Consider the following 120,673-nt stretch of genomic DNA (forward strand, 5'->3'; position numbering starts at 1 on the left):
TAATAATAATTAATGAAAAGGTTTAACTATTACAAGATCCACTGCATTGAAACATGTATGTTTATAATTGTGGCTCTTTATGCAACTGATTTCACGAATATTTGTGATAGGTCACAAAGCTGGAGGTGGAGGCTCTTCCATTAAGCGTACAATCAGAAAAGAGCAACAAACAGTTATGATCTGTTAGCTTATTTGGTTCCTTTTTTGTATTATTCCTGTAACCCAGAATTTTGCATATAAGGATGTAATGAAAGAGTATTATTACAGGCCACTGTTTTGCAAATGAATGCAAAAATGACTCTCTTCTGGGGTGGGGTGGGGAAACAGTCAATATTTGTGTAGAGCTTCGAAAATGTAAATTATGTAAGCTGACCTCTGCTCTGACCTTCATTCTCTCTTCAAATTTTAATATATTATTAAAAAGGAACTAACAAAATGCATATGTAGCAATAAATATATCTCATGATAGGTCACTTGTATCCCTCCCGCTATACGCCCATCTGTTGTCTAGCCTCCCTGTGTTATGTCCGATTTAGATTGTAAGCTTCTTGTCACATGGACCTGTGACTTTTTTTATTGCACACCTACCATGCTAAATAAACAATGTTATATGTTGTTGTTGTTATAGTTGTTGTAAATAGTTGATATGCAGAACTTCTGTGATCTCTGTAGTCACAAGGTAAATAACTAAACTGCCTGTGCTTTTCAAGGCACGCTTTTGAAGGCATGCTTTATGTGTTTTAGCCCTGTGAGTTTATAAATGACATATAAAAGCCAAGTCTGCATTATTGTGACATGAAGTAAAATCGTCTGTTGTTTCAGCCAGGTTCTTATCTTTTCTCTGGCTGAAATGTTAGGAGAGATTTTAATCTTCTGTTTATGTTCTGTAAATTGAAAAATAAAAGTTTTTAAAATGACTATCCCTCATGAATGGGAATAACCTAACAGACCACGTGTTTCTCTTCCCTTTTTACACTCAAGGATACATACATCTCTCATCTCTTCGTTTTATCTTTCCCAGCACTTCTTTATCTTTTGTTCCTGCCTTTGTTGGGCTGGATTCTTCATTGCCTTATGGCCTGTTTGCATTGGCTGTGCTGATGCGAAGGGGCTGCAAAGTACCTGAATGCTGCTTCCTATTTCCTGAAAATACTCCAAATGCAGAGGGGGATAGCCCCAGTGAAGGGGTATGACCAATGCATTCCTAGGCCTTGACTATTAGGTGTCTTGGCCTCCAGGGCATTATTTAGGGTAACCCTTACCTGTGTTGTGCCTAAGCAAGCCCCAGCAACTCCAGAATCCAGGAGGCAAAAGCCACTTCCTCTCAGTACTGCTCTGTGTAGGGATGGACAAAGTGGGGTCATTATGCCTTCTAAACCAGTGGTCTCCAAAGTGGGGTGCGCAAGAGGATCCTTGGGGGTGCGCGGCAGGAGGAGCGCTTTTTTTTCCCATCCGGTGGGAGTCCGAGCAGCTTTTTCTTTTTCTTTTTTTCTTCCTTTTTTTTTTTTTTTTTTATTGCTTCGGCAGTTCGGGGGGGGGTCGGGGCGGTTTTTTTTTTTTGCTTCGGTGCGGCGGGGGTGCGTGCTCAAAAATTTTTTACTGATAGGGATGCGCGATCAAAAAAGTTTGGAGACCACTGTTCTAGACAGCTCACATTTCCTGTCTCTCAAAAGGGATATGTATCTTGCCTGAAATGGATTATTTAAATACAGCAACCATGTGTTGTAACCAAGCTAAAGCAAATCATAAACCTGTCTTTAGCCTGCTTAGCATAGGGTCTTGTGTGTGCTACAAAGTGGAACTGTTACAACTAGGTTAGAGGACTAGCAGGTGGTTACCAAGTCCCTTAATAGGGTTACCTTTAAATTAAATGGACCCTAGAAGTTATTGGCAGGAACACTAAGGACATAAAAGTTAGTATTTCAGGCTTATTATTATATTTACATTTCCTGAATGAGTGTTAGATGCTTAAAAATGTTTCTGACCATTGTACTTGCTTGAATCCCAGGTTCTGTGTAGGGGGTTAATGACCGGTCAGTCCCTTTTACTGAATTCAGACTTGGCTGGATTCACAAATTAGGTGAGATGTTTGTTTCAGCTCAGCCTCTTTTGGCGGTGTATTGGCCTCACAAACTACCACACAGTTTAGCCAACTGACAGTCTCTGGACCAGTGGAGCAGGGGTAATGCAGGTCACTTCTGAGGAACTTGGGGGCCTTTTTGTGGAACGCATACATTATGATAGCACTGGCTAGAGTCAAAGTGGCTCTTTCAGGAACAACAAAGATCAGAGAAATATAATATGAATATAAAATTAAAAATCCAGGATTTAGCATTTGTTTGTAGCTCAATATCCTGAGTTTAGCAGGGCCGAATGTCTGATGTCCTATAGCGCTAATGATGGCACTTGTGTATATTTTCACTTTACTGGTTTTACAGTGTTTTGAAAAGAGAACTAATTCTCACAGCCCCATGTGAAGGAGTAAGGTAGATATTATCATTTTACTGATTTAGGGGTGGGGGAAAAGAGACAGCAGTTAAGTTACTTGTTGAAATGGCACATCAAGTCAGTGGCCATGCAAGGATTAGCACTCTTGCGCTCCTAGCTTCTAGTTTCATGCTGAATCTACTACACTATACAAGCTTCTGTAGTTGTGCAGTCAGGGGCAGCCTATGGAAAATCATTGACACTGGAACAACGTTCTGAGTTCTTGATGTTAAATCCACCATATTTCCAGGTTTGACATGCAATTAATTATGCTTTACTAATAGATGTGTCCTAATATTGTGGACCAGTGTTTGGGCTACATGTGGTGATGCATAGGGAAGAAGTCACTGCTAAATCTTTGCAAAGGTAGCTGAGCCTGTATTCCCATAGCTAAGGACTCTGCTGCAAAACAAGAAGTGGATGGGGAATGACTGTACATCCCCTTTTCCTCTCTAGTCACCTCAGCTGCCTGCATAGATGACATGTCCTTGGACTGTCTGACCTAGGAAATTATATTGTATTAGAACGCATTAACTAACGTGATGTATAACTTTCAGTGTAGCCAAGTGCTATTGGGTTAAACGTGACAGCTCTTGCTCTACATTTGCAACGGGATTGTTTTGGATTCTGTTCAGTGCACTTTAATTTACTACTTGGTACGGTTAATTAAAGTACCTCAGACTTACTTGACAGTTAGTTAAACCCTGGATGATTTAATTGAGAATGTGATCATTAGTGTAATTGGCCAAAATGACACTAGGCCTGTTTGGAATGCTTCTTACTTGAAATTTTCCTCTTTCTAATGCTGCATCTACAAACCTAGTGAGAAAATGAGACTAATACAGTTCCTACCCTAGTAATTTCCATGGATATTTTTTACACTGAGTAACTGTCTGGAAATTAGACTAGCTTTAGGTGGCCTAGATGAAGGAATGGGTTACTTGAGAATCCAGATGGTAAAACCTTTCGGGTTTTAATTTTTCAATGTGGGACTTACATAGACCTTCTCAAAGTTTTCACCATGTGATTTCAGTAATAAAGGATGGTGCATGTGTAGTTCTTTTTTTGAAAGAACAAACTAATAGGGAAAGCATATTGAGAGACTGATTTTTTTTTTCTTTTTTTACCTCCAGTTGGATTTTCTTCACAGAATTCTCAGGTGGTGGTGTTTTTTCTTTATTTTTTCTTTCTTTCTTTCTTTCTTTCTTTCTTTATTTTTAATGGTACCCAGTTGCTTATGAGGTTTTTCTTATTTCTCTCCTGCTTGATCTAACATCACCTTTGTTGTGCTTGGTGATTGCTAGCATAGGGGACAACAATAGTCTCTTGTATCTTATTTTTATGTACAGTTTCACCTAAGAACTTAACAAACTGTGTCCCCAAGTGTGCGAAGAACTCCAGTGGCTGGACCCCTGTGCCCAAGTGGTGCCTGACTGAAGTCTGAGGAGCTCTGTGGGTATGCAATTAGACGCCCATGTGAGTTGACTTGGGCTAAGGGACTGTTTAATTGTTGTAAGCATTTGGGCTTGGGCTGCAGCTCAGGCTGTAGGACCATGCGAGGGCCCGAGAGCTTGGGCTCAATGTCTACATCACAATTGCCCCTTAGCTCAAGCCCTATGAGACCATGTTAACTGGAATGGGCCAGACGCAGGTGTCTAATTGCAGTGTAGACCTAACTTGTGCAAATTCAGGGGCTTACTTCATGTGAAATCCAGTGCAGAAGTGAGGCTTTGATTGTAAGCCCTTTGGGGTAGGAACTGTGACAATCCTCTGTTGAGACAGCACCTAGCACATTATGGGTGCTACTGCAGCATAAATAAGTCATATCCCATCTTTGTGCCTTCCACTAGTGCTATTTTATCTAGTCCTTCTGCAAAGATGGGCTCTGTCTAAACAGGAAATATAAATGAGTTGCTGCTGCGTTTCCTCTTTGCACCTTGTTCACTATTCTTGAGCACCTTCCTCTTCATCTCCTTTCAGGGCTTTGGAGCGGAGTCCGGAGCTGGAGCGCGGAGCAGCTCTGGAGTGCGGAGCAGCTCCGGAGCAGTGGAGCTGCAGGTTTTTGCCTGGAGCTGGAGCAGAGCCGGAGCACAGCTCCAATGCCCTGTCTCCTTTCCTAGTGCCTCTCTAAATAATCAACCAAATGTTAAGTTCAGATCTCAGTTGAAGCATTAAGAATTATTATTATTAATTTTTAACCTACCTCAGAAATTGTCGGAGCATCAGCCTTATGGCTCAGCAGGGGATGCTTTTCAGAGGCATTGGTGCTGTTCTCTTCTCAGTTGCAGTAATGCCAGGCGTCATGCCTGTGCTGCTGCTTCTGTAGCACTTTCAGACTATAGCTCTCAGAGCAAGAATATGAGGTTAGAAATTGAACCTTGATCTCGTGCATATCAGTGGGCCACAACAGCATAATACTCAACGAGCACAGAACCCAAGTGTGGTCAGCTTGCATATGTTGTGGGAATTTGCATGGTAAATTCAGCTTAGGAAAGTGTTCATAGAGTTTTATAGGAACACCACCATATCCTGCATTGTGAAGATCAAGCAATCCCTAGCCAATGTTATTAATACTTTCTCCCTGATTTTCAAGGATTTAGTCAAATAAGTGGTAGGATACTTGAACAATGCAACATATTTTTTTATTCTGTAACTGCTTCTTTCCTTTTTCTTGAGAGTATAATCTGAATGTTGTTTGGCATTGCAAAGTAAAGTTCACTATTGAACAGAAAAGGGGTTACCATCTGTTTTCTTGGCATTTTGGCACTGAAGTAACATCTTCTATGAAATAAGACATGCATTGCATACAAAACATGCTAATAAACAATATTGCTGTGTGTCCAAGGGACAGCTGGTGAGCCTCCGGTTTTTTTAAATGCCCTTTAAAACTCAATAGACTATTTTTAAATTGGCATTTATAACTGTTTCAGGTTTAGAGTTCCTACATCTGTGTAAATAGAAGTATATGATTTAATTGGGGATTGGTCCTGCTTTGAGCAGGGGGTTGGACTAGATGACCTCTTGAGGTCTCTTCCCAACCCTGAGATTCTATGATAACTGCCTCATCTATTCCTTGTCTCATTAGTGACTTCACTTGTCCACTTTTCAATATATATCACTGTTTTTTCTGCTTCAAGCTCCCCTCTTTTTTCCTTCTCTTTACCCTTAAAAATCTGTTCACTCTGTGCTGAACTCAGATTCTCCAAGGACACATTGAATTGCTGTAAATGAGCAGTTAAATATGAAAAGATGAACAACCTAGTGAGCCTAAAGGTTTAAACAAAAAAGTAGGCCACCTGTCAAGTTTGCCAGCGCAAGTTTGGTTTAATAGGCTCCAGAGTCATCCTGATTACTTCATTGTCCTCTTAAAAAGACAAACAAACAAACAAAAAAACCATTCCCTTACCGGTGTTTTTTCCTTTTCTACTTGGCAAACATAGTTTATGTTCTGTGTTTTGAATTGAATGGAAATTAATGTAGCTTTAAATAAACAAAGAAAAAAGAACCCCAAAACCACTCTGGAACTTTACCTTGAGTGGTAACATCATGGATGTTATAATAGACTTGGAACTAAATCTTCGACTGTCATTGCTCCATTGACTTCAATGGAACTGTGGGCAGGTCTACACTACAGCAGGGATTGAAGCTTTGAGATCAATCCACCGGCAGTCGATTTAGCAGGTCTAGTAAAGACCTGCCAAATTGACTGCAGATCGCTCTCCAGTCGATCCCTGTACTCTACCCCCCGATGAGAAGAGTAAGGTAAGTCGACAGGAGATTTTCTCCTGTCGACCCCCGCGGTGTAGACCCTGTGGTAACTTGACCTAAGGTATGTCGACTCCAGCTATGTTCACGTAGCTGGAGTTGCGTAGTGTAGGTCGACTTACTGCAGTTATGTAGACATAGCCTGTGATAATTTACACAGGTTGAGGGATTCAGAGTGGTAGCCGTGTTAGTTTTTATCAGCAAAAAGAACGAGGAGTACTTGTGGCACCTTAGAGACTAACAAATTTACTTGGGCATAAGCTTTCGTGGGCTAAAACCCACTTCATCAGATGCATGGAGTGGAAAATACAGTAGGAAGGTGTGTGTGTGTATATATATACAATATATATATATAATTACAATATATATATCTATAATATAGATATATATATAATATATAATATATAATATATAAAAATAATCAGCAGGAGGGAAAAATCACTTTTGTGGTGGTAATCAGGGTGGCCCATTTATAAATTTATAAACTAAGTTTTTAAATTGTGTAATTTACATGGATGGGTCATTACACAAACTAAAAACTATTTCCCTATGCTAATTTCCCCCCCCCTACTGTTACTCTCACCTTCTTGTCAACTGTTTGAAATGGGCCACCCTGATTACCACCACAAAAGTGATTTTTCCTCCTGCTGATAATAGCCCACTTTAATTGATTTGTCTTGTTAGAGTTGGTAAGGCAACCCCCATCTTTTCATGTTCTCTTTGTGTGTATATATATCTTCCTACTGTATTTTCTACCCCATGCATCTGATGAATTGGGTTTTAGCCCATGAAAGCTTATGCCCAAATAAATTTGTTAGTCTCTAAGGTGCCACAAGGACTCCTCGTTCTTTTTAGAGATTAAGGGAGTTGGCTCTGAAGTTGTAGTGTATGGAAACCTGAATAAAGGATGTAGGTGCTGCTACTGACGCCTAATGAAGATCGTCCTTTATCTGATTTTGAGGTGCTGCTTTTTGGACCAGGGATCCTCAGTCAAGTCTTAGTGCAGAGTGGTTTTCTTGTGATGGCAGCAGAGTTATGGGAAGTGTTCATTAACTGTTACTCTAGTACGGTAAAGCATAAAACACTATTTTTCTCGCTGGGTCCCTAAAACTAGTACAGTAACTCCTCACTTAGTCGTCCCAGTTAATGTTGTTTCGTTGTTACGTTGCTGATCAATTAGAGAACGTGCTCGTTTAAAGCTGCACAGTGCTCCCTTATAATGTTGTTTGGCAGCCCCCTGCTTTGTCCACTGCTTGCAGAAAGAGCAGCCCATTGGAGCTAGCTGGTGGGGGTTTGGAACCAGTGTGGACCAGCAGGCCCCCTATCAGCTCCCTGCTCCCCTAAGTTCCCTGTGCGGCAGCCACTCAGCAGGCTATCAATTGCCGGCAGTTCAGCTGTCCCTCCGCCCACTGCCATGTGCTGCTCCTGCCCTCTGCCTTGGAGCTGCTCCCAGGAGCCTCCTGCTTGTTGTGCGGGGGGAAAAAGGGGGAGCTAATGCCAGGGTGTCCCCCTGCTCCTGCACCCTGCTTACCCTATCTCCATAGAGCGGAGGGGTGGGGGAGGAGACACAACAGGGCTCAGGAGGGAAGGAGCTTGCTGGTAGCTGCTGCTGTCTCAACTTCCTGATCTACTTAAAAAGGCAATGTACTTAGAGTGCGGTCAGCATACTTAAAGGGGCAATGCACATCTCTCTCTCGCTCTCTCCCACACACAGAGTGTGTGTCTCTGTCTCCTATGCTGTTTTCCCTCCCTCCATTTGTGCTGCCTTGTAGAGTGTGAGGCCACATTAACAACGTGTTAACCCTTGAGGGCTCAGCTGAGTGCTAGTTCATCATTTAGCGCTAAGGCATTCCCCGGGAAATATCCCATCCTCTTCCAGTCATCATTGCTGTGTATTTCCCTGGAATCTAACCCCCCCATTTACATTAATTTTTATGTGGAAATTGAATTTGCTTAACATCGTTTCACTTAAAATCGCATTTTTCAGGAACATAACTACAATGTTAAGCGTGGAGTTACTGTAGTGTTAAAAAATCTTAGTGAAATAGAGAATGTATTTTATTTGACTAATTAAAAAAACCTTGTGTAGGAATAGAAGGATTTTTCTTACCATGTTTGGGCCCAATACTTTAAGTATGTGTCTCTTTAATCTTATAGCCAGAAATATAAGGTATTTCTGGAATCTAAAGATAGAAAAGGCCATTTAAGATGTCCCAGTCCATCTGTATGTTGTTCCCTTTTGTACGCTTACTAGGATTCTGATTATTTTTCCTAATGAGAGTTAAATTTGTCAGGCTAAAGAGGTGTGAATGAAGAGTTGGACTCTTTTTGGATATGTCCCTAATAGTAGTATCTAATGAAGTTTATGTAATTTTCTTTTTGTTTTTTAGCATCCCACCAAAGCAGAAGAAAAACTACTCAAGCACCTAAGATGTGAGAAATCCCTCCTTTTTCAAAAGGAACCATTTATTTTCCAAAATGGATCGAAGTAAACGGAATTCAATAGCAGGATTTCCACCACGCTTGGAGCGCATTGAAGACTTTGATGGGGGTGGCGGAGGTGACGGGACTGTGTCCCAGGTGGGGAGAGTTTGGACCTCTTCGTACAGAGCCCTGATAAGTGCCTTTTCCAGACTTACACGTCTTGATGACTTCACCTGTGAGAAAATAGGCTCTGGTTTCTTCTCTGAGGTGTTCAAGGTGGGTGGCTAACCTTAGTGATTCTCCTCTTTCAAGTCAATGATGCAGCATTTTGTACAGAGGCTGTGTTCGAGTTTCTGAATGAGGGCCTCTCCTGGTCTACTAGTCAACTGGAGTTCTTGTATGTGCTTTGCCTAGGGTGAGTGAGTGGTGGGGATCTTGGCAAGTAGCATAAACATTTCCCCCAACCACTTACAATATGGTGTGTCATTTATTTTAGGAAAGTTGCAGAGGAGGATGGGGGAAACGGTGGAAAATTTTTGGATTGGCTTTTTGTTTCTTATCTGTTTTATTAAGTGCATGCACACATTAAATATGTATCTTTTATATGCTGGGGAAACTGTGGTCTGGATGTTTTCCATTTGGCTTTGTAATTGGGCCAGCAGAACTGCACTTGTTTCTTTAGTACAGGTTGCTGATCTTCTTTGCTTCCTAACAGGAGAAGTAGATGTGTTGTGATGTTGGCACGTAATTGTGGAACCTGAAACAACATGCTGTAGTTTATTGCACAATGTCTCTGTACCCTCCTCCTCTTTTTTCTGTTTCCGTCTCTTCTCTTCATTCCCTCCTGCTTTCTTTTTCTGAGTCAGTTTTTCAATAAAAAGAATCTCTTATTCTTTGAGCAGATCTGGGGTTGTGGCAGTCACCTGCTTCTTCTCAGTGTTTGGAAAGTCAGTAAACACTGTAAAGCCAAGATGAGATTGTGCAATCTCAAGTTTATTGGTCAGCAGTGTTCTGCAGTTCTGGCTCTTCTAGTAAGGTTTATAGCCATTTTGATTTTTGCTAGGTATTAGGCCAGGCAAAATATTTTTAAAGCTCTTAACTTTGCTATAGAGGAATTGATAAATGCATTGACTTTTAAACTTTAAGGTGTTGCAGAGATTATTGGCTTCTTTCCCTGATTTTATGGCTTTGAATAAAGTCATACTCCAAATTGTATTTACATCTCTGTGACATGAGATAGCATTTCCAGATATTACACTAGTGACATAACATTTTTGATAGTCTTTTGTACTGTGTATTTTAAAATTGTAAAGGCTCCTAATTCTGTGGTTAAGTGCTTACATTACCAATCAAAATAAAGGTTACGTTACATAAATTATGATTTTAAATTTTGTTTACCCCTCTTTGCACAGAAATGTTCAACACTCCATACGTAGCTATCTGCCTTTGGTGCTAAGGAACAGCACTGCATGGAATAGCCTATCAGTAACGAGAGAGAGTGAATTTATGTTCTAATGGTACACAGGATGATGCTGTTTGTTGTTTTCATTTCTAGGAGCTACTGTAACCTCAGCAGGCCCTGTAGGTGCTGTGCAAACAGGCTTTTTAGATTAAATTGCTCATTCTTAATCTACCACCTAATACTGATGGATTTAATGAGAAAAGTTTCATGAGGAGGAGAAGGCAAATGTTCCAGGCAGAAGAGGCAGCATAGAAGAATGTCAGGGAACAAAAGTTGGTGAGGGATTCAGTGGGAGCAGTTAGGAGCAAGGTGTGGGCAGAGGAAAGATATATTACCAGCATATGTGCTAGTTGATCTACTGCTTTAGTTTTCTAGATGAGATGGTCTTATCATGACAGGCCACAGGAAAGATCTTTGCTTCTATATACGGTTTAGTGTAGGCAAATAATGGCTCCTACTGAGGTTGGTTTTGAAAAATCAATCTACTTGACATTCTCTAGTCCTTTGACAAAGGTATTTAACTTGTAACTCCACTGCAGAGCCCGTCTCTTGAATGAGCATGTTACACGAGGCATGCATTTGACCTATGGTGAGGTTGTGGATTTAAAATGTAATATCTCTGGGATCTGTTCCTCCAAAAGTGACGGCAGATCATCTGCAGGGAGAAAAGATGCCCAAATGGTGGAGTCTGGTTCAATTCCCTCCCTCCCCCGCCCCCCAACCTGTAGGACAAGACTTTGTTTCAATTACTGTGGAGCAAAAGGGATGAGAAATGTTTTAAGATGATATTCTGTGATGCAGTTTTAGTGCTCATTTGGATGGTAAGTTTGTGCTCTGCTATGATGTCAGTAGGGCCACCTATGTGATTAACCCAAGTTCACTGATGCTCTGATTCCATGTTCAGTTTCTTGATGTGTGTCCAGTATAGAGACAATTTCATGGTTCAAAGGATTACAAGTTCATCTTGGTCTGCAGTCTCTAAGATGGAAAATCAAAGTCAAGAAAAATCCAAGATCATTCTAGACTTTTTTTTTTTCTGAGGCTTTGTGAGTGGGTAGAAAATCCAACTTTTTAGCTTAATGAAATTATATGAAATAAGAGCTTTGGTGACACCATTCTGAACTATACATCAAACATTGGATTAAGAACATAAGAATGGCCATACTGGGTCAGACCAAAGGTCCATCTAGCCCAGTATCCTGTCTTCCGACAGTGGCCAATGCCAGGTGCCCCAGAGGGAATGAACAGAACAGGTAATATCAAGTGGTCCATTCCCTGTCGCCCATTCCCAGTTTCTGGCAAACAGAGGCTAGGGTCACCATCCCTGCTCATCCTGGCTAATAGACATCGATGGACCTATCCTCCATGAATTTATCTAGTTCTTTTTTGACCCTGTTATAGTCTTGGCCTTCAGAACATCCTCTGGCAAGGAGTTCCACAGGTTGACACTGCGTTGTGTGAAAAAATACTTCCTTTTGCTTCTTTTAAGTAGGCTTTGTACCTGTAACACAACCAAGGATACTTTGAAAGGCTAACTGGTTGCAACATGATCAATTCATTTTATTTGTCTAATTTCTGTGATTAGCTGAAAAAACTCTTTTCCAAGTACAATCCTTCACAATGGATACAATTGCTTGCTGTTAAATTGGGGGTTGTAATAAATACTAGTTTAAAATAAAGTACCTTTATGTATAACACCTATTAATGCAAAATCATGAGAAAAACATAGCTAACAGCAAGTACAACACGTTGTTTTGGTTTTCTATTGATGGTTGTGTGCCAAGGCAACTCTTAAAATGCACTATTGAATTCTTGTTTTACACATTTCCTATAATAATTGCAGATAAAATTTCTAGTGGAACTTAAGGGCTTTTAATGTAGCAACAGTGACAAGTGCATCTGAAAAAGTGGGTTTTTTACCCACGAAAGCTTATGCCCAAATAAATTTGTTAGTCTTTAAGGTGCCACTGGACTCCTCGTTGTTTTTGTGGATACAAACGAACATGGCTACCCCTCTGATACTCAACAGTGACAAGTTACTTAAATCCAAATGGATGTGTTTTGGGGTTTATGCAGCATGGAGTATTAATCTGGCATATTAGCCAGCAATGTAGCAATTCTAGCATCCTTAACATTATATAATATGGAATTGGAGCTTAATATTCTTCTGAGCTGTCACACTGCAATAGCTGGTATAGTTAGAAGTAGTTGGCTAATAATTGGCTTCTGGCTTAGACTCCACAGGCCCGTGCAGAACATGAAGGATTGTTCTCAAATTGGACTAGGCATGAAAAATCTTTTATTAATAAAACAAAAACTTTAAGTTTCCAGCTAGGAGGCAAGTGTACTGCAAGACCGTCAGGTACAGATAAAGCTATAATTTAATGTGGGGGAGATGTGCGTCAGACACTGAAACTAAATACCATACTATGAAACGCACACTGTTCATTATATAATACAGTGAGGCTGAAGTGAACGATTAATTTGTCTTTTGTTCAGAACTCCTTCTGCGAAAAGCATTTTGTGCTATTAGCTTTATACAAGGCCTCATGTACTCTGCAGCAAGCTGTACTTAAACTCTGTGGTAAGGCTCCTGAATTCTGTGACAGACTGGAAATTCTTCAGCCACCTTGGGTGGATTTTAAAATCAGTTTTTTTTCCTGACCAAAATATGAGTAATACAACCAGCCCAGAATTCCCTGTGGCATTTATTTTAATATTGATTCTATTTAATTCACTCTGCCCATGAATTTTCAGTTTCCAATGTGCTGAAGATTTTTGTATTGACAGCATAACGAACTGGCTTGTGGAACCTGTTACTAGGGATTCTGGAAGTTTGGGCAGCTATGAAGGGACAATAGAGGGTTTTGGAAGCCAGGAAGGAATGAGAAGTAGATTGGGATTGTGGGATAAGCACACTAGCTGGGTTTCCTTGCTAAAATGATCGTCAGTGAAATAATTAATGTTGACAGTTAAACACCTTACAAAAGTCTGCATTGCATCTATGCAGTTACTTTTATCAGTCAAACTTGTAATCTCTTCAAAGAATGTGATCAGGTTTGTTTGACAAAGACCTATTTTCCATAAAGCCAGATTGACTGGCATTAAAGACTTAAAGGATAGGAATGTAATTATCAGTTGAATCCCATATATTTAGCTTAAAATGTTGCTCTTGAGCAATCTGCTGAAGGTTTCAGTATATTCCATGTCATACTGGCATTTGATACCCTTCTAGATTAATTTAAAAGATATAATCTTCAGACTTATTACAGTATTTCCTGAGGCCTTGTGTAAGAGCAGTGAGAGGAAGGTAAGTAATGATGTAAAGCAGACTTGTATTGTACATTTAGAGTACAAAGTAAGGGCCTGGTCCTTCAGCTGTTTGTGTGTGTGTGTTAGACACCTTAAAATTACAAGGAATTTTTTAAAATAGAATTTCTTTATATAGAAATGTACAATTCATATACTTGGCAGTTAAATTTCTCCTTTTTGACAACTTCGTTTATGCCTCAAGAGATTGAACATTTATAATCACTTTCCTGGGAATGAATGAAAAGCTGGGGAAGGAAATAGAATGAAACTATTCAATAATGTCATGGCATTTTTAGCAAAACTTACATTTTTGGAGGTTTGCCTAAATCTGGCTGTGATGATCTCTCAAGACTGAGGAAGACACTAATCTCAAACCATTAAAGCACAAGTTTCAGTGCTGTTAATGGGGGAGGGGACCTAATTATTAAGAATTTATTTTGGGTGGAGTGTGGGAAGGAAAGATTATTTCCATTGCACTCAAATAATGACAGTACCAGCATTCCTACATTTCAACATTTTAGCACACACTAATTCAAGTGTGGTGGGCCACTTTCCTTTGATCCTATGCTGATTGAAGCTAAAATTCACTGTGCTGATTCAGTTCCTTTTAAAATCTAAGGCTACGTCTACACTAGAAACTTCAAAGCACTTCTGCAGCAGCGCTTTGAAGTGTGTGTGGTCACGCGCGAGTGCTGGGAGAGAGCTCTCTCAATGCTCCTGGTAATCCACCTCCACGAGGTGAATAGCTCTGAGCGCTGGGAGCGCGGCTTCCAGCACTCAGAGCGTGTCCACACTAGTGCTTTAAAGCGCTCAAACTTGCTGCACTCAGGGGGGTGATTTTTCATACCCCTGAGCCAGCAAGTTAGAGCGCTATAAAATGTAGGTGTAGACAAGCCCTAAATGTCACTTTAAAAAAAAAAAAAAAAAAAAAAAGCATTTACAAGGACTTCCTTTAGGTCTAAGTTAATACATACTAGATAGCCACACTGCACTATGTGTATGTGACTTCCTTATAATTCATACGGAAAGTTTGTCAATCTTTGATAGCTCTCTTATACATAGAACTAAAAGGAAAGTACATTTTGTAATAAATTATTTTGTTCATGCTTTATTTTTATATATATGTATAGGCACATTCTTGCACCTCTTGCTGAATCCATGAATAACAGTGTTGTATATTCTTTGAGTAAAAGCAAAGGACTAATCAGTTTCACTTTCTAATTCCATGATCTCATGAGTTTGTAATGTTCTTTTATTTTGAAAGTAAAGTGGCCATATGATCTGGTGGCTGAATACTCTCAGATGCCATGGTTATTGGTGCGGCCAAACGTGGGACTTTTAGCATCAAAAATGAGAGGCCTCTAGTGCCTGAGCTTAAAAGACTTTCCAATATTCAGTGTGTGACTCTCCCCAGCAGGCTGCCAGCTCAAGATAGAAACAAAAGAAATGTTAAAAGGTCATAGTGTGTTCAAGCTAATTCACTTGTTAGAATAGAACAAATGAGAATGTTATCACAGATTTCAGAGTAGCAGCCAGGTTAGTCTGTATCCGCAAAAAGAACAGGAGTACTTGTGGCACCTGACTAACAAATTTATTTGAGCATAAGCTTTCGTGGGCTACAGCCCACTTCTTCGGATGCATCACATTACATATATGAGGCATATGCCTGATAATTACATTTGCCCCAAATGCTTGAAAACTAGTGAAATGCTAATGTTATTATTTTCACTCATCTGAAACTTGTTGATTTACTTTGCACTTAGTTAGCTCTAAATCAAAAGGTGTGTTAGCATTAGGAAAAGAATTTATTTAATATGTAATACTGCATGAAAACTAATGAAGGATTGTTTCTGGCTATCTTTGTTCCTGTAAACTAAGGAAAGTTTGTCTGGGTGGGTGTATCTAAATGCAATTGGATTGAAGCCTTAGAACAGTAAATGAGAAGCATGCTAACTTCAAAGCATGGGTCCTTACATTCAACAATGGGAAATCTACAAACCCATGCTGTGGTGGGAACATGCACTACTGCTTTCCAGGGAAGACAGCTATAAGAATAAACCCTGGGCATGATCCTGTATCTCTGGACTGATGAATTCTGATGGGGGAATTCTGAGTGAATAGACAAAGGTCCCCAAAGCCATTTTCATAGAAATGTAGGACTGGAAGGGACCTTGAGAGGTCATCTACTCCAGTCCTCTGGACTCATGGCAGGACTAAGGATTATTGAGACCATTCCTGACAGGTGTTGTCTAACCTGCTCTTAAAAGTCTCCAATGACACAGATTCCACAACCTCTCCAGGCAATTTATTCCAGTGCTTAACCACCCTGACAGGAAGTTTTTCCTAATGTCCAACCTAAATTTCCCTTGCTGCAATTTAAGCCCATTGCCTCTTGAACTATCCCGAGAGGTTAATGAGAACAATTTACCTCCCTCCTCCTTATAACAACCTTTTATGTATTTGAAATCTGTTATCATGTCCCCTCTCAGTCATCTCTTTTCCAGATTAAACAAACCCAGTTTTTCCAATGTTCCCTCATAAGTCATGATTTCTAGACCTTTAATCATTTTTGTTGCTCTTCTCTGGACATTCTCCAATTTGTCCCCAGCTTTCCTGAAATGTGGCGCCCAGAACTGGACACAGTACTCCAATTGAGGCCTAATCAATGCAGAGTAGAGCGGAAGAATTACTTCGTGTCTTGGTTACAGCACTCCTGCTAATATATCTCAGAATGATGTTTGCTTTTTTTTGCAACAGTATTACACAGTTGACTCATATTTAGCTTGTGATCCAGTATGACCCCCAGATCCCTTTCTGCAGTACTCCTTCCTAGGCAGTCAGTTCCCATTTTGTATGTGTGCAACTGATTGTTCCTTCCTAAATGGAGTACTTTGCATTTGTCCTTATTGAAGTTCATCCTATTTACTTCAGACCATTTCTCCAGTTTATCCAGATCATTTTGAAATTTAATCCTCTCCTCCAAAGTACTTGCAATTCCTCCCAGCATGGCATCGTCCACAAACTGTATAAATGTCCTCTCTATGCCATTATCTAAATTATTGATGAAGATATTAAACAGGACGGGGTGCTGGAATGGCGGGGTCTGGGGTCCAGGGCGCCCCCCCCCATTTTTTAACAGCTATAAGGGCGAACAATGGGGAGAGGGGGCGGAGAGGAGCGAGTGGGGAATTTGGTCTTTGGAGGAAGAGGTGGCATGGGAGCGGTACCTTGGGGAGAAGGGGCAGTGCGGGGGTGGGGCCCAGTTAGGGAGCTTGTGGCTCCCCCACTTTTAGGGGGCTTCCACCACTCCTGAACAGAGCTGGACCCACAACTGATCCCTGCGGGACTGCACTGTCTATGCTCTTCCAGCTTGCCTGTGAACCACTAATACCTACTCTCTGCCAACGGTTTTCCAACCAGTTATGTACCCACCTTATAGTAGCTCCATCTAGGTGGTATTTTCCTAGTTTGTTTATGAGAAGGTCATGCGAGACAGTATCAAAAGCCTTACTAAAGTCAAGATACACCACATCTAAAGCTTCCCCCCATCCACAAGTGTTACCCACAAACCTAATAGCTTTCTTTGACCGGGTAACCCTCAGAGACTTATGGGTACTGGCAGACATTACGTCTCTGTTATCAATTGAACTTACAAACTCTAACCCAGCTGTTACATATTTTACCTGCTTTAACCTCTCAATACATCTCATTTCTTTTCTTAGCTAATAAATCTTTAGTTTATTTTACTAAAGAAATTGGATGTCAGCATTGTTTTTGGTGAGAGATCTGGAGCATCCATTGACCTGGAGTGAGTGACTGACCCTTTGGGGTTGGAAGAACCTAATGTGTGGTGAATTTTGGTTCTAGTAACATTTCATCATAAAGTTCATTTTGTCTGGATGGTAAAGAGGGCCTGGAGAGCTTAAGGGGACTGTCCGTGGCTCCATGGTAAGACTAACATAGTAGTCCAGGAGTGCACATTCGTTACGGGCTTGGTGAAATCTAATTATGGGCTATACCACCAGTTTGGGGTGCCTGCCTTGTTTTTTTGAGAGTCTGACCTGAGATTGGCACTCTTAACTGTAAGCCATACTAGACACCGTGACCTAGAATCTTAATGGAAGTGAGAATTCGCTTTAGATCAGGTGGTAGACTCCCGTATTTTTGGTGCTGGAGGTTCTGGGTTTAATAGATGTTCATGCTCCTGGTGTCTGTATTTACACCATCTTTCTTTGTTATAAATGCATAGCATAAGTACTAAATATTACTTATCTGTCAGGAGTCTCGCATCTTGCTATAAAGTACATCTGTTTTTAAAACATACTTTTTAATAAAAACCTTTCAACACTCACCTATTAAATGCCTCAAACCATTAAGTGAATTTAATGCTCATTTAAGGTGCTGGATTGACAGTCATGGAGTCCTCTTTTCATAGAACTCATTGCAAACTTCTGTCCTTACTAACCCCTCTTTCCCTCGCCTCTGATGCCCTGCTAACTTAGCCTAACCCCGATTTTGAAGGGCCATGCTGTGTATAAGACTGCAGTGGGACCCAGTTTGAGCTGCTTCCAGGGCTAGCTACATGTGTTTGGCTCAAACAGCAGGCTGCCTTCAGCCCAAGCTTCTCTTTTCCTGAGATGTTCAGATCAACTGTGCAAGAGGCCAGTGGATGTCCCCAACACATGTCCCCTTCCAAAAGCAGTAATGTGACCTTCATGTTTGCCTGGTGGAAATAAAGGAGGAGTCACCAAGTGAGCAGAACTGTGAACAAATATCGGGGGAAAATAGAAATGCAGAGAATAAAAAAATGTGTGGAGTGGGGAGGGAGGGAGAAACAACAACCCACCCACCAAAAAGGACAAGGGGGTGGGGAGAAAATGGATGGAAAGGAGAGGCAGCAAGAGCAACATGTGAACTAGGGGTACAGTACAAGAAGACATGGGTGAGAGGATGTCAAGCCTCGATATATTCAAAGAGGAGCCCAACCGGGAAAGAGTTTGGAAACCACAGACATGGGACATTTCAGGTAGCACGCTTCAAACCTGGAATCCTTACGGTTGTGTGTTTTAATAACCTCTACCACACTTCCCTCCCCTCCCGTTTTGTCTCCACATTTGAAGCCATGGTTGCATTCTTGAAGGGGGTGATAATATTCACAATCATTAAGTAGGAAGAGTACTTGTGTGTAATTTTCACTTTATAAATGAAGGTAGGAAAAATGCTGGGTTTGAGCATATTCGCTGTTGGGATATGAGGTTTACTGATGCTAACTACTTGTAACCACAGCTTGTTTCATGCTGCTTATGCAAGTTAATTTTGGCTTTCTGGACTTGCAGCATACTAAGCGGACAGTGGTTTTTCTTGTCTTTTTTAGTACGTTAGACACCACTGCATTTAGTTTCTCCTAAGAACTAGTCTTTGTATTGGCCACTAGATATAATCGCTCTTTTCAGTGTTGCCTTTGCTATGTTTTTGTTTGTACAGACTTAATGATAAAATATGCTTTCTTTTCCACCTACCATGGTCGTTGTAAATGCAGCAGATGATGCATCTTTCTTATACTTGCCTTACTTCATATCGCCCTTCCAAAGTAAAATAAAACCTTGTAAGGAGAGCCATTGGGCAGAGAGTGGCTTCCTAACCAATTTCCATCATTTATATCGTCTAAACTCTTATTTGTTTCTCTCTCCTTACAGTTGGTTCTTAGCTGCTGCTGTAACTGTCAAACACAGGTGAGGGAGCTCAGATATTGAGGGAAGATTTTCTTGTAGAAAAGAAGTATTGATTTCAGCCACTCACCTAGGGAGCGGACTCTAATAATTAATCATGAATGGAACTAGTGGCGCAAATGAGCAATCTTCTACATCAAAGGTAAAGTTTTGTTGAAGTTCCCTCCCCCAACAAAAACCTCAGAAATTATTTGATTACGCTTAGAAATAAGACGGCAAAATAAGAGGCAAACCGTGAAAAACCCTTGCCTACACTAATATCTCAGACATTTTTTCTTTCCCCATTTGCCATTACTGAGCAGAGTCACATTTGTACATTATATTCTACTGCTTCATATGCGTGCACCTAACTTTGCGGAAACTCTAAATCTGCAGGCAATTAATGTAGTCTCATACAAATGCTAAGGAGGCATTTCTGAGATGCTATATGAAGTACCCTGATGTGTTGCTTTCTGGTATATCTATATGTAAAGGGACCCTGCATATTTTCTCTGTTTGGTGACCTGTGCATGCTTTGTCCTATTTGTGGAAGACTTGGCGATTCTGTCAAAATGTTTGAAGGACTAGTCATGCAGATCTACAACAGAACAGATTCTGTTTTGCTTTCATCCAGAGATACAGGGGTAACTTCTCTAGGTTTCTTTTCAAGCAAACTAATAGCACTTCTAATTGTGGGTAAAAATAATATAAAGGCAGAACTGCAGTAGAAGTCAGCTGATAATATCAGCTAAGTCAGCCAAATTACACAGGAAACCTCAAACCCACATCTGCATTTTCTGCTTGTTACTACTTAATCTAAAGGTTCTCTCTATCATTTTCTGACGTGTCCTTCTGAGCAGCACTATCACTAGGCCTGTACTAGGAAGATGAATTTGTCTGTTGCATTGAGGAATGTCCTTTGAGTTAGCCTGAATTAGTGTAACTGATCATAGAATATCAGGGCTGGAAGGGACCTCAGGAGGTCATCTAGTCCAACCCCCTGCTCAAAGCAGGACCAATTCCCAACTAAATCATCATGATGGAGTAGGCAGTCTTCAAACACAGCTTAAAATGTAGAGGTGAGGATGCACAATACCCTTGATATTTGTGGGTCCTGCATAAATCCGTTTGACTGGTGTGTAAAGGACTTTTTTATTTATTTTATATAGATTTATATAAATGTTAAGAGGGCACCTGTTCACATGCTCTTAATACCCTTGACATAGCATATTATTTGTGATGTATGTAAGTATTGGAATACTGTGTACATTTATAGTGTCCACATTTTAAAAATGATGTTGAAAAATTGGAGAGGGAGCAGAAAACAGCCACAAAAATGAATTGAGGGCCGAAGAAAAACTGCCTTACAATGAGGGACGTAAAGCTCAATCTGTTTAGTTTATCAAAAAAGATTGAGAGGTGACATGATTCACAGTGCGTAGGTATCTTCTCATTGAGAAACTACTGAGTATTAACGGGCTCCTCAGTCTGGCAGGGAAAAGGAGCACAGGAACCAATGACTGGAAGCTGAAGTCAAACAAATTCAAATTGGAAATGAGTCACAAATTTTAAGAGGGTGATTAGCCATTGGAACAAACTACAAAGGGAAGTGATAGTGTCTTCAAATCAACGCTTTTCTGGAAGACGTACATCAGTCAAACACAAGTTTTATTGGGCTCAGTATAGGGGTAACTGGGTGAAAATGAATGGTCTGGGATATACAAGAGGTCAGTGGATGATCTAATGATCCTTTCGGGCCTTAAAGTCTATGAATAAGTTAATTGCAGCAGTAGAGTTCAGTATAATAACTATCATCACCACCACCACGCCATGCAACTTAATCTTCTCTCCTCCAACAATTCTCCTCCCTTACAATTTCCAATCCACTGCACTCCCATTTTCAGATGCTTGTGGGAAAAAAAGGGGAGCTTCACAACATGGCCAGAAGGTGATTGGACTATTTCAGATTAAGTTGGGGGAGCGGCGCAAGGTGATCTGGTTCTGGCTGAAAGCAGAATCTGTGCATTTTACCCCTTTCCTGTTTTCTGTGTAATTTGAATTGTAGCCTTGCTCATCTGTCTCACTAGCTATACTGAATTATCCTCCTTGGCTTTGTTTTAAGGGGAAAAATAGGGTACGTTTGCCATCATATTAGCTCAGTTGAGTTAGCTTAACATAAGTGAAAAACCCTGTTAAAATTCAGGCTTTTCAGTTGCCTTACGCTAACCCGATGGAAATATCACGATGGAAAAAAACCCACCCTTTTTGCCCATCAAGACCTACGCACACCCAGTAGCTCACAGAGTATCTTTTATTGTGCATTGTCCCTCACTCACAGAAGTAGTGGAAGGGTTAGGATATAACTACTAACTAGAATTTTTAAAAATGTAGGCGTTAAAGGGAGATGTGTAGAAAGAGTACTACAAAATAACCCAAGTGCTTTTGCATGTTGACATGAAGTGATATTTGAGGAAAGGAACCAGTCTGTCTGCCTGATCTGGATGCTCCTTGAACTGATAATGGTTTTGCATTTCTTTAATGCCTTTCAACATTCAGATAGTTCCATAACCTCTTTGAGATAGGTGAAGGACATAGAGGGATCCCTTGACCCATCACTGAAATGCAGCCACTGTTAACAGTGTGCAGCAACACTACGCAAACACTTAGGGCAGGCAGTGAAATATATTACTGTATCCAGATGAAACTGTAGAGGGAATGCAGAGGAATTTGGCCAGGACACTGAGCGGCAAAACAAATATTAAATATAAAATATGCATACGGGCTCTTTAATGACCGCAGGTAGTGATAACCTCAGTTTTACGTCTCATTCAGTAAAATTGTGATCCCCTTAACATCATCCGGGGACAATGATTCATTATGGAGCTTGAGGGAAGAATTCTATCTACTACTGTAAACTGCCAGGACTGTTTTCTGTAGCATCTAGATGTTCAGTGGAGACCTCCCGTTCCAGGCATTTTTCTCCTTTACACTGACATTCACGAGTCAGCAGCTTCAGCAGCTGGATCCTTAGAGTCCTGTTGCTTATAGATTGCTAATGAATAGGAACATGGGTGGTTCTTCAAGTCATTGTCTACATGGATTCCACACATGAGGCTCATGCATGTGAGATTGGATTCTTTTGGCCAGCAGTGTCCATTAGGGCTGTGCCTATGGCCTAGATGTCCTTGCACCTCCTCGCCCAAGAGCATGCGGTGCTGAGTGAGTCTGACCTTCTTCCCTCAGTTCCTTCTTGCTGCCCATGGCAGTGAGACAGAATCCTTGCTGTGTCTTCCTGCTGCTTTGCATGCTGTGCTGGTTGACTGGTCTTGTTGCTCATTGGTGACACTGACACCCACCCACCAAATTTCTTATTTTAGTCAGGTTCTGGTTTTTAGGCTAGGAACCCCAGCCCCTCGCTCCCCTGATACTGAGGCTCTATCAAAATGGCAGAAGCAAAATCTCTGGGATTAAGGACCTGCCCCTGACATGACACTTCAGTGCCACTCAGTGATGGGCACTCTAGGTGCCTATTTTGTTTGGGAGGGATGTTTTCTTACACTATGTACTATATGTATATACCTCTGACAGGTAGGAAGGAGCAGTGCTCCAGAATTGAGCTGCTAAGGCATAGGAGAAACTGTAGGCCAAGTGTAATGGGGTGTGTGTGACCCTAAGAGCATCCCAGGGCCAGGGGCTCACTGACATCCGGTTTCAGCAGGTCTGACCAATTTAGTGAACCCCAACTCTCTGGTTACGATCTGTATCTCTAAAAGGTGTCATGTAATATGGCATTGGAAAGCTATATAACTCGCAGATCATCAATATTCTTGCATAATAGATGTATGCAGTGTGTGTTAAAAGTTATGGATATATGGTGCTGGAGTCAGTACCTGATCCAGGGATGCACAGCACACAGAGACTTGCTTGTTGCTAACTCTGAATGTCCCGGGCCGGTATAGTAGTAAAGCTTTTTAAGGCACATAAGGGTTATAGAGCAGGCAGTGACATAACGGCTCACTGGTCTGGATTGCACTCCCAGAATGTGACAGGCAGCGGGGGCAGGGGGCGGGGAAGAGAACAGTGGTGGCACAAACTTTTTGTGACTGGCATCCAAAATAAATTCTGTTTGATTATGATGTGGGCCATGAAAGCTTAGAGAGAGGTTACTGAGATGTGTATTTAGTGGTCTACTTGTACCATCATAAGAACAGCCATAATTGATCAGACCAAAGGTCCATCTAGCCCAGTATCCTGTCTTCTGACAGCGGCCAATGGCAGGTGCCCCAGAGGGAATGAACAGAACAGGGAATCATCAAGTGATCCATCCCCTGTCGCCCATTCCCAGCTTCTGGCAAACAGAGGCTAGGGACAGTTTGGACATCACTCTAATGTTTCTCTTAAGCAGCCACCACACAGCAGAAACTAGAGAGAATCCAACAACTTTATCTGATCTAGTAAATTCTCTGATTTGTGGTAGTCTTGAAAAAACTTTAAAATATCAACTTGAACATCACATTTCTGTCTAGAAAACTTTGTACCTGCCACTGTTACAAGTAAGACTTAACATTACTGTGACTGAAAGAAATTAGCAAAAAACATTATTTTTTGAGTTTCTTTCCCCTGTTTAGTGAGTCAGCTTCTTCCTGACTGAAAAGACCTTCCTCAGCATCAAGAAGGGAGCAGAACAGCCATTTCAGTCTTTTTTTTTTTTTTTTTTTTTAAAGTTTAGGACCACACTATTTAAAAAATGTTCAGTAAGAATTTTTTTTTTTAAAAAGCTTCAATTAATTACATAAATATTAATGTTATTAGCCACATGGAAACTTCTCTAATTGTTTGTTTTGACCTTTTAAAACTTCCTATGCTAAATTGTTGGTGTATTGCAGTTAAATAGGGTACTTACTTACAAGATGATAAAGGTGTTCAGATACTACGGGCTTGTCTACACTGGCACTTTACAGCACTGCAACTTATGAAAAAACACCTCCCTGAGCGCTGCAAATTTAAGCGCTGTAAAGTGCAGTGTAGACAGTGCACCAGCGCTGAGAGCTATTCCCCTCATGGAGGTGGGTTTTTTTAGAGCTATGCCGCAACTACACAAACCACGTTAAAGCACTGCCATTGTAGCGCTTTAACGTTGCCAGTGAAGACGTGCCCGTTGGCTAACAGGCAAGACAGAATAAACTAGATAGTGACTGCACTTCTTGTTGATTGCAGTGATTATTTTTTTGTTGGTCATTTGTGAAGTGTGTCAGGCCTTTGCTTTCCTTCTGGATGAAAGGGCTATGTTAATGTGAGTCATTATCACTGTGTGGTTTTCCAGTAGAAAAGCAGGTGGCAAGACTACACTGGCACGAAAATATCTCTCTTGTCTTAGACCTCACAACTTTTCAAGCACAATTAAAATGATCTGTGAGCTTTCTGTTCTTGGATGGAGATATGGTGGGCTGGCTGCACTGGGATTTTCTGATTTTTTGCCAGCTGGCAAAACATCCATGTTTGTGTAAGCCCTTTACTTACTGAGGGAAAGGTGCAGGGTTCCTGTTGTTCATATAAGTGGACCACGTTGGCATACTTCCAATATTAATGTGAGTGACCTTATGGAAGAGAGTACATAGCACGGGAGGATCGCTATGATGGACCTTTTATGTGGGAATTTTTAGTTTGTTTCTTGTAGTGACAATACAACAGGGAAATAGGATGCCTCTCAGATGATGGATTTTAATGGTTTGTGGCTAGTGCCTATCTGTGTGCTATAGTGATGGAGCATGTTTGTGCCATTGATGAATATATCAAGTATAGAAAGGAAAAGTTCAAAGAAACTACTATGGATGTACTGTAGTAAATTGAAATGCTCTCCTTTTCCATCCCAAATGCTTAGGATATACTTTGACCTTGACAGTGGATGTGAAGAGGTTGGGAGGTGAGGAGAGAATTCCAAATTGCTTCTATTTAAAACTCTAGCCATCTTCTGTCAGGTCCAGCTTTCTGTCATCAGCAGATGAGTAGTTTTCTCTCTTTTCTGAATTGCTTGATTAGGCCTCCTATTTGTTGGACTCTTGGGGGTGGGTGGGTGTTTGAAGATATGGTAAAGGTTGATGAGAGGACAGATGGTTCTGATAGAAACTGTTCTTGGTGTGTTTGATCATTTCGAGACAGCTGATTGTGTCGGTGGGCACGCATGTGTGTCAGAAAGATGAATGTTACAGGGACATTGATCAGAGCTCATATAGACTGACCGTGTCAGTGTGGTGGTAATAATACACTTTTTCCCCTTCGTTCCCAGTGTGCAGTACAGTGCACTGGGAGATACTGTCCCAAAATGTTGCATGGGATGTACTGTAACTCCAGATGTTTATAACATTGGGAGCTGTGTGGCTAAATTGTGGTGCTCCGCCAAGAAAACTTACTTCTTGGAGGCTGTATCATAAAAATACTTAACATAAAATTGTATTAGGAAATTAATTATTTGTAACTTTTTAAAATTAAAATGTCATTGTGGCACTAAAGAAAGGCCTTCGGGAAGATGCAAATTTAGATGCATCAATTCTACTATCAGTTACATGATTTTTATAATGAAATTGCCATTCCCTGGTACCCAATCTTCTCTTATCTGAGGCTCTGGTGAAATCCTAAATCTGTATTTGTGATACAAGTCACTTCTGTTGCAACAGACTGGTATCCTAAACATGGGATTGTGACTTCACTGCAGGCTCAAAGAGGAAGGAGAAGCTTCTTAAAAAACACACAAATGTTTTCAATGATTAAAAAGGAATGCAGGGAAAATGCTTTTAAAGCAAAACTTTTTTTGATAGAAATGTTTCCTCTTTTCAGAATCTGCATGGGGAATTTAAAGATCAACAAATAAACTATTTTTGGGATACCTCTACCTCATGACTAACAAGTTTTTTATGCAATGGAGAGAGATGATGGTGTGCATTTGAGGCCAAATCTTGTGCTGCGACCTATTAGAGAAGGGATAGCTTGTGTTTTCTCTTATCAAAGTACTGGTGCACAAACTGAGCTGTTTTAACTTTTCTTAATCTTAGAAAATTTCTGTAGCTTATGTAAATATTATAAACATTTTGGTTATACATTATAAAACCAGCGCAATCAAGGGAATATTTAGCAGATGCTTTAACTTGAGTGGTGAGATGATACTGAGTAGTACATGGGTAGCCGTGTTAGTCTGGATCTGAAAAAAGCGACAGAGTCCTGTGGCACCTTATAGAGTGCCTTATAGAGAGTAGTACATGGACATCTTCAGAGTGCTTCACAGATTTAAAGTTCTCAACACCCCAGGCAGGTAGGTAAGTTTAGTCATCCTCGTTTTATAGATGGGGAGACTGAAGTATAGAGGTGAAGTGTCTTGCCCAGAGCTACTCGATGAGTTAGCGACAGAGCTGATGTTAGAATTTGGGAATTGACTCTCAGCCCTATGCTGTCTCAACACACTTTGTTGATTTCCTTATCTTGGCTTTGTCATGACTTTTATAGCATAATGAAAAATTAAACTAACTCCCTGGGTTTCTTTTCTACTCCCACACCACTCCCAATTGCCACTTCTAAGTCTGAATTTGAGTTTGCTCATAGGTCTTTCAGGGCAGTTTTATGTAGAAAATTTTATACCTAATTCAGCCGAATAACCACCCCCCCTTCCCTCCCCAGATGTGCCTGCTTATATCTAATGCCAAAGTCTGGAACAGTAGCCCTCTGATTGAACTGTGTGTTTTCTCTCAAAATAAGATTGTAGTCCCTTTTTGGCTTTCTTCATTTGACCAAGAACAAGCTAATGAAAGGGAAATATGCACAGTTCTGTATCAATAAATGGATTGTAAAAAACCAAACCAAAACCCCATACCTACTGTATTGTGGGCTCTGGTTCTAAATTTACAGTGCACTGTGGAGTCAAACATAACACTAACAGAAAAATGAAGTTTTTTTTAAAGCATATAATGAATGGATTTACAAAGTAATACAAATTGTATTGCTTTTTCATTAGTTGTAAAATTTAATTTGGTTCGCCAAAGAAATATTGGGTAAAACTTATTTGACCTTAGGTGTAGAATATATCACAGTAATTGTAAACTCACTGCTTTGGAGGACCAGCTATATGAAGTAACCTTCAAGTTGTCGGACTTGGCTTTTGGTTTAGTTCCTAATAACCAGTCTGTTGTGGTACTAGAGCAGTGGTGGGCGAACCGCGGCCACTGGAAGCTGCGGATGGTCAATGTAAACAAACTGTCTCACGGCCCGCCAGCAGATTACCCTGACTGGCAGTGTGCGACCCATGGGCTGCAGGTTGCCCACCACTGGCTTAGGTAGAGTGGAAGCAATAGATTTTAATGTTTGTTTGTTTTTTTTCAGAAAACTTTTACAGTTCCACATAATGGATTATTTTATAAACTCTTAGTAAGCAATTGCCTAACCCATATTTAAAGAGGTAAGGAATTATTTAGTGGATCGAAAGCAGAGAGTTGACAATACAAGTGTATATTCTTTTGTGCAAGGTTGTAGGAAAGGATTCTACAGGGCTCTGTATTTTAATTAGTACTGTCCTTTTAAAAAAACAAGAAAAAACCCACACCAAAACACCCCTGTCTTCAAGCTTCAACAAATGAAATCACTAAACTTAGAGGATTCCAAAAGGGAAGACACAGACTCAGAGGGATGTAGCTGTTTTACAGGGTATATTCGATAGATGTGGTGATCAGACTTTGAGGTGGATGGATTATGAAATTTAACGTGCCTAAGTCTAAAGTTATGCACTTGGATAGAAATCCTGTCCAAACAAGGTGGTAGTTTAAGTGGTACTTAACTAGTTCATGCTGTAGAGGAAAGAGTTTCTTTTCAAGTGTGTAGTGACAGTAAAGACGACTAAATAGGATGCATTATGAGGAGTGGATGGTGTAATTGAAGACCCAGGGTTTTGTGCTAACTGTTTATAAAGACTACTTTTTGAGTACAGTGTTCAGTTTTGTTCACATTACTCAAAGAAAAATTATAGCTAAACAAGAGAGAGTACTCTTTAGGGCATTAAAATTAAGGGCACAGAGGGACCAACTGTAAGGAAAGTAACAAAACTGGGGTTATTGATCTTGAGAGTAGATGACCTTATAAAAGTATTTCACCTAGCTAAGGTTTATTATAAAACCTAAAATTGGTGAACATAAGAATGGCCATACTGGATCAGACCAAGGGACCATCTAGCCCAGTATGCTGTCTTCCGACAGTGGCCAATGCCAGATGCCCCAGTGGGAATGAACAGAACAGGTAAGCATCAAGTGATCTATCCCCTGTCGCTCATTTCCAGCTTCTGGCAAACACAGGCCAGGGACACCATTCCTGACCTGTTTGGTTATTAGGCACAGCAGAACTTCAGGTTTAAATTGTGGAAAGTGAATTAATACATATAATAATATAACTTCCTAAAATCTTATTTTATATAAGTGGTGGATAAACTGAACGGTCCTCCAAAAGAGGTAGTGGAATTGAGCAGAATGTATCTGAAGGGGCTATGTCAGCTTAAATTTGCCTCAAAATTAATTTTATAAAACCCAGTTATAATAAAGCCTAAGACCAATAGAAATACTTTGACAATTGATTTTAATTCCAATGCAAACAATACTTAGGCAAACATTCCCCTGCAGTTGTTGAAAACTAAATATTTGCTGCAACATTAAGTATCTGAAAGTGAAACTGATTTTTGTTGCCCAACCTGAGAGGTAGAAAGCATAAATGATGACAAATGAATTGGATTGTTAACATTTTCTCTTAATATCTGTTGTGTAGTGACATAGGTAAACACTTGTTACAACTTAATATTTTTACCTTGACAATGTGCCATTAGCAGCGTAAGAGGAATGGTTGTGGAATTTTATAATGTAAAGGAGAATTTGTTTATTGCTTGGTAATAGCCTTTTGGGGGGGGTCAGGCAGGAATACATGGCTGATCATGCTTTTCTACTCCCATTTCTCAGTTTGGCTTAGGGTATTTTGTGTTTTCTTGCACAAAAAAAGTAAAAGCTTAACCTTTTTCAAAACTTCTAGTAATTAGAAGTGGGAATAGAGCCAAAATCTCGTGCGTGGGGGTGTGTGTGTGTGTGGAGAGAACTTATGTAACAAAATGGAACTGCTTTGCGATATAGATGAAGAGTTCCTCTCTGTCTGTCCTGATATCCAAAGACCTCTGTAGGGTTGCCTCTAGCTACCTTCCAGATCACCTCTGTATCAGCAACCATGATTTCTCATGACAGCAGCCTTCCACAGGAACAATGAAACTGTCATCCCTGGTTGAGAAGGAGGAGGGAGCAGGGCTATCGTGCTTTGGAGACAGCTTTCAGGGGATTTCAAGGGTGTGGAACTCCCTCCCTCAAGAGACTGAGTGACCATGGAAATAACTACATTTGGAACTAAATAAAAAAACGCATTTCTTCAGTGTACTTTTTCTTCAGTTTCTTTACGCTTGCTCACACAAATATGAGCAAATGTACCAAGCTTTTTCTCCTACAAGTAGTGACAGAAGAGGGAGAAATGGTGGTTTTTAAATACTTGGGAGGTACTCAAGCTCTCTGGTAATGGAAAGCCATGTTAAAGGCTAGAGATGGCATAGTTGTTGTTAACTTGTTTCAGACACAAAGGGCATATGTCCTGCTGCTTGTCATATGCTACTCTGTTAATGGCTCATTGACCTTACATTTCCTGCCATTAAAATGTCATCTGCTCATTTTGCTTTTATTCTGTAGGTGAGACACAAAACTTCAGACCAGGTGATGGCTTTGAAGATGAACATGCTGAGCAGTAACAGAGCAAATATGCTGAAAGAGATCCAGCTCATGAACAGGCTGTCACATCCAAACATCTTAAGGTACTTTTTTTTTCCTATTGGGTAGGAAGAGGGCGAGAGAGGGTTCCTAAGAACCTTTTTTTAAAGGGTTTTGTGTATATCTAGAACTTTATGGATCCACAAGATAGAGAGCCTCTAATTTTAAAATAGGATTTTTCATACTAGAGCATATTACCTAGCTTGGCATTTTGTATCCAGTAATAAGCAATAACTGTTTCCTCAGACGCACATGAAAGTCTTCATAACGTAATTGTCCCTACAATCAATCAACTGATATGAAGGAAGAGATTTGATTTCTACTTTCTGTCTTAATGTGCATAGTTAAAACTATTGTGAAAGGGTCACATAATAATCAAGCTTCAGTATTTTAATTGATAACTACCTATGGGGGTGAATTTCACAGGTTAACTATGCCTAGCGCAAAGTTGTATTCCTTCCGCTTTGGGTTAAATTTGCTGCCCTCTAATTTTGAGTGTTCCCTTGTTTTTGTATTGTGAGACAGGATAAGAAGGATTGAAGAATAGAAACTAGAGTTAAATTAGTCTGCTCTGATTGATACTTCTCTTTTCAAGGGTAAATCATCCACGTTTTGCAATAGCTTGTCATGTCATTTCTAAATACTTCTAAGCAGCTATTATTGTCGCCACCCTTTGTTCCTTTTCAGTCTCAGCCATACTTTCCTGAAGGTTAGGGGACAAGCAACAGGCACTGCTTCAGCTGAGGCCATAACATTGTTAGAATCTAACGTTATCATGATTATCATCTGTACTGTGTACCCAAGTAACATGGGTACACTGTACAGATGATAATCATCATAACATCCTGGCAGACATCCTGACTGAGCTAGGATGATGACTGAAGTTTTTCCTTGGGGAGTCCATCAAGTTCAGAGCCCGTCAGAAGTGTTTGTAAGAAGTGTAGACTCATTTTGCCAATGTGCATTACCTTACGTTTACACAAGGTTAATTTATTGAAACATTACTCCGCAAAATACCCCCAGAATGTTTAAATCTGTAATACTTATTAAATTGAAATGACAGTTTCCTCTTCCTCCTCCATATTCTTAAATAACTCAGGTCCCAGTATCAACCCCTGGAATATACTCACTGTTAACTTTTCTGTTCTTTGGAACGACTCTTAACCAATTATTAATGCAAGGCAATATACTTTACCCCTTTACCTCATTTGTTTCCCTTAATAGTCACTTATGAGGAACACTTATCAGAAGTGTTTGAAAATCCCCATGAAGTACCCCACCAGTTCAATCTATTTTATTATTTTTTTTCCAAATAACAATTTGGAGAGGCACAATTTTTTCTTACAGTAACAATGCTGGTTTGACCTTATCAGATTATACTTATCCAAGTGTTGTGCTAATCTACCCTTAATCAAACTCTCAGTCCATTTTCTGTTTACCAAGGTAGGGCTCACTGGTCTAATTCCCAGCATTTCTGTTGGTGTTCTCTTTTATTTTATTTATATTTTTTAGGGGCATCAGGTGGGCAACTTTCAGTTCTTCAGGAACAATAACTTTTTATAAAGAATATTCCTCACTTCATTTCATTCTGAATACTCAGATGTGTGGCATGTGGTCCTCCTGGGCAGCTGATAGTTGCACTGGAATACAGTTTGCAAGTGACTTTGTTTTACAATCAGTGTGTCTCAGTGCTTTCCATATCAAGTTTGCAAAAAAGATGAATGTTCTAATTGCCAGTCCTACAAACTTGCTCTGAAAGTCAACCTGTTTCTTTTCTGGCCTGTGCTTTGTCATCACCAGTAATAGAGAATCTGTTGGCCAAATGCTGCCTTCAGTTACATCTGAGTAGCCCTGTTGCTTTTGGTGGGGTTGCACAGGTGTCAGTGAGAGCACAAGTTATTGGGTCTAATACAGGGGTAACTGGGTGAAATGGCCTGTGACATAGGACGTCTGACTAGATGATCTGATGTTGCCTTCTGGCCTTAAACTCTATGAATTTATGAATAATTTGAAGACAATGGTGTTGCACAGATGGCTCTGAAATGGAACAATAATTCTGTTGATTATACGCGAACCAGAAGATAATCCAGTTTGCTCTCCCAGTGGTTCTGCAGGGCTGACAGTAATAGATCTTTATTCCCTCCCACTCACCTTAGGGAAGGACATACAACTCTGATTATGTAAAAATGACCGCTTCTTATTCAGCTCACCTGTTTTCTTGTGTGTGTTCACTTTTTCAGAGTAGAATTCACTTAAGTTTTTCAAATTGCTTGATTTGAGGCTTCCTCCTTAGGAAAAATTCATTGTCTATTAAAATGGCTGATTTTATCTTTCCTATTGGAAAGTGCCCTTGAAATAGGAATTTCTTCATTGTCTACAGTAAATACCAATATAAAAATTGTATTTCACTTTGCCAGTTCTTCATCTCTCTCACACTTACTCCATGCCAGTTGTTTTTTCTTTCTATTTTAGGTAATTGATACTTTGTGTTTGTCCTCTTCAATTTTATTTCAGACTTGAGCCCTACCTGGCACAGTGTATTTTCCAGTCTCCTTAGGACGATTGTGGCAGGATTTCCACCTTTTAAGAAGTTGTCCCTCTCTGTCCCCCAACTAATAACATGAAGTGCTACTCTGTTCAACATGTGTATTTTACTTTACTCCTTTTCATTTATATATTTTTGTACAGAGGTCTATACACCATCTGTGCCTCTAATTCATTGTTGTAAGAAATGAGCCGACAGATTGTTAATCCTGTTTAGTACAACTTTTTTTTCCCCCCATGTATGTATTCATACCTGACATGCATTTGCTTTTGCAATATATAGTGGTGAGGGAAAAAACACACATGTAAGTCTCATTTAACAGTAGCCTGGCGCACTATCCGATGTAGATCCTGTCATTAGGAGAATGTTCTACAATAATATGGTTATGTTGAAGGGTTTTCTGGGATGACTTTCTGGGATTCTTGTATTTGGATTTAAAGAGAACCATTATTTCCTAGTAAATTTGACGTCCTTTGAATATGTAACTTTTCAGTTCCAGGGATTTAAAGACTATTCTGTGCTTCAGCTTGCTTTTAACACTCTTTTCTTCATCACTTTTTTTTTTAAATCTGCCCCCTAAAATCTCTTCCTTTTGTTATTGCTAGGGAAGGTGTTCTCTCTAATGATATCAAACCTAATTGTTCTGTGGTCAATGTTTAACTAATGCATCTTCTTCACTTGACTCTGAGGTGAACTTTGGTCTTACATAATAGGTAAATATAAGTCACCCCATCTCTTATAAGCTCTGACGTGCTGTAAAAAGCAATTGTTTTATGGCAGTGATTTTCAAACTATGATTTCTACGTCACCAGTTGGCCCTCTTCCTTGTGTTCTGCAGACTGAAACCTTTTGAGAGCCATGCTGTGTGGGGGTTTTTGTGTGGTTGGGAGGATCTTTCTCCTAGGAAGTGGTTTGCAAAATTATATCTCTTTCCTCTCCACATTAACATGTCTTCCTGGTGTAGTTAGTAGCCAGGAACCTCTTTATCTCATTGATGTTTATTGTTCTACCCTTTGTCTGACACTAAATTAGGTGGCTTCTTTTCACAAGCATTCCTGTTAACCCACACTTAACTTAAATATTCTAATATAAAGTTACTTGTTTTTTTTACTGATAAAATCACTGTCATCACTAATATTAATTAATTTCATTTGTTTGAAATTCTGCTTTTGCTTGTCTGCTGGCTGTATTGCCCCATCCTTATTGCTGGAAATTCCTGGCTAGTTTCTTTTTCCTAACCCACAGCCACTTACAGCTTTGTAGACCCAAGTGCATCTCAGCACTTGATGGATTTCTTCAACTCATGGTTTTATGGGGAGTATTTATTTTTTTCTTTTATTGCCAAGCGCCTAGTTTGCGTGCAGCTAAGGTGAAAGTGTAGGACTCATGAATGAAATTGTTTTTAGTTATCCTGTACCATTGTAACTTCTGTTCACCATTTCATAACACTTGCCATTTTGCCTACATTGTAACTTCTGTGCCATATTGTAATTCAAACCCCATTTTAAAACGCGCACTCCATTTTGTAAGGGCTTGCTGCAACCTTCATTGTTGCAAACTCTGCTGTAATTTTATTAGTCTAGTTGAGATGTGTGAATGAGGGATGCATGGGTGATAGAATCAACCTCCAGCACCAGCCCGTCCTGATGAGATAAAGTTCAAATACCAATGGCTGAAGAACTAGACAACAGCCCTAACTCAAGCAAGAAGCATCCACCCTAAAAAGAAACAGAAGGAAGATCAAAGCCAGGTCCCAGGCTGACAGTCACGCCTGCAATTGACGGGTGATCAAGCACCAAACCCAGAGGTGGCCTGACACAGCGAGACCTAGGAACTTTGAATCCAAACTAAACTCCTATAAAAAAGGAAGGGTGAGATGAGAGACTTTGGGTAACATTCTGCTATCAACATCAAGGAGCATCGGTGCGCGCCCGACAGAGACCCGGCTCCTCCTCGTGCTCAGCTTTCCTGGCCAGTTAGCTGCCACGAGCTACGATCCCAAGCTGCGAACTCAAACTACAATCAGGACTGGTAACTATCCAGCAGCTGCAGAACATTTTGGTGTGTGTGTGTGTGTGTGTGTGTGTGTGTGTGTGTGTAAGTGTATGTGTATAAGCATTGAGGTATTTGCTAATAGTTACAGATTAATAATAAATGTGGCATCTTTGCCTTGACCCCTAAAACGATCCTGTATAAATTTGTGGGGCAACAAAAGCCCATCATCATCCTTTGCTATGCCTGTGGATTGTCTTTCTTATTTCAAATTAGTATTTAGGCACAAGGATGTCAAGATGCTCTAGTTTGTTTCCCAGGGCTTAGTGAATATGTATTAATCTCTATCCCTATCCAAGGTTTTAGAATCATATGTTGCCCCTGGCTCTGGGAGTGGAATAAGTAGTCTAGCTGTGTTCTTTGTGTCTTTCATATCATCACCAATATTAAAAGATTCCGCTGCCCAAACTCTGCCCTCAGCCAGCGAGCTACCACAGCTGGGTCAGATGAAGTGGAAAGTTAAATCTGGGTCTCCACCTGTTGGAGATAATGCATCCCAAGCTGCCTTGCTGCCACCCTGGCAACCTCATGTACGTGTTGAACGTGAGAATCTACAAAAATAGAATCTTGGGGTCTCCAACACAAATGTACCTTTGAGGAAAATGAAAAATTGCCAGTGCTACCCTAGGGATTATCTCTGCACACACACAAAAATAAAACAAAAATGGAGCCACTTTGTCCATCTCTCTAAGGGATATTTTTGAATATATTTTGGTACCTTCTCTTGTAGCTATATTGGCACGGTGGAGCTAACAGAAATAAAAAGCAGTATAAACTTAGCTCTGCCATTAAGTCAGCAGGCATGACTCTGAACACACACTGGGAATAGATCTGTTGAGTAAGAAGGTGCCATTTTTGCATAATCATTTTCTGGGCCATAACTTAACTTGAAACCATCTATTGAACAATGTAAGCCTTAAAGAAAAATGTAGGAGAGGAATCTTGGTTGCTGATATTGACATGCAATCATCTCCAGGAGTTCCAACCCAAGGCAATCTACAGGACTCTGATCCTTGTGAGATCAAAGCTCTTTTGTCCCGCTCTGTGTTCCACAGTGCTCACTAATGGAGGAGACTGTTAACCCAAGTCCTTCCTCTCCTGTGCTGTCTTTTAGATTAGTGCACTTTCAGTATGTGATTGAATTGCAGTCTTTAATATCACTCCTGTTTGCATGAAAAATGCTTCTTTATTTAATAAGTACTTTAGGGCCCTTTATATATAAAAATGTTCTAGACACAGAAAGTCTTAGCTCATGTCTTAAATGTCCTCATGGGAGCACTTTAAAATATTGCTGTGTTTGGCAGCGAACATGCAGGCAGATTGACTCATTGATTAAACCCCACCGTCTGCAAATGTAATAAAACTAAAATAAAGTCTGTGTATGTGTGTAGCTTGAGCTGTCTTGAAGGAGAATTCCTTTCATCTGCTCGCACATACAAATTCAGCATCCTTGAAATATAATGCCAATCTAGTATCAGAGGGGTAGCCGTGTTAGTCTGAATCTGTAAAAAGCAACAGAGGGTCCTGTGGCACCTTTGAGACTAACAGAAGTATTGGGAGCATAAGCTTTCGTGGGTAAGAACCTCACTTCTTCAGTCTTGCATCTGAAGAAGTGAGGTTCTTACCCACGAAAGCTTATGCTCCCAATACTTCTGTTAATGCCAATCTAGTTCCTTTCGCTGCAGTTGGTCCCCATCAAGCCCACCCATCAGTGGAATAACTTGTGATTTGAGTATGTTACAATAGGCTGACTGCTGGCATTGTTTATTTTAACACCCTCAATATGTTTATGCTGAACCATGATTTGTAATTAACAGTTGGGAGTCAGAAAATGATTTAACAGATTCATTTCCCCCTATAACCTGGATCATCAAAATAATTCTTTTAGAAATGGTTTGCACATACTGGTATAACATATTGTCGGAGAATAACAGAGTTCTCACTTTTTGTTTTTGTCTCTGCTTCCACAATATATAAATGTAAATAAAAATTTATGAAGTTGAAAAGGGGCTAGGTGAGATGACTTACTTTTGGACTAAAATGTGATATGGATTACAGTGTCAACAGTAAAAAGTTGTTAAAATGCATTTTTATTTAGCATTACATCTAGTACAATTAACTATGGAAGGTTTTTAGTGCAGATTTAGTGACGTCCTTCCCTGTGTCTGTTGTCACATTTTGGGGTGCAATCCAGACCAGTTAAAGGTTTGTCATCTCCCGCCCTGTTACCCTGGGTGCCTTAAAATGCTCTGCTGCTGTAGCTCCCTTGTCTGGACACTCCCAACCAGCATACAAACATGCACTGAGTGTCTGTGTTGTAAGCAGCCCTGGTTCAGTCATTCTGACTCCAACAGCCTGCTTGTTACAGTATTCTCCGCCAGTCTTGGTTACTACTAGCCAAGTGACCCCAACATAGCCTCAGTCCTGAACTTCCCCCCAAACTGCCTGCCTTGAAGTGTCCAGTCCTCTTCTGGACCACTCAGAGAAATAATGAAGTTAGTTTGCTGCTTTAAAGAGACAGCACCTAGCAGCTTGCCACAATAATTGGAGTTAACAATTACTTCAATTTAAACACAGCACTGGGTTGGTTTAGATTAAAATAAACACATTTGTTAATGGGACGTAGGCTTAGTGATACCAAGTAAAAGAAATAAAACTAGAAATGGTCACAAGCAAATAAAAGTAAATTTTAGACTTTTAGATGTGTATTTTCAATCTAGCAAGGCAGTCTTTGTTTAAGATTGTTTGTTTCTCTCACCAATTATTCTTGGTTCAGCATGGTTGACTGTCTCTGAGTCAGGATCTTCCACAGAAGTAGGAAGTGTTGTCATCTTGTCAACTTAGGTGAAAGATAACACCGCCTCTCTCTTTATAGTCCTGTAAACCTTTGAAAAGCATCTCTCTCAAAATTCATTGACCCTGCTTCCAGAAGCAGAAAGGCTTCCTCATGAGTGCAGTCTGCATCTACCATTGATAATTATTTCTTCCCCTCGTTAGCTTGATGGCCTTCTTTACCTTTTTATGTAAATGTACCTCCGTTGTCTCTGATGGTGGCCAGGTTGGCTAGACAAATAAATACCCAATTCTTTGTGATCCAGACATGCTGACTCCCCAGCCACCTTGTGACCTTTGGTTCTGTTTACTGCATGTATAAATTGCAATTCCATTGTTCCTGGCCACCCTGCTTCATTTGTATTCAAGACCTGGGCAGGCCTGTTTCTACTTTGCTCAAATAAAGACTTTAAAACATCGTATCAGAGGACAAAAATAACTTCACATATGGCATTGTTATATTCCACAATGATATTAATGACCAATGTGATGTTTAGTTTTCAGACGATACCTCACGAGGTTTGTACAAATATCGTTGAAGTAATGTGTGTAGGGTTTAACTACAGAGTGCGTAGGGTCACGTCCAGACTCTGCCGTCCAAAAATATTCAGTGCCATGGTACAAGCATATTTATATAAGCCCTCACTTTCTCGGCACTGAAGACAGTGCATCTCGCCAAGAGGAATAATCCTTAATGGCTCAGCAAGCAGGTCTACTTCTCATCCAGAGAAATGGAATCTCACTCGGGGCAAAGAATTTCTAAATCTATAACTAAGTAGTTGTATCTTCTAAATTGCAGCTGCCTACATTACTTTCAGCACAATTATTTTTCAGCAGTATTTGAGTTAGCTTGGAGGCTCACTGTTGCCTGATACAGCACACACAGGAGCAAGTTATCCAGGAATTTGGATTGATGGAGCTACGTTGTTGTTATTATTTATTTATTATGTCCTTTAAATCTGTTTTCCAGATTTTTAAAAAACTTAGATTCTTTCGTAATGATTAAATGATACAATTTATGTTGCTTGTAAATATATTAACAACACTGTCTTGGTTTCTTTTTGCTGGCAGGGCAGTTTCTAATCGTGTGGGGTTTTAGAAATGTATTTGTGATCTAGCCTGTTTGTATGAGCTCATAGCTACTGAGCCGTGTTTCAGTTCTATTTAAGGGGTAGAAACAACTTTATTTCCCAGACAGAAAACCAGTATTTCTCATTGTTGTTTGTTTTGTTCTTGTTTCTAGGTTTTGAACTGCTGCCTATTCCTGCAGTATCTGAGTGCTCATAGAGCATAGGCTGCAGAACACGGCATCTTTTTCTGTTTGTTTCTCTCTGATAGAGACACTGTCAAATCTTACTGGCCTTATCTTAGCTTAGCTTTTATACCTTCTGAATGAACAGATTAAAATTAGCTATTCTTTGGTCTCAAACTTTTCTTCTTTTTAATAAAACCACAAGCTGTCACATCAGTATCTTAGTGCTTTGCGTTTATTGCTTTCTATTCCTCTTCAACCTAGATGTGGGTGTGTGAATACCCACTCAGGCCTTGGCTACGCTCAGGACTTTCCAGCGCTGCCGCGGCAGCAGCGCTGTGAAGCGCGAGTGTAGTCATGCCGCCAGCACTGCGAGAGCTCTCTCACAGCGCTGTAAGTACTCTACCTCTCCGAGGGGAATGGCTTGCAGCGCTGCGAGCGAGCGTGCAGCGCTGCAGTCTCTGATTACACTGGCGCTTTACAGCGCTGCACTCGCTGTGCTCGGGGCGGGGGGGGGCGTTTTCACACCCCTGAGCGCAGCAAGTTGCAGCACTGCACACCGCCAGTGTAGCCAAGGCCTAAATGGCTGTTTCAATTTTACTAATGGTTTTAGTATTTAAAAAACAAAAAGACCTTTGTGAAAACCTGCTGTAGGTTACTTTTCTTCTGATATAGACTATATTTTTTACTATAATGGATGTGGAAAGATATATTAAATAAGAAAATTGGAATCAAATAATTTGCTGGTTTGATATTGAGATCTCCTGTGACCCAAGCAGTTTAGCTGACAAAATTTACAAATTCCACCAGAACAGGCTAACACCATTGAAACTTCTGAATTCTACCTGCTTTTTGGCCAATTATTTTTCTTCTGTGGCCACCATTCACCATTCCCTTCGACAAGGAACAACCTTGTTTCACAAACATTTTGTTGGATTAACATCAGACTTGATTTAAATAAATTTTAAAAACCCATTCTTTTCCAAAAGACCTTCGTCTGTCATGAATGTGTGGGGTTAATTCATTCTTTTATGTGAAATGTTTGAAGATTCTTAGATGGAAGTTCCACATTTAGAAAAAAATGTAATTTTTTGAGGAGCAAAGTAGAGTTATCTGGATTTTGTGGGTCTGAGTGGGTTAGTGTGTGAGCGTCTGTTGTTGGAAGCTGTTTTACAAATTTTACTATAGAGTTCCTACTGCCTAGATGTACTGTATTAACTTCCACATTATACAAGTAGCTAAAATGGATAATCTTAGTCCAGCTTCTTTTGTCAGATATATTGCATAAGCCATGAGACTTATGTTCCTACGACACACCTTTTGATTCTTGTCTTGAAAGAAAAGGAGGTATAGATTCTTTATAACTTGTTTTAGATATCTGGGGTTGATTGAAATGTTAGTGTATGTATTTGCCACAAGGTGCAACCTTTTTAACTGAGCAAAAATGTTGCAATAAACTTTATTAACAGCAGTATATCATCAGTCTTCTTTGTTTCACAAAGGACAAAATACATTTTCAAGCTCTCAGGAGTGCAGGAGTATCTGCTGCAATCTGGGATCTAAATGTCCTGGAAGACCAGAATTGCGTATCAGACTTGGTTGTTTTGTGAATGAAGCTGTAATTCTGTGTGGTGTAGCTCAATAGCCTTAGTTTAATCAAATGTATTTTAGAGTTTGCCTGCATAATGTCAGTTACTTCTCGAACGGATGTATTTCTGACCTTTTAAAGGTTTTTAAATATGAATGACCTATTTACAGATTTCCTTGTAAGTAATTGCCCGTAGGAGAGAAGAGGCAGCAGCTGTATAGACTGGATATCCAAAAGTCTCTTTCTGAACTCACCATAGTTTTGCATTATATGAACCAGAGAGTATTTACATTTTCACTTTTTCCCCCATGGTAAAGAAAGATATTATATGGGGCAAGAGCGATGGAAAACCAGAGTTTATGGTGCAAGTTCCATTTTTTTCTCCTGCTTACAGAAAACAGATTTTCACAGCTCAGCTTATGCAAAGGCCCTTATCTATATTGTTTTTCTTGGGTTGCCTGTAATTTACCAGTCAGCTGTTAGACAAGAGAACAGTAGGGATCATTCATTTCTTCAAAAGCAGCTTAGCTTAACTAGTATTACATGTCCCTTGCATCATTTTGTTTTTAAATACAAGTATTTTAGGGTATAAAAGGTCATTATTTCTACAAATTGACCTTCACAAGGTTCCTCTGTCACATCCAGAATGGTCACATTTACTGAAATCATGCATTTCCGCTCACACCCTTTTTTTGGGTGGGGTGGGGTTGAGAGTGTGTGGAAGAGTTCCTCAGTCAGCCATTAACACAACTTAATAGTCAACATGTTTTTGTCCCCCAAGTGATCAAATTGTAAATGATACAACTGAAAATGGTTGTATTATGAAGCAAACACCTCATATTACAGTGATATGGGATCAACTGTGCACTTCTGGAGACGATATAGTATGTAAAAAGTCAGGCTTTAATGAACTTTCTAATGGGAGGCCTTGAATTTATTACATTCTGCTTTACTAGTCTTCATTCACATTTTGCCACATCCAGGGTGACATCTGCTACACAAATTGCCCTTTTGTGGTGAACACAAGGAGCTTAACCTGGTGGGGAGGCGAGGTGTGGAAATGAGATTCTGATTGCACTCCTGTAACCTAAGGCTGAATGTTTAGCATGCTATTCTCTTAATTAAGGACGATAGGTGCTTCTGTAGTACCAATACTAGGAGCTCCAGTCATGGACACGGGCCCCATTGTGGTAGGTGCTATACAAACACACCACAGAGAGATGGTCCCTGCCCCAAAGAGCTTACAGTCTAAGTAGTTGATTACAGTCTGGGTGTTTTGAAATCATATGATGACATAGTCATTCAGGATAAAATGTTCATTTGCCCTATGTGACCGTGCAGGAGAATATGGGAGCATAAAGTGCTTCTCTTCTCCCCATACCTTTCAGTAACAGCCAGCACAATGTAGCCAGTGCAGAAGGGGAAGTAATTTGCTATTTGTATTGGCTTGTAGCCAATTACTCAGCTTGGTTGTCCCTCCCCGAGCAAGTGGGAAGCAAGGTAATTAATTGTAACTCTGACCCCTTTCCTTTCCCCTGGTGACATAGCTATATGTTGGCCTTTCCTCAAGGCTTGGAGAAAATGACAATTTACCCCTTAGTGAGTAATTTTCCACTTGAGTTTGAGTCTTGTCTCCTGAGCTCTATTGAACTGGGCATTCAAAATATTGTACCATAGCCCCTCACCCTTCTGTTAAGCTAGGATTTTAAATGTTCCGACCTGAGATGTGCAGTTTTCACTGAACTGATTCTTGCTTGTTTCTAATGCTTGAACATTGAACCACTTCCTCTCTTCACTTCTGTTGTTTTTATTTATATATTTTTAAAAAAACCTTTGTTCTGTGTTTTGTAGGTTTATGGGTGTCTGCGTACATCAAGGACAACTGCATGCGCTGACTGAGGTAAGACTGTTTATGTTCAGTACTGAACCGTTTGTTGTGTGTACTGCCCTGGGGCCAGATTCTGCATTTTGTTGAGTAGCAGTTACTCATGCAAGTAGTCCCACTGGCTTCGATAGGATCACTTACTGTAAATGTTACAGAATCAGGCTTCTTAATTGTGTTTCAGTAATAGACTTCTAACACCCAACTTTCAAACACGGGCCCTTAATTAGATGAAAAATCAACATTTAGGTATGTAAAATGGCCATTAACAGAGTATCCAAAAGGCCAAGACTATAACAGGGTTCAAAAAATAACTACAGTGAAACCCCGCTATAACGCGCCCTGCGATAACGCGAATTCGGATATAACACTCCGGCCGCCCCAAGCCTTCCCCACTGCCTCTTCCCCCACGTACTCCCGCTTCTCCTTTTGGCGAGAAGAGCCATTCTCCTCCCCAGCTGCTCCTCGCTCTTCCTCTGCCCCTTGCACGTCTCCCCTGCTCTCCCCAAGTGTTTCCTTCTCTTGCTGCATGGCTGAGAGCCCCCGCTGCTGGAGCTGCACCCTTTCAGTTACTGTTATGAGCAGTTCGCAAACGCAAGTCGTTTTCTGCCCAAGAGAAATTGACCGGCTTGAAACTGACCGGCTTGAAATGGTAAATTTTTGTAACCCCGCTATACCGCGACCCCGCTTTTATCGCGATCGAATTTTAGGACCCCAATCAGCGGGGTTTCACTGTAGATAAGTTCATGGAGGATAAGTCCATCAATTACTATTAGTAGGGATGGTGTCCCTAGCCTCTGTTTGCCAGAAGCTGGGAATGGGCGACGGGGGATGGATCACTTGATGATTACCTGTTCTGTTCATTCCCTCTGGGGCACCTGGCATTTATGCTTTATTTTTCATGTGTTTGTGGGAGGGGCATTCAAATCACAAATTTCTTCCTTTTCAAAATGTTTTCTTTGTCCCTTCCTGAGCTCTGTGGTGTGGCCACCATCCATCCAGCAGAGGTAGGCTAGACCAAACTTTTCTTACTGTGTACCCTCTTCTAGATCTACCAGCGGCCATCGTATCCTTACCCTTCTCATCACCGATACTTTTTGTTCTCTTCTTAACATTACCGGTCTTTAACCATCTGTCCATATTTCGCTGTTACGTACAGATATAGTTATAGGGTGACATGTACAACCGAAACAAAACCCTGACTCAGTTCTGAGCTCAGTCAGACTGGACAGTTGCTGGGCAACTGAACCCATGCTGTATGGTGATTGGAGGTGAGGGCTGTGTATATCTGTGTTCTCATTGTTACGTTTTGAAGTAAATTAATGTATTTTATATAACAAATTCCCACAGAGTTTCGTCTTTGTAGCCCCGGGGTCGGCAACCTTTCAGAAGCGGTGTGCCGAGTCTTCATTTATTCACTCTAATTTAAGGTTTCGCGTGCCAGTAATACATTTTAACGTTTTTAGAAGGTCTCCTTTCTATAAGTCTATAATATATAACTAAACTATTGTTGTATGTAAAGTAAATAAGGTTTTTAAAATGTTTAAGAAGCTTCATTTAAAATTAAATTAAAATGCAGAGCCCCCTGAACTGGTGGCCAGGACCTTGGCAGTGTGAGTGCCACTGAAAATCAGCTTGCGTGCCGCCTTCGGCACACGTGCCATAGGTTGCCTACCCCTGATGTAGCCCATTATGAAAATGCAATAAATACAATAATTAATAAAATCCACCGTTACACAATTTCTCTTGCGTACCCCCCCAGATATGTCTTGTATACCCCCAGGGTACGCCTACCACAGTTTGGGAACGCCTAGGCTAGACTTTGTGCCCTCTGAAGCTCAGCAGTGTTTTTGAATGAGCCAAGGTGAGCTCTTGCTACCTCCATGGGGTTCCCAGTTCCTACTGACTCAGCAAGGGACTAAGTCAGTCTGAACTGGTGTGATCTCCTCCGCGGCAGAACATTGTACAGCTGCTACACTATGACCGTCCTTGTGTGTAATGATTTTAATAAAGTTGCTGTAATTGCTATCCTGATTTTCCCAAGCGTGTATTGCGTATTATATCTTAATCTATTGGAAAAGAGCTTGTTCAATAATTCATACCAATGTACTCCTAGGGCAAGGGTGGCCAACCTGAGCCTGAGAAGGAGCCAGAATTTACCAATGTACATTGCCAAAGAGCCACAGTAATATGTCAGCAGCCCCTCTTCAGCTTCTCCCAGTGCCTCCTGCCCACTGGCAGCCCCGCCGATCAGCACCTCCCCCTCCCTGCCCGCACCTCCCAATTAACTGTTTTGTGGTGTGCAGGAGGCCCGGGGAGGGAGGCGGGAGGAGGAGCGAGGGCATGGCAGGCTCAGGGGAGGGGCAGGAAGAGGTGGAGTGGGGGCAGGGCCTGGAGCAGAGCCAGGGGCTGAGCAGTGAGCATCCCCCGGCACATTGGAAAGTTGGCGCCTGTAGCTCCAGCCCCGGAGTCGGTGCCTATACAAGGAGCCGCATGTTAACTTCTGAAGAGCCGCATGTGGCTCCGGAGCTGCCGGTTGGTCATCCCTGTCCTAGGGCCTCGGCTTCTTAAATAAGTTGGAGCACAGAACACTCACCCTGGGAGAGTTGGGAGTTGACCAACTTGTATGATAAAGTATCTTCTACTAAACTAGGTACTGTAATAAAATTGAACATGAAGTCATGTTTGGAGGATAAGTTTCTACATCAGATGTTGCAGTTTTTTCTTTACATGATACTGTGTTTTTAAAAAAGAAACTGGCATCACATTTCATGTGGTGGTGGGAGAGACATAGCAATCCTCATAATTCAGTTTTGCTCCTTTCACACACTGATTTTGTTGTGCTGTGCATATGATGTATACAAGAAATGCACTTGTTTTTCCCCTAGTGACAGCATTTTCACAGAGGATATTTTGTTTCATTATGACATTTTATTGAGTGTCTTGATAAACTCCCCCAGTTTTTTTTTTTAATATGAATAATAGAACAAAATTTTTTTGCTTAGCAATCTTGCATGAACTTCAGAGCTTTTAGAATATTTTTTACAGGACAAAAATTATTTAAAACTGCCTAATATGAAAATGTGTAAAAGGCCACAATACTGTCAATGCAGCTTTTTTTGTAACTTTGTATTGCACAAAAATGTATGTTGCTTTTTAAAAAAGGTATGAGTGAGATCACCTTTAATTATTATTTACCAAAAGGAGTCTGCCCACCATAACCATTTGTGAATTTTTTTTATAGAATTCAGCCAGTTGTTAGAGCACAAAAAAACATTTCAAGAGGTTAACATGCAGATGATTCCATTAATGATTAAAATGGGGAGGAATATCTAATAATACTTTGTCCTGCCATGAGTGCAGGGGACTTCTCAAGATCCCTTTCTGTCCTATGATTCTTGAATGCATATACACATTGGCTTTGAAGTTCAGAATTCATTGGGGGTGAATGCGGTAAAGGAGGGACAGGATAAGTTCACACCTTTGCTGCTGTTTGGCTGAAGCACATTAGCAGATTTTAACAGCTGTTTTTTCACAATGGGAAAGAGAGGTTTTTAAAATGAAAACTTAGACTTTTCAGAAAATTGCAGGATGCAGCAGATTTATGAGAAGACCTTCAAACTGTGAGATGGACAGTTTTCTCAATCTCTGTGATATTCTCCAGTACCCAACAAAGTTGTTTTAAGAATTTTTTCTCTGTGCGCTTAAGTAAAACTCCTTCATGCCTATTACGCAAGCATTATTGCTAGTCTCTTTTGGGGTCTTTGATCAGGCTAAGCAGGGAGAATGCCCCCTCCCTGCTGCTAAATGTGTCCTAAAAGTGATCGGACTTCATTATGCGCTACTAAAAATCTTAGCAGATACTACTGAGCATGCTCAGAAATGACATTTTCCTCCCAGATGCTTATCGTTTTAAACACCTCTTCAAAAAACAAACAAGCAAACAAAACCCCAAGAGAAACTTCCTATGGAGAAATAGCTAAGTTTAGAGGTGCTTGCTTTCTTCAGCAATTTCTGAATTCTTGTTTTTGGTTACCAGTAATTCAAAATAATAGAAGAGAGAATCCTCAGTCTTTCACAAAATTTTACCTTTGGATTGAGGCAAGAAATTAGACGTTTCAGACCCAAGCAGAATGTTTTAGAGTTATGACCAGACAGAACAGGGGAGCTGTGATGAAATGTTGTATGTAACTTTAATTATAGTGTTTGTTACGGCCCAAGTGAGAACTAAGGTAAATTTAACTAACAGCCTACATAATAAAATTGCTACATATGGGCATTTGGTCATTGAAGCAGTGAACACATGCAGGCATTCATTTAATACAGTAGCTGTTTTGTGGTTTATTAGTTCATACTTGTACAGTGCTCTGAAAATGTAAAGTGCTATATAAGTTCTGAGTAATAGAAGTATATAAATTCGCAATCCAAGTTTTGCCAGTTATACTGTCGTTCCCCCTTCTGGAATATTGTGAGCAATACTGGTCACATAGCTTAAAGGAATTTCTGGGGCTTGGGGAACGGGCAGAAGTGAACGGCTAAGGGAATTGGTAGTAGGATACATATTCTTTACCTCTAGTGCCACGAGTTCCAGTACAGCCCAGGGTGACAGTAGTGACCAAAACTAAACTACCATCTGGTGGCCGTTCACTAGTTTATGTGAAATAAATTGGTGTCATTCCATTTTCTGGTTAACGTGTCCCATTTAACAAAATCCACCAGCTTGGCTGATTCTAATCTCTGTCCTTATTGGCACTCTCAGGAGAGCTGTCCAGGACTGAACTGGACACAGAGGTTGAACTATGTTATCTTAAGAGGCCACTGCTTTCTAGGGCATGGATGAGGCAGTGCAAGCGGCATCTTCCATTACTGCAGCCTAGGGTTGCCACTTTTCTGATGGCTGGTAACCGGAATCCCGAGGCCCCACCGCTGCTCCACCTCTTCCCCCACGGATAAAAAAACTGGACATCAGGACTTGTCAAATGGCACTTGGAGACACAAACTGAAACCCGGACTGTCTGAGTGAAAACTGGATGGCTGGCAACCCTACTGCGACCTGTGCAGGATCTGTTCTTTGGATAGATGGAGGCCTTCGAACTCCGACAGCACTGAAGATTTTTCTAAATTAATTACATCTATTTCCAGACTCTGAAAGCTGCTTAAAAATAAAATAAAATATTTTGTCATGAAATCTGTTTAGTACAGAGGACCTACACTTCTACTGTGGTTGGGAGCAATTGTTATATTTTCAGAAGGATAACAGTTTGGAAAAGAGTCTGGAAAAGAGAAGGCTGAGAGGGGACATAACAGTTTTCAAGTATGTAAAAGGCTGTTACAAGGAGGAGGAAGAAAATTGTTTTTCTTAACCTCTGGGGATATCACAAGAAGCAAGGGAGATTTAGGTTGGACATCAGGAAAAACATCCTAACTCTCAGGGTGGTTAAACACTGGAATAAATTTCCTAGGGAGGTTGTAGAGTCTCCATCATTGGAGATTTTTAAGAGCAGGTTAGACAAACACCTCTCAGGGATGGTCTAGATAATACTTAGTCCTACCACAAGTGCAGGGGACTGGACTAGATGACCTCTCAAGGTCCCTTCCAGTTCTATGATTCTGAAGATTTAAAATTAACATCTGAACAAATAATTTAATCATGTCTAATTTATTTTTGTATGTATTTGTTCCTGTGACAAATTGTAATCTGAAGAAAGCTGAGGCCTTCTAGCAAATGTAGTGTAGTGTACATTAATTTTCCTGAGGCATGCAAATACCATCAAGTGGGAGGGAAGTAGCCGTAAAATCAGTTAGAGTAGCTCTGAGAATTGTAGAGGTCGTCCTCTGGCTGTTCAGGATCTGTGTTACCAGTATCTAGCACTTTACTGCTGGCAGGTGGCAAGTAGTGTTACATTTAACAAAACTTTTTCCACATGTCTGATCATACAAGAATCTGAGCACGCTGAGATCTGCAGAACATAAGTTGTCTGCTTGTGGAAAGTGTTGATATTCTGGTGCTTGGTTTTGTTTTGTTTCTTTTTGGCAGCATTTGTACTCGTTTTTAATTGTCCCCCTCAGAAATGGGTTTTGTTTGAAAACTGTCTGGCCAAGAATGGAAAGAACTGTCTGCTAATGCATGGGGTTTCCAAAATATAAAACGAATTAATTGGACTGGACTGGGACTCTGGATATGTTATAATTCCACAGCATAATCAATATTGAATGTGTTCAATGTGCTATTCAGACTGGAAGCTGTGGCATCTCTTTTGAGCAGTAGTACAGTATGTACCCTTGCAAGCACACCATTAAAAACATTTGGAAAGTGGAACTGATGCTTTAATACAACAGGGCTGTAGAGTGCAGAGGGGGACATCTGGATTTGCTTCATTCAGTAGATAGCAGCCACTCATTAAGTGTTCACCGTCCTTGTGCAACTTTTTCTCCAAGTCCCTTGCAATGATTCCTCTGATGAGGCTCTGAGTAAGGGACCAGTAAGATTTTTATAAAATGCTTTTCATGCTGAAGATATATGAAACCATTTTACACACACTCTGAGTTTTATATATTCGCAGTGCAGCATTGCTGACGGGAAACTGAAGCCCCGGCAGCCTTGTGTACGTCAGATGAAAAAATAATGCTATAAACTGTTGGTTGGGACATTTTGAGCTTGCAGCGTCTGCACAGTGCCACACAAACACATGACTCTCATCCCCAGGCATTTTACAAGCGTCGATTGTGCCAGATGGTAGCAACACTGGGCTTGTTACCACCAGTCCAGTGTACAAAAATTTCTCCCCATTGCGGACATTGTGTTGTTGCTAACTCATTCAGCCAGTCCTTGTAATTCCATCCTCCAATGTCTGGGGAAATTACCTGGAAGCCTGTACTGTTAGCATCAGTACTGGGCCCTATGGGTTAGGTGTTTCAGGAGTCCCAGATCCATTGAGGCAACCATGGCTGTAAGATGCTGTGTGTGTGTGTCTGCTTACAGTCCTGAGGGAAAAACTGTGGGAGATGCTGGGGAAAAGTAGGGAAATAAGCCTTCTAGTGCAGTTGATGTCCCTTCAGTGGTTTCCTGGCTGAGTGTAGATTCTACCTCTGCTCAGCAGTTCTTCACACTAATCACTTTGTGTAGTATGCTTTACAGATGTTGCACTCTCAGGTTCCTGGAAGAGTGTTGAAGTGTGAAATGCTTCCTGAGTCCTCCAAGTGCTGCAGCACTGCTCTCTGCTGCAATATGTGCTGGCAGCCTGTAGTATGGGAAGATGGGGGTGTTAATGCGTATAGGTGTGCCAAAAAGCATTACAAGGAAAATCTATTAAGTGCTGCTATAGACATTTCTTTTTTAAAAGAAAACCTAAAGGGGTTAATTGAACCTGTGCACAGTTTCAACTTAAGGAGGTGTTTTTTACAACTGTGTACTAAGCTTCAGGAAAAACAGTTTACAATGCAAATACTTCCAGACACGTTAATTTTCATCTCAGACAAGGGGATTCCTATTGGATTGTTCTGTCACATTATATTTGAATAGCTTATTGAACAAGACACTGCTACTTTTACTCCCATCAATCATAATCTTCTGTCATTTGTCTTGAGAGAAGAATGCTGTTATGTAGCAGTTCAGAATTCCCCTCGCCCCTTGCTCTGTGGATCCTTATTTTATATTTTGTGCTCATAATTCCAGTTAGTGCTAATGGAAGTTTTTGTTGCTTTGGTAGGGAATGTTTTTTGTCTCCAGTGTGTCTGTTTGCATTGACTGGGAATCACTTTCCCTCCCCATCTCCACTCTAGGCAAGTTTTAAATGTAATCAGTGGGATTTGAGGTCTCGGGGTGGCGGGGTAGTTTTATTTATAGTACTTATAATTTACTGCTGGAGCCAAGCCCTGATTGGGAGGAGAGAATATAAAAAGCTCCTACTTCCCAGAATTGTTGTTAACTTACAAATTAAACATCTAATAGCCAAGGCTTCCATGCTCTCTTCTGCTTCCATGAGCAAAGATGAACCTGCAATTGATTATCCTCCTCAGGCATGCTTCCACTTCCCCTTGGAAAACCTTGAATGGGGTTTTGGCTCTGATTTGGGGAGACAGCTAGGCACCACTTGATTCTCCTTCGTCAAATCCACAGGCTACAGCAGAGTCATGACAGGTAATGCAATTCTTAGTGATCATTATGCATCTCGGGGGGCTTTGAGACTCTCAAAATTTATTCTTTTCCTAATACACAAGGATTCCAAGAAAAATCGACAGGTACGAAAACCCCTGTGGGTCTGCATTAGTTCTAGGGCCATTCTATGCGAGGGGTTCCAGAGCACATCAACATCCTTCGTTTTCCCAATGATCAGGGAGATTGGCCTACCTATTTGAATGTCCAGATTGACTGGATTTGTGCCACTGTCTCAGGCTTCCTGTGCCGGCCACACATCACTGCTGTGAAAGGACCCATCCACTGCGTTCTTGAGTGTTTTAAGCCCCTGGGGCCTGATCAGTGCCTGGCCACTGCTCCAATCTTGAGCTCCCTTGGCACACTCTCAGGCACAGACCCTTTGTCTGGCACCCCCTCCTGAGAACTGGAACTCGCTGACCAGCTGACTGGCCCCCAGGCTCAGACTCCCCCATCACTTTAAATGTACCCTCTCCCAGAACTCCACTCCAAGGTGAGTACTTTCTGGTTTGCTGTTTAACTCTCTTCAGGAGGCACGTGGCAATTGTGAAGCATATAACTCACCCAGAGACACTTTGCACAGATTCTAATACCATTGCTGTTTTATATTTAGTCATATAAAGCACAAGACAGTACTGATAATTTAGAAAACAATATGCATCCTAACTGTAATGTCCCTCTCGAGCACACCCTTCCTTTGGGAGTCCTTGGGGACCATCTGGGCTCAGGCAAGCCAGAAGAGTTTCCCCTGCCTGCCTCAAGGCTGCATCAGCGCCTATCAGCTTGAGCTGCTGAAAGGGGCCAAAGATCCCTTATAGATCTGTTCCTCCCTTCCAGTCTTCTCTGTCAGGTGACTCCCTTTCCAGCTTCCCCAGGTGACCAGAGACCCCTGCCAGGCGACTTTGTTGCCAAGGCAACCTCTTCTCAGACAAACCCAGTTCTCCTGGGTAGGAGCTATCTTATTCTCTAGAGCAATTTCATTTCAGTGGTAGAGCATTTCACGTCAATTACTCTCTCTTCTATTCTGCTTTTACTATTTCAGCCCAATGTGGAGGCAGACAGACACTCGAGAAGGTAAAAGGTTGCACATTCAAAATGGAATTGGCTGCTTGGCAAAGATACGTACAGAGTTCATAATCTCACACAGAATTCATAGATCATACAAACAGATTCCCCTGTTGGTTACAGTCAGTTCATAGAAAAGAAGTAGAATCCACAAGGGCCATTATTCTTGCTCAGTTCAGGAGGCAACTTAGCGTCACTGGATCTCCAGCACTCTTCCCATCATGTCCCGATAGCCAACTGTTCACCAAACAGTCGGTTTGTGTCGTGGGAGTATTTCCTCTGCAGTACTGCAGCAGCCTCTCCTTCAGGTTAGTATTAGTTCTTCAAAAGGGTGACAGTGCTGTTTCTGCAACAGAAGAGAATAGCAGTAGTTCCCTACTTCAGTGAGGTGAGCCCAGAGTATTGCAATAATAAAAGAAAGAAAGCTAGGAGGTGGCAAAGGGTGGAGACAAGAAAAGGGAAATTAAAAGGGAAGTAGAGACACCCAAATTTACCCTATTAGAAATATGTACTTGTCAGGCACGCACTAAAAGCTCCATCTCCAGCAAAACCAAAATGACAGAAGGGAAAGGGGAGGGCCCTTCACTTGACCCTATAGTAAGATTAAACATCTAAACGTTACCCTTTTAAAACTTTTGGTCCTTTTTCCCCCTTCCCTGGTGAAGTATTGTGCTATTCTGACACATTTTTGAACAGAACCCTGACTCCTAAAATAATCACATCACAAAGCTACCATGTTACTGCAGTTAAACACACATTCCTCCTTTGGCATGAATTTTCTCTTTGGCTTGTGCAAGTCTTTTTCCAGTGATCCAAGTGCTTAGTAGTGGAAATCTCTTGAGATATTTTAGCACATATTTCATGCAGCTCGTCTTAGTAACTGCCTAAGCCCTTTGAGAAACAGGAATCTGGTGTTTGGCAGTCATTCTTCACCAGTAAAGGATGAGTTTTTGTTACTTTTATACATGGCATTGATTCTTTTCCTCCTGGCTATGCTTGCCTACAGCCAGCCTGTACTGCTATAAAGCTTGCAAACTAGCATTAAGACTGGTTGTATACCTTACTGTCTTGTACTTTTAATTAGCCAAATGACTTGGAATCTTTAGTTTGAATATACTTGGTTGGGGGAGTTATATAATATATAGCTTTATAAACTGTGCTGGTTTTGGAGATTTGACCAGAGTGGCAGGATGTCTACCTCAGGGTGTCATGGATTTTTTGCAGTTGTTGCGAATGTAACTAATCCAAGCTCTGCTCACCAGGAGGAAAGGGAAGATTGGCTATGGAAACTTTCTCTTGGAACTTCTTGCTGACTAAACTATGAGAATTTACCTGTTAATCCTAAACAGTCTCGTTTTAGTTTAAGGGAGTGAATTTTGGATTACAGTGTTCTAAAAGACAGAAATTCCCTTTAAAAAGGCTAGGAATAGCATACAATGCTGCTGCCAGAGGGCAGTTTGTCTCTCCCCCCCGCCTTTTTTTTTTTTTTTTAAACACCGCCCAGTTCTGTGATGCCTCAGCAGAACTGTTGTACAAGTTCTGTAAGAACTCTTAAGTATGTGTAAAATTCTGTTGATTAAATTTGGGATTAAAATGATCCCTATGATCTACAAGCCAATGCACAGTGTGAGTTTTGGATTAATAATGTAAATCTTTATTTGCATACCCTGTTTTTTCTTTGATTCAGTTCTTTCTAGGTTTCCTGTTACAGTTGCAGTTTCTGCTTGTTTTTTATTTCTGTTTTTCACATAAAGGAAAACAGGTAATTCCTGCATCTGGTACAGTAGCAATGGCAGTGGTGGTTGGGGGTGTGTGGCATAGACCAGTATCTATAAGAAAACTAGGCCTCTCCAGAGTGAAACTGAAAAGCCTGTGAACTCTGACACCAGGGTGATGGGTGTGATCTGAGACAGATAGTTATTTGCTAAATAATCTCTAGTGCAGTATGGCCACCTTGTACTGCACCTCAGGTGGATTCTGGCCATAGAGCAAGTGTATCTAGTTCCAGGAGGATCATGCCTGTGCATTGGGGATCTTCCGGTGGGACAAAGCGGGAGTAGCTGCTCCTATTCTGCTACTTCTTCCGTCTGCTTCGAGCATAGGGCTGGAGGAAAGAGGGTTGTGGCAAGATTACTCTTATGTTGTGTCAATCCTCCACTGCCGTTTTGTTCCTCTGGGGTCATTAGCAGCTTGTGTAAGAAAGAGCAGCTCTCAGGCTGCTCTAACTCCGTGCAGGGGGTTCACGCTTGCACATAATGGCTCAAAGATTGGGTGGGCAGTTTGGCTAGACCCCAGAGTTTGGCCCTATGGCGAGATTAATGATAATTATGCACAAAGCAAAATAGTTCATGTATCTCATGACCGCATCAGGATGGACTCCGAAGACTGCAGTTGAGACACTCTTGTGCAAGCTGCACTAGGACTTCCCCTGCATTCACGTACGGGGCCTGTCGCAATCTGGCCTTAAGTGAGGAAACGAACAAATGAGGCGATGACAACACAAAAAGGGCGTGGGAGAGAAGGGCAAGAAATATGCTCACTTGCATGTTCTGAGAGTAATACACATTTCTGATGTTCAAGAGATTAGTTGAGTATTTAATCTCTGTGACTGTCTTCCTTGCTGTAAAATAGGATTAATGCCTCTTCCAGTGGTGCTGGAAGAGTTATTCCATTGTTTTGCAAAGGGCTTTGCACTTCTAATAGCACTTTCCATCAGAGAATTTCAGTATGATGATTATTGCAGTAATTTTTTTTAAAAGAGCAATTTTTTTATGTTACAATAAATTGACGTAGATGTTAGGACATGTTTAGTTCTTTAGTCTAATCTTGTTTTATTTATAAACCTGAAGTTATTTAACTTTACTGCAGGAGTAGTAGTAAAGGGGAAATGAACCTACAAGTCATGGTGCCTCTGTGGCCAAGTACTTGCTAAATCTGTCCTGTGTGAACGGTTGTACAAGGGTGCTGAAAAACATGCAGAATGTATTTACATCTGCAGTCTGTGTTCTCCACTTCCTGACTAAGGGTACGTCTGCAGTACGAAATTAATTCAAATTTATTCTATTCAAATTTTCGGAAGCGATTTTATACATTCGGTGTTGTGTGTTCCCACTAAAGCGCGTGAATTTGGCGGCGTGCGTCCACAGTACCGAGGCTAGCATTGAATGTCAGAGCGGTGCACTGTGGGAAGCTATCCCACAGTTCCCGCAGTCCCCGCCGCCCATTGGAATTCTGGGTTAAGCTCCCAGTGCATGATGGGGCAAAAACATTCTTGCTGGTGTTTCTGGGTGTGTATCGTCACTCGCTCCTCCCTCTGTGAAAGCTACGGCAGACGCTATACTGCCAGCAGATGGTGCAATACGGTGCACCGCCTCTCTCCTGGTACTATGAATCCACCTCTCATGTCCTCCCATCTTTCTATCTACTCTTTTATCTAACCATTTCCCACCGTTTTTCGGCCATCGTGAACTGAGCCGCACAGTTTCCGCCACAAACTCTGCTGTCCCGCTCTTGCAGCTCTAGCGAGCTTCCCGCCTCTGTGAAAGCTACAGAAGACGTTTTGGGCAAATGTCACCAGAGGTGAGGAGGCAGAGGATGGTGTGGATGAGAGACCTGGATTTGTGCTGGGAGGAGCGGGGAGATTGGGATGGAGAGAGCACAGATGCAGGTAGAGCCGGTGGAAATTTAGCAGGATGAGGATGACTAGGATGGGGAAGTGGAGCAAATAGTCAGCGAGAGGAAGGAGGTGGACAGATGCTACAGCCCAAAAGAGGAATGTGGTGAGCGATGGGTCAGAGGCAAATGGACAAGGTTATAAAATAAATAAATAAACTTAAGGTCAAGCTTATGGGAGCTGCCCCTCACATAGCTGGAATGTGTTGTCTCACCCTGCCAGGGATGGGGGAAGAACATGGCTGGGGTCCACCACTGAGAGGATCTGGGGTGGGGGACACACCAGGACAGGAGCAGTTCTCTGGTGTTTGTAGAAGCTCCCCCGCAGGTAGCTAGAGTGCGTTGTCCCACCCGCCAAGGAGGGGTATTGGTAGCGCACAAGTAAGGACACTTATTTTTAAAACGTGACATTTTAAAACCGAACGGTGTACCTTTCAATCTTTGACTCATTTTGCAACACAGAACAACCCCAGCGTGTCTAATCCAGTGAAGTGTTGTTTCACTGAAGTTAAAACAAAGTACTTATTCTAGACTTTGTTTATATTATTTTCCTTGGGAACCAAATATTTTGTGAACTATTTAAAAGAAGGGGTGGGGGGAAAGACTTCAGTCCCCAAACACAGCTTGATACACTTCATGTGGTTTTAAATGGATATTTTTGGTATGTGAAATGTCCAGGCTTTAACTAACAAAAGGCAGGAAATTCAGAGTTCTGGCTGAAACTCTGTTGTCAGTTCATCCCCTTGCACCCAGATGTTGTAGCATGCGCGTAATCCCTGACCCTGCAGTTCTCATGCAAGCAAAATGAACAAAGGTGTCTGGGAGTTTTGACTAAGTAAAGTCTCTGCAGCATTGCTATCGCCAAGTGTTTAAGCATGACAAGTCAGACCCTCTCTCTTCTCTTCTTCCCCCCCCCACCCCGAAGCATGAGGTTGGGTTTAAAAAAAAAATCATGATTTTTTTAAAAAACAAAAACAGGTTGTTTTATTTGACTTCTGGGTTTGAGCCCTTTACACTTGGATCACATTTTTCCAGCTTTTTCCACAACTGTGAGGCTTAAACATAATTTTTCCTAAAAATGAAAGTTAAGAATCTCAATTACAGGCCTTGAGGAGCTGGGACGTTAAGAAAAACACCAAATATTGCATGAGTTGGCCACACTGGATTGGACTCATGGTATGCAGAATCACTCGTTGCTCAAAGCTCCCCTGATGTGGTTATAGGAGAGCTGGTGTGCCTGCTCAGTGTCATGATTTTGAGGATAGAAGGGAGTTATAGGGCTTGTCTACGCTTAGCAGTGCTGCAGTGGTGCAGCTGTGTCACTGTAGTGTGAAAATGCTACTGACACTGGCGGGAGACGTTCTCCCGTTGGCGTAGGTACTCCACCTCCCCAAGAGGCAGTAGCTGTGTTGACATAGCGCTGCCTACAATGGGAGTTTAGTCAATATAAATGTGTCGCTCAGGGTGCCGCACCCCTGAGTGACGTAGTTATACTAACGTAGGTTTGTAGTATAGAGCACTGCTTAGTCAGAATTCTGAGTTTCCTTCTATTAACATAAGTCAGATTCTCAGTGATATTTTTCACATACCGCATATGTGGGAGAGTTTCCTTGTAGTTATGCTGATTTTTAAAAAATTATACAGAAATGCACAAGATTGATTACAATGCACATTTCAGAATTAATTTAAACTATTCTTGTGAAGCCATTGGTTCATTGTGTGTATATCTGTTTTGACAGCTTAAGGCCTGCTCCTATTTATGCTTGTATGTAGTCACATTAACTTTTATGGATGCAGATGCTTAAAATTAAACACGTGTAATAGTGTTTTGCAGGATTGGGCCCAAAGCGTGGTTCTCTTAAATACAAACGGTTTGAGGTTTCTTTGGAGTGAAGCACCAAAGCTGTGTTTTGGGGAAGAAAGTTGTAAGTTCCATCTGTATTTTCTCTCCCTTAAGTTTCTCCTTCTGTCACTTGACATGACTACATCACTAATTCATTCTTCCTCAGAAAGCAGGACACTATGAACTAATAGCCTGCAAATTTAACAAACCTCAAAACACAAACTTTGCATTGTCCCATTCTCCTAGAGGTGGAATGCTCTGGATGGCCTACAAGGGACTCCAATTTGACTTCTAGTTGCCATCTGCTCCCTGAGCCCCATAGGGAATGGGAGCACTGTCAATTCAGAAAGCTAGTGGGGAAAGAGGAATTCCTACAGTCAGTCAGTGACCAACTGTTTAGGTGGCATAAATGGACTGAGAAGAGTTGTATCCAGTCTCCTTGCACCAAAAGGATGCTGTTGAGTATAATGCTGGAGTGGAAGAAACAAGGAATCAGCAAGGCTCAGACAAACTTGCAAGACCTGGCTGGGAGTGGGGAGAAGAAAGTAGATTATAGTAAAGAAGAAAAACTGCTTTAAATTGAAAACAGCATGGAATGAAAGCATTATAATTGGACACACTAAAATAACACTGACTTGAAGACAGAAGCTGAGGTTTTCAAAAATAGAAGACTAACTTTAGACTCCCAAGTCCATCTTTAGGCACCTAAATAAGTGGCCAGATTTTCAAAAGTGTTGAGTATCCACTTACTTCAATGGGAGCTGGGTGCTTAGCATTGTTGAAAATTTGGCCTCTTATTTAGGTAACTAAATATGAACTTGGGAGCTAAAGTTAGACTCCTGTTTTTGAAAAGCTTGGCCAGAATGTATTGGATTTACTTAGTGGACTTACTGCTCTGTGGGAATTTGTTGGTAACTTGTTTCCTCAGTTTCTCTGTAATTCTGCATGAAGGACCTTTTTTGAGACAGTTATATACATCTCTACCCCGATAGAACGCTGTCCTTGGGAGCCAAAAAAATCTTACCGCGTTATAGGTGAAACCGCGTTATATTGAACTTGCTTTGATTCGCTGGAGCGCGCAGCCTCCTCCTCCCCTCCCCCCCCCCCGGAACCCTGCTTTACCGCGTTATATCCGAATTTGTGTTATATCGGGTCGCGTTATATAGGGGTAGAAGTGTATTTAAATAAACTGATGTTCTGCACCAGGCCTGCCAAATGTGCCGCTCATGGTAAACTCTCCCTCCTTCCTGACTTCTCTCTCCAAGTGACCCATTGAAATTCATTTCTGGCTGCCAGCGTTTGGTATCACTTTCCTGTTATGTTTCAGCAGTGAAAGAAATTAAGATAAGAAGCAGATAAGAGTTGAACTGTGAACAGCAAATTCCATTGTATTCCCGCTCCCCCCCTTCTAGTACAAGATATTTTTGTATTCAGCCTTTTGAAACTAAATCCAGTTCTTAGTTTACCAGTCCAGTCAGTCTCACTCATCTCAAAGGACAAAAAAAAAATCTGGCATTGTAACTACCTAGCATCTTTAACAATTATTATTTAGTTTAATAGGTCTGAGAAGCAATAAGCTTTTTGACCATTGAAAGAGAGGGGGAAATAAATCTGTATGCTAAATTTTCAGGGTTAGATTTTCCTCCGTTACCTGGTGTGTATTGGTAGTTCATCCTGACTGGATACTACTGTCCTTGCATATATCTAATATCAGTGCTATCTCCTGCATCTTTTGGCATGTCCTGTTTTCTGATATTCTTCAGCAATTTTACCATTTTTTCTTCCACTGTAAATATACTCTTAACTACAAACACTGTTGTCAAGTCATTTACACTTTCTAAATTTTCTTTTACATCACCTAAATCAGTACGTAACAGAGATCTAATAGACGAGGCCTTTAATATTTGTACTTGTGTATATCCACCTTAATCCTGAACCTCCATGTACTTCACAAACATCAGTTGTCTCCCAACACTCTATATAGGTAGGTGATTATTGGGGTATGTCTACACAAAACTGCAAAAAGTATTAGTGCTTTGAGACGCTACTGGATTTGGATTTGGATTATGGCCCAGCATGGTTAACCTATCTTGGTCCTGGTCTACATAGGCTGGACTAAACGGTTTAAATTGTAAAAGGCACTGTTGCATTTTAACATGTGGTAGCTTTTGCAGTGTAGACAGATCCTTTATCACACTCATGTTGCAGATGGGTAAACTGAGACACAGGTTGAGTAACTTACTTGCATGAGATCATGAGGCGAGTGGCAGATACAGGAGTAAAATCCAGGAGTCCCTACTTCTAGTGCTTCTCTTGAGTGGAAGTGCTCAGGTGTATAGATCTATTTCAGTGTGATGATGGTGGTAGTGTGAACGTGTGCACATGTGTGTGCATATGATGGATATATATTACTGTGTAGTAATCAGGTGGAATGATTTAAATCTATTTTAATCCGCAATTTAAAGCATGATTTAAATCACCAAATGGAAAGTCTCATTTTAAATCAGTGATATAATCCACTTTTCCATTTGTACTCCAATTATTTTCTAGAGAAACATGCATTCTCAATGATTGACATAACTATTAAAACATTGATTTACAACTAAATATATCCTTTACACTACCTCTTTGTGGTATCTCTTTTTGCTACCTAGGAGGGTACGCTAAAACTACATGCATTTATTTAAGCAATTATATAGCTTAATATTTTCCAATTCTTATTAACTGTACATTGTAGTATAAGATGGTGATGATCATTACTCATTTACTACATAATTCACTTTTTGCTCATGATTTGTGTCAAGCTGCATAAGGATGGTAACTGCAATTTAATTAAACACATCAGCATATAAAATTAAACAAAGCACCCTTAAATGTTTTGGATACACAAACTTCTATCAAAACATGTTTCACCTTTACAACTAAATGATGCATTAAACAGCGGGATTAACTGAAGTCAATGAATTAAACTGATTTGTTTCAGGTCAGCCTTGGAAAATTGTCAAATATGCTTAAGAGAAGTGGATTTTAAGTTCCTACTTGCTTAAGTCTCTTAAAAATGAGACAGTCTCCTAGGTTACTTTTAAGTAACAAACATTTTAAAAAGTCCAATTTTTAGCCACCCTGGTAGAAATTACCAATAAGATTCTGGGGCAGAAATTAAATCTTCCTCTATTTGTACTGTGCAGGGCACTATCACTGCTCAAGAATTGATACTGCCTAGTGGGAGTTAGTACACTCTGGGTATAGAGGTCGGGTTCTGCTTCTGCTGAACTGATTGAAGTCTCAATGTAGAGTTGCTCTTGCTATTGCCTGTGACAGCAATAAGGTACTTTGTCTCCTCCATGCATATGCAATCACTCCATTCCAGTATGAGTTTGCAATATCTAACATTCTTATTTTCATTGTGCCTAAATCTGGGTTGTTACTTGGTCCAGATGGGTGGTGCATGCAGATTATAAAGTTTGCTTTTGTTGGTTAGACTGTTTTTTCTTTCTGTTTTTCTATTACTATAATGACAGGAAAAATGGTTATCAAGGTCAGTTGCATAAATATACTGGGAGTGTTTTCCGGCTCCAGCAAAATAAACTCATTTCCTGGAATATTTTAAGCATGGATATGAATATGTAGTGAGCTTCCTCAAGCCTTTCTTCAAAAATGTACATTGTTACTACCATACACCAGCAGCTGAAACCTAGTCTATAGTAAATTGTTTCTAGCTATCAGGCCAGTAAATGAACAAACAAATTTTAGTTAGCTGGAACATCATGGAAAAAGGGGAAAGGATGGAATTGGGCAAATCTTGACTAGAGAGGATATTGGAGCTATTGAGCAAGGTGTAGGAAGACACTTTTTTCCTTTCCATTCCCCACCTTCCCACACACTTTTTATATCTGGGTGCTGACTACTGTTGCCATTATGTAACACTTCACAGAGCAGTGCAAACTGATTTGTGTGACCCCCTTGTAAAGTAAATACCCTCCACGCGTGTGCCCACACAACTACCTCTTTTAGAGATGGGCAAGAGACACCGAATTTGACCTGACCAAGGCCACAGGTGAACTGCTGGCAGAGCTACAGATACACCTCTGGATGTCCTGGATTTTGGTCCTGTGCTCAACCATTAGGTCACATTGCCTGTCTGATCACACCAGAAAGTCTGGCCAACTACTATAAATGGCTGCAACTTCCTACAGCATACTAGGACTGTGGGCTCGATAATTAACTTTTTTTTTTTTTAATCCCCTGATTGGGCCCCTCTGTGATCCCTTGTGCAGGGTCTCTTTAGCTTCATATTAGAGGGGTACTTGCCTGCTCCACCCCATTGCTATGATGTGCTCTGTTACAGTTCTTTTCATGACTTCCACATAGGTAACTTCATCACATCTAATGCCCTGCAATGCACTTGTGTAACACACACCCTCAGCAGTGGGTTATGCGGGTCCCTCCTTGTCCCCCAGTGTCCTGGCACCTCCCAAATTCAAACATCCAATGTGAGCTTTTCATCCTTGATTATTTATGATTTGTGTGGTGCCAGCAGCGTGGTAGGCATTTCTGACATGTAAGAGATAAGATCACTGCCTCGAGCAGCTTGGACTAGATGGCTTGCCTGTACATTTTAGTTTTAAATTGTACATTTCTTAAATAGTAAGGCAGAACTTTTTCGATGAACTTTAAAAACAGTAAAACCAAGCCTGTACTCTGAGCTACAGCATGGCAGTTTGTATTCGCTGATATCTGAGCTTATGCTAAAATGGTGTTTGGTATTCCAAGCCTGCATAAAGCAGTTATAAAAACTGGTAGGTGCCCAGTCCACGGAGCTAATTATGCCTGCTGGGGCAGAAGGGTAGGTTGGCTGGCTAGAATAGCCTCGTTGTCTTGCAGACAAGAGTCCTGAGGAGAGCAATTTACCCTAGGGCCTGTGCCAGGCCTCAAATCCTCCCAGCGGGCCAATAACGTCACTGAAGATGGTGTTCAGAAAAGAAAATGTTTATATTGTATTTTTGATTTCGAATTTCTTAGAAATAATAAAACTGTCATACGACTTTATACAATTTTTTGCCTACTAGAGAGTTGTTAGTGTTTGCCAGACACCTGGCAACGCTTCAGTTCTGTCAGTTTGTTGATGTTTGGCCTCCGTGACTGAGCAGTTGCACACTTTGCTGCAATCCTGAAGGTTTCATCAGATAGTTGTGTTCGGTATTTTGACTTGTTAATATTCATTGTGGAAAAAAGTGATGCTGACTCTGCCCAGCGACTAGTGATGGTATCGCTGTCCTTCTCCCCCAGCCAATGGGAGCTGCGGGGGGTGGCACCTGCAGCAGACAAGAGCCGGCAGCATGGCTGCCTGGGTCTTCCCTCTGCCGGCCACAGTGGGGAGGTTCTTGGGCCGCAGATGGCCCGTGAGCTGGGACTTTGAGACCCCCGGTCTTGAGTCTAGTCAATCACAGAGGCTGATGAATTTGATGGATGTCTGGTTAAAATATGGAAAGTGAACATTGTGCTTGGTTTTCCTTTAAAATGGGCTATTTTAAAACTTTTTTTTATATGCATAATGTCCAGTGTGTAAAAAGAGCTAATCTTACCTTTATTATTAAACACAAGGATTAATTTGTACTTACCTCTAGCATTAGGAATGATGTGGGTCTGCAAGCTTCTTACCCTTGATGCTGCCAAAATCCTGAGCCATGCATTTGTAGTTTAATGCCTGTAGTTCTTTGGTATTATTATGCTTGCTTGCCCAAACCCATGCTTCAGCCACTCAGTGCTGTTCCATATCATGCAGTCAGGCATTATCTTTAACATCCCCTTCTTAGTTTACCATCTCTGTGCTACACTGTAAGATCAACTGTCACTCAATCTGGTACCTCTCCTCCCCTCCTCCCTTCCCAGTCCCTCCATTCAGTTTCTTGCTGCTATTCATTCTGCATCTGCTATTGCGAAATGTTTTTTTTCTTTCATAGTTCCAGTTCTCCAGCGCTTCCCATTCTTCACTTCTCACCCAGTTCATCATTTTAAATGTCCTTTCAAAACATACTGTCCTTTTCCCCACCTTCTTAATGCTAGTGCTGTACTGCATTGACATTTTTGCTACCAAATGAGAAATACTGTTTGTACCATTGCTTGACTTGCTGCTCTGTTTCCACTGTAATCCTCGCCCAATACTTTTGTATTTAAGGTGTGTTATAAATAAGGTTTGTTGGCAGTGCTGTGTTGCCATGCTGTTCCCAGGATCTGAGAGAGACAAAGGTAGGTGAGGTAATACCTCTTATTGGACCAACTTCTGTGCATCAAATGCCTCAGCAACAACTATATGGGTGAAACCAGACAATCACTATGCTCTTGAATGAACTTATACAGAAAAATAAGACACAAACACTTTTCACAAGGCAATCACTCCATATCTGACCTCTCAGTTCTCATCTTCAAATGAAACCTGCATAATACCTTCAAAAGATGAGCCTGAGAATTTAAATTCATAACTGTGCTGGAAACTAAAAATGTGGACTTCTCAGAGACACTGGTTTTATGGCTTATTACACAATTTGTATACTACCTGCTATCCCTTAACTGCTCAGTGAGTGTGAACCCCTTGCCTGAGGAGGTTGTGAAGGCAAGGACTATAACAGGGTTTAAAAGAGAACTGGATAAATTCATGGAGGTTAAGTCCATTACTGGCTATTAGCCAGGATGGGTAAGGAATGGTGTCCCTAGCCTCTGTTTGTCAGAGGGTGGAGTTGGATGGCAGGAGAGAGATCACTTGATCATTGCCTGTTAGGTTCACTCCCTCTGGGGCACCTGGCATTGGCCACTGTTGGCAGACAGGATACTGGGCTGGATGGACCTTTGGTCTGACCCAGTACGGCCGTTCTTATGTTCTTAACCCCTTATGTTTAACAATCAGTCCCACCGTGTATTTAGCTCAGACACTTTGGTTAACTTCCCTATACCTAAGGAAGAGCTCTGTGTAGCTCGAATGCTTGTCCCTTCCACCAGTTGGTCCAGTAAAAGATATTACTTCACTTACCTTGTGTCTAATTTAACTGAGGCTATGTCTACACTATCACGGTAAGTTGACCTACGGTATGCAACTCCAGCTACATGAATAACATAGCTGGAGTCAATATACCTTAGGTAGAGTTACCCTGGGGTGTACACCATGGGGGGTCGATGGGAGAAAATCTCCCGTCAACTTACCTTACTCTTCTCGTCAAGGGTAGAGTATAGGGGTGGACTGGAGAGCGATCTGCAGTCTATTTGGTGGGTCTTTACTAGACCCGCTAAATCGACTGCCGGTGCATCGATCTCAAAGCGTCGATCCCTGCCATAGTGTAGACCTGCCCTGAGGCGTAACATAAGGTCATAGCATAGGTGAGTAGTGTAACAGATAAGAGTGGGATGGCCTGGCTGAAGGTGACTCAACTGAATTGTTCTGTCGACAGAGATCCTGAATTCAGTCTTGGCCCACAGTTGTGTGACTACGGAGGGGATGAACAGTGCAGCAGAGGACAGTGTTGAAACTCTGCTGCTGTCATAGCTGCTAGACCTGCACTTTAAGTATATTTTAGTGGGATTATATGGTGTGTTCAATTTTGCTTTCCTGTGTGCACTCTGGCTGAATCAGACACTCGTGCCGTTCTGTAAAGTGTTGCCAACTCTTTGAGTTGGTGTCTTTATAAAAGTCCCAGCAGGAGTATTGTGGTTGCCAAGGCTCTCTGTTCTCAATTACATTTTTTTTTAATTTGTTGTTCAAAGGGAAAAACCTTGAAAACATGAATCCTAAAGGCTAACAACCAGAAAGGTTCTGTTTATTTGCCAGCAATTATTATTTTTCAAAATCTCATGGTATTTTAGGGCCTGACTCGTGACTTTTGAATGCTTGGGGTTGACAGTACAGCTATAGATAACCTGTAGGGAAGCTGTCATGGACTCAGGTCGTGCCCACAGAAGCAAAACTACTTAAATTGTGCTCCTGTTGTCCCTTGCTGCAGTGCAGTAAAGGATTATTTTGCTTGCTCTGTCGTGTAACGTGAAGCTATGCTATCGCAAGCCTGACCAGGAATCTGTGTTTGAGCCACAGTGCACACAGCTTGATCATGCTCCTGCGCAACTGATCTTTCAAGGAGGCTACCCTCCTGGGACTGGGGTCAGGGGAGAACACTAAAAAGAGGTGTAATATAAACTTGGTTCTGTTGAACCAGCATGCTTAGCTGTCACTTTGGCAACAAGACCATGGCTAGATTTCACTGTGGATAAATGTGTAGGAACAGGATATTTTTACCTTGACTGCAATACTAGGGTCTGTTTCATGCCAATGCTAATCTTGTTGCGTTGAGTCATAATGAAGGGAAAACATATGAAACTAAATAACTTCTTTGGATATCTAGCAAATGAATTTAACAGAACCCTGCTCTCTTGTTACTGTTAGTTTTGTAATCTAATCATGATCAGTATCTGTTGCGCTGCAGGTTAATGATACAGAATTTGTATATCTGTCATGAAAAGGTCTAGATGTTTCTCAGTTTTGCTGTGAGGTCTCTTTATGAAACCTTTCCCAACAACACCCTTTCCTTTCCCACTCTCTTACAGCCTGATGTGATCTCTCCCCCGCTTGCATGTACACACATAGGATATATCTACGCTGCAATTAGACTCCTGCGGCTGGCCCATGCCAGCTAACTTGGGCTCACGCTGCAAGGCTGTTTAATTGTAGTGTAGACATCTGGGCTCTGGCTGGAGCCTGGGCTCTAGGACCCTGTGAGGTGGGAGTGTCCCAGGGCTTGAGCTGCATCCCGAGCTGGAAGCCTACACATTTAAACAACCCTGCAGCCCAAGTCAGCTGGCATGGGTGTCTAATTGCAGCGTAGACATACCCATACAGTACCCGCTGTTGTTGTTACCCTGCAGTATTGCTTTGAGACAGCCGCTGTGCTGCAGCCACACTCATTTTGTGTCGGAAAGTACTGGCACCAAAATGTTTCGGGAACATAATGAAGTCCAGTGTTCGTCAAGTAAGAAGGACTTTCCCGCCTTCAGCATATTCTTATCACACAGAGCTTGTTTGTGGTTGCAGCAGGTTAAACAGCAAGTCTCTGGGACAAAGCTTCCTTTTCTTTGGTTGCACTAGCAAATCGGTTGTCATGTTTGTAATTCTTTGTGCATGCAAGAGACCAGCAGATAAACACTAAAGGCTAAACAGCATTGTTCAGCAATGACAGGTAACTCTTGATGGTGGAGGGGGCATAATTTAAAGGTTTGGGGGGGCATGTGACCCCCATGCGTCGCCTCTGGGCTGAGGAGCAACAGCAGAGCCAAGAACGCCAGGGCAGTGGCGAACAAGCGCCTCGGGGAGCGTCTCATGGCAACCGTGCTCCATGTGCAGGGGGAGTCGCCAGCTGGAGAAGAGACAAGTGTGTGTCGGGCGCAGCTCCGAGCACCAGCCATGCAGAGGCAGCCCAGCTCAGGGGGCGGGGCAGCCAGCCAGCGCTATGGCTCCCAGTGCGCGGAGAGCCAAGGGCCCGAGCGGGCCACTTGGCTCCCACCAGCTTCTGATTGGCCTGCTCCTGGCAGAAGGCAATGGGTGTACCCCACAGTTGGAAAACCTTTGTGCTAAATGGAAGGCAGAAATATTGTGTGGGGGGGCACAGTCATATGGCCCCCTCACACTTCAAGTCACCTCTAGCATTTTTGGAGGGCTTTGGAAACTAGGCCATCAAGCTGGCCCTGCTGCATTCCCAACCTGGTCAACCCTAACCAAGAGGACGGCAGCTCTTTCTTCCTCCCACTAATTAATTTTGGCCCCTCCTAGTCCTCACCTCACCACTTTACCCAGATATGTTAGGGGCATGATCAAGATACTTTTGTCCAGTCAGGAGGGTGAGATAGGCTGTGCTCTATTTGATCAGTGCCGATTTACACATTAGACCAGTGGTTCTCAACCAGGGGTACATATGCCCCTGGGGATACACAGAGGTCTTCCAGGGGTACATCAACTCATCTAGATATTTGCCTAGTTTTACAACAGGCGACATAAAAAGCACTAGTGAAGTCAGTACAAACTAAAATTTAATACAGACAATGTTTTGTTTATACTGCTCTATATACTATACACTGAAATGTAAGTACAATATTTATATTCTAATTGATTTACTTTATAATTATATGGTAAAAATGAGGAAGGCAGCAATTTTTCACTAACAGTGTGCTGTGACACTTCTGTATTTTTGTGTCTGATTTTGTAAACAAGTCGTTTTTAAGTGAGGTGAAACTTGTGTACTGATTTGTACACAAGACAAATCAGACACCTGAAAGGGGTACAGTAGTCCGGAAAGGTTGAGAGCCACTGAATTAGACAATCAGGATAATTAAACTTTGCCCTCCTTTAGCACCTTCCACCCCAGGATCTCAAAGTGCCTCAAAGACACTGGTGAACTCAGCCTCACAACCCCCTTGTGAGGTAGGTAAGGAGCATTACTTCAGTTTGCATGTAGGGAAACTGAGGCACAGAGGCTGAATGATTGTCTTGAAAACTGGCTAGGACACACAGCAGAGTAGGATTAAATGGTCAGTTTTCATCTTGGCAAAAGGTTAACTGCTAGGGCCACAAGGCACCATGAACTCTTAAGTCCAGTGTTTAATATATCTTAGTGATCTAAAAAAGGGGGTGATTAGTGAGGTAGCAAAATTTGCAGATGAGTTATTTAGGTTTCTGAGAACTCTGAGGATCTTGAGAGAATGAGTAACAGGACGGCAAACAATTCACTACCAATAAATGTGAAATAATGCACATTGAAAGGGAAAATTTAAACTACTCATACACCTTACTGGGTTGTAAATCAACTATATCAACTCCAGAAAGGGACCTGGGTGACACTGTAGACAACTCAATGGAGACCTCTGCTCAGTGTGCTGCTGTGGTAAAAAAGAAAAAAAAGGCTAATAAGATATTAGGATGCATAAGGAATGGGATGGTGAATAATAAAGAGAATATTGACAGAGTCCTGTGGCACCTTATAGACTCTTCTAGCAGTTGAGGTGTGAACACCAAGGGAATATTGTAACGTCTTCACATAAATCAGTGATTTGACCTTATCTGGAATATCCAAAATAAAATTGCAGAACTAGATGGGATTCAGAGAAGAGTGAGAATGATCAAGGGCCTGGAAAAACTGTCCTATGAAGAGAGTAAAAAATTGGATTCCTGACCTTAGAAAGGACATTAATAAGAAAGAACATGTTAAAACTATATAAAATGTGTGGTCTAGAGAAGGTAGATTGGGAACTTCTTTTCTCCCTGTCTCAGAGCAAGAGGACATTCAGTGATGTTACCAAGGGGGGGGGGGACTCAACATGGATAAAAGAAAATACTTTCTCACATATAATTGAACTATGGAACTCCTTGCCACAGGAAAAAGTTGAAGCCAGGAACTTAACAAGATTCAAAAAGGGACTGGATATTTATATGGACATAAAGAATATCCAGAGTTGCTATAATTAATGATGATTTTGTGGAAAGGATATAAAATCTCATGCTTCAGGTCTTAAGTCAATCTTTAACTCAGAGATCAGGATGATGAGGAGCAAATTACCTCATGTCTGCTTCCTGAAGGGTTCTTAAACCTTCCTTTCAAGCATCTGGTAATGGCCAGTGTGGGAGATAGGATGCTGGGCTAGATGGATTGTGGGTCTGATCCAGTCTGGCAATTCCAATGTTCCAAGGTTACACAGAAAATTAACATCTGGGCTGTGAATAGAACCCAGCAGCCCTGACTCAGTTTGCTCCTCTCGCCACTGGACCAAGCATGTTTCCCTTCGGATATATTTTTTTATCAGCATGTTAAGACCTGTCTGCCTTGAGCTTGAAATGGGACTGACATTTCGCTCTGCAAACTGGTGAACATGCCAGTAAACTATTTGGACAGGTTTTCAAGTCCTGATTAACACCAGGGCAAAGTTGCTGAGAATTTCAGTTGTTATACTTCCAGCAATATAGGATGCATTCTTTCACCAAATTGGTATATACAAATTAGCAGCCAGATGATGCATTTTTAAATACAATTTTAGTGACACTCAACACTTTATCTTTCCTTTTTGATGATGTCCAGATATTAAAGCACAGGTACTCTTTGCCTGTTTGGTCTGGAAAAGACCAACGTTCCTGCAAAGCATTCTCCTTTGCCTATATATTTGTCTCTACCCACAACTTTTAAGTCCCTTTTTGTTCCTTTCCTGTGTACGTTAGCACTCATTCTCTGTTGGCAGTATTGGACATTATAATATGAGGTCAATAATATTACCTTCCCCCGGTGATGAGATGACCTAAACTGGCAAATATCTGTGTGTCCTAGACCAGTCCCATAAATGGCGAACTGGTCCGCTTTCATGAGACTGATCGTCCTGGCATGAGAAGATGGGAAATCAGTGTGGGCTCCCAAAATCTGGCCCAAATTGTTGGGCACGAAGCCAAAGAACTTTCTTTTTTTTCTTTAATTCTTTTCAGATCTTTTAACTAGATTGGAAAGCTAGAAAATAACCTCTGTGCTCACGCGTCATCCTGATTGTTGCATAATAGTAAAAACTAACTAATTGCAAGGTCAATACATAATGCATTGGCACTAAAATATGAACCTTTGGTCAGAGCATATTAAAAGAAGAAAGCAAATGCTAGGGAGAGAATATTGCGTGTGTGTACTCATGCCAGGTGCCGGGGGACTTCCTGGCTCTCAGGGCTCAGCGAGTGCAGTGAAATTAATTGACATTGTTTCTGAATAGATCTCCAGATTCAGCTAATCTTGCAGTGTACCCAATAATGCCATCTAGATTTTGGAGTCACCTATTTTGAAAGATACCACGCTGCAGAATAGTCTTTTACCTAGCCACCGGGTAGCATGCACTGTTTCTGTGGAGGCTCGCATCCTAGCCTAGCAGTAGAATTTCAACTGCCATGTGTTGTCTCTTAAAAACAAAAACAACAACAAACACCCTAAAACTCTAAACTGAACTGTTAACATCTAGGTCAGCTGTTAATTTTTTTTTTAATGGCACATCTTGTTTTTTTTCAGTACATCAACTGTGGTAATCTGGAACAGCTGTTAGACGGTAACCAGCATCTGCCCTGGATGGTGAGGGTGAAATTGGCATATGACATTGCTCTGGGACTCACTTATCTTCACTATAAAGGCATTTTCCACCGGGATCTTACATCAAAGGTACCAAGTATATAACAAATGGAACTATTTAAGGGATATATTGTGCTCTAAAAGCACCACTTTGCTGGCTAATATACTCAGTTGCCTGGTTCTTCACCCCTTCCAACAATGAAGCTCTGTTACATAAAATGTCATTTAAGGGATTCTGAGAGAAAGTTGGAACAGTTTATAGGATTAAAACTATTTTACAGAAGAAATGATGTTGAGAACAGTTTGTCCAGAAACCTTAGAAGAGAGGTCGCTTGTAAATGAGTTTGGATTAGGGTTTCTGAGAAGGTGGCTGCAGAGCTCAGTTTTTAATTCATAATTACTTTCAGTAATTTATTTAAAACTCTGGGCATTTAAGCATAAAAATCTAACAATTGGAATTGGATTAAAATCATATAGGGAGTGGAGGTAGGATGACCATATTTCCCAAAGAGAAAACAGCACACCCCCAGCTGCTTGCCCGAGGGCCCTCCTCTCCCCCCGAGACTGTTACCCGGTTGCTGGAACCCTGCGGGGGTCCCACATGCTGGAACGCTGCTTTCCCCTCCCCCCAGCCCTGCCTCCCCCCTGCCGGGCCCGGGCTGGCATCTCCACTCACCCCCTCTGTACCACACCCCACGTTTTGACAAAAGTGGGCATTTGTCCTGTTTGCTCTTGCCAACTGATCAATTCAGCAAGAGCAAATGGGACAAATGCCTCCTTTTGGGAAAAAAAAATTGGGCCGGCTGGGACAGGGCTTAAGGGACTGTCCCAGCCAAAACGGGACATATGGTCACCCTAAATTGAGGCGATTATTTGAAACCCATTTTAAAATCTCTCCGTTGCTTTTTATTTCTTCTTGTATTTCCCAGGTGTTGTCCAGTGTGAAGAGTAGAACAGTATTGGTCTCTCCATAGCTTTAACCTTGGCTATCTACTTTGTCTCATTTTCAAATTTCCCCTTCTCTCCACCTAACTTCAGCAAGAGCTGACCAGTCTACCTAAAACGTCACATGGTCTGGAATGAGCTAAAAGGGAGATAGTCCTATGGGGAAGAAGGGCTTAACTGTGGGGAAATAAAGGGAGGAAGTCACATGTGGAGTCAGCAGGCCCTGGGAAGGAATAGTGTCTCTATCAGGGGTTCTCAGACTGGGGGTCGGTACCCCTCACGGGGTTGCAAGGTTATTGCATGGGGGGTCGCGAGGGAATATTCTCCCTGGGAATACTTTGTTACAAATTGAGGGTTTTTTTACTTTAGAACATGTAATAAAATTACATACAATATTGATTAGCCATAGGTACTCCATAAGAGTATTGTATTAATAATTTTCCATCTTCCCAGTTCATAAAGAGTTTTAGCCCCCCTCCTATGAAAATTTTTTGGGAAGACAATGCGGCCTAAGAACTCCTTTTATTCCTTCTTCTTTCTATCAATCAAACAACCAATGTAAGTAAAGAGAACATGTTGTGCTGACGTTCAGAATCAAAACCATGCAGGCGTAGTCAAATGAAAATCCATTTTTCAAGACCTCTGTGAATGCTCTTATTGTTTTAAAGCTTTGCATAACTGTTGTTCTTGGTATCTGTCCTATCAGCACCTCAATGCTGTCTATTGTTGAATGGTCTAAATCAGTGGTTCCCAGCCTATTTTCTGCCACGGCACATCTTGACACCTTTAATTATTTTGAGGCACACCACCACATTTTCTCCAAATAAACTCATGAATATTCATGTGCCAAAGTAGGGTTAAAATCAAAACAACCATGGTGACTAACATTATATTGTTATCTGTCTTTTGTGCCAGAATTAACATTTTCAACAGTGGAAACTAACATTAAAGCTAAATTTAAAAACTCTGGACAAAACCATGCTCAGCGGAGACAGTGACATGCGCTTGAGAATAATATTTTGTGATGACAAGCAGTTAATAATTCATTATTTCTTCTCATTGCTAAAATAGTCTTCCCAAGTGTGTGTAACTTTCTTCTCTGTTTTTAAATGCAATATAATTAAGTCCCACACAGGGTATTGCCAACCTCAAGAGATCAAAAAATGAATGAGTCAGACCCCAACAAATCAGGAGATTGGCCCCCCAAACATGTGGTTATTTACAAAGAGATTATATTGGTTTTTTTGTCTAACGATTGGTGAACTGCCCCTGTCCCTCCCCAGAGTTAGAGAGTATGTTAATGCTGCATGCTCCCAAATGTATTGGCTATGAGGATTTTGGCCCCTGCTGCAGGAGTTCTCACCCCCACATCTGCCTGTCCCCTGTCCAGCAATAAATTGTGCCCCAAGTTTCCCAGTTCTGCTCCCCAGCCCCCATCAGTTCTGTCCTCACCCTCCACCAGTCCGGTCCCCATCAGTTCTGCCCCTGCCCTCAGTTCAGTCTCCCTTGCTTCTCCTGGGGTTCTTCCCTCCTCCCAACACTGGGAGGCTGCAGCAGGGTCCCTGCTCCCCTTCCAGGCTGGGGAGGGGCAGCTCCAGGAGCTCTTTTCCACACCCCGGCAGCCTATAAAAGTGGGGAGGGGCAGAGGAGCTGACCTGTTGCTCACAGGATGGGTGGGGGGAAGAGGGGGAGATTGAGCTCTGATTGGTTTCTCTGCCTGGAGGAGGTGGGGCAGTGAGGCAGATGGCCAATCGGAAGGCGGCTTCCCCCCTTCGTTTCCCCTCCCACTCCCCTGCTCTGCAGACTAAAATTTTCTATCTTAATGTCACTTTGGGGAATGGAATGTGATGCATGCATAATATTTGAAAGGGGCCTCATCCCGAAGAGCAAAAGTACAGAATGTGATCCGGCTCCAACACTAATTAAAATAAAGGGAAGGGTTTTTTTGTTCTCACATGTAGTTTTTTCAAAAAATCCCGCAGCACACCTGGCACATCCTACTCCTCATTTAGAAAATCCTCCACTCTAAGGAGAGCCTGCTGGTAGTGCAGCAGTAAAACAGTCTGTGATGATGGGGTATGGAAAGGGCTACGATAAAACATCAGTATTGATCCACAAAACCAGTAGGTTTTGTTTTTAAAGCACAAAAGGTAGAGTTCATTAATAGGTCATAACGGAGGTTGGCAGGCTAAAAGTTTGAGCCAACAGCTGTGTTGTGAGCAGCCGAGCAGTTCTGTCTGTTTCCTCCAATTATGTGATGAAGGGGGTGGGGGGGTCGTCACACAAATACCTAGATAGGGTCCTTATCTTCTCTGTTCTTTGGAGGAGAAATGCACACAACCCCTGCTCTCAAATGGACAGATATTTGTGAATTTCAAGACAGTGACTTTTGTATTTCATGTTGTATTATTGTGTTAGTGAAACATACTTCAAATTGAAACTAAATGCTGTGAAAATTATTCTTTTTCAATGTACACCGTGCTGGAAGAGTGAATTTTGCTGTGGAAGAGGAAGCTGTTCCCATTGTCAGGTTTTAAACAAAGTCAGAATAACTAACTGCAGCAGACACACATCAACTATGTAGGCCAAGTGCCTTTTGGCTACTGCTTTTGAAGACGTGGCTAACATCCTGTGGTATTGAAGTGGCTTTGGATCGATGCCAGGACACTTACTGCAAATTCAGGAAAGATTTGACATGTTTTTAGCCTTAGAATGGAAATGCTGTGGCATGGCTTGAATTGTGTAGGTATGCGATGAGCGGAACCACCATTTTAATGCTGTTTTTTTTTTTTTAAACTGCTCCTCTTTCTTCAGTGCATGATGATCCATATAAATCAAATGAGGACAAAAACAAGGGATTCAGAATATTTGCAAACACCCAAGCAAGCAGTGAGGATAAGGGAATGCGGTTTCCAGAAAACTGCTGGAGTCTGCTATTAATGAGATTAATAGTCAGTTACTGTACAATGAAGCAGTTTCTTCTTTCTTTACCTATTACGCTCAACTGGGGCTAGAACTCACTGCAAAATATCCCACTATAAGAATTACTTTTAATAAGGGGGTTGTCTTATAGTAATACTATAGGAATTTGGCACGAATGGATTCCCCCTACAGATTTTTTACTTTTTTCCCTTTTGGCAAACCGTGATTCCTTATTCCTTTCGTAGTGCAGAAATCATCATGGCTACGTGTCGTTTACTCCATTGAGTATGGTTGCAGGAATGTGCACTATTCTGGCAATAGTGTGGTGCGTGGCAGTATATTCATTGTGTTAAGACCCACAAAAATGGAGACTTTTTACAAGAAAAAAATCCTGAAGTGAAACTGTGGAATTTTTTTTAAATTAAATTTTAAAATGTAGGATTATATGCTCCCTTTCATTTACCCAGTGTGAAGAGCCACAGAACAGCACAGATCCCACGGAGGGAGGGTCAGAGTGGGGAGCTCAGCTCTGCGTAGCTGAGGAGGTAAGATTCGGGGGCAGATTTAGGGCAACAGCCTAACTTGAACTCCAGCAGAAGTTAGGAAGTCAAAGCAGCAGTAACCCCCCTCCCTTCCTCCCAAGTTATTTTCAGACCATGGCTGGTGTGTGTGAACAAGAGACAATGCTAGAGTGACCATATTTCCCAAAGGGAAAATCGGACGCCGTGTGGGGCTGGCTCAAGCTGCTCGGCTGAGGGCCCATCCTCAATGTGGAGCTGGCCCGAGCCGCTTGCCCGAGGGCCCCCCCACAATGTGGGGCAGGCCCAAGCTGCTCCCCCAGCCCCAGGTGTGGGGGCCAGCCCGAGCCGCTCACCCAAGTCCTGCCTGCCCCCCATGCGAGGCTGGGGCTGGTGTCGCTGCTCGCTCAAGCCCTGCCTGCCCCCCTCCCGGGCCCCCACATGGGGCTGGCATCGCTGCTCCCCCACTGATGTTCCTCCTCACTCCACTTCTTTGACAAAAGTGGGCCTTTGTCCCATTTCCTCTTGTGCAAACTGCAGTTTTTCAAAGACTTACAACTTTGTCAGATTTGGTTGGATTATCATGGGGAAAGCAAAAGACACATCCCTGACACACAGGTAACTTGTTCAACTCCCTGCTCCAAAGCATGGGGATGCTAGAGTTTCTCAGCGAAAAAGTTACCAGTATTTAACACAGGCAAAACAACATATTTTCCCCATGCCTCGTTCTTGGAAACAGCTGAACAGTTTTATCTGAAATTTTCCAAAAAAAAAATCAGCCTGAAGCAGATACCTGGTGTGGAAAATTTCAGCCCAAACTGTTAGTTTGACAGAGTTACAAACAACTGAAAACAGGGTCTTAGAATGGGAAGTGTCAGGCAATCTTAACAGGTAGCACTACTAGCCCCACCCATACTAAGCTGTTGGGGGGGGGGGGGAGAGGAATCCTACTCTTCACCCTGTATTGCTTGTTTCTTTTTTAAAAAGAAACTAGTCAGTTCAGTTTCAAATTTTGTTTTATAGTCATTTTTTGTCCTCATTACTGTCTGGCTCTCTCGTACTAGCACAATGCTGGTATTTGGATCCCAACACTGCAGGGCAATGTTCACATCCACAAAGTTGTCTTTCAGTGTGAATAATTCTAATGCAGCTTTGGTACAATCTTATTTAAATGAAAAACGTAAGTTTTGGCTTAAATGAAATTGTCCTTTGGAAAACATGCTGTAATTTTAAACTTTGCCTACTGGGACTAAAGTTGCTGTTGTTTACACTTCATTGTCAGCATTGCTTTTGATACTGATAGGATGGCTCTTTAAAACCAGCTGACACATCCCAGTTGACTTTTAAGTATTTTAACTAAGTAGCTGTCATCATAGGATTGTGAATGAGTAACATGCCTGAATTTTTCTGTATGTCATAGCCTCGCTCTGTATATAGTGAAAGATAAAATGGTGGAGATGCTTGGTCTGAACAACTTATTTTTAACTCTGAAGTTTGTGAATCTATTTATTTTCATCCGTGTTTATGGAAAATAGAATGTTGCATTTGCCCTAGTAGGATTATGCTGTGCAAAGCAGATATTAAGCTCCCATAACATACAAAGGGGCCTTTATGTTCTCTCACATCTGTCTCTGCATAAACAGCTATGTTAACCCTTTAGGGCTGTTGTACAGAGTTCCTTTCTTTTATTGAAGTGACTGTCTCAGCAAAGACTGAAGTCTCTCCATTTAAAAAAAAAAAAAAAAGTCAGATACGGTGGTGCTGGGTTGTGTAAACCTCCAAAAGAAACAGTGAGTCTCTTTATGGAGGTGTCCCACAAGAAAGCCTAGAGAAGTCATGTTTTATTGCACTGCGTCTTACACAAATAGTTTAGTGGTAGGTTGGAAGAGCTTTCTCAAAGGCCATATTGTAAAGCAGCCTGGCACTTTATTTCATCGGCCATTCCTGCTGTCAGCCTTTCCATCAGACAGGGGTTTGAACTCTGTATATCATTAGTGGAACTTGGCATAAAAGTTCTTCTCACTGATGTAATTGCTTTTCTTTGCCTTCTCCAGAACCTGAGCAGTATCAGCTTGGTCAGGTGTTAGAGTAACTGTACTCTGTGTGCTGCACTCTCTTTACTCAATAGTTTCTCTATTTTAATTTAGTCCCTTTTCCATGTGTTAGCCCCCCATAATACAGACTTTTCCCCTTTTAATACCTATCTTTTGTGTTTATCTTAAATTAATTTGGAAGTTGAGAGTGCATGCGTAGTGATGTGCACTCTGAGTGCAGCGCCTATCATCCTTATTTCTTATTGTGGGACCGGCAGGAGACTTTTCAATAATTGCATCAAAGGTCCATTAACTATCTTGCCCATGCTGTGGACTGACACTGCAGCATACCAGTTCCAGTGAAGCTTGGAGGATGAAGATGAATTCAGTGGTGCTGAGAATATTCCTAAAACCTTATTTGAGGTCTGGACCCAAGTATCACATCATAGAGTGAAGCACATCAGTGTGGAATGCTGTTTTTTCAGAAAATTGTTCTATTGTTTGATATGAATCCAGGAAACTCTAGGGGTGAAATCCTGGTCCCATTGACTTCAGTGGGTCCAGGTTTTCACTATAGGTGGGGTTTGAAGACTCTCAAGGCTTGCCTACATACAAACTTGCACAAATTTAATTAATCACTTTAATTAAACTAATGTAAACCTCTGAAGGGACACCCTTATTTGGGCTGAGTGTCATATTTCACCTGTTCCCAATTGACTTAAGCAAAACCAAAAAAGCCCCTTTTGTACAGAAATAAGTGTCCCTATGGGTTTAACTAGAGTATGTCTACACTGCAAAAAAAAAAAGGTGTGGACTAACCCGAGTTGAGAAAACTTGGGTTAACATAACAGTTGAAGACACAGCAACTCAGCTTTTAACTTGGGTAAGCAGTTTGAGTACAATCCTGGCAGTCCTCTATTCTTGAACTTGGACTGCTAACCCAAGTTAAAAGTTGAGTTGCCTCGCCTTCACTGGTATTTTAACACACCTTTGTGCAGTGTAGTTATACCCTCTCTCTGTTTAAATTCACACCTCAGGTTCTACCAGGGCAGCTTTCCCAGCTAGACAAGGTCTCAGACTTCCACCAACAAAAGCAAGGAAATTTAGGAGTCCAGATGTCCTCCTGGATTTAACCCTGAGCAGCACAATGTGGCAGCACAGTTGATGATAAATGCTTTGTAGGTAAAATCTGAGGCCTCAGGCTGCTCCCACTGTCTTCTGGGATTATGTAAGAGCTCACTGGCAAAACTATCAAACACAGAGCTGAGAGGTGCTGCTAGTGTGGCGTAGTGTGGCCTTCTTAAAAGGCCCACTCTCAAGCCGCCCTTTGCCTCAGAGAACCCAGTTGGCAAGTTTCGCAGATTCTCCTACATATCATTGAGTTTACAGCTATAAGCAAACATCAGCTGGGAGCTATGCTGTGTTACATGTATCTACACATGTGGATTATTAATTGGCAATAGTTTAATGTTGCACTTGGGAGCTGCGGTTGATAAAAATGCCATACATCTTCATTAAGTAATTTCTTTAGACTGAGAGTTGGTATATATTGCTGGCATAGGGACAGGCTGTGACCAGGGCATTGAGGAATTACAAGATCACTCTGTCTGTTGGCATAGGCCCACTGTTGCTTTTTGTAAAAATAAGGTTTTGCAAAACCTAAACCCAGTAGAAATGTTTCCATATATTTTTAATTCCAATGAAAACGGTTTTTATTTGGAGCATTGTACTAGTGCATGAAAGCCAGAAGGTGAAACAAATTAATCCATTCTTGCTGACCAAATTGAGTGAAATACAAAAAGGAAAAAAAAACAAAAAACAGTATTAATGGCAAGAAGTAAAAACTAGATTTTAAAAATTCCATTAATATGAATAATTGAAGGGGTTAGAAGACTTGTTGGAATTTATAGAATGATTTTTTTTTTTAAACCTGACCACCTTTTTGAAATTTGATCTTTGAATATTTAATCAAATTTAAAACATGACATTTCACTGCATTTACCATGGGAAAGAATTGTACTGGTGAACTTTCTAGTGTTGGCACATGCTTATTTCTGTACAGAATACAATGAAATGCCACCTCAGTTTGAACCTTTACAGTAAGAGTGGAGAAGTGTTTTATCCCACTAGGATTTAAATGCATTTTACAATGAACAAATGCTTAAACATTGGCAAGCTGAATGAATGTGTTCTTTGACAGGAGATAACAAAGGCCATAACTGAGACACTGAAGTGCACTTCGGGTCAGTGTGGTTCACTTACCCTTGTAAAAATTTATGAGTCCCAAAGTGAACTTTATTTATTATCGTTTAGTCACATTAAACAAATAGGACTTTGGAACTAGGAATCTAAGGTACCGTTCAGCATTTTCGCTGCATGTTCATGAGAGCAGCATACTTACATTTTTCCTCCTTCTGATTAAAAGGTTATTTACTTTATGGGCTGGACTAGAGTCAGCTCTGGATATGTAATCAATGGTGACCTGGACTTGATCTTTCAGACAAGAGTATCACTGTCCTCAGCAGTTGCTTCACTCCGACAAGCTAACACGGTGGGGATTGGTGAGGAGTTTTTGTGCATCCAAGCACTATAAAGCTAGCAAACGGAGTTTCCTGATGCTGGCTGATATTGCAGGGTGCCACCCTGGGGAAGTCTGCAGAGGCATTGCTAGCTATCACTGCCCAGTGTATCTTTCTGTGGGCGGCACGGAGCAAGGAATGCAGAAGTGGAATGAATTCTTCTGCAGGGAGCGGGGCAAAATGAGGAGGTCAAAGAAACCCAGGAAAAACAGAAACCAGCTGCCAATTCTTTCAGTGAGGAGGACGATATCTTGCACTGATCCTTTCATTCATTTTCGCCCCCAAAACACTGCCTGTGCGCCGATGCTACGGGTCCTGAGTCAGCTAAGCACATGCTTAAATGTTTTGCTGAATGGGGGCCTTAGAAAGGAAAAGATGCTAAGTCTCTGATTAGCTATTTCCTACCAACTACATCCTTTAAATGTGCAGTGGGACTATGTATTTGACTTGATTTGAGACTTAGCAGCACATTCAGTTTCCTGCAGCTTATTTTCTACCGGAAACTGTTAGTATAAATCAACAAGTACCTTTAAAATACAGTTTTGTAAATGGTTAATGTAGCAAAATTACAGTATGAACATATTTAAAGGTCATGCTTTTCCTTATGTACTGTAAATCCTACTAATTGGTGTACTGTGTTCATACCCCATAGAGAATCTCAGTCTTGTTGAGCAGTGTTTATTTCAGGTTTTACCAGTACAGGGACAAAATCATTTTAGCTCTTGCTGAAGCCTAGATACTTGCTCCCTCTGGTTTTCTGTTGCCTCAGCAAATTTGAGTGGATTATTAACAAAATATAAGACTGGTTGCATCAACTGAATCTTTGACGGGCACATGCCTGACTTTGGTGTTTGTGTGTCGTTGGGTACAAACAAAAGTCTCCCATAAATGAATATCTTTAAAACAAGCTTTAAAAACCTTGCTCCAAATTTGAAAACAGTATGGAATTTCAAACCCAGACAATATTTTAAACTTTCCTCCTTTCTCTTTAAATTCAGAACTGTTTAATAAAGCATGATGAGAACGGTTACTCGGCAGTGGTGGGAGACTTTGGTTTAGCTGAGAAAATCCCTGATTGCAGGTATGTGGATTCTTCAGTACTAATCCAGATGAAGCGTAAGAGTGTGCTGCAGTTATATGATCTATGGAGCTGAATGCCTGAGGGTTGTTCCGCTTTGCTGTAACTCCCATAAAACAACCTCTGATTTCAGTCTGGAGCTACAAGCTAAATGGAGATGGACAACCACTCCAAGCTCTTAATTATCACTGTGAACTATAGACTTCGATAGTGGCACTGTTTCTTTCAATGCTCCAATGATCAGAGAGCTCGACCAGGCATTTCAATAGGTCTCCAAAGCAAGTTTGATTGATTGATTGATTTTGTAAAGAACTGTCTATTATTCTGGATCTGGGTGATTTATACTGAATCCTCGCTTCAGTGATTCCAGATATTTTTAATTAGCTGCTTCTTGGTTTCACAGCCAGTGTTCAAAAACATTAAAGTACAGGCCTCTTTCACCTCTGGTCTAGTAGTTGAAATTCAGGGTTGTAACTAAGAGGTATTACTGTCTGATGGGCCTATTGTGGAATGAGATGATCTCCATCCACTTGAGGAATGAACAAGTGACTGAATCTCACAAAACACCATCACAATTGGCAGCTGGCTGGTTTTTTTTTACCCATCCAGTATAGAGGCCAGGGATTTGATGAAGCTATTCGCCCTATCTGTATATAGTCCTGTGTATTCAGGATTCTGGGGTCATGGAATTTGTCAAAAAATTATGCCTCAGAATCTAAGTTCTAATTAAAATAGCTTCTAGCCTATATGACTGTCAGGAAAACACCAGGAACATGAACAATACAGTATTGTTTTACTGAGACTGCAAACAATCTAAAATGATAGCTCAGGGAGTTGTGAAGCTCCCCATTCATCTCAATGGGATGCTGACTCTGAAACACTGTTAACGTTTTCTACTATTGATAAATTCAGCAGGAACATCCTGTATTTATTTCTCAATCCCTCACAACCTCCAATTCCTTCAGGTGCCAAAAGCCTGAGCAGTCTATTACCAAGTCACCAAAACTTCCAGCTTCTTTCTCTTACAAAGCTGGTAGTACAGTGATGCATTTTCAGCACACGTTTTTGAGAGACACTGGAAACCAACAATGTAGGAATAGCCTAAAATAAATGTAACTTAGTATCAAAATAAATAACACGAGCTACTGTATTGACTGCATTATTCATTTTTAATTCAAACTTTAGTTTTCCAATTTGAAAAGTGCAGCCATGTAATGTCCAATTTGCTGACCGCTATGCCCTAGGACTCAAGGGGCTGTCATAGAATGTAGATACCACTCATCTCAGAGGCTCAGTTTTTAGAGGTGGTCCTTGAAAATCAACGTTGCCGCGAGCTTGCACTGCTGCTGTATGTGTTCGTGAACAAGACTGCAGTTTCCAAATGTATGGAGATACTGTAGATCAGATTAATACAAATTAAAATCATCTCTGTATTGACTGCTTCTCTTAGGTTTGGCTCAGTGGGGAATTCGCCAGATAACCTTACTTAGTGAATTTTTGAAAATTTTTAATAAAATTTGCAAGTCACCTTTCAAGGTTTTTGTTTCTATTTATTGTGTGGGCCTCAGACCAGACTGACTTCTTTCTGACTGGTGAGCAGAATCTTTCTGAATCTTGACAGCCTGTCATCACAGTGTCAGGGATAAGACTTCCTGGGTGGAATACCTTTCAGAACTGCTCACAGAGAGCTCTCCAATCACATAACACAAGGAAAACGTCTTTCCCTCCTTAAAAATGTACTTGAAAATAAAGATCTCTGTGAGCCCCAGCATAGGTCAAGGGACCTACTCTGCTAACAGCTTGGATGCTGAGGGTGTCCAAAGACTTATGGCTATAGAGTTTAGAGCTATGGAGGGGGCTTACAGAAAATGAAATAAATAAAACTTGTTTCAGCAAATTGCAACAGCCTGCTCCTTCATATACCATCCCTGGACTCTCAGATCCTTTCCATGTACAAAAGAGTAGAATCCAAAATGAATTATATGGAAACCACTCACACTGTCTTTTCTATGCTGAAAGCTGCTCATAAAATGTTTTAACCTTGTATTTGCTGAGTAATTCTCTCTCTCTCTCTGCCTCCCCCACCCGTCTTGAATGTGGAAAGTGAGAAGCTTCCAGTGGTAGGCTCACCCTTCTGGATGGCACCTGAAGTTCTCAGAGATGAGCCTTATAATGAAAAGGTGGGTATGTTTAAATGAGGCGTGGATATTGGCTGTTTCTTTTCGGTGCAGCCTTGGAGGTTTGGGAATATCATGAGCTTTAAAGTTGTCCTGCCACTGTGACTTACTGCACTTTTCCTGAGCAGAGTTTGTCATAAAGGATTCTGAAGAAAGAATGTTTTCTACACTTGACGCGAGGGTACCGATTTTGACTATAGCTCAGTAGAAACCTAGATAGAATTAAGTGGTCCTTGTGGACTTATGCAATTATTTTTTAATTGAAAAATAAAAGATCCACATTTTAGGGTAGAATTTCTACATTTGACATGCCCAGATAAAACTGCTAGGGAAAACACTTTTAAGTTCCCTTCTTCTGAGGCATTGAGAAATGGCTCTGTCAAAGGAGAGCAGTGGGGAAGAGGTGACTGGGACCTAGAAAACAATATTTTCAGTCAAGCTCTGTTTAATGCAGCTTTATCCACTTGGCATCCCAGAGACTCTTGCTAGCTGTTAGCTGATTTCCCTCCCGTGAGTGCCACGCTCTGTGGTAAAGTCCACACTCTGCCAGCATTCAACACCAGTGTGTCTTGTGGCCTCCACCTTTAGTTTGCAGAACTGAAGCAGCTGCACAGACATTAGCACATCAAAGCATTCTCAAAATTCCAGCTATTTAACTTGTGTTTGGGCACTCCATTTCTAATTTAGGTCATGTCTACACATACTGATACAGCTGCGGCACTGCAGCGCGTCTGGTGAAGACGCTCTATGCCAACAGGAAAGAGCTCTCCCGTCGAAAAAAAACCACCTCAATGAGCGGCCAAAGCTATGTTGGTGGGAGAAGTTCTCCCACCAACATAGCACTTGTGCACATGTGCACTTATGTCGCTGTAACTTACATCACTGAGGGGTGTGGAATATTCACACCCCTGAGTGACATGAGTTTTGCTGACAAGTGGTAGTGTCGACGTAGCCTAAGAATGCCACTTTACCCGATTTCCTTGGGGCATAAAGGTCTAAAGGAGAAGCAGTTGTAAACTTTCCCACCAATGCAGCTGCTTAGTGAAGACGCTCCCTACGCAAACAGGAGACCTGCTCCATCACCAGAGGTACTCCACCTCCCTGAGAGGCGGTAGCTGTGTCAAGAGCAGAAGCCAGGGATTAGGTCGGCATAGTTATGTCACTCAGCAATGTGGATTTCCACACCCCTGAGCGATGTAGTTATACCGACATACATTTGTATTGTAGACCAGGGCAGGGCTAAGTGTCACATAAGTATGCCTTGATCCCTGAGGGGGACGCCCTGCTACTGCTCTGTAGACCTGGCTTTAATATTTGCTCAGGTTTAATAACTTGGGCAAATGCCAGATGGCAAGAATCTGTGAAACTCTGACTCCCTGAGAGCAAGTGATAAATGAGTCTGTCTTGTGACTGAACACTGCATCGGGAAAGGGGAGCAGGATTTCATTTGTCTTTACACTGCCAGCGCAGCAGTGTCTGAAGTAAAATGTAACACTCCAGTGCAGGAATTTTATTATACCTGCACTGTGAACATGTTTCCACTAAATAAACATGCGGGAAATGTTACTGACAGTTATTCGTCATGGGGCTCTGGGGGTGGATGGCTGCTCTGGACAGCCTTTGAAAATCACCCTGTGGTCAGGAGAAACCTAGTGGCAGATAAGAAGGCTGAGTGTTCATAATTAAGCTATGTGGTTATTTTTTCCTCTCTCAGGCGGATGTGTTCTCCTACGGTATAATTCTCTGTGAGATTATAGCCAGGATACAGGCAGATCCTGACTATCTCCCTCGCACAGAGGTAAGTGGTGAGCATGTATAAGGCCTGTGGGAGGTGGGGAATGCTCACGAGTGATGTTTGGTCATTAATAATTGCAGCATGGCTGCCAAAGGCATGATGAATGGCTGTTACCGTTAAGGGGGCCTCTGACAAAGCATCTGTCCTTTGGCAGAGCTTCTTGCAGAGAATGGCACTGAGACCACATTTTTAGCACAGGGTTACTCAGCCTTCCTCCAACTGAAGATTGCATTGGAAACTTGCCAGAAGCCCAAGAGCTGCATCTAATTGGCATAACATGGAACAGATTGCAGCCAACTTCCTGTTTAATACAGAGGGGCAGCTTGAAGAGTCTGCTAGTTTCAGCAAGCAGCGCTCCATTATGGATCAATATGGAGTGTTGCATGCTGGGACCAGCATTCTCTGTGGGCCACTCCTCTTTATTAAACAAGTGGCCATGGTACACATTTTGACCCAGCCCTATTTTAGTTTATACTGTATTAAGCACCATGAACCTGATCCAGAATCCTTTGAAGTCAGTGCAAATGCTCCCATTGACTTCAGTTGGTTTAGGTCAGGCCCCATCTGTTGAGTAGTTTTTGGTCGTCTTCTTTGGGCTGATGTGAAATTCCCTCCCCCTTCTCCAGTTCAAAAAATTGATAACCACTCAGGATTTAAGATGTTGTGAAGCAAGTGTTTTCCTTTCTTCTGTCTCCCTTCAGAAGGGGACACCTTGAGGGATCTGATGATTTTGCAGCTAGTCCCAGTGCAAAATTTTGCACAGTTGACCATTTCATCAGTTGGCTGTGATGAAAATCTAAAGTTTCCGGTTTCATCACAGACTAACTATGCAATTCATTTACACTGTTTGAACTAATGATGGGAAAACATGGTAATAATACAGAATAGAGCTCCCAGAACCACATGAACAACACTGCATGTGAAAATCTCCTTTGTATTAGTCTACGAACTGTGCACTGTTCTCTCCACTGATGTGATCAATGGCATAGCAGCATGTGCCATAAAATCACCTTGAATAATAACATGTACTGCAAAGCTCTCAAAGGTAGGACCAAATCTGAAAAGTAGTGCTTTTAATTTTATATCTTGCCTCACTGGAACTGGACCAAGCCAATAACCTTAACTTTTTAAACCTATAGACATGATTCAAAACATTTTAAACATGGTGAATTCCCTTCCCGGATCAGCTTTCAGGTTTTGGCAGTTGTTTCTGTCTCTCATTCACTCTACCTGCATGGTGTCCCCCCTCCAGACTTTCCCTGTCTCTAGAGGCTTCCTGTTCTTCTTTTTCTGCACTTTGTTTCATGGCCTGTTATGTTTTACTGTTCACTTTCCTCCCTTTTCTTTCTAATATCTGGTTTCCATGTCCTATTGTCTTTATTGCCCTTGCTACTGCTGTTTTTCCCTCCTCCTCTATCCCTTCTTACCTTTCAGTTTCTTTCCTCTCTATCCTCTGCCCGCAACTTTCATTCTCCCTCTCCCCCTTTCTTCCTGTCTTATTTTTCCTGACAGTAACAGACACTGATCAGTCAGCAGCATGTGTTCAGATCACTGTCAAAGGGCAGTCTTCTGGATCCCTAGAGTTTTCATTGGGTGTTGAGGGATCTGTTAAGTCTCATTTTAATATTGATTGAAACCATTCAACCAGTCCCAAATAAAACAAACGGAACATGGTGTGACATTCCCTTGGGTACAATCTGGACAGATGGACAGCTGTGGCCCCTCAAATCTCCAATCTGGGGTGTCTTTTACACAGCTTTACTGTGAGAACAACCACTCCTGGGCCTGCTCTCACACAGCCTCTAGCATGCAAAATCACTCCCAGCTGAATTATATGAGTGTTCTAGCTAACCACTCATGAATTACATTACAGGATGACACCAGTAAACTCCCAGTCCCAGACTTCTCCCCAGAAATGTGCATGTTGTACTGCCTCACTCTTTCCTTCTGTGCAGTACAAGCTCATAGAAAGTCTGTCATTTCAATAATAGAAGAGGATATGCACAAATCTTGTTATCCCAAATGGAGGTTCCCAAACTCTTCAATCCAAACACTGGTTTAGATAAAACAATGAAACAAGTTTACTAACTACAGAAAGAGAGATTTTAAGTGATTACAGGTAATGAGGCATAAAAGTCAGTATTAGTTACAAAGAAAATAAAAGATAAAATGCAAACTAATAACTAATTTAGCAAGCTAAATGTATTCAAAGCAAAGGCTGTTCTCACCTCATGCTTTTTGCAGTCTTCACTGACTGAAAGCCTCCCAGCCAGGACCCCTCCCCCAGTTCAGTTTCTTCGATCGTTGTTCCTTCCATAAGCAGAGAGGAATGGAGAAGAGAAGTGATGTGTGTTGAGTGTCCTCTATTCTTATACCTTTCTCTCCTCTTTGAGGATTACCTCCAGCTGGGGTATAGGCGATAGCCAGTCTGTCACACAGGAGCCCCCAGCTGTTTCATTGCCAAAATGTAAATTTCTCATTCATACCCTTCTTCCTGCCAAAGAACGGCCATTTTCCCACGCAATAGTCTATTTGATTATGCTGACGCCTGTCTGAGGTGCTGACTAGCCTTCTGTCTCCGAGGAACTGGTTTGAGCTGCTTTTCTAACCTTGGAACATGTTACAGCAATGATATACCATAAAATCTCATAACTTTACATACAATGCTGCTACACTAATTTTATCAAAACAATAATGTTCAGTAGGTTACGAGTTTTCAAATGATACCTCACAAGGCATACTTTGTACAAAATTTATCATAGTCTTGTAAAAGTGGTGATCATACATGCAAAGTGTGTCACACCTGGGTCCCTTCATAATTCTGTCCTGCTTTGAATAGCTGTAAACTAAAACAATAGATACACATTGGAATTGTGCAGAAATCTGGAACTAGAAGGTAATGAATTATGACCCGGTTCAGGAAGAATGATGGCTTTGAAGTCAAATCATTCTCCTGAAAGCCTTTTCTAGCAGATAATCCCCATGGGAAATTCAGTCTGCCCATTGTAGTGCATGAAGTTTTCTCACAAATGCTCATTTCCCTGTGGCTGCTTGCAGAGGTGGTGTTAATGGTTATTCCTGATAACTGTATGTAGTAACCCATGAAATGAAGATGGTTGGGGAAATAGAGGGGAAATATACATCAGGACACTCTTTGTTCTTTCTGTTTGTGCAGAATTTTGGATTAGATTATGATGCCTTTCAGCACATGGTGGGAGACTGTCCCCCTGACTTCCTCCAGATGACCTTCAACTGCTGTAATGTGAGTACTCTGCTCAAAGGGGAAGAGCCAAAACCAGTGCCCTCCAAAATCCAGCACTATAGTTTGTTTAAAAAAAAAAAAAAAAAAAAAATCTAGTGCTCACTCAGCTTCCTGAGCCAGTGGGACTGGCATGCGGAGCAACCTCTAGCAGACTGCCCATGTGTGCTGTGGTCAAAACCAGTTGTGTTTTACTAGCATTACTAGGGTAACGAATCCCTTAGAATCCAGCCACCATAGTGCATAGACACACTGATTTATTAGAAATTAATTCTCTGATGCCTTTCTATAAAGGAGGACTGTGTGGAGTGGAGCAATGTACAATAAGCTTTCAGCCAGCCATTGGCGTAAAACTGTAATGATACTTCGCTGTGCGGTAGCACTTTACGTTTTGAAAGCACTGAAGAGACATTGACTGATGTTTAGGTTCCACTCTCCTGTTTTTACAGCTAGCAAAACTAAAGCACGGAGAGATGAAGGGCCAAATTTTCAAAAGTGACCGTTTAATACTTCTTTAATGTCCCTCTGAGTGTTCCGTGTCTGGATGTGCACGCCCGTGCACGCCCATGCACTCTTAATTGGAGATTTTGTCAGCAATGTCTGCAGGTCCATGCCTGCGCCCTAGAGACCCTTGTGATCCGGTCTGAAGGTGTACAGGAAGGGGCTGGACCTGCCACCACTCCAGTTCCTTCTCAACCACCTGCAGCTTGAGACAGAGCGTTGCAGTGTCCTTACCTAGCTATGCAGTTTGCTACCACTCTCTGTTAACCTTTGGTATTTTCTTTGTTTATAGTTATTTAACACAGTTTGTGCTTTTTTGACAGGGGTGTGTTCCCTTTCCCCATTTCACTTGTCTGATCTGGGCCTCCCTCCCCGGGCCTTGATCTGTGGCCTTGAGTATGGGTTACACAAAGACCCCAGGGTTCAAACCCTGCCAGACCTGCCATAGGATTTCCCCCCCACCCCACAGCAACAGACATTCAAGCTTCCTCTGCTGCCTGGGACAGACTCAAGTCCTGCTCAGGTTTTAAAGCAGACCTAAGAAATAGGGGGAGGGCAGATTAAAACTCCTTTGATGGAGCACTCAGAGACCGCGGGGTATCGCACAATGTTCTCCGGTACCATCTCATTAGCCAACCAACTACTGACCTCCAGTACCGATGCAGTTACAGGACCCTCTCTGTGCCCCAGTACCAACTCGACCACCAGTACTGGCACCACTTGCCCTTCTGATAGACATGGGGGTTGACACCTCACCTGATTCAGAGGTGTCTATTCAAAGTTCCTCCATTTCTAGCCTCCCTCCGTTGAGGTAAACCCTGCGGCAGGAAACTCCCAGCAAGAGATAAGAATGACAATGTTAAGATCCTGCAACCTTCCCTTAAGCCCCACTACAATGGACTTATTGGAACCCATGGGCCCCTTATGGTGTCCGTTTCTATAGGGTCCCGTCTTGCAAGAGGACACACCAGGAACAACCACCAACGCTCTTAGGTCCTGCTCCACAGGAGGGTCTTAAAGAGGAGCAAAACCCAGCTGAGGAAGAAGAAACACGACCTTCCCACAGATCCTCCTCCTCTCCCGATGAGCTGTCATTCCTGCCCAACTAGCCTGTGCTGATGACTTCAAGGCCTTACATATTATGTTGGAGGAGATACGGGAACCCCAACACTTCCTAATGGACAGCCTTCATATATCCTCAGGGCAAAATCGCCTTCCCATCAACGATGCTCTGGTGGTGTCCGTCCATACGGTTTGGCAAACTCCAGCTTCTGTGCCTCCGGTGTGTAAATGGACTGACAAGTACTACATCCCACCCAGAAGCTTGGAGTATTTTCTTTCTCACTCCACGCCCAGCTCCCTGGTTGTCAAGGCATCTCTCCAGGCCTCGCTCAATGTTGCTGACACAGCTGCATGTTCTGTAGCTACGGCAATAATCAAATGCCGAGCTTTTCGGCTGCAGTCCTCTAGCCTCCCCGGGAGGCACAAAACACCATTGAGGACCTTCCCTTCGAGGGCCTCAGGTTATTTAGTGACATCACAGACTGGTCCCTTTGTTCTCTTAAAGACTCCCGGGCAATACTAATGAGTTTTTTGGGCACCTGAGCACCTGCGACAAGCAGAAAATACCATGGATTGCAGACAGCTCAACGGTCTCACCAAATCCAGTACCAGCCCATAAGACCAGCTTGAACCCCCCGGAAGAAGCCCAGGTTCACTAAGAAAGGGCTGTCTTTTGCAGCAACCTCGCAGTCAGCAAAACCCTGAAAACAACTGCTTTGACCATTGGTCAAGGGTCACAAACTCTCCCACTGCAGATCCTATGCTGCACCTATCCCCCCCATCACCCTTACGGGTATTGTCTTTCCCATTTTCTACCTTTTTGGGAGCTCATCACCTTAGACAGATGGATCCTGGAGATGAGATCTACAGGTTACTTCATCCAGTTCAGCTTCTTTCTGTCCTCCGTCCTCACCCCCGTACCTCTTCAGGGACCCTTTTCACAAGGGTCTCTTGAGGCAGGAGGTACAATCCCTCCTAATGCTAAGGGCAGTCAAACCTGTTGCACTGGGCTTTGTCAGAAAAGAGTTCTATTCTCAGTACTTCCTGGTCCCAAGGTAAAATGGAGGGTGGAGACCAATTCTGGACCCCAGGACTCTGAACACCTTTGTTCGCTTTCAGTGATTCAGAATGGTAACCCCAGCAGTGATAATTCCCTCCCTGGATCTAGGAGATTGGTTTGTCTCCCTTGCTCTTTAGGATACTTATTGTCATATTGTCACTCACTCCTCGCCCAGATGCGTGTGACTTTTCATGGTTGGCAGGGACCACTACCAGTATAATATCCTATTCTTTGGCCTTTCCGCTGCCGCAGCCCATCTTCTCCACATAGGAATAATAATCTTTCCCTACCTGGCTGGCTGGCTCCTGAAAGGTTGCTCATTTCTCAAGGTACAGACAACAGCCAGTATGGCCCTATTTCTGTTCCACTTACTGGGCTTCCTTCTCGATGCAGAAAAGTCTACCCTTACACCCACTCATCAAATAGACTTCATCAGCGCCACTCTGCTTTTCCACCACTACCAGAACATACTTGCCCAAAGACAGATTTGTCACAATGTCCAACCTTGTTTCAACAATACCATACAGCCTGCAAACGACAGCAAGGGCTAGCCTGCAAGTCCTGGGCCACGTAGCAGCCTGTATGTTTGGGATACCCTTAGCAAGACTACGCTCTGTGTCTTCAAGCCTGGCTGAGAAGCATCAGTGTCCCCAACAAGCACAGTCTAGCCAAGTGGGTGCCCATACTTCAGAGGGTCCTTAATTCCCTAAATTGGTGGAAAGGCCACAAAATGGTGTTTGTGGGAGTTCCATTTTTTCAGCCTCTGCCCACAAGGATCATCACTACAGACTCCTCCCTGATAGACTGGGGTGCACACTCCCAAAACGTCACAGCTCAGAGCAAATGGACCCCTCATTGGGAGTGTGCATTACATCACCTCAGGTGGAGATCCTTCATATCGACATATTAGAGTTCAGAGCTGTTTGTTACACTTGCCAGCATTCCCACCCCACATCTGGGGCCATCTGATCAGAATATTGCTGGACAATAGAGCAGCAATGTATTATATCAACTGACGATGAGGAGCAAGGTTCCAGTCTTTATTCACTGAATTGCTAAAACTATGGAACTGGTGCTTATCACACCATATACGGATCTCAGCAGTTTATCTACCAGGAGCACAGAACACAATGGCGGGTTTCCCTATTGACCATGAGTGGGAGCTGAACAACAAGGTATTCTGAGAGATGTCTTACCTAGGGTCATCCAGAGAATCTCTTTTTGTGATGCCATCCAGTGCAAACAAGGGGAGTGTGTTTCCACAACTTGACTGGAGATGCTCTAGTCATCCCTTGACCTGGCATATTGCTATATGCTTATCCCCTGATGCCTTTCCTGCTCTAGGTCCTAAACAAATGAAACCAGAAAAATGAGTAACCTGCCTCCACCATGACAGTGCTAAGAGGATGGTGTAGTTCCCAGAGCTGATTCGCATATGTCTGTCTGTCTAATCCCTTCTCCACCTTCCCCTGACAGTGAATCTGCTTGTCCAGGAGTTGGGACCCACCCCCTCTTCACCTCAAGGCATGGCTACTAGATGACTCTGTGCTGTAGAACAAGTCTGCTCCCCAGAGCCACAAACCGTGTTGCTTAATGATAGAAAACCCTTGACAAGACAAACTTACCTCCAGAAGTGGAAACGCTTCCAGACTTGGTGCAGCCAGCAGTCTATATCTCTGCTCGAGTCCTGACACACGTTCTGGATTACTTGCTGAATTTAAAAACCAAGGCTCATTGCTGAACTCCATTAAGGTTCATCTAGCTGCCATCACAACTTTTCATCCCTTCCCCCATCCCTTCATTTGTCCCTTAAAACCTCGTTCTTCACAGCCATCATCTCAGCCAGGAGAGAGGGGAGCTTGGAGCCTTAATGGCTGACCTACTAGTGTTCTCTTGTGGTAAGGTGACACTTCACCCACACCTTCACTTCCTACCTAAAAGTTCTTCAGAATTCCACATTAATCAGGAGATTCACATACTGGCGTTTTTAAGAAACGCGCCTCCATACGCCGGACGAAAACGGAGCTCTTGCCTTTTACCTAGATGGGACTAGGCCCTTTAGAGATTCACCTAGAAGGAATGAAAGGACAGGCGATTTCCACCCAAAGACTGTCCAATTGGGTTGCAGGATGCATCTTAGTTATGAAGCCAGGTGGGGAGAGGGAGGGTTGTGTCCCCAGCCCCATACTTGTTCCACCAGGACTCTAATCTACATCTGTAGCCCTACTGAAAAATATATCCGTCTCAGACATCTGCAGGGCAGCCACCTGGTATTTGGTGCACATGTTTTCCCACCACTATGCTCTTGTGCCTTCTTCGAGAGCTGACGCAGCTTTTGGGGACACTGTTCTACAGTCCCTACTCAATCCATCTCCTTGGCACCCTCCTTTGTAACTGAAGTACTGCTCAGGAATCTCCTGATGCGGAGCATCCATAGGGACACTACTCAGAGGAGAAGAGGAGGTTTCTTACCTTGTACAGGAACTGGAGTGCTATGAGATGTGCATCCCTACGGGTGCTGCACTACCCACCCTCTGCCTTGGAGTCTTTCGCTGGATTTTCATGGTTTAGAAGGAACTAGAGTGGCAGCAGGTCTGGCCCTTCCCTACATACCCCTGTACCGGCGCACAAGGGTGTCTAGGGTGCAGGTGCGGACCCACAGACTTTGCTGATGAATATCTCTGATCAAGAGTGCCCAGGCATGCATACATTCTGACATGGAGCACCCCTAGGGGGACACATCTCGAACTCCAGTTACTGTAGAAGGTAAGTAACATCTCCTTGTGGCTGTCTCTCTTATTAGGTGGCCAGCTTACAGTTTCTTTTAGGCGTGATTTTGAGGTACCTGAGCACCTGAATGAATTCAGTTGGAAATGTGGGTGCTCCCAATAAATTCAGTTGGATGTGGGCCCTCTGCTGCTTTGATAATCAGATCCAACAGCGTCAAGCTGCACAGAGCCAAAAGCAGCCTGGTCTAGAGGAATTGGGGGAAGGGAGTCAGGAACATCCAGGTTCTGTTCTTGATGCTGCTAGTGACTTTTCCCTACGACCATGGGGAAGTCACTGCACCTCTCTGCCTTGATTTCTCCATTAATTCAGTGAAGAGAACACTTCGCTGGGGTGTTGTGAGGATCGATTAACGTTTATTAAGTGCTTTGAACATTTGAAGTATTCTATACAGTGAGTGCTAAATAGTGTTATTAGAGCTAGGGTTAAAATGTGAGCGTTCCCAGCGCCCAGGGCCTGGCTTAGTCAGTTAGACCATGGGGCATGATTCAAAGCCGCTTCCCAGCACTAGATGCTTTTCTCTGAGAGGGGAAATGACTTTTATATTCTCATATAAGGCTTAGGTTTATTTACCGAAGGAGAATTGTTACTTATTGGCTCGCACCAAATGCGCTTCCCAATTAAACGTTCCTTCTCGGAGTGTGACTGTGGGCCCAAAAGCAGCACCAGGAAATAAATTGAAACAGTTGCCCCACAGATTTAACCATTAACAAAATTCCTTTCACTGGAGGACATGTTGTAATTCATTCAACAAATACACATGGCGAAAAGGAACCCAGATAAGGTTTCCTTGAATCTTTATACACTCTTTGTGCTTTGCTAGTAAGCAATCTTGCTCGTATACCTCAAGGTCTGCGCTGAGGGTGGAAGCAATCATATGTCATGTTCTTATTATTTCACAAGTCAGCAAACAGTAATGGAAACTGTGTGGCTCAGCATAATTAACTGCACCATAAATATGCAGAGACCTGGTGTTTCCTGCAGCAAGTGACAACATTTAAGGCTGCCTAGGGAGAGCAGTAAAAACAGAAATACAAGTTCAGTGCATAAAAAAACTTCTGTAATTCGCCGTTGTGGTTGAATTTAAACATGGCCAAGCCAGGAAATCCAAAATGGAAGTCCCCACTGCAGCTGTAAGTCACACTGCATGCCAACTTACAAATGAAACCATGTATGTTCATTCCAAAAGTCCCGCGGGTATAAGGTGGGCTGTGGGATCTATGGTCTTGAGGGCTGAATCCTCCGCTGCACCAGAGCAGATTTGGAGTAGCTGAGGAGGGAAGAGGCAAAGGTGTCTCTAAGCTACCTTTCTGCTGCCTCTACCCCTCACAGATCCTGGCCTAAGAGCCGTTCTAATTTCTTACAGCTTGCAGTGGTCCCCGGGGTCCATTACATGGATAAGGATTGCCAAAGCAGTGTGCTCTGGCACCACCCCTTCCCACTTTCTGTGGCATGGAGAGAGATTAGAGCTGGCTATGCTGGCTTTACGCCACCCAGATAGTCTCCTATGTCAGAAATACCCAGCTGCCCTTTTGTGCCATTTAAAGCAACCAGAATGGGGCTGAGGATTTGGTCATGTATTCTTTATTGTTGTATGTCTGAATTCTCCGCCATAGTATTGCATCCCTGGCCAGTGATTTTAGTTTTCGTCAGTCGATTCCATCTCCTAGGAACTGCAGGGCAGTTTCAGGGAAGCCTTTTACAAAGCATTGCTGCCCCCTGAGCATTGTGTTGCGGGTGGGATCGGTCTGAGGCTATCTGTACTGCAAGGACTCTGATTTTGGAGTCAGGAATTTCTTCTCTGTTTGCCTCTAGCTGATGGTCTTCCTTGTGTTTCTAGCTTTGCATTTAAGTTAATTTTTATCTGCAGAATTAAACCTTTTTACATAGAGCAGCTTAACACACAACCTGTGCTAAGGCCCAGTATCTAGTAGGCAACCCTCGTCTTGAGTAGCCACTTGAAAGGGTCATCATGGTTTCCCATAAAGCTCGTTTTAACCTTTACCTAGAGACCTATTTCTACTAGGCAACAGATGTTCGCTGACTCAGTAGTGGTCCTGTAAGATGCTTTTCACAATGTATTGGCTTTATCTACCTATATACAGTCTCTCGCTTCTTGTCTGCTGCAGGAATTCTGTAGTAGAGATCCAGGACCAACATACTGGGCACTATGTGGAAACGAACAAGGGCAAAGTGGAAAGCAATAATATTTAAAGGTGTCAGATTCTTGTCTAATCAGCTAGGCTGTCCGGGCAGCTTTTCATAACAGCCGCTAGTAGTTCAAGGAAAAATTTAAAAACTTTTAAAATAGTGACATGCCTACGCAGGAACAAACAGCTCTGAGTATAATTTGCACTGATCCCGGCATCCTTTGAAACTGGATGGATATGTAATCCTTCAGAAGTTACTGGGATCCAGAAATGAGATCCTGGCACTATGAACTCCCCAATACAAATAGGAACATTGCACTCCCCCTTAAGGAGTTTGTTTAGGCTCCAGACCATGTCCACTACCTAAGCCTGAGGCTTGACAGTTAATTGTGAAGTCTTCCGTACAGCTAGGCTTAGATTTACTAATGGACATAGGCTGTGATACGTACTTGCTGTTTTACCCCCACTTACTGTCACGAAGTTTGCACTGGGCATGGAATTATGTTCCACTTCCTAACAGCCCCCACCAAATCTGAATTTACTAAATTCCTGAAAATTGTCCCTTCATCTACACAGCTCTGTAGATAGGATGGCTTGGAGGAGACTACTTGATTTATTTGGCTTTTGCATACATTCACAGATGGACCCAAAATTACGTCCTTCATTTGCCGACATCGTCAAAACACTGGAGGAGATTTTAAACCGCCTGAGAAATGAGGAGTCTGAAAGAGAGAGGAAGTTGCTGAATCTGGATGGCCCAGAGAGAAAACCTATCTCGATTTCCAAAGGTGTGAGTGAGGGGGGTGCATTTCTGCAATGGCTGTTAGAGATGACTGTAGTGAAGATAAAGTGCTTCATGTCACAAGGGACAGTTCCTTCTACCCACTTCCTGCGAAAAATGTAAAAACAGAAGTAAGATTTAAGACTTTTTTTTATTTTCTCCCAGTTCCTTTAATGAGCTCCATCTTGAGCAGTGTGCTGGAAAAACCTTGCTTCAGTATCTGATCATAAAGGGAATACAGGCGCTCCCGCTCTGAGACGGACGGATAGTCTACCTAGACCAACAATGTCTGTCTGTCGCTCGGGTATTACAAGCACCTGACAACGAAGTGCTGACATGGCCCATGTAGAGGAAGATGCTACCCCTGACAGGCACTCTTAATCACAATGACCTCTCTATCTCCTGCCACAATACCACACATTCCTTACAGGCCCTGTTTTATAGAGAACGACTTCAGACCAAAGTTATCGGCCCTTCTTGTACGTTTCCTTCCTTCTGTAAAGCCGGATGCCTTAGTACCACAGGTCAAACTGTACACAGGCCTCTGAGGGAAAGGACATTTTTTAGAGACCTCTATAACCAGTCAAAAAGCTGTAACTCCTACTGTTGCAGTTTTAAGCTCTCAAATCGTGTAAGTAGCCAGAGCTACAAATAAGTGTTGTAAAGCAGTGAGGGGGGTCCAGGGCCTCACAAGTTGCTGAGGGGTTTGGGATGGCAGAATGAATCCTGGTAGAATTGGATTTGGCGGTACAGTGGTGCATGATAAATGCAATTTTTCATGTCCTGTCAGTGTGGCACATGGTTTATCCCCACCACACCCTGGTATAAATATAGTTCTCTGGTGTATGTACATGTAGCATTTGTGCAGTGCTTTGGGATCCTTCAGGATAAAGGGCACAGTAGATACAAGATTTTTATCTCTTGCCCAGAAATGCTGTGAGCTCTGGAGAAAAGACTAAAACCGAAACCCAGTGGGGAATGTTTGGTGGCCTGGAGTGCCTTTCTGTGCAGCGCCTTAGTGCCACCTAGTGTGCGGAGGGATAGGAGCTATTGTTGCAGGATAGTGAGAAGTCTGACTAGTTTGCAGCTTTTATAGAGTTGGCTTTTGGGGTTGAAACCCAATAGTCCACTTTTTAAAAATCAAAAAGTTCTACATTGCAAACAAAAGAGGGTGTGTACCAGTGGGGTGCTGGCTAGGGGGAAAGCATGTGCCATGGGAAGCTCCCCTTCTTACACCCTCCATCCCCAGCAGCTCTCAGGTTCCCATAGTGATAGGGAGCTCTTACACAGCATGCTTTAACTGACCTCTTTCACTCTGGGCCAGTCATGTCCTTCTGAACACAATCTAAACTGTAACAGGGTCTGAAGGAAAAGTAGGTATCTATATGCATCTATCCCGCAAACAAAAATCCTGAGAAGAAAATATTCCACTTCCCTCCTAATCAATCAGCATTGCCCTGTGGTAGCTGAGCAGGACTTCCAGAGGCTCCAAGCGCAGAGAGGCTCCCAACTCCAATTGAAAGTCAGTAGTAGTTAGGTGCTAACTCTCAGGAGAGCCTTTTAAAAAATTTCCTCCTGAATAATTATGAATATCTTTTTCCACCCTGTTCTAATGACGCAGCTTTTATTACATGGATTTAAACAGTGTTTATAACCTCTTGTTACAAAGTCAAACTACTGTCTCCCTAGTTTCTGCACTGGATAATGTACTGTGTGAAGGCTCATATGGAATTTTAATCTCTCCACTTCCAGAGGGAAGTATTGATTTTTTTTTTTGCCTTCACCTTTCACAGCATGGGGGTGTCTTAAGCTTTTGTGAAAACCTCACTCTCAGCGTTTTTGTGTTAGTGTTTTGTGCTCTAGCTTTTTTTAATGGTAAGTTTCCTCAACAGATCCTGCACTTGAGTTAGTTCTGCTAGTATATGGGACACAAAAGAGGCTAGAAAAAGAAAACCGCTACTAACTATCCCCTTCAAAAGATCTGTCCATTGGCCTGTCAATTTACTGACATGGGACTTGACGCACCACTCAAAATGTAGGGTTTGTATAATCATTCATATCAAAGTTTGTAAAACGACCATCTCCTTTGGGTTTTCACTTCCCTGCTGTATTGTAAAACCAAAACTAGCATTGCTCCTCGTGTGGACAGATTTGACCATAAATAATAGTTAAACTGACCAGTCTGAGTGGAATGAAGAAAGTAAAACTGCACCAATGGTGAAAAGCAAATTCAAACTTCAGAATTACTTCAGTTTGAATAATTTAAGAGGTTAGTAGCACAGGGAAGCAATACTTTTAAATGATTATTTCAGTTGTCCTTTTTAAATTAAAAAAAAAAAAGTCGCAAAAGGATATGGCTCCATTTTAGGATGCTAGATCGCTCTGCATTCAGCATGCGCTGCACTTGGGAATGACGGGAACAAAACTTTCCAACCTTCCTTGCCCGCAGGGATCCCATGCAGGAACTCGCAGATAACCCAAGAGCGTATCATTTATAAGTCAGGAATCTCCCCCTTCCTTGTAAGGTTGTGACCCAGCTGGAGTGAGCCAGGCCAGCAGCATGCCTGGCCACAAAGCTAAAGGTGTTTCTCTTCTCCTACCCAGGGCTGATTGAAAAAGGACAAGGAATAAAGCGATTGAGTTCACTGGATGACAAGATCCCTCCCAAGTCACCCCGCCCACGCCGCAATATCTTGCTGTCACGCAGTCAGTCGGATATCTTCTCCCGCAAGCCTTCCCGGAAGATCAATGTACAGGACCCCTACTACACACCAAGCAAGGGGGCAGCACGGAAAGTCAACCCCTTCAATGCCAGGGAAGATCTGAAGGGGGGGAAGATCAAATTTTTTGACATGCCAAGCAAGTCTGTGATCTCCCTTGTGTTTGACTTGCACTCCCCAGAGGCAGAGGACTGCCTGAAGGCTAGCCAGCTCCTGTCCAGGCAGGCTTATAGCACGGACTGGCAGGAATTTTCCTTCTCCCCTGGGAGGCGGTGCAGATCTCTCCCAGTCTCTCCCGAACTTCTGCATAAAGATTATGTCCCTTTTGGGGGTCTGTCTTCAACGGTCAGTAGGTGCGACTCGACCCAGCTAGGGGCTGAGATGCGGCAAAAACTCCTGAGCAGCAGTAAGTATGGAGTATCAGAAATCCCTCCCTTTCAGGTCAGATCTCACAGGCAGGACTCTCCTTCGGTGCCAGAGCAAGAGGAGGACATGGACTACTCTGATGGGCCAGAGTCCCAGGAGGAAAATGGATTCTGTCCTGTTAAGAACACAAGAGAGGATCCAGGATATAACCAGCTGCTAGTGCAGGCTCAGCCCGAGTCCCTAAGATACAAGGGGCGCTCAGCCCAGAATTCAGTCAACTCTGAGGAAGGCAGCTCCTTGAGAGCGTTTGCGAGCTGTGCCTCCTCTGAAGACATGGAGGTGGAAGATGAGATCCGGAAGAACTTGCTGCCAGAGGCTTCCAAGCCTCCATTCAGTGTTAACCCCTCTGTGGAGCTTGGCAGAGAGACATTGTCATTTGAAGTCCTGGATATGGACAGCTCTGCCCCACTTTCACTGGCACCTCCTAATACGTCAGCATCTGGCAGCACACAGTCAAAATGTGACATTTAAGGAGAGGGCTTAAAACCCAGATACATTCTTGTGGGAACACACGGTCCCCATTCACTTAGTTTTTAACTTTTTCCGGTAGTGCTAAGTCTTGGATATTTCAGTGGATCATAGAAACCGGCCATCAAACAGGAGGCTGCAAAGCGCATCTGAAGAGACAGTATTTTTTTATTTTATTTTTAAATGTGTACATCGTCCCTTGCCTCACTACAAGAGGCAACTACTGCAACCAGCATCGGGCAGGATGCCCACCTGGGGTCCCATAAGGTCCCATAATCATTGCAGGGCTGTATGCAGCAGGAGCTTGGTAGTGTGTAAGTGATTTGAACCCCAGCCCTGCATCTTTCACTTTAGCACTCTGTCTACCTGGTGCGTGTGAATTCAGTTGGGAGCCTGGTCTGATATTGGAAGAGAGGCTCTCTCTTGGACAGTGCCAGGCAGATACAGATGCTTTCAGATCTCTAACAGGATCTGCAGGCTCACACCACACTCGGGAACAAACTGATTTCAAAAGCAAGGAAAACACAAATCTTCTGCCTGTAGCAGTCTGAACACGTAGCAGCACGCCAAGTACCTGCTGAGTAACAGGAGGAAGCCATTCTCTTGTATGCTGCTTGTTCCCTGGGATTCAGTTTCTGATCCAGTGATCTGTTAGTCCCAGTGAAACAGGCTGGCTTGACAGCCTTGGAGACTGCAGACCCGTGTGCATCCCTACAGATACAGCACAGGACACAACACTTTAGGTTTTCCCCCATACACGCAGCCGTCTGTGTATCTAACCTGCCACCGAGGGAGATTACTGTTGGGTTGAAAGAGGGGTAGCTCAGGCACATTCATTCACTGGCCTCTTGTGAAACCATAAATAAAAACATTTGTCCATGAGGAACTGAATTGACACCATGAATTCTTTCCACATACACCCACCAAACAGCATTCTGGGAACAACTCACTACTGACCTTGGCCAGGCTTGACTCAGTGACCCAGAGACCAAAGGGTCCTGTTATCCTTGTCCAGTCCTGTGAGACATCCCATTCCTCCTCATGTGGTGCCGTTGCCACTGCAATAACAATCTGTCCCTATGTACACCAAGTAGCTTGCTTAATAAATTTGTCCGAGAATAAAAACCCACAGTGCGATGGAAGTTGACAGCAAAGCTTTCAGCTATGTGCATGCAAATCTAAAGACACCTTTCACTGAGAAGGGGATTAGGACAGACTCACAAGAAAGGCTCTCGGCTTGTTAGAGGCACTGAAGAAAATCAATTTCTCCCCATAAATTCCATGTTCTGTATTGCTTTGGCAAAAAGAAAATAACAGGCACATGTATCTCCATTTGCTTCTGCCTTCAGCAACCGTCTGAGTGCAGTTTTATTTTTCCACCAGAATGTAAATTTGAAAGAAACAATAGTGTGTTTAAAGCCAGCCACTGCAGGCACATTTGTGTGTGTCTGAGAGTCAGGTGCTAGCCCTGTGGTAGAGATACATGGAAAGCTTGTCCAGTGGTTATATTTGCACAGCTTCCTATATGGTCCTTTCACCTGCACTTCCCCAGATTAGAATGTGTGGGGTTTTGTCTGCATTAGCATTCCTGGTTCTCACCGGGCCGCATAGCAGCTTCTCTGTAAGACTGACATTCACAACAGCCCCTCTGTATCACTTAATGGCCCCTGGTACTGGAGTGAATTTCTCCCCAAGTACTAACTTGGAAACTCGTGTTTCAGCGCTGCAGCCTTGGGAGGACTCAGCACTGATGATGGGAGGGGAAATATAAAGCAACAGTGTCCCTTGATGGAAATGAGGTTATTCCTCGGCTTGTCTCACCCCAGAGAAATAGAGGATGAGGAAGAAGGGGTTTTTAGAGACCAGCTAGGAAGGTTGTTTGAGAACGAGGGACACAACCTGGGTTTGTGGGGTGGTAAATTGTCTCCTGGCCCATGGATTACTTAAGATTTCCTCTCTCTAAGTGCTTGCGTGAAAGTGGCCAGCTGGATTGCCCCTTCCCATTGACTGTGAAGAATTAAATAGGAATCCCTGGGCCTCCTTGAATTCCTTAGCACAGGTCTTGCCAACGGGACAGGTCTTGGTAGCTTGAAAGAAAAAATGAGATTGTCTAACCCTTCTTTGCTCCTGCACTCCCCCTCCATCACAAAGGTGCTGATTTCTAGAGCAATCCTTTTTTTCCTTCTTTGGTAGTTTTTCTGTCTTGTGTATCCTCTCTGGGCGGTTGGGAGGCTACAGAGTATGGAGCTTCTTGGCTGGCAGGTGCTACCCACATACATGCAGTTTCTGTTCGAGGCTGAGAAACGATCAAGCTAATCAAAGTAACAATCATCCAGCTGATGCTTGTTTTACAATTGTAGCCTTTCGCAAAGGAAACCATCCTCACCAGCTGCTATTGTGTCACAAGGCAGGGTTAGGATTGTGACTTCAGGCAAATGAGCAATAACAAGAAGTGTTTCTATCTGGAAGCATCACTGGGCTGCAGGGAATCTAACCCGCATCCTACTGCTGCCTTCAGTCCCACTGCAAAGACTGAGTAAAGAACTGCGCCTCCTTGTTTGTTCAGAGATCTTAAAACAATGATGCTGTTGCAGCAGCATCTCACTGGGGATGCCTGTTGCACTGGAAGTTCTGCTTTCACCTCTTCTGTTAAACTTGACTGTGAAGCTCTTGTGGTGACAGGCATGCGACACATCCATGGCTCCAGTCCGACTGACCTCTCCTGCCCTGGGTGAATTGTTTCCTTGCTTCAGTATCTTTTAAAATCTGTATTCCCCAGCCGTTTTATAAACATCATGGCTAAAATATTTTTTTTGGGGGAGGAGGGGAGTATTCCATTGTTTAAACAGAAAGCCAGCTGCATTGTGTAGGGCACGGCCCTGTCGTTTCCAGCCCGTGGTGCCGAGTTGGAGATGGGTCACAGAGATGGAAATGCCAAGGAACGGTGATGGACTGTTAGCATGACGTCTTTCCCAAGTACCAGGTTATGTGGTGAGAGTGGCACATGTATGTAAGTCTGGTTTTTCAATTGGTAAGTCTCAGAAAACCAAGACTTTCTGCGGTCTGATTTGGTTAACACTAACCGTAAACTGTCCATCTGGCCACGCAGAGCCAGGCTAGACTAGATTGGTTAGATGGAGCTTGGTCGCTTGTCCCTCCACAGATGCTGTTGTCCTACACGGTGTAGTTAGTAGCCCATACTGTGAGGCAGCTTCTCCCAGCTATTGATGACCATTAATACAAACTGCTAAAAATGAGTTCAGGCAAACCACTCATTTTACAGTAATGCGATTAAAAGTTGTTTTGTTCCGATTGAATTTTATCATGTTTTTGACTTTCTAATGGACGCAATTCTGGCTTTTTAAACTATTTCTAGACACTGCTACGTCTCCTGAAGAAATCTAACTTAAATTCACTTCAGCTCTTTCTATGTTGGATTCATTTAAATGTCTGTTATAAGCTATTTTGTTGTTGTTGCTGATTGGTGACATACAAGTAAGAGAGCACATGTGGTAAATTGCTGCCCCTGAAAAGAAGCAGATGCAGGGCAAAGGGCTACAATAGGTTTATTCTACTTTGTTGAAAGGTGTTGATGTACAGAACGTTTCTTGCCAGTACAACTAAAGACACTTGAATAATTCCTGTTTGCACTTAATGCTATTGTTATACTGCATGTCACTACATTTCTATGCAAAAACAAATAACCTTTTTGGGCAGGTGGATATTTGATTAAATAAGTTTAAAGATCTTTGCAAGATGATCTATTTTCATATTTATGAAGGAGTTTTATGTCTTAATATTTTGCAGTCTGTAAATAGCTAAACTTGTAATTAAAGGCTTAGGAAGAAGTTTGTAGCCTGTGTACAATAGTAAGTTAACACTGCCAGAAAAAAATCTTTGCAAAACAAGTTTTTTCTAATATTGTGGATATTTATGAATATGTAAAGAAAGCAAATCTTGTTTTTATGTTGATTGATCTTCTGACTTTGATGTTTTTTGAACTATGGAAATGGTGTATGTTTTATTGGAACTGCAATAAGAAGTAACCAAAGATGAATCTAGTTAAATATTTTCATAATTTTTTTTCTTGGTCAGTTTTGTAAACTGTTTCCCAACTTGCTTTCAAAATAAAAATAAAACAAAATGATGATTCTTGTGGTCAAAAGGACAAAAGTGGAAAAACTGATTATCCCACAAGCTCATTAAAGTGTTCACAGTTCCTAGTTATGAAATAAACATTTCATATATAAACCTTTATAAAGTGCGGAGTTACCTGCAGTGGTACCAGAAAAAAAAAGGCCTCACACATGCATCCTATGCAGGGCAATGTTGGCATCCAGGTTACTTATCTGTTGTCTCTTCCCAAAGTGTCTTATGCTGCTCAGCGCCTGGAAACTGACTGCCCCACGACATCAGCAGCCTACCTTGTTCTTTGGCAGACAGTGAATGATGTTGCAAAAGGATAGAAAACCAGAAGCATGTATGGTACTGTAGAGAGACTAAATGAGACAAGGGCCTAGATCCTCAAAGGTATTTAAAAGCATCTCACTCCCATTGATTTCGGTGAGAGTTGGCTCATCTCCTCAAAGGCACTTAACTCTCTGAAATCAATGGGAGTGAGATGCTTAAATACCCCTGAGGATCTGAGCCAAGGTCCCTACCCTGAAGAACTGATCTAAAATAGAAATAAGACACCTAGACTGCAGTAAAGCCAGGTAAGGGATGTTCACTGTCTTGGGTGTTTTGCGTATGTACACTTGGGGTTGTGATCATTGAGTTGATGTTTTAGTGAAGTTGGACATGTCTATGTGCATATTTGTTTGGTTTTCCTAAAGTTAATTAAGTATTTTAGGGGAAAATTGTCAGAGCGGCCACCAGCAAGAGTTGGTGGCTGCACTCTGAAGCCACCAAAACATTTGTTGAGAGAATCCCTGGGCTAGATGCCTTTGCAGGTAATAGTGTTGTAATACAACACAGTGTGAGTGTATTTGATTTGGTACCACATGACATTTTGATTTTTAAAAAGTGATATAAAATTAATATGGCATACATTCAGTAGTTAAAAGATGGCTGATAGGTCTCAAAATGGAATTGTAAATGATTAATTACAATCAAATAGGTGTGTTTCTAGTGGGTTCCTGCAGTGATCAGGTTTTGGCCCCATGCTATGTCATATTTTTATTAAAGAAAACATAAAATCATCACTGAAAGTTTGCGGATGACACAAACGGGCAGGAAGCAGTAAGTAACGAAGAGGACAGGTCACTTACACAGTGATCTGGAGTGCTTGGTAAGCTGAGTGCAAGCAAACAATATGCATTTTAATATGGCTAAACGTTACAGGATGGGGGATTCTCTCTTGGGAAGTAGTGACTCTGATTTGGGGATGGATAATCAGCCGAACACGAGATCACGGTGAGATGCTGTGAACAAAGAGCTGATGCGATCCTCGGATGCATAAACAAGTAGGAGGAGAGAGGTTATTTTATCTCTGTATTTGGCACTGGTGTGACCGCTGCTGGAATTGTGTACACAGTTCTGGTGTCTACAATTCAAGAAGACTGATAAACTGGAGAGGGGTCAGAGAAGACCCACAAGAATGATTAAAGGATTAGAAAACCTGCCTTACGGTGATAAGCTAAATAGAGTAACTCTTTGAGACTAACCAAGAGAACGTTGATGGTTGCCTTGATTACGGTCTATAGGTACCTACAGGGGAAACAACTATATAATGAGTTCTTCAATCTGGCAGAGAAAGGTATATCAATCCAATGGCTGGAAATTCAAGCTAGACCAAGTCAGATTGGAAATAAGGTGTAATTTAAGAGTGAGTAATTACCCTTGGAACAACTTACCACTGGCCATTTTTAAATCCAGACTGGATGGTTTTCTCAAAGCTCTGCTCTAGGAGAAATTTTGGGGCCGTTCTGTGGCCTGTGGGGTACAGGAGGTCAGACTAGATGATCACAATGGTCCCTTCAAACCTTAGAATCGCTGAATCCTGCTACAGAGAGAGATGGAGAAGCCTGCTGTTACGTCGGGGTTGACCACAACTTGGCTGCTTCAAAAATCATTCCTTCCTGCTGAACTGTATCAGGCTCTTGCTGTATTTGGTTACTCTTGGTGTCCACTGGCCCTGGGTCAGTATCGTCCCCGTTTCCCACAACAGTCTTCTGCTGCTGGAGCACAGCGGGGAACTTCCAAGAAATGAAATTCAAGACCAAATGAAAAATTGGCTAAACTGGTGGGAATAAGAGTGAAGGAAAGATGGTAGGACAAGAACAGAGAACTACTCTAGTTTATAATCAGCAAGGAAGAGAGCAAGCTGGTTTGTGCTACGCTATGGATGTACGCCCCTTTCTAGACATGGATGAGGGCCTTTTCCCAGCAGGCCCTTTCTGGGAAGTGCAGCATGGTCCAGTAGGTGAGACTGAAATACTTTTAAGTTCTATTACTAGTTATGCCTCTTATTTTCCCAGCGTAGCAGAGTTGCTGTTCTGCTTTACTTAACGTTGAGTGTCACTTTCTGTTTAAAGTGCAACTATTCAAGTGCTCTAAAAGCCACACATTATTCGTAGGCTTTAAGATCAGAAAGGGCCCCAGACCTTCATCCACCCACTCCTGAAATAGACCCCTAACCTCTGGCTGAGCTACTGAAGTCCTCAAATCTTGATTTAAAGACTTCAAGTTAGAGAATCCACCATTTACACTAGTTTAAACCTGCAAGTGACCCGTGCCAGACGCTGCAGAGGAAGGTGAAAACCCCCCAGGGTCTCGGCCAATCTGACCCAGGGGAAAATTCCTTCCAGACTCCAAACATAGCGATCAGTTAGACCAGGGGTCTCAAACTCAGTTTACCTTAGGGCCAGTCCCAGTCATCAAATCCTCCCAGCAGGCCAATAATGTCACTGAAGATGGTGTTCAGAAAAGAAACGTTTATATTGTATTTTTTTTTCGAATTTCTTAGAAATAATAAAACTGTCATAGGATTTTATACAATTCTTCACCTACTAGAGAGTTGTTAGTGTTTGCCAGACACCTGGCAATGCTTCAGTTCTGTCAGTTTGTTGATGTTTGGCCTCAGCGACTGAGCAATTGAAACCTTCAGGCTTGCAGCAAGGTGTCCATCAGATAGTTGTGTTTTGGTATTTTGACTTGTTTATATTCATTGTGGGGGAAAAAAGTGACGCTGACTCTGCCCGGCGACTAGGGATGGTATCGCTGTCCTTCTCCCCCAGCCAATGGGAGCTGCAGGGGGCGGCACCTGAAGCAGACATTGCTGGCAGCGTGGCTTTCTGGGTCTCTCCTCTGCGGGCCGCAGTGGGGAGGTTCTTGGGCAGCAGTTGGCCCATGGGCGGGGACTTTGAGATCCCTGAGTTAGACCCTGAGCATGTGGCAAGACCCACCGGGCAGACACCTGAGAGAATTCTCAGTAGTAACTCAGAGCCAGGAGCGTAGCTGGGGGGTGCAGGGGAAGCAGCCGCTTCCCCTCAGCACATTTTCCAAAAGCGGCGCCTTAGTTAGGGGTTACTGTGGCGCCAGCGGGCAGGGCCCACGCTCCACTCTGAACCTTATCCTGCCGGCCAGCGCTGAACTCCTGCAGGTGGGGTGGGGGGCAGGGGCTGGTTCCTGCGGTGGGGCGGGGCGGCGGCGCTAGCACCTGCAGCAGCGGGGCTGGTGCTGGGAGCAGCATGGAGCAGACGCGAGAGGTGGGTGCGGGCGGCCCGGCTCCCCCTGCCTGGGGCTCCTCCTCTGCAGCACTGCCCGCCACGGGGCTGGGGCTCTCCCGGGGCTCTGCCCTGCACGCGCCCAGCACCCCCGGGGCTGCTCCTGCCTCCCTGGGCTGGCCCCAGATCCCCTCCCCTGGGGGCTGGGGTCCTGCTGCGGCTTGCGCCCCTCTGCCTCCTCCGCGGGGCAGGCAGCCTCAGGGGGTTGAGGCCGTGCCACCCCTTCCCCATCTTCCCCCTCCAGCAGCCCCTGCACCGCCCTGCCGGGCCTGTTCAGCCCTCGGCCCCACTGGGTCTTGCCCTCATGCAACCCGCCCCTACCGTGGGGCGGCCCGGGGGGACTGGGGGAGCTGCAGCAAAGCCCCGCCCGGAGCTGGTGCAGGACATGAGCGGGGCTCTCAGCCCAGGCTCCGGCATCAGCCTGCAGCGGGGAGCGGAGCCACCCCCCGCTGGCTCGGCCCAGCCCGCTCTTAAAGGGACACGGACCCCACCCAGTGGCGTAGCCAGCTTCTCAGTGCAGGGGGAGCAACCAAAAAGGAGCCCCCCCCCCCCCCGGCCCCTCCTCGGCCCCCCTTGCCCCCCCCCCCCTTGGCTCCTCCGGCCACGCTGTGGCCATGCTGCGCCCCCCCTTGGAGGGACTTGGGGGGGGGTGGGCGCGGGGGAAGGGGTGGCAGGTGGGCGCTGCTCGCTTCTCCTGGGGGCTGGGGGGAGCGGAGCAGTGGGGCAGGCAGCAGCTGGCGGGCAGATCCCCTCTCTCCGGCTTCCTGGTTCCCTCACCCAGGCAGCCCAGCAATTTTTTCAAAAGCAGAGCCTGTCGGGCTGCCGCTGGGCTCCTGCAGGCAAGGGGGGGGGGGGCGCAGCACAGCCGGACTCCAGCGGAGCCACCTGGGGGGGGGGGGGGGCGGGCACGGCTGGAGGAGCGAAGCGGCCGGCTCCTCAGCCATCGCGCTCCACGCTCAGCACGGCCGCCTCCTACGGCAGCTCAGGGCTCGGCGGCCGAGCGCTCTGCAGCTGGCGGGCAGATCCCCTCTCCCCGGCAGCTTCCTGCTTCCCTCCTCCTCTGTCACTTCCAACTGCTACATCCCCAGCTTATACCAAACCTTCTTTTGTTAGTCCCTAAATGCATGATCTTGCTCTGTGCACTATTAAATTTCATCCCATTTTTATTACTCCAGTTTACAAGCTCATCCAGATCTTCTTGTATGATATGGACAATACCTCTTAGCTTTGTCTCATTGCAAATATTAGCACATTCTCACTGTGCCAAGGTCAGTAATAAAAATGTTAAATAAGGTTGGTCTCAAGATCAGTCCCTGAGGAATTCCACTAGTAACCTCCCTCCAGCCTGACAGTCCACCTTTCAGTACGACCCGTTGTAGTCTCCTCTTTAACCCGTTCCTTATCCAGCTTTCAATTCTGATATTAATCCCCATCTTCTCCAATTTAACTAATTTCCCATGTGCAACTGTATCAGATGTCTTACTGAAATCCAAAGTATGTCCTTAACTACTTTCTCTTTCAAAATTTGTTCCAAGACCTTCCATACAATTGAGATCAAATTAACAGGCCTGTAATTTCCCAGATCACTCTTTTCCCTTTCTTAAAAATAGGAACTATTTTAGTGATTCTCCAGTCACAGGGAACAATCCCTGAATTTACAGATTCATTACAAATCCTTGCTATTAGACTCATGGGCTAATTCCATTCATATTCTTGGATGGAGATTATCCGCCCCCTGCCCTCTTCAGTCTCATTAAGATGTTAGAGTTTGACTTCCACCTCGGATGTGGTAATCTCTACTTCTGTATCCTCACTGCCACTAGGCACCTGCCACTACCCCAAACTCTCCATTAGCCTCATTTAAAAACTGAGGCAAAGTATTTGTTTACGTGTCAGGCCACGCCAGATAATCTCTATCCCATCCTCGGTGCATAGCAATCCCACTTCTTTCCTTCTTATTTATAGGGCTTTTCTGCTCCCATTAGGTTCAGCCTCAGGAGCACATCCCATATGTTAGCTCCTGGCAGACAGCTCAGCCTTCTGTACTCTGGATCAGCTCTGATGACGGGCCTCTGTGTTCTTCTTAGTAGGGAGCCCCCAATCACATGGACCTGCCTTTTCCTGGTGATGGCGTGATTCTCCAGCCTTCCTCCTGTTCTTTCTGGCTGTGAGTCCTCATGTCTTTTATTCTCCCTTGCAATCTTCTGTGAGTTATCCTGTATTCTCCTGGGGCTCTGAACTCTGGGTATCTCCAATGGCTCCTCCCCTCCTCTTACGGAACTCATCGCTCTTCTCTTCTTCCTTGCCCTCCCTGCTTCAGTTACTGCCTGCTGGGCCCCTTCCTCATTTTCCCACTCAGCAGACCTGTTCCTGAGCCTTATTTTTCCTTCACTAGCTGGTCTTTTCCTCTGCCTGGTTCTTGTAGCTGTCACATGTTTCCACTGCCCACTTTCCTCACCCAGCAGTCTCCCTGTTGAGTTCTTCAGTCCAGCTGGCACCTACAAGTCTTGACTCTTCCCTTCAGCCTCCTCGTGCCTTTGCTTCATCATCTGATAGTCTTTAAACCACGATTTGAGGACTGCAATAGCTCAGACATAGGTTAGGGGTTTGATACAGGAGTGGGTGGGTGAGATTCTGGGGCCTGCGTTGTGCAGGTCAGACTAGACGATCATAAGGGTCCCTTCTGACCTTAAAGTCTATGATTCTATGGTCTGCTCGAAACCCCTTCAAAACTCAACCATTGTTTCCACCTGATCTCCAAGCCTCGGATCTTCTCCTCCATCAGCTCTATCAGGCTACACTTCATACAAAGCTCTTTGCTGGTACCTGTTCTAGGATCATGTACGTCCTGCAGTTTCCACATCCAGTCATGTTCATTGTCCCTTCCATTGCTCGAGTCACTACCTCTGCCGCCGCGGTAGTGTCACAGCCTTCCCACCTAAAGTCCTGCCAAGGAAAAAGAGAAAACAACCAAAAACCCAAATGCTCCTTCCCCAAACTCCCATTTACAGCTCTGCGTGCTGGCTCCTGTGCCACTGGCTGCCTTTATAGGCCCCCTAATCAGGGCTCTGCTTCTCTCACAGCACGCTGCCCCCTCCCAACCGCTACAAACTGAATAAGGAAAAAAACACTGATGAAGTGGGAATGCTGTTAATGTTTTGTCTGAATACTGTGCGTGTGCCTGTTTCCTCGGTGTATAGAACAAGGGTGTGTGATTGATGCCGAGATTCCAAGAGGGCAGGTGTGACTGATCTCTGGTTGCTGGGCACAGACAATGGCCGACATTCTGTATCCTGGCAACTGATGTCTGGGACTGTGCCTCTCCAAGAATCAGCCGGAGGGGTCGGAGAAGGAAGTGAGGTGCAGGCCAGGTGACCTGGGGGAAAGAGATGAAGGAGGCAGGGCAGTGGGTCATGACTGAGGCTGGGCTGTTGGGGGAGCTGGTCGGTCTCCTGGTTTGGGACTCAAGCGGGGAAGCCCTGGAACCCCCAAGATGGCTTTCCTGAATGTTCCTAATTTCTGTGCTAACTGTTCCTGATGACTAATAAACCCTTCTGTTTTCCAAGCTGGTTGAGAATCACTGACTGTGGCGGTGGGGTGCATAGCCCCTTTGGGGGGCATGTAAGGCTTGCCCCAGCCAGGTGGACTCACCGCAGGGAGCTCACAGAGTGAACAAGGCCGCTGAACGCTCTGAGGCCAGACCCAGGAGGTGCTGGAGCCAAGGAGGCTTGCCCTGGTGAGAATGTGCCCTAAGAGGAGACCCACTGCCCTGGAGTCCTGACTGACTTCATTCCGAGCGGTTCCAGAGCACCGAGCCAGTGACTCCCCTTCCATCTCCAACAGAACTCCCACCCGAACTCCTGTTTACAGCTCTGCTTGCTGAAATTTGCTGTGCCTCAGGGAGGTGCGGTATGGGGCAGCTGGTCCAAATTTCAGGGCCCGTGAGCAAGAAGTTGCTGAGAAGCAGCACCTGGCTTGTCCAACTTCTGTTTGTACAGAGCTGGGGCTCAACTCAAGGTTCTAATCCTCCCCAAGCTAACCTTGGCTAGCAGAACAGCCTCCACGCTCTGTTGTGAGGGGTTACATGGGAGTTATGCAAGGCTAGACCAGGAACAGGTCAGAGCATCAGTGGTTCAGCCAAACCAGGAATTAAATAGCATATGCAGCAAGATCCTACTCGCTATAGGATTTTCAGGAAGCCCCTGGGTGGCTCAAGGAGATGTGCTGTGGTGATTGTGCCAATGCTGCATCCCTACTCAGCGATGAAGCTTTACCCGGAAATTAACATTTCTGGTGAAGAGCAGTATTTTAAAGTGCTCTGAACTCCACATGAAGACACTGATTTTACTTTACAAGTATTGTTGTAGGAATGTTAGCATTAAACACCTTTCCTCAGAAACTAAGGAATTAAGGTAAGATGATGAGAGGAAAGCAGGTCACTTGGTCAAGGGGTTCCTAATCCCCAGTTCCTTTCCCATGAGCTATTCCCAACACTTCCGCATTAGAATTTTTTTTTGCAGAGTAGGGAATACTCAGGGTGAAGGGAGGTCAGAGCAGTGGGGGGGGGGGGGGGGGGGTGGTTGGGGAGCTCAGGCCAGAGGGGCCCTGTCAGCCCCACCTTCTCCCTGCCTGTTGGAACAGCTTCCCCCTTCCCTTTGTCCTGGCTGGGACAGGGAGGAGACATGCCACCCACTCTTAAAAAAATCACCCCACACAGAGAGGAGAAATGGGATAGCAGTAAACTGCCAGCCCCTGGGAACCCACCACGTAAGGTGGGAAGATACTTGCCCCCCACCCATGAGCAATATGGGAGCTGGGGTGTCCTTCCTTCTCTCTGCCCTTACGAGGGAATCCAAACCTCTGGAAACTAGAGTCACAATTCTGGCCTCTTACTGCCCCCCCCCACCTGCAAGAATGGGTTTAGCTAAAGCAGCCTCCCTCTTCCTCTATTCCCCTTGCAAAGAGAGAGGCAGGCCGGCTGCCTATTAAAGCTACCCCAGGGAGCTCTGAGCTAGGCTGTGGTTCTTGAAAGATGCATCCCCAGGCCATCGAATCGGTGAAAGTCATGGCAACCTTAGAACAGAGCCCCCACCCCACTTAGAGCAGGAGCTAGCCAATGCAGTCTCAGCCCCACAATGCTGCTGCCCCGGGTAAGGAAGACCATATGGGAATTCAGGTAGGGTGCAATTTAATTGTACAGAAATAAAACATGACTAAGAACTTGCTCCCCTCCTGCTAAATTCTTCACGTACCGAGTGAAGAGGCTCCAAGTGCTTGAGGAAAACACAAAACAAGAGTCTCCCAGTTCTAGCCACTAGCCCAGGCCAGCTTCATTTTCTGGCTGTGGGCTTTGGAGGATTTAGAAAACAAACTCTTCACTATCTGAAGTGGCACCGATTTCCCACTGAGATACAACTTATTGTGACACTCTGGCAACCATGGCTCCGAGTCTCTGCCCTCTCCTTTCTTAAGCATCCAGACGTAGCCCATGATATAGCCAGTCATGAAGGCATCAAAGCCAGCTCGGTGAATGCCCCCTTCCGAGCGGCTCTCCTGAGACACCGCCTGCTTCCCGGCAGAGGATGCAGTTTTAGTTTCAGAACAGCTCTGCAGGTGGACAGTCGAGCTTTGCTCATCAGTGCCCACCTGCTGCCCTTTTACTTGGTCGCTGTCCAAGGCGTTTCCTCTGGCAGCGAGGCTGATGTCTGTTTCTACTGGGGGGGCAGCTGGGTGAGTGCTGCTCTCCTGGTCTGTGGCACCCCCCAGATCCTCCTCCATCTTGACGTCTGTTGCACTGTCAGAGCCAGGCTCACGGTCCACGTCAATCGAACTCTCCACCTCCAGCAGGGGGCCCTCTTCACTGGACACGTTCCCTGCTGGCTCTGCAGGGGCAGGGACCATCCCAGCAGCCAGACTGCCAGGACAGCTTTGTTTGCGTGGAGGACCGTCCTCCCCATTCTGAGCCACCTCCATGTCCTTCCCCCTTCCCGGACTTCCCTGCTCAGACTCTTTCACGGACTCCTCTGCATTCTTCCGTCGCCTCCACCTCTGCTTCCGCTTCTTCCGCTTCTCCTCTTTAAACTTCTCATCCTCGTCGATAATGAGGTCGATGTTGTGAGACCGGGAACACTTCACTCCGTTCGGACACCAGCCGTAGGCCTAGTGGGAAAGGCACATGCCATAAGCAGCGACAGGAACGAGCTTCATGTTTACAGCTACGTTACCCAATGAGTGGGGAGAAGCAGCGTCAGCGGCACTGGGCATTTCTCCCAGCCTGACGCTTGTGGCTCCCTCTCCTCCGGGTACAGCAGCAGTTCAGGGTGTGGTCTGAACCACCAGTGATCCTTCCTGATGGCCTACAGAATGGCTGACACCCAGGGAGCGGAGTGGAGGCCAGGAGGGGATTCTCTTTAGGAAGTGGTCTGCACACAGAAAGCTAGACACGCGAATGTGCATGGTGGGATTATGGCTTCCTTAGACACACCGGAAACTGGCCATGGTTAAGTCTGAGAGTGTCACGGAGGTCATGGATTCCCTGACTTCTGCAGCGGCTGGTGCTGACTCAGGGGCCTCAGGTGACCCTGGGCCACCAGCAGTTTGGGTGTGTGGGAGGGGGCTCAGGGCTAGGGGGGTGCATACCTCAGAGTGGGGGGCTCCCCGGCACCCACTGGCATAGCCCTGCAGCGCCTAGGTGGCGGAGGGGCCGGGGGTCTCCGTGCCACATGCTGCCTGAAGGCCCTGCCCCACAGCTCCTATTGGCTGCAGTTCCCCCCGGCCCCTCCACTGCCTAGGAGCTGCAAGAACGCGGAGCCAGGTAGGAAGCCCCTGCCAGCCCCGCCAACCCTCCCCCCAGCACCAGCAGGGTCCTGCACTGCCCTTCCCTCCTCCCCCCCGGAACACCCACAGCCCCCCACCTGTTTTAGTCACAGCGGGTATTTTTAGTAAAAGTCATGGACAGGTCACGGGCCTGTGAATTTTTGTTTACGGCCCGTGACCTGTCGATGACTTTTACTAAAAATAACCGTGACCAAAACGTAGCCTTAGCCATGGTCAGACCGGAGCTTGTGCACCAGTGGAGTTACACCACAGATGAATTTGATCTAAAGTATAGGAGGCGGTATAGTAGCTCAGGCCAGCGGGCCAACTAGTTCAGTAGCCTGCGGACAGTTCCTTCTGTCTACAGGACGGTATTAGAAACCCTTCTGGGGGCAGCTGTGGGATAAACTGTCCACAGAAAGTTCTTTTAACCCCCATTAGTCAGAGGCTGGCTTGTTCCCTCAAGCAAGCGTGTTTATATCCCTTCCAGAACAGTTCATCAGTGATACTCCTATTAGCCACACAAGTGTCTAATCATAGAATCTCAGGGTTGGAAGGGACCTCAGGAGGTCATCTAGTCCCACCCCCTGCTCAAAGCAGGACCAAATTCCCAACTAAATCATCCCTGCCAGGGCTTTGTCAAGCCTGACCTTAAAAACCTCTAAGGAAGGAGATTCCATGACCTCCCTAGGTAACCCATTCCAGTGCTTCACCTTCACCACCCTCCTAGTGAAAAAGTTTGTCCTAATATCCAACCTAAACCTCCCGCACTGCAACTTGAGACTATTACTCCCTTCCTGAATCAACAGAACTTATGGCCTCAACCTGTGGCAGTGAATTCCAAAGGCTAATTGCGGGTTGGAAGAATGTTTCCTTTTCAGTTTTGAATTTGCTACCTTTCAGTGTCATTGTATTATGAGACTGGGTGACCAGAAGGTCCCAATCTATCTCCCCCACACCATTTATTTTGTAGGCGTTTGGCTTTCTATACTTGCGTCTGCAGGACTAGGTGCTGATACTACTCACCGAGAATGTTTCGCAGACTTGGACCTTATTTGTATCTGCCACCTTGTGATCGGTGTCTGCCACGGAGCAGTAGCGATAGTCTATGTATGGAGACATGCTTGCGGGGTAGTTACAAAACTCAATGGATAGGTGCTGGCTGCTGGAATCCTTCCGCTTGCAATTCTCTCGTTTGCTGGAACACACAAAGATTCAGTCAGGCTCTTTGCAGAAAGCCCAGGGCAGAGCAGGGAAGTCCAAAGGGAACTGTTCTTAGAGGCAACTTTTCGCTATTTATTTTTCTCGTCATGAGGCATGTTTAATAATAGTTCCTTCTCTTCGGCCCTAGAGAAGGGTTCTTTCCACGGGCAGCGATCTCGGGGCACTTGGCTAACGCTGCTCAGAAGGCGCATGCGGGACTCTGACACAGCACAGGAATAACTTAAGGGATCAGTTCTCGGGGTGGACGACTTCCATTAGAGTCAGGAGGAGTTCTGACGGCCTCAGAACAGAAAACAGGAAAGTCACAGAGCTGACCTAGGGACGATCCAGCAGATTCCTGCAGTTCTTGCCTCCTAGTTCCCAAAACAAGTGCTAAAAACAGCTTTAAAAACCACTGGGTGAAGTTTAGGGGAGAGATTCAGGTGGGCTGCACCACTGCCAGTCATCTGGTTCAGGGCCAGATTCCTACTGCAGCTAAAGCAGAGGTCAGAGTGTGTAACAACTGCAGAACTGGGGCCTTTAGCTATGGTACAGATAGACAAGACCGATGTACGTGGCTGCTTCCAACTCCAGTCTGCCAGGAAATGCCCCCACAGCAGGGAGAATTCTGGGTGGGATGAAGAAGGGAATGCTTACACCCCGGAACAAGGAGCACACGCCCCTCAGTGGGAAAGTGAGACATGAGCGTCGCGGTTAAAGGGAAGGCCACAGCAGAGAAAGTGCCCTAGTACTGGAGACCTGACACCTGTTTGCCGTGGCAGCGGAAGGGCCACCAGCAACCAGTCTGATTTTAACACCAATATTTCAATTCCATTTATACCTGCACTGACTCCTCTGCTGGAGTATTTAATAAGGGGAATCTGCAGAGACAGCATCTTTCCCTGCTTAGATGTGTGTCTTCCTGGTGCTCGTTCTCCACCCGAGCGCTAAGGAAATGAGAACTTGTCCTCCTGCCACCATCCTTAGGCTGGAACAACAGGGGAGAGGCACAGAGTGATCATCTCTATGGGATGCGTGAGCAAGGCGGTGTAGAAAGACCCACATCTGTTCGTGTCTGGAAGCCAGCGAACCTCCCCCAAGCCCTCAAAGTGCATGAAGTGTCACATACCATTTCTTGTAGGCGTACTCCAGGTAGGAAGCTACGAAGCGGGTCTCGAACTCAGAGGCGTATTTGGTATCGTATATCCCAGCTGGGAACATCTCCGAAAGGTCAGCAGTGAAGGTGCCAAGACTGTCAGGGAGGTGGGCGTAGAAGCACTGGTACAGGAACACCAGATCTATCAGGCCATTGTGCAGAACGAGGGGTTTCTTTGCTCGGATCAGCTCCAAGAAGAAAGCACGAACGTTCTGGCTCTGGTTCTCATTGCCCTGGTAAGGCAAGGGTTAAAGTCAGGGAGCCTCAATCTGCCCATCCAGCTGCACTTACCCACTGGCTGTCTTCAATATAGCCACTGTGCGCCCTATGCCAGGAAGCCCTTGTCCCCAGCCTCTGTTACTGAAGCGAGACCCACCCACTGCTCGTTCTGGACAGGGGAGTGGCCCAGCAGCATGGGGAAAGTGTCTCCTAGAAAGATGCAGGCTGGACGTGAGGGGAGAAGAGAAGTGAAGCCACTTGGAGGACAGACAGTGCAGTCAGGAGCCCCACAGCCAGCCTTTCAGCACCCTCTCCTGGCTCTGGGGATTAGCTAGCACCTAGCAGCACTACTCAACCCACAAGGCATTTCTGCACACCAGCCCAGGAATTCCAGAGGATCATGGAAAATGAATGTTTTCCCATCCACCGGGACCTTAACAACATCCCTCACCCCTGCTTAAAGTCATGTACGCCCTTTTGGACCCACGCATTTGACCTTCAAGAATGCAGCTACAACCCTGGTGAAGCTTGGAAAGCTGAATGGAGTTCACAAGAAGTCACAAACACACACCTCGTGAAAGACTCAACACAGAAGATCCCTGGCTTTGATCTCCCACAAAGCTCATGAGCAACCGTAAACCACATCCGCCCAAGCCATGGCAGATGTGGATACTTGCTGCACAAATGGAAAATTAAAGACCCTCTCGTGTGCGACTGTGGTCACTCAGAACAGACGATGGAACATAGAACAACTCAATGCTCGATTCACAAATACGAAGGAGGCATCACAGCAATACACCCTGCTACTCAGACGCAATTACCTGGCTTAACCATCTAACTTGTAAAATTATAGTTGTTGCTCTTTTACATCATTTACATCAGCCATGCGAAGAAGAGTGAGAAGTAGTTTGGACCTCGGTACTGGATCCGCACAATCCACCTCCATCTCTCTCTCAAACATCACGTAGCCCCAGCTCCGAAACCCCCAAGGATCGCCCTTTGTGACAGCCTGGAGCAGACAGGGCTGGCGATCAGATTTCCTCCTCAAGCGTGGAGGGCTGTACCTGAGCTCCCCTTTAATTACCGTGATCCGTAGGATAAAAAGAGGGGCCCCTGTGACAGGGAATCTCCCCAGTGCACATAGGTACCTTGTCATTGCCCTTGTGGTAGGGAATCCCCTGCGAGTACTGTTTGTTGAAGTCAAAGCCATGTTGCACCAGAAACTGAACTGACTGAGGTTCGATGATATACTCCTCCATACACAGCAGGGTCAGGTTGTAGATTTGGCAGAGGTACGTATTCTCAGACTGAAGAGACATATCAACAGGAGAAAGTTAGACAGGCCAGTAAGACAAGTCATACAGCAAACAGCCGTGGCCTGGGACTCCTAAGCAACTGTTTCACTAGTGGCTGGGACTGGAAACAAGACATGGGAACTTAAAGCAACGTCTCCCACCACTCACCTTCTACCGCCCAGTCCAGCCAGGCACTCAGACCTCCTGCAGTGTTCCAAGTGCCTTTGACTTCAGCGAGAGCGGATGCTGGGCTCCTCACCGTGAGCCCATTTCAGCAGAAACTCTGCTGCCTACAGAAGTGTGTCCTATAATAACAAATCTACTGGCACACGTATCTCTAGCCCAGCCATCCACTGAGAACCAGCAGCATCATATGAAAGGCTCCTTTAGCTAATTCACTAACTTTTAACTAAGGCACTGGCTCCTGCTACACTTTGTCCAGATATGACGACAGACAGGAGTGGTTTGAGCAGGCAACATACCTTGTCTGGGAGATGTTTAAAACAAGCGATTCCTAAAGACAGGACAGAGCGTGTTCTGGCAGCACTGCAGACAGCTTTGTATCTCTCTTCAATACATCTGCATTGAGAGAGGAGAGGTCAGCTGGAGCAGCAATAAACAGACTCGCTGCAATGACCGCACACAGTACTGCTCTCCTTGAGGCACAAACTACTACCGATGGCAGCTATGGGGGCTTCAGGTTTGTGTGGCAGACTAGTCCCCCCCCTCCCCTACCTTAACGATGAGCCCTTATTCTGGACCCCAGGATATGCTGTTGCTGCTCCTGTCTCCCATTCACTTTGTACAGTCTCTGCACCAGGGAGATCAGGATGTTCCCACCCCCACTGTTCACAACCACAAGCAGCTCAAGGTCCAGGATGGGTCAGAGCACAGGACACAGCTAACTGGAAGGAGGTGGGTCCAGGTTGGTACCTCTGGTCCTTTATAAAGTCAACTATAGAACAATCAGAGCTTTCAGTTCTGTGAACTACACAGCGCGTCAGTCAGCAACTTCCACAATCCCAAGTCTGAGGCCAGCTCTCGCCCAGTCCCCAGCTGGAATGGTGCTTTCAGCTGAGTCTCCCAGTGACAACTGTGCTTGTAATGTGGCTGCTAGCCTCACTCTGTTCTACCAGCAGGACAGAGCACCAGGGGTAATAGCAAGAAGAGGTTCCATCCCTAACAGCAGGAGTAAAACCACTTTGGCACGAAGGCACCCAAAGAGATGATATTTTAAGACAAGCAAGAAAATGGATGTAAAAATGAATACAGCATTCCATCTAGAAGCAGGGTCTGGCATTCAAGAACAGCACGTTACTTACTGGTTTAGCAAACTCTTCCTCGCTCCGAGACCACTTAGCTCCTGCAGAGAGGGGAGATTTGGTTAGTAATCATAGTGTTCCCTCCCCTTAAAGTCCAATGCAAAGATTAACATCTCCTCAGAGTGAACTAATTACCCTGCCACAAACTGTTAGGAGGCAGCTAAACTGAAGAGCTAGGTGCCAATTTAAATCCTGTTGCACGTTTGACAGAAGAATGCTCTCCTTCACCTACAGGCAGGTACTGCCTGCTGCATCACACGAGATCGAAGGGTGCTTCAGATCAACCATCAAGCCCTTTGGGGTCCAGGACCTCAAAGGAGCTAAACAAGGACAGCTCACCTGGGCTATTGTACACAAGTCAGGGCAGTGTATTGCAGAATGGACAATGAAAAGGCTGGCAAAAGGAAGATAAAAGATCTCATGGGCTCTATGAAGACAGGCTTGAAAACTAAGGTGTATATTCTGTAGTAAGAAGATTCAGATGGGCCCTTACTGAGGGATACCCTGGCCATTCAAAGAAGGGGGAAGCCTCAAGAACACAAGACTAACCAGTTTACATCAAGGAGAGGATCAAAATGAAGCAGGAGGAGGATTGGGTGGAATTCTGGAGAAGCCTCCCTACTCCAAGGATAACAAAGTGTGTGGAACAGACTCCCAGAGACAGCCACAACCATATCAAATAGGCACAAGCATAGTGGGGATAAATGGATATGACAGTGCAGAGACAAGAGCTAGAGGGCAAGAGACAGTATCTCTCCTTCCATCCCCAAGTGTAGCATTGACAGAAAGAGTCACACATCTTTGATGTAGAAAAGTAGGGGTCCTCGTCCCACTCACCGTGTCAACAGCTATGAAACTAGAGGTTTTTATGGCCAGGAGCATGGACGGCCACAGCTCCTTGAAGTTATCATTCTGGACATCAATGACAGGTACTTTCAAGCAGGTCATCTTCACGCAGGTCATGCTGCTTCCAAAAATGAGAGACAAAAACTCAAGTTATTTAAAACTTCAAGGAGTCATTGACCAAAGAGAATCTCCAACATAATGGACACATTAGAAATGCTGACCACTATTTTGCAGAGACAACAGAAGAGCCAGTTATGATCTCCACCAAGAACTCCCACCGATTTCAACCAACAATTCAGCAAGGCAGAACCAAACCCTGCCAGTCAGTGGCAGAGTGTACTCCCGGGGAACAACCCTGTGGCAGAGCTTCTGAAAGGGGCTGCTGCCCTTTGTTCACAAAGTCTTTCATGAGCAAGTGTGCACGGATCAGAGCGGAGACGGCATCGCTGAGTACAAGCTACGCGGCACAGACCATTATGTGCCATTCCTAGCCAGCCTCTGCCTAGAGCAGGGGTTCTCAAACTGGGGGGGGGGTCGCAAGGTTCTTACAGGGGGGGTCGCAAGCTGTCAGCCTCCACCCCAAACCCCGCTTTGCCTCCAGTATTTATAATGGTGTTAAATATATAAAAAAGTGTGTTTAATTTATAAGGGGGGGTCACACTCAGAGGCTTGCTGTGTGATAGGGGTCACCAGGACGAAAGTAGCCCCTCTCCCCCCTCCCGGGGATAAACGCCCCTGCCCCCCACCGCTGCCCCCTCCCCCCTCCTGGGGATAAATACCCCCGCCCCCCACCGCAGCCCCTCTCCCCCCTCCCGGGGATAAACGCCCCCGCCCCCCACCGCT

At 43.4% G+C, this 120,673-nt stretch overlaps 2 protein-coding genes across 2 annotated transcripts; one reads left to right on the forward strand and one right to left on the reverse strand.

Moving 5' to 3' along the window:
* The first annotated feature begins 8,651 nt into the window (after nt 1-8,651).
* On the forward strand, nt 8,652-103,387 carry TESK2 (testis associated actin remodelling kinase 2). The gene is made up of 10 exons (XM_024197687.3): nt 8,652-8,952; nt 29,904-30,025; nt 42,102-42,150; nt 69,929-70,075; nt 79,981-80,063; nt 82,165-82,240; nt 83,952-84,035; nt 87,208-87,294; nt 95,492-95,639; nt 98,237-103,387. The coding sequence occupies exons 1-10, from the start codon at nt 8,731-8,733 to the stop codon at nt 99,247-99,249; spliced, it is 2,031 nt and encodes a 676-aa protein (XP_024053455.1). The 5' UTR covers nt 8,652-8,730; the 3' UTR covers nt 99,250-103,387.
* Nucleotides 103,388-112,176: 8,789 nt separating this feature from the next.
* On the reverse strand, nt 112,177-119,947 carry TOE1 (target of EGR1, exonuclease). Its single transcript, XM_026651941.1, has 7 exons — nt 119,822-119,947; nt 118,985-119,025; nt 118,145-118,241; nt 117,516-117,674; nt 116,122-116,381; nt 114,816-114,987; nt 112,177-113,132 (listed from the first exon to the last, which is right to left on the reverse strand). Exons 1-7 carry the CDS (start codon nt 119,945-119,947, stop codon nt 112,281-112,283), a joined length of 1,707 nt encoding a protein of 568 aa, XP_026507726.1. The 3' UTR covers nt 112,177-112,280.
* Between the last annotated feature and the right edge of the window lie 726 nt (nt 119,948-120,673).

Source organism: Terrapene carolina, unplaced genomic scaffold (genome assembly GCF_002925995.2).
Source record: "Terrapene carolina triunguis isolate 2854851 unplaced genomic scaffold, T_m_triunguis-2.0 Scaffold110, whole genome shotgun sequence".
Classification (NCBI taxonomy): Eukaryota; Metazoa; Chordata; order Testudines; family Emydidae; genus Terrapene; species Terrapene triunguis.

Coding starts and splice junctions, on each gene's coding strand:
- TESK2 (XM_024197687.3), top strand. CDS start 8,731: ATGGATCGAAGTAAACGGAATTCAATAGCAGGATTTCCACCACGCTTG. Junction 8,953..29,903: donor TCTTCTCTGAGGTGTTCAAG/GTGGGTGGCTAA, acceptor TTTATTCTGTAG/GTGAGACACAAAACTTCAGA. Junction 70,076..79,980: donor ACCGGGATCTTACATCAAAG/GTACCAAGTATA, acceptor CTTTAAATTCAG/AACTGTTTAATAAAGCATGA.
- TOE1 (XM_026651941.1), bottom strand. CDS start 119,947: ATGACCTGCGTGAAGATGACCTGCTTGAAAGTACCTGTCATTGATGTC. Junction 117,675..118,144: donor TTAAACATCTCCCAGACAAG/GTATGTTGCCTG, acceptor ATGTCTCTTCAG/TCTGAGAATACGTACCTCTG. Junction 116,382..117,515: donor ACCACAAGGGCAATGACAAG/GTACCTATGTGC, acceptor TTGCCTTACCAG/GGCAATGAGAACCAGAGCCA.